The sequence below is a fragment of the Castor canadensis genome, chromosome 11 (assembly GCF_047511655.1).
Source record: "Castor canadensis chromosome 11, mCasCan1.hap1v2, whole genome shotgun sequence".
NCBI classification, from domain to species: domain Eukaryota; kingdom Metazoa; phylum Chordata; class Mammalia; order Rodentia; family Castoridae; genus Castor; species Castor canadensis.
In genome coordinates, this window is record NC_133396.1 from 26,905,442 (window position 1) to 27,042,814 (window position 137,373).

Below are 137,373 nucleotides of genomic sequence, written 5' to 3' on the forward strand. Positions count from 1 at the left end.
ACTGGCTGATGGAATTGAGGGGTGAAAAACCTGAGCACTGAGATTCAATTCTGGGATTCCAAGGAATGAGTATTTCGTGGGGGCTTAGCAGGCGGCTCGGGGATGTGGACCAGACCAGTGAAAGCCCATCTGGCAACATCTCATTACGGATCAGCTTCCTGTAGCGACCCCATGTGGCAGCAAGATGATTTGCATGAGAAAAAACGTTCTACCCCAGCCCTTCTGCTTACACCCCATGTTTCTCCTGCTTTTTTGTTTTGTTTTTAGTTTAGTTTTGGTTTTTGCGGTGTTGGGGATCAGACCCAGGGTTTCATGCATGGTAGGCAAGTGCCATACCACTGAGCTACATCCTCAGCACCCGGTTACACCCTCTTGTGAATGGATATCACCATAAGTGCTTCAGGAATCAGAGGAGCCAAAGACCCACGGGGAGAGACAAAGAGAGGGAGAGAGAGGGTGAAAGAGGGAGAGAGAGCGTTCAGCTAGCTTAATGGAAAACTGAAAGAGATGTGACCCTTTCATTTTTGGAGCAATTTGTACTTCTGATATACATTACAAACAAAAGAGAGGTGTAGTGGGATGTTTAATTTTTTTCTCCAGGAAAACATTCATGAATTATAATGTTGATCCACAAAAGAACCAAAAAATTCTGAATAGACCAATAACCAGGAAACCATTGATGGGAAAATACAAATTACCAAAAAATTAGGTCCCTGGCTAGACACCAGTGGCTCACACCTGTAATCCTAGAAACTTGGGAGGCTGAGATGGGGAGGAGCTCGGTTTGAGACCAGCCCCAGGGGTAAAAAAGTTCAAGAGAACCCCATATCCAAAATAATCAGAACAAAATGGAGTGGAGGTGTGGCTCAAATGGTAGAACATCTGCATTGCAAACAAGAAGCCCTGAGTTCAAAACCCAGACCCACCAAAAAAAAAAGAAAGAAAGAATTAGGTCCCTAGGGACTCCTGGGTTAGGTGCGTTTGCTGGCAACGTTTTCAAATGTTTAAGGAATAGCAGTGTCTATTGTTACATCAATTATTTCACAAAGAATAAAGAGGGGCTGGGGATATATAAGCTCAATGTTAGAGTGTGGTGCATACTTTGCAGGTGTGAAGCCCTGGGGTAAGCACCAAACACAGGCATGCACATGCATGCACTGGCACACATATACTCGCAAGAATAAAGAAAGAATGCTCCCTAATTTGTGTTGCAAACCGGTAGGACTCAAATTTCCAAATCTACTAAAGATTTTTTTTTTAATGGTGAAGAAACAATATCATAGATCATGGATGGCAAAGTGTCTCTAGGAGCCAGAAAGTGACAGAACAGTGTGCAGGTGATTGGGTGTGAGGTGACAGGGAAGGGTGGGAGCAGCAGGTTCCTTCTTCAGGAACGCAGAATCACATGCTCCAAAACCCCGTCCAAAAGACAAGTTGTGGTCTTTGGTATTTCACCGTTATAAACATGGATAGGAAAATCTGAAGTAAAACACCAGCAAACCCAATCCAACCTACACTACAACTTAAAAAAATATTGGGCAAATGCCTGCAATCCAGGATTCAGGAGACTGAGGCAGAAGGATTGTGAGTTCAAGGCCAGCCTGGGCCACGTAGCAAGACCTTGTCCCCCACATTCCCTCTGAAAAATCAAGGCTAGGAATATAACTCTGTGGTAAAGTATATGCGTAAGCATGCTCGAAGTCCTGGGTTCAATCTCTACCACTAAAATTTTTTTAAGTTCCATTAAAATTTTAAATTGACAATGACTAAGTAACATTTACTCTAAGGATACAAAAATGTTTTATTATGTGTAAATTCTTTTCAAAAGAATTCACCATTCTAATAGGTCGCATTGGAACAGCCCTTCAATGGACATCAGAACTTCCTGACAAGCAGAGAACCAGGGACTCTGTGTGAGCTAGCAGAGGGTACCCCAAAAAGGAGCATCCTGGGGCTGACGAAGTGGCTCAAGTGGCAGAGTGCTTGCCTAGCAAGCATAAGGCCCTGAGTTCAAATCCACCCAAAAAAAAAGAAGCAGAAAAAAGAAAAGAAAGTAGCATCCTGGGGTAAAGCCAACATCAGCAAAGTGTCAATCTGGAGAAAGGCAGCAATCAGATAAAGGGTGGACAGTCTGGGGCGTGCTGGAGGCCCAGTCTGGAAGCTTTCTTGCAGGGATCTCTACGTCCTCGGGTGCTGAGCCAAGGCTGAACTCTGGTTGCTGGAAGCACATCTGAAAACATTCAGCATCCATGCCTCAACAGGAACCCTGGCAAGGCCAGAGGTGGGGGTGGAGGCAGGAGGTTCGCCAGTCCAAGGCCAGCCTAAGCTACATGGTGAGAATCTGTCTCAAAAAGCTAAGGAAAGAAAGCATGTGCAAGGTCTGGGTTCTACACCCAGCACTACACACACACACAAATGTATATATTATATACATATGATAACTAAGACAACAAGATAACCTCTTCACATGAAAAAGGCTGTATCATATAACCTACTTACAACTAAAGAATGCTTTCCAATTCTGATGCTCTGAGGAGCCATTTTGTATTTTCAATACAAGAAAAAGGCACAATGGGCAGTTATAGAGGACTTGAAGAAAACAGGGGCCAGAGGGATACAATGAACCTTGAAGTTTATGCAGTCAAATGTATATCAACCTATGCATGTGATACTTCAATAACAAATCTGTGTAAAAAACAGAAAAAAATCTAAATAGATACTGATAGAATGACTGGGACCATGTACTAACTAAAGACTACTGCACCCCTACTTCATATCATAGACAAAAAATATATTCCAAAAGCCTTAAATGTCAAAAATACAAAATAAGCCAGGCACCGATGGCACTCGCCTATAATCCTAGCTACTCAGGAGGCAGAGATCAGGAGGATCGAGGTTCAAAGTCAACCAGGGCAAATAGTTCGTGAGACCCTACCTCAAAAAAAAAAAAAAAAGAAATTGGGCTGGTGGAGTGGCTCAAGGTCTAGGCCCTGAGTTCAAGCCCAGTACCACAAAAACAACACAAAAATACAAAAAAAAAAAAAAAAAAAGTACGAGACAATATATGAGACCAACTACATCACCAAGGATTGTGGACAACTATGAAACCAAAGCAGAAAATGAAAACCCCTAAAAGGAAACAGGAACATACCTGATTTAAAAAAAAAAAAAAGCTTAAAATTTTCGAGTGGTCTTAAAGAGTCAAAGTGCAGTGATAAATTGAGAGAACTTTAAGTTTTAAACAGATAAAAACTCTTAAAGTTGGTAAGAAAAAGGCAAACAATGCAATAGCAATGAAATAATTCATGAAGAAAGTGAAGGAGCAAATCCAAACAGTCAATAAGCCAATTAGTGTGCAGTGTCCAGCATAGAAGTGCAAATTAAAAAACACTGAGGTCACTTCTCACCTATGGGATTGGCAAAAATTAAAAACAGAATCACACCTACTGCTGGAGGGGATGCAGGAAAATGACGCCCTCTCATATGCTGTTACAAATGTGAATGTCACAGCATTTTGAGACAGCAATCTGGCAATAGCTATTAAAATTAAAAAATTTTTCCCTTTCCCCAGTAGTTCCATTCCTGGGGAAACACTACCATCATAGGTAGCACAGAAGCATGTTTATCTCAGCCTGGTGGCAATCCAAGACCCACAAGCCTAGCGAATGCCCATTCAAGGGGGTGGAATATGATGTGGCCATTAAAAAGAATGAATTAGGGCTGGTGTGTAGCCCAGTGGTGGAGCTTTTGTCTAGTATGTGCAAGGCCTTGAATTCACTTCTCAGAACCTGTGCCTGCACACATGCACACAAAGACAATGAAGAATAAGTTTAACTGGCCCAGTCATGGTAGGGGAATTTCTACTGTATTTCTACCATGTATTTATGTAAGGGAGGAAAGAAAGATGCAGAGAAGAGTATGTACTATGACCCAACTCTTAAACATAATGATGTCCCCAAAAGAAAAAGTTAAATATGACTTGCTGCAAAAATAAAGAAACTGTGTGTGTTTGGGGGGGATTGTTATGGGGAAAGATGGAAGAAAGGAAATTTGGAAGGAACCAAACAAGCCAAGCTGTTAAAATAGAAGAGAAATAAATACTTAACAACATTTTCCTGTGATCATTTCAGCAGCATATGTACTAAAATTGGAATGACAGCTGGCCACCAGTGGCTCACACCTGTAATCCTAGCTACTCAGGAGGCAGAGATCAGGAGGATAGTGGTTTGAAGTCAGCCCTGGGCAAATAGTTTGTGAGACTCTACCTCAAAAAAACCCTTCACAAAAAAGGGCTAGTGGAGTGGCTCAAGGTGTGGGCCCTGAGTTCAAGCCCCAGTACCGCAAAATAAAATAAATAATTTGGAATGCTGCAGAGCTTAGCATGGCCCCTGCACAAGAATGACAGCAAATTTGTGAAGGGTTCACTATTTTTATGTAAAAATTTAAAAAAAATTTTCTCTCTATAAAAACCATGTGTGTGATGTGACCCCATCCATCCAAACTGATGTACACATACAGAAATGGGGAAAGGATAGTCACCATAATGTTAATGATGATTTTCTTGGGGGGTTGCACACTTATGCTTCTATGTTTAAATGTTGAGTATATACTATTTCTACAATCAAGGAGAAAGGAAGCTATTTTCATTGTTGGGGGGAAGTATTGGCAGGTAGATGTCCCTTGGGGATCTGATTTAATGAGCACGTAAGATCGATATTAAATTAACATATCAATCGCTTGAATGTCAACTGATGTTTTCCCAGATCCTTGAAGTGTGGTTCTCTTAAGTAGCCAGACTGTCATCTGAAACACTGTTTACAATTCTTTCATTTCATGCTGAGGAATGGACAGATTGCAAATGCCAAAGTACCAGACAGGATTAAAGGAAGTTTTATAGAAGTGTATTAAATATGTCTGCCCTTCCATGCTCAGCACAGTGTAGAATTCCTTCCCCAAGCTATCTTCTGGCATCTCCCAAGCCCCTCTGCCATTTGCCTTCAACCTTTTTGGATTAAAGAAAAAAAATTCTCTTCCCAGACTTCTCTGTAGTGATTTTGGGCAGTACTGGGTTTCAAACTTAGAGCCTCACACTTGCAAAGCAGGCATTCTACCTCACATTTGCTAGGGCTGGTGGAGTGGCTCAAGTGATAGAACACCTCCCTAGCAAATGGCCCTGAGTTCAAACACCATACCACAAGTGAAAAAAAGTTTATCATATACTCAGTAGTAATCCCAGCTACTGAGGGGCTAGGGCAAGAGGGTTGCTTGAGCTCAGAAGGCAGACCGAGCAACACAGCAAGAGACCTTTCTCAAAGAAACAAAAGTATTATCTTTTATCTGGGTTTTGCTATCTCTATTCACCTTGCTATGGTGAGCACTGCATTCTCTCTCCCCACCGTCCTGCCGTTCGGAGGAGGCCCCAGTAGTGTGGAGTCCTCCTGTCTAACATGTCTCTTGAACATGCAGACTCTGGAAGACGTTAGGGTCAGGGGCGTAGGCAGGAAGTTGGGGCTTCTGCTCTTTCCTTCCTAACATTTCTTGAGCGTTGCTGGGTATTCTAAGAGAGGCTATGAGGGTGAAAAAGGCAGGATCGCAGGGGAATCACGACAACTCTCAACTGTCCCCAGCACTGGAAGCCCAGGCAAAGATGCCACTGACAGAGGGCGGGGTGGCTGCTAGGACTTGGCAGAGAGAATTCTCAGGGTATGCCAGGGTCTAGTGGCTTCCCAAGTTGGTCCCAAACCGGCAGCATCAGTACCACCCAGAACCTGAGAATTCTAATTGTCAGGTCCCAACCCTGACCTACCAAAGCAGAAACTCCAGGGGTGGGGACTAGGGGTCTGTTTTATCAAGTCCTCCAGGTGATTGCGACGCAAGCTGGAGTTTGAGAACCAAGACTCTAGCCGAGGCCTGAGGATGCTCAGGCTGAGAGGGACAGAGCAGAAAGGGCTTTGTAGAGGGTATCGGAGCCGGTCAAGGGGTTATGCTTTGCCCTTAGGTGCGGCCTGCAGATTTTTAAGCAGGGTCTCTCCCAACAGGAGTTTCTGGGGGCTCTAGAGGATCCTAGACCCGAAAGCTTACCCGCGGGGCCTGAGTTGCCTAGCGCCCCGGGCCACCGGGCAAGGGAGTGGCCGGGCTGCAGACCCTCGGCACCCCGGAACCCTGCGTTTGCTGTCCAGGAGGTGAGCACACACACGGGCACGCACGGAGACGTGGAAGGGAGGCTAGGGTGCAGATTCGTCCTGGGAGGCGAAATTCGAAGGCCGGCGCACAGGCCCACACTGGAGGCAGAGGAGGCCCGCGGCGTCCCCAGCCCAGGGCCCGCCCCAGCCTGCCAGGCGCGGCACTTCTGGTCCCGCCCCGGCCCCGCCCCCGGCCCCGCCCCGGCGCGCGCCCGGTCCGCCTCCCTGGGAGGGGAAGGGAGGGTGGCTGTCTCGGCCCCGCGCCCGTGCGCACGCCCGCGGCCGGGTTGCAGGGCTGGGCGCGCGCCCCGCGTCCGGGGCAGGAAGATGGTGGCGAGCGCGCGGGTGCAGAAGCTGGTGCGGCGCTACAAGCTGGCGATCGCCACCGCGCTGGCCATCCTGCTGCTGCAGGGCCTGGTGGTGTGGAGCTTCAGCGGCCTGGAAGACGACGAGCCGGGCGAGGTGCTCCGACGGCCGGGCGGGCGGGCAGGCCGGGCGCGGGGGCGCGCGGGGTCCTGGCTAGGCTGCGGGTGGCCCCTGCCCAGCCGGACAAGTGGGACACTGGCCGCGTGCGTGCAGGGTGCAGGTGGACACCAGGAGCCGGGCGTTCACTCCCTGGAGCTCCCTTTTCAGGCCTGCCTGGCGGACTGTGCGCGGGGGCGGTGCGTGACCCCGAGGCCCGGACGGCGGGCGGACTGGGGGCCGAGGTGGGAGAGCGGGTCATGGTGCGGTGGTCTTCGGCCGCGGAGCGATGAAGGTCAGGAACGGGGAGCAGGGCTGGGAGGCGGGGCTGGGCCCAAGCCTGCTCGGAGGTAGGGAGCCCCAGGCCAAACTTTCTGAAGTTGGGAGGGGACGGGGGTGTTCGCGCCGTGGGCGGAGGACTGGGGCGGGAGGACCCCGGGTATCCGTGCCCTGCTGCATCTGAGAGGTAGCAGCTGGTGGGGAAGTGAATTTCAGGACTAGAGTTAAGGCCTGTGATAAAGTGCATACTCGGGAACAGGGAGTGAGAAAACTAGTGTCCCCTAGGTGTGGTCTTGTCAGCAGGTTTTGAAGAACCTGGGCGGATCTTCAGGAGGGGATGGGAGGAGGAAGTGGGCAGATGAGTTAGCCTCAGGACTTTAAAGAATAGACAGGGAGTCTCCTCTGGCGCTAAGGGAATGGACACCTCAGCAGCTGGTTCAGCAGAGCCCCAGGTCACTGCTCCAAGGGTCTTCCTCACATCTTGGGTGATGTGATTTCAGCTGCAGGCCCAGACATATCCTTCCCAGTGTGGCTAGCAAGGGTCCGTTAGGGTCTGGGTCCATCCTGGAAGTGTGCAGAGGATGGGTCACACCATAGCCCTAAGCTAGGAGGTCAGGGGTTCCCTGGCTGAGCCCGGTTCTTCTGGTGCCTCCGGGACTTTGGGTAGTCTCTGCTTGTCATGTCTTCCAGTGCTTCTCTGCCTGGAAGGATGAAAGTCAAGGGAGTCCCCAGCCCCCTGCTCCTTCCTGAACCCCAGCAGTCTGTTAGGCCTGCGAGAAGAGCTGTCCTTTCTGTCTGGGGTGCCCAGGGAACAAGAACAGTGTCATGTGAGACCCTAACTCCAAAAAGAGCTGAGGATGGCCATGGGCCAGCGCTGGTTGGCCGGCTCTGTGACTTCTAAAGGGAATGAGTTTGTGCTGTGTGGACCAGTAAGGAGGAGGAGAGAATTTTTGCCCAATGTAAAAAATCTCTGAGCAGATGGGACATCTGAGATGGGGTGGGCAGCAGGGGCACTATGGGACCCCTGTGACCCTGGGATATGTGAGCAGAGGACAGTGACCACTCTGGGGAGGGGCATGTCAGAGCACCAGAGCCTTCTCAGGAATAAATGGCCCTGTGCTGAATGGCTGGGCTGCATCCCTGCTGCTGTACCCACAAGATGGAGTGGAGAACTAGTGCAGTGGAGAGGTGGGAGTGCCCACCTCCACCCCACCCTCTCCTCCAGCTTCCTGGCTGAAGCTGAGAGAGGACTCCTGGACTCCAGTGCCCAGTGACCTAAAGGTTGTGCAGTTCTGAAAGCCACGGGTGCTTGGACCCTTTGGCATCTATCTCACCAGATTTGGGGGTTGCCAGGCTGCAGGGTGTCATGCTTAGGATGGTGAACACTGAAGTTGGATCACCCTCTTCACCATCCTGTTCCCACTCTGCTTCTGAGCAGACCACTACTGGATCACCTCTCTTCCCTAGGGTAATACCTCTTTTGGGTGCTTATAAAGATGAAGTAAAAAAGCGCCTGTGAACACTTGCAGGAGTCCCTGGCACATGCTAAGTTGTCAGTACATAACTCTTACTATCTCAGCACCACACACTGGTGATAAGGATTCATTCAGTCAGCCATTTGATCAACAAACACTAAGTCCTATTTGCACCAGGTACCATGTTAATATTGAGGATACAGAATAGATGAGATCCTGGCCCACATGGGCAGACAGTATACAGGGAGAGACAGACAGTGAAAAGGGGACTCAACATAGTAACAAAGGGGCTGGTTTAGATCAGGAGGTCAGGAAAGGCTTCCTGCAGGGAGAAGTGGGCAGACGGCCCTTAGGAGAATGGGCTGAGCTAGACACCAGCGAGGAATGGCTAGGAAGGCACAGTAAGGGGCTCGGGTTTTATTCTGAGTGCAGCAGGAAAGTACTGGGGTGGGACCCAGTGTGCACTTATGCTGTGCACTCTGCAGCCTGTGGAGAGGAGGGAGTGGATACCTGGGATGATCACTAACCTCCAAAGAGCCTCTTGATAGTTTTCAAAGCTTTCACAAACATCCTCTCACCACTGTTTTAAATGCAGTCTGAGGAGTCTGAGGTGGGGAGGGGGGCACATTTCTGTGTCCACTGTCTCTGTGGTTTAGAGAAAGATTTCAAGGACTCTCAGCCCTGGGAAGTATCAGAAGACTTTCAATGCCTCCTTGCTAGGGAGGAGGGGGCCTCTGGAGCTAAATGCATCAGGCCAGAGGACCAGTCCTTACCCTCAGTAATCGGGGGATTCTGACCTCAGAGGGTACTGGGCACAGCCCTCCTAGGGGCATAAGCCTGGGACCCTGCTAGTGCTCATATGGACATGCTGGGAGGGGTAGCGGTGGGGGCTGGCTGCCCAGCAGGGCTTTTCTAATTCCTCACTGCTGCCTTCTGGTCCCTGGCCTCTTCAGGGATTGTCCTTCTCAGGGTCAACCAGCTCCTGCTGCAGTGCAGGGCACCAACATGCCCGTCTCCTCCCACATCCTGTCCCCCACTGCAGCCAGCCTGGCTCAATGCCCTCTTGCCCTGCTCTCCTGACCAGCTTCCTAACTTGCTGATACTGGCTTTGACCCCAGGAACTCACACCGATCTGCCATCTCTATCCACCTAAGCTTGGCATGACTTTCTCTCCTTGCTGTATGGCCAGGACAGATGCCACCAGGCTGACATACTCTCAGCTCAGTGGAGCTGCCCTCCCTTTCCTGGGGGCTGCTCAGCCCAGGGTCCTCTACTCCATGTGGGTACAAAACAAGCTCCACTGCCTCCTCTTGGGGATCTCTGAGATGGGGATGGATACCCCAGTTCTCTGTGAGTACCTCTCAAGATATCAGAGGGCTGGCTGCGTGCTGGACATAGAGGGCCAAGGTGTAGAGGTGGGGCTCTGGCCTGAAGGTGGCTGTCAGGCTCCTGCTGTGCTCCAATGGGGCACTGAAGGAAGGTCCTAGAGAAGTCAGGAGCAGGGTCTCCATCTGGAGTCCAAGATGTCTGGTGGCCTGTCTGTTGACTTCACATTTGACTGTTGCTGTCTCCTCGGTAACAATAATGAAAAAAATGGCACTTACCAAGACCTTTGTGTTCATTCATTTGACCAATACTTATTGATTGCCAAACACTCTCATGAGCTCTAGAATATGTCACTGAACAAAACAGCAAAAATTGCTGCTCTCATGGAGCTTGCAGTTTTGTGAGGGACAGACACAGAATAACACAATACAGATAAATGGTAGGATGACAGAAGGTATCATAACAGTTCTGTGGAGGGGAAATAAAGCGGAGGATGAAGGAGAACAGGGGTTTTAAATACAGTAATCAGGGCAGGCCTTGTTAGATGTCTGAGCAGAGAATTGAAGGAGGCAAGGAATGAGCTGTGGGATGTCTGGGGAGGGTATTCCAGTCCTAGGGCAGAGCCAGTGCAAAGCCAGAGCCAGAAGTAGGTGGAATGGAGGGACACTGAGATGATGTTGTGACTGAAGAAGAATGAGGCAGAAGGGTTCATAGAAGAGGTTGGAGATGGTAGGGGCAGTAAGAGGGGCAGCCAAGACTTAAGAAAGGAAGCCACTGGAAGTTTGCAGTGGGAGAGTGGTGGGAGGGGGCTTAAGTTCTAACAGGAACACTGATGGCTATGGTGAGAAGACACTGAGGGAGCAGAGGAGCAGGAAATCTGGCAGTGGTAGTGTGTGTGGGTGTGGGGGGGGGCGGTGGGGGCAGGTTGATAGTGAAGAGGCAGCAGAGTTTGTGTATTTTCAAGGTGGCCCCAACAGGATACGCTGGTTGATGGGTTGAATGTGGGGTGTGAGGGAAAGAGATGAATCAGAGTTGACTTCCCAGGGCTGGGGATGTTGGTCAGTGGTAGAGTGATTGCCTAGCATGCATGAAGCCCTGGGCTCCATCCCCAGCACCTACTCCCCCAACTTTAAAAAAAAAAAAAAAAAACGAGGAAAGTTGATTCCCAGAGTGTTTGGCCTGAGCTACTTATGGTTGCTGACTGAGATGGGGAAGACTAAGGGTGGGGCAGGTTGAAGAGGAAGAGCATGTGCTCACACTTGGACTTGATTGTCTGAGCGGTCTTTAAACTCCCAAGGGAGATGACCAGGTGATTGCTTGTTCAGTGCCTAAAGGTGCAAGGGAGCCTTCCAGGTAAGAAAGAAATCTGGGATGTGGATGAAGAAGCATAGAAAGTGAGAGTGAGCCAAACACTGGTGGCTCATGTCTGTAATCCTAGCTACTCAGGATGCAGAGATCAGAAGGATCACGGTTCAAAGCCAGCCCAGGCAAATCGTTCGTGAGAAGCTATCTTGAAAATAGCAACACAAAAAAGGGCTGGTGAAGTAGCTCAAGTGGTAGAGTGCCTGCCTAGCAAGCATGAGGCCCTGAGTTCAAACCCCAGTACTGCCAAAAAAAAAAGAAAAAGAAAGAAAGCGAGAGTGAATAAGATGGATGAGAAGTGAAGGAGCTAGACTGAAGATAGGCCCTAGGGTTCACCTGAAGAACCAAGAGACTAGTGAGGAGTTGCTGGAACTGGAGAAGACACAGAAGGGTCCCCTGGAAGCCAAGTAAGAAGGATACTGCAAGGGAGAGAGTACCTGCAGGCCACTTAAGAAGAGTTCTTATCACCAAGAGCTCACTGAATGCTGGAGGGAAAGAAAGGAGCCCTACAGGTGATGGTGAGCAGTAGGACAGCCCAGATGACACCCTCTATACAATCACTTTTCCCATCTCATTTGATCCTCACTCATAGCTGAAGAACTATACTCAGAGAGTTTGAGTGGCTGCTGTTGATGTGACAGTGCTGGGGCCAGAGAGCTGTGACTCCTGAGAACTCCTATGGCATGTCTCTTTCCTCTGTCCCTTCCACATTTCAGACACTAGCCAGATATCCCCTGTGTACAACTACTCCACTCTGCCCTGAGGAGATGGGGGCTGGTATGGCTCCCTTTGAGGAGTTCACAGACTGCTAAAGGATCATACAGGTCTCAGAACTCAGCACATCCCACTCTGGGACAAATGGAGTGGCTTCCTGCCAGGGGACTTAGAGCTGAATCTTAAGGGATGTGTGGGATTTGGCTTGCAGGGAAAGGGGGACAGGGAGCAAGGAAAAGGGTGGACCAAGTTGACCAGACCATCTGGGGAAGTGCCTGGGCTGGAGAAGAGGCACCAGAGCACTTAGAGCCAGGAAGCAGGGGTGCTTCAGGCAGCATGGAGGGGCTTCAGTGTTCCCTTTAAGAGAACCTGTCACAAGTGCACAACAGACAGACTCTAGCTGTGGAGCTTTCCAGCCAGATACCAAGCATGGTGAGTTTTCAAGGGCTCGCTGTCAATAGATAGCCCTGGTGCTGGAGAGTGCACCAGCAGGCCAGGGCTTTCTTGGAGCTGCATTGGAGGCTGAAGCACTTTCTGTCCCTCTCCTCACATGGCTGTCAGAGTGTCTTTGCGGTCTGGAGCCTTTCCCTACTGGCTCCTGCCCCACTCCCCCATCATCTACAGGTGTACCCCCAATGTACTGTAACCCTACTAAGGACCCAGCCAGTACTGGGGTCTCAGACTGTGCCTCTGTTTCTCCCTCCTGGGCAAAAACACCGTCACTCTGTGGTGGCCTCAATATTCTCCTATAGAAAACTTTAGTCCACAGAATGCTTTGGATGCAGTTGGAAATTAGTCTTCTAAAGAATACTGTGTTTTCCTAGCTAGCCTCTAGTGGGAGGGTTGGATCTGTGGTGAACGCTTCTGTGTCTTCTCAGGGACTCTGGCCCTTCCCCAGGGTATGCATGGATGTTCATCTTAACATCTGCTGAAAGAGACAGTAGTGTCAAGAGTCCAGAGCACGAAAAGGGAGCACAGTGTTGAGTGATCCGAGAACTAGTGGGGCACATGAGTGATGGAGGGAGAGCTGAGGCTTCCTCACCCAGCTAGTCCTGGAGGCAATGCTGTTTGTGCAGAGTTCTCAGGCAAGCAGGATTTCTAGATAAAGGATGGGTAGAAGCTTATAGGTCTGAGGCTTCCCCTGACCAAGGAGGAAGTGAGCAACTATCCCATGATCTCTCTCTCTCTCTCTCTCTGCATGTTTTACAGAAAGGAAGGCAGAGGAAACCACGGCCACTGGACCCTGGTGAGGGCTCCAAGGACACAGACAGCTCAGCAGGGCGGCGGGGCAGTGCAGGCAGAAGGCATGGGCGTTGGCGGGGCCGTGCTGAGAGCCCAGGCGTGCCAGTGGCCAAGGTGGTACGGGCAGTAACCAGCCGGCACAGAGCTAACCGGCGGATCCCTCCTGCCCCACCACCAGAGGCTCCAGGCCGCCAAAACCTGAGTGGGGCAGCAGCTGGGGAGGCACTGGCAGGGGCTGCTGGCTTCCCACCACATGGAGATACGGGGAGTGTGGAGGGTGCTCCCCAGCCCACTGACAATGGCTTCACCCCTAAATGTGAAATCATGGGCAAGGACGCACTGTCTGCCCTGGCCCGGGCCAGCACCAAGCAGTGTCAGCAGGAGATTGCCAACGTGGTGTGCCTGCACCAGGCTGGAAGCCTCATGCCCAAGGCTGTGCCCCGGCACTGCCAGCTGGCTGGTAAGGGACAAGAGCACTCTGGTCTTTCTTAGGCATGGATGGGGAGGTAGTGTGGTCCAGATCCTCACCTCAGTTCCCAGAGGGCCCAACTCCTTGCCCAAGTTTGCATTATATGTACTGAGTGGCAGAAGGGGAACTGGGACCCAGGGCTCCAAGCCTGGGTTTCTTCTACTGGAAGGCAGGCAGCCCCTCTTCCCATCTTGTCCTGCTCTGTGGCCTAGGATGAGCCTCACCAATGCTCCTGTTCTCTGCTCTCAAGGGAAGATGAGTCCTGGCATCCAGTGGGAAGAGAGCCGTGCCCAGCAGCCCTTGGATGGCCCCCCAGTGCGTATTGCCTATATGCTGGTGGTTCATGGTCGTGCCATCCGTCAGCTGAAGCGTCTCCTCAAGGCTGTCTACCACAAGCAGCACTTCTTTTATATCCATGTGGACAAGGTACGTGGGCAGGGAACCAAGAGCATGTGGGCAGACCAGAGCAGACTCAAAGGTCGCAGACAGAGAGGGTCTCTCACATGGCTCAAGTAGTCTAGAGATAGGGAAATCGAGGCCCAGAGTGGTGAAGTACAGAAGCCAGAGTCCTGCCAGTCTCTGTTATTTGTACTCTGTCCTGGGCTGGGAAATTATAACTCTGAGGCCCAGCTGCATCTGGTGAGTATCCTGTCTCCCACAGCGCTCCAACTATCTGCACCGTGAGGTGGTGGAGCTGGCTCAGCGGTATGATAATGTACAGGTGACACCCTGGCGAATGGTCACCATCTGGGGTGGGGCCAGCCTTCTCAGGATGTATCTGCGGAGTATGCAGGACCTGCTGGAGGTACCTGGCTGGACTTGGGACTTCTTCATCAACCTCAGTGCCACTGACTACCCAACCAGGTGTGGAGATGGGGCTCTTAACCCTCTGCATGGGAGTGGTGCCCTGTCTGGGCCCTAGAGGCTTGGAGGGCCCTGATGGCCTCCTTTTCCTCCCCCAAGTGTCATTCTGGGATCCATATAGTCCAGATATGGCTCCATTTTTCCTGGCCATGTGTCAGTGGAGGGCTGGTTAAAAAAAAAAAATGACCCAAGGATTGAGAAGGATGAGATGGGAAGGAGGAGGAGCCAGAGGCCCATACCTGGGTTCAGATAGCAAGGGGAGAGGAAGGGGTCTTCCTTGGGGGACTCAGGTACCACCACCCCAGAGCATCAGCCTGGGGTAGATAGAGCACATGGCTGGAGAACTCTCAGTGAGAAAGGAAAGTCCACAAGGTGAAGGTGAAGTGCACTGGAGGGAGCCAGATCTGGGCCAGTGACTGAGCTACTGCCCCTCACACTTCCCTCCCTTTCCAGGACCAATGAGGAGCTGGTGGCATTCCTATCCAAGAATCGGGATAAGAATTTCCTTAAGTCACATGGCCGGGACAACTCCAGGTGAGGGAGGTAGGGAAGGAAGCCCTGGCATCTTGTCACAACCCCTCGCACACAGGGGGACTTGGTGGTCACAGCTCTGGGTTACAAAACCCCAAACCAGCCACAGATGGAGGAGTACTGGGTGGCAGGTGGATGACCTCACTCTGGGACATTGTGCCATGACTCCTCTGCTACCCACAGGTTCATCAAGAAGCAGGGGCTGGACCGGCTGTTCCATGAGTGTGACTCGCACATGTGGCGCCTGGGTGAGCGGCAGATCCCGGCGGGCATCGTGGTGGACGGTGGCTCTGACTGGTTTGTTCTGACACGCGGCTTTGTGGAGTATGTGGTGTACACAGATGACCCACTTGTGGCCCAGCTACGCCAGTTCTACACATATACACTGCTCCCGGCTGAGGTGGGTGCCCAAGCAGGCACAAAGACCAGGGGTGGGGTGGGGTGGGGTGGGCTACCCATGGCTTACCCTACACCCTCCCCTGCCACCTGCAGTCCTTCTTCCACACGGTGCTGGAGAACAGCGCAGCCTGTGAGAGCCTGGTGGACAACAACCTGCGGGTCACCAACTGGAACCGCAAGCTGGGCTGCAAGTGCCAGTACAAGCACATCGTGGACTGGTGCGGCTGCTCCCCCAACGACTTCAAACCACAGGACTTCCTGCGCCTACAGGTGCTTTCCCAGGTCCCTGAGAGGCCTTCAGCCCAGCTGTTTCCCATGACCTTCAGGTCAGAAAGTCAGGATGGGCCTCCACCTGGAGCAGCCCTGGGATCTGGGCCTACAGCAGCAGCAGGAAAAGCCTGGGGAGGCTGATGCATAGGCCATGCTGAGAGAGACCAGGCCTGGCTGCTATGCTCCGGGGCCTCCAGAGCCCCTCACTCTCCTTGCCTTCCCTTCTCCAGCAAGTCTCCAGACCCACCTTTTTCGCCCGGAAGTTTGAGTCAACAGTGAACCAGGAGGTCCTGGAAATCTTGGACTTCCACCTGTATGGTAGCTACCCACCTGGCACACCAGCCCTCAAGGCCTACTGGGAAAACACTTACGATGCGGCTGATGGCCCCAGTGGGCTTAGTGATGTCATGCTCACTGCTTACACCGCCTTTGCCCGCCTCAGCCTGCGCCATGCTGTCACTGCTGCACCCCATCTGGCCACCACACTCTGCAGGTGAGACCCCCTTCTGATCTACAGCAAACCCTCAGCATGGTGCCCTGTGGGGAGGCAAGTCAGGAAAAGACAGCCCCTGCCCACAGTGAGTTCCCAGTCTAAGGCAGGGAAAAAATGTGAAAAATAATAAAAGCAAGAGCCAGGCACATAGGTGTTGTGGGGTGTGAAATCTGGGGCCAAGGAAGTGCCTGGGGATGGGACTCCACAGTGCCCTGTCTCTGGGACTTTAGGCCAAGTCAGGTGTGCTGATGGCATCTCCCTTTCTCCCTGCTGGAACCTTCATAGGTTTGAGCCCAGGGGTTTGCCGTCCAGTGTGCACCTGTATTTCTATGACGACCATTTCCAGGGCTACCTGGTGACGCAGGCGGTGCAGCCCTCAGCCCAGGGGCCAGCAGAGACGCTTGAGATGTGGCTGATGCCCCAGGGGTCGCTGAAACTGTTGGGGCGCAGTGACCAGGCCAGCCGGCTCCAGAGTTTGGAGGTGGGACAGGTCTTCCCCCTTTGCTTTCTCCTGACCCCCAGCAAGACACAGGGAATGGGAAGAGAGGGACAGACACCGAGGGAGGGGTGAGGACTTTGTCCAACCTTTGTAGGCTGGGTTCACCAGGTTCTTCTTTTCCCAGTAATGGCAGCCTTGGTGATGCCCATGCAGACATGCCCGTGTCACCTGACATGTTCACACTGAGGAGCCTCCCAAAAGGGGACACAGAAGACATGTAGTAGGTAGGAAGGAAATTGTCAGTTTTGCTACAATGCAAGCCCAGACTTCTAAACTATAAGGATTCTTCTAGAGGGACTTGGACATTCCAGTTGGGCCATAAAATTGAGCTTTTGGTGGGAGGGGGGGCTCCTCTTTTCCCTAAAGAAAATAGTCTGCTCCATGGGCCCCACTACTGCAGAGCAGTTCAGAATGGATGCCTAGAATGGACCTCAGAGCTGGGAGAAAGATTAAAGTTCTAGTCTGACCCCTCATTTTGTGGATGGGGAAACTGAGGTCCAAAAAGAGGCAGTGACTGGCCTGAGGTTACACAATGAGAGACAGTATCAGAATGGAAAGAAGGACATTTCTCCCAGGCTCCTGCCTAGCTGCCCCCCTCCCTACAGGTCGGCACTGAGTGGGACCCCAAAGAGCGTCTTTTCCGGAACTTTGGGGGGCTGCTGGGACCACTGGATGAGCCTGTAGCAATGCAGCGCTGGGCACGGGGCCCCAACCTCACAGCCACTGTGGTATGGATTGACCCAACCTATGTGGTGGCCACATCATATGACATCACAGTAGATGCGGAGACAGAGGTCACACAGTACAAGCCTCCACTGAGCCGGCCCCTGCGGCCAGGAGCCTGGACTGTTCGACTGCTTCAGTTCTGGGAACCACTGGGTGAGATCCACTTCCTCGTGCTGCCCTTGACCTTCAATCGCAAACTACCTCTCAGTAAAGGTATGGATCTATTACCCACATGGTGCCCAGAGGCCAGTCAGAATAGGATTTGCCAGGAAGATGACCTTCAATAAGCTGACTGTCAGTGCTGAACCCCATCCCTCAGAGTAGGGGAAGGGAGAAGTCTGGGGCCTTGATCTTCCCTTATCATGCCAGGGTAGGTGGAAAGGGAAGCTGTAGAATCAGCCAAACTTGGGTTTGGAACAAGACTGTGCCACTAGGGCCTTGGGCCTTGGAAATTACTTGGTTTTCCTGAGCCTGTCTTTGTGTGTGTGTGACGCTGAGGTTTGAACTTAAGGCCTCACCACTCATACCCCAGTCCTTTTGCTTTTAGTTTGTTTTTCAGGTAGAGTCTCCGACTAACTTTGCTCAAGTTGACCTCAGACCTAGATTCTCCCACTTCTGCCTCCTTTGTAGCTGGGATTACAGGCATGCACCACCATGCCTGGCACTGTTACCTTATTTTCTAAAGTGCCTTGAACCCACTGTTTGATTAATCCTAAAGTTGGGAATTCAGAGATTACTGCTTTGGGGTTTTTTGGGTGGTACTGGGATTTGAACTCAGGGCTTTGCACTTGTTAGGCAGGTGCTGTACCACTTGAGCCACACCTCTAACCCACTGTTTTGATTTTATATAACTAACTTTTTATAAAATTTCTAATCTTTATTCTTATTTTTCTGACATAAGCCAAAAAGTATCCTTAGAAAATTTCAAGTTTCTTCAAAATAAATTACAGAGGCAACACTGAGAATTCCTTCTCTAAACAAGTTCATGTCACAAACGTACTGATGTTGTAGGTAGGCATTACACGGTAGGCCTTCAGTCCTCGTAAGTGTATAACTAACAATTTTATAGGCACAGAAAGTTCCTTGGATTGGCCTAAGGTCACTCCATAAGATGGGAGCCAGTGGTAAGGTTGAGATGAGCCTGGGGTTCCTAGCCCTGATATTTGGGACCTGGTCTGCATGGGATCTGGGTGTGCTTACTGCCTGCTTTGCCCTCTCAGATGATGCCAGCTGGCTGCACGCAGGACCACCTCACAATGAATACATGGAACAGAGTTTCCAGGGCCTGAGTGGTATTCTGAACCTGCCTCAGCCAGAGCCCATGGAGGAGGCTGCCTGGCGGCACACAGAGCTCACAGGTCCTGCACTCGAAGCCTGGACAGATGGGGAACTGAGTGGTTTCTGGTCTGTGGCGGGACTGTGTGCCATGGGCCCCTCTTCCTGCCCCTCCCTGGAGCCTTGCAGACTGACCAGCTGGAGCTCTCTGTCCCCTGACCCCAAATCGGAGCTGGGGCCTGTCAAAGCAGATGGGCGACTCAGGTAGCAGGGCCCCAGCCAACATGCCCGGAAGACCCGGGGAATTGCACCTTACAGACGATGGAGGGACATCCCTTCCTACACACAAGAACCAGAGGTCCAGGCAGTACACCCATTTCAGCCATCAAGAACCCACTGACAGCAGGGAAGGTGGGCACAGTACTCACTACTGCTCATGGCTCTGCTAGGGACTAGAGCGTCAGTGGAAACGAGAAGATGCTTCAGCAGCACTGTGTGCCGACTCTTCCTCCCCCTCCTCCCTAGTTTGTACTTTTTTTTACTTTAAAATGGGTGGTGTGGGGAGGAGCTAGAAACAAAAGATGTGCAATAGGGCTCAGAGCAGCCCCAGGAAGTGGGCCATGGCTGTGGGGAACAGGGCCTGCCAAGCCCATCTGCTACTGCTCTGGAGAAGATGGGCCTGCCTCACTCTCCTGGGCCGCATTCCCCAGCCTGGGCCTGTGGTGCTCAGGGCTGAGGCTCTGCAGGTGTACAGGTGCCCTACCAGGCTCTGAGACCTGCCTGGAAAACAGGTGATTTGGGGGCCAGTGTGGAGCTGGGCTCTAGCGGGACAGCCTCTCCTCTGGTAGCCAGGGGACCCTAGAGCAGGGGTGGGGCTGGCTCTCGGGATTTCCAGCACACCCTGCCATATGCCAGGAAAGGCAGGGCATCAGGGCCTACTGAGACCAATGCAGTTTCCCAGGTATTCCCAGGTGCGCCCTTCAGAGGTGAGCCTCACTAGCAAGTGTAGGAAGACTATCAGGACGCTCAGGAGAACCTGGAGTTGCATTGTGCCTGAAGCTCAGTGTGAAGTCTGAAATATGCAACAGAGTTGAAATATATCTCTATCTCTCTAAGCTGAGCCTGTGTTTTTCCTCTTGTGTTTCCCATGCTGTTCTCTGGACTGCCTTCTCCTAGGAGTCTTAGCTGGTACTTTGATAGCCTTGAGAAGGTGAAGATCTCATTACCTCATAGCAGGACCAGTTCAGAATCTATACAAGAGCCAGAAGAGATGCAAAACCTCATCCAGAGCTGTGGAGTGGTTCAAGCAGTAAGAGCACCTGCCTAGCAAGTATGAGGCCCTGAGTTCAAACTTCAGTGCTGCCAAAAAAAAAAAAAAAGACAAAAAACAAACACTTCATCCAATGCAGCCCCCTCTGTTTTTTTTGTTTTGTTTTGTTTTTTTCTGGCAGTATTGAGGTAACTCAGGGCCTCATGCTTGCTAAGCAGGTGCTTTACCACTTGGCCACACCCCTAGTAAATTAGCCCTCTCTTTCTGTAGGGTAAACAGCTCTGGGAGGCCCAGAGACCTCATTGCAACTTAGCAGGCCAACATGACTGGCACTTAAGTTCTTGTAAGCCCTGATCCAGCACTCCCACTCCTGCCACTGAGCCAGGTTGCAGCAAATGCTGGCTTTTTTTTTTTCACCCTTGCCAGCACCAGGGTTCACCCCAGGAATTCTCATCATATTTGCTTCCTGCCCAAGCCCTGCTTTGAGGCTCCCCAAGAACAGAGGCTATCCCAGCCATGGCCTACTTGTTACCACTGGAACTTGTCTCTGCCAGGAGTAGGGCTTGGTCACTGGTCTGACCTAAGACCTGGGAGGGACAACTGTAAAAAGTTTGTCCACCCACCCTCCCTTTCTAAAGCACCCCCATCCCCATTTCTCAGAAAGAACTCAGTACTTCGTGCCTTAGGTGATTTGGGAGCAAAAGCGAGGTTTCTAAACCTCTAAAATCACAGTATCAGCCAGCCATACTGGGCTCAACTCAGCCAGCTCAGCTTGGGGAATAAAGAATTCAATTCCTGCCCAAGCTGCCAAGTCGTTTTCCTAGTTGCCAGGAGAGGGCGCTCCTGACCACCAATAACAACATTGGGGTGGGTTGTTTAGCCATTGCTCTGACCTGGCATGCAGTTCTCAATCCTCACAACCCTTGGAAGCAGGCACTTTTAATAGCTTCATGTGGCAGATCAGGAAACTAAGGCCAAGAGGTATGAAATGATGAACTCATTTCATGCTTTACTGGGACCTCCTCTCTCTACAGCCGCTCCATAACTGCACTCTCCTCTCATAAGGACTTGGCAGAACTAGTAACCAGGAAGGGCTAAGGGCAAGAGTATACAATTGTCTGGATCCTGAGGAAAAGATGGTTATTTTTCCTGACTCCTATTGTTGTGAACATTTGTAGCTGTACTCTAGTTCTTTAGAATGTTGTTTCCCAACATCAACTTTTGGGCCAATAAAAAGAAAAATTGCTAACTGGATTAAGCATATTAGGTACAAACAGTAAATACCAGAGCAAGTAGACTGCTGCCCTAGAGCTCACAAACCAGCTAAGTTAACTAGGCTGTGGTTGTGTTGTGTTGGGTAGATTTGTTAATAGGTGACTCACACACTGTCTTCCCCTTCCATGCTCCATCATATACCAGATCCTGTCTACACACTGCTGTCACCTGCTGCAAACATTCTGGGTTTGCATTCGTGTCTAGCCCAGCAGATGGTCACATTTCTGACTGAGGACTCTGATTTAGTTGGTAAGAGGTAGCAACCCATCATTGGTGTGTTTTTAAACACACCAAGTAATGCTCATTTGCAGGCAGGCCGAATGGATCTAGCCCCAGACCCACTGCTCTGCCAGGCTTGGCTTGGTTTCACTGAGTTCAAAGATTTGGAGGACCCAGGGTCACACTCCAGGACTTCTCCAAGTTCAGAGGCAGGCTTGGGGGTGGAGGCCTTCTGCACTGTCCACTTCGCATTCAGATCACTGAGGCAAGTGTGAGCACAGCAAGCTGCCAGAACTGCTGGCAGTATTCCCATTCTCCACTCCTTTCTGTAGGGTTAGCTCAGCCTGGAGGCTTGGGCAATCTGGCAGGGCTTCTGGGGCAGAGATCAGAATTCAGGACAGTCTGGACATGGGGTGGGAGTGGGGAGCAGCTCAAGCAAGCTGGCATCGGAGCTGTGCAATACTTGCCCTGGAAGGTCTGGTAGATCCTGACCAGAGGCTTTTGTATTTTGTGGCCCATATGCCCGGTTTCGAGGATGACCATGGATACCATAGTTCCATTAGAGGTGGAAGACAGCCAGTCCTTACTGGGAGCCCAGTTATCTGGGCCAATGGGAAGTGAAAGTGGGAGGGAATGTGAGACACAAGTGCTGAAATCTAGACAGCTGGAGGTCTCCTGGCTGATGGTCAGATTCAGCAGAAGCTGAGCCTGTTCCAGTCAACCCATTCCCCTGAAAGTGAAAAAGGGGTCTAAGCAGCTGCCAGGCTCACAAGGGGAATTGCTATCTACTGAACACTAAATCACGGTCTGGTATTGACCACGCAGGGCAAGCAGGGCAAGAGGGTAGATGACCTGGAGAGCTGCTGACAGCTGGGTCTGAAGGAGGTGGATCCTCTGGGCTTGGATTTCCTGTGGTGGTTGTAGCCCCTAGGGGACACCAAGCCCTGAGTTCCTGCTGGTTGCCCTCAAGTCTTATGCCTTTCCTTGGTGCTACTTCTCCATGTGCGGAGACAACAGCCTCCTGGCCATAGTCGCAGCTACTGGTCAATACCTACGGCCATTCCAAGTTAGAGTCGGAGCAGATGTGTCCTTGGCCTCTCACTATGGCAGAAGCCCAGCCTCATCAATAAGGTCACCAAGTGCCACATTCCTCCACAAGCCACTTGGAAGAATGCTGTGTATGGCAGCTCCATGACCCCTAACCCCTGTCAGTGCCAAGTTCTACAAATAGTCTTTGATAGCAGGAGAGGGCTGGGTACCAGGGGTTGCGAGTTCAGGCTCTTAAGTCCTCTCCTGCCACCTCAGACCCAGTCTTTTCTTCCCAGAATATGTCCCTTTGTGAAGCCTCCTTTACATGCATCTCTCCTTCCCTGGGAAGAAGACATGGGATAAAGAAAGCCCTCTGCTCTCTGCCCCAGGGGATTGATGTAGGAACAAAAGGGGAGCTGTCTGCACCTCAGTTTGCCCAGCATGTCAAGCTGAACCCTTCCCATACCAACTTCTGGAGCTGAATTCTAACCTTGGAGGAGGTAGGCCCATGGCTGCAGGCCCAGGCTGCCTTGGCAGAGCCTCTGGGGGTGGTAGTCTTTTCCCTGGTGTTCCTGTAGCCGTTCAGCTTCTGCTGCTGTGTCAGTGCCACCCTCAGTGCAGCCTAGTTCTCTGCTCCTACCACTTCTTTCAGAGTCCCAGCTAATACATAAGCAGCCCTCCCCAGCAAGCCAGTACCTGCAGAGCCCCAACCCCAGTTCTGACTGACACTAGAGACCCTGCGCTCTGGCCTAAGAGAAACAATCATTTAGTAGAGAAGGGGATTGTTGGGATCACCTCTGATGAAGCTGTACCATCCAGCCTGGATTCCCTAGGGTTAAGGCAGCAGTAGGGAAAGTGTTAACAACATCCTTGCCAGGCCCCTCCCTGGCAATTGTTTAAAAAGGACACCATGCTGGGAATCCTCAGTGAAGACAGTTTTCCCACCCCCTAACCCAGCTCCTGGAAAGCCCAGAGCTGCTGTGGGAGGGGCAAGTGGCAACTCCAACACTGTCAGTCCTCTCCTCAGGGACAGGTCACCAAATGGCATCTGTAATAGGAAGTAAAAGAAATCTGAGCTGCAGCCTCTTGACTCTGACCCCTCATCTCTGGTACCAGACCCAGGATGGATGGGTGGTGACAGGAGGAGGTGTGTTCCATGGCGCTCTTCCAAAGGTCATCAGATTCCTGCCAGATGAGGAAAGAGTGAGCCAGTGGTCAGAAAGGACCAGAGTCTCTTTACATCTAAATGCTTTTCACAAATGCTTGGGGCCTGAGGTTTGGCCTGGGACTTGGTGGAGAGTACTATAAAGAAGGGGACAAGAAAGTGTTTGGGCTCTGCCCTCTTGCACACTGACTCTAAACCCTGAGTGTCCATAATCCCCAGGACTGGCTTCTCCCTCCCTCAGCACTGTGGCCATCTCCATCGAGGTCCAGCAGCAGAAAGGCATCCAGAGTCCTGAAACATACAGGTAAAGGAGGACCCTTGGAGCTACCAACCTCGGGGTGAGGGAGTAAGGAAGAAGTGTGTGCAGGTATCCTGAAGCCAAGCAAGGGGCCGTGTGCTTAGAGTGACTAAAAGGAATACAAGAGAAGGGAATGATTTGAAGCCTAGAGAGGCTTGAAGGGGAGGAGGAAAGGTGGGACCAGGGGTCTTAGGCTGCTCAGGAGGCCCCAGGTGGAAACTGGGTAAGGATGGTACATGCCTCCCTGGCTCTCTGGGCTTTTCTTGGTCACATGACTATCCTCAGGAGGACAAGGTATTCTGAGTGATGCTGCCCAAAAGCCACCAGCTGCCTGGTGGCAGCCAGCTCTCAGGCCCAGCTGAGTTTTTCACAGAAGGGTTACAGCAGCAGATTCATTAGCTGACTGCACAGTGCTTCAAGCTCTTGGCTTCCAGAAATGAATGTCAGGCCTCCCCAGCCTTGGGTGCCCTGGAGAACAGAGCTTTTCCCATGTTGCTCTTTTATATATAATGTTCAATTAGAGCCCCTTGGGCAGGACAAGCAAAGGGCCAGTAGTAGGGACCCCCAGGATCCCATTAGAGGGCCCACTTCACCTGTGTCAAGGAAAGGAGGTAGAGCCCAGCCCAGGGAGGTCTACTGGGCTCCTGCAAAGGGCTTTCTAAGGAGCCAGTAGCACCAGGACCCAACTAGTTTCCAGGAAGGAACTGTCACTAGGGGAAAGGCTCTCTTATCCCTCCAGCTGCCACCAACTGACAGAGGCCCTAAGGAACTGACAGAGGCCCTAAGGAACTGCCTGCACTACTGCCCAACCATGGCTCTGTTCACCCATCCCAGGAAGCAGTCATCTGCCCTGCTCAGGGAGACACCATTGTGCAGGAGGGAGCAACCACCTATCTTGCCCTTTTCCATTTCTTCAGGGGACTAGAAGGGACAGTATTGAGCCTCTGCAGACAGCTTCACCATCTCCCCTGCCTGTGGCCTAATCCAGCTAGACCCTAGTAGTTGAGACCCCCACGTGCAGGACATCAAAGCAAACCCCACAAACTCTATGCAGAAATGGGGGAATGTAGGCTTATGCTCTCAGACAAGTGATATGTTCAAGGTAGAACTTTGGAATATTCAAGTGTCTCTGCCTTCAATCCCTGGAGCCTCTGCCTGCTGGTAGACCAGTGTCGTTGGACGTCACTGGACTCTCTAAGCCCTTCTTTCAGGCTGCAGCCACCACCAACTACTTCCAGCAGACCGGAGTGACCATCTACACCACTGGATTCCCTTCCTGGCCCCTCCACTTGAAGCCAGGCCTCTAAAGTCTGAGTTGGACTGACAGTGGAGTCCTGATCTCCAGCCCACTCTAGGCCCTCAGAGTATTCTCAAGCTGGAGTTTTTGCTATTTACAGTTTGACATAAATTAAGAACCAGAAAAGAACATGGGTTCAGTATGTCTAGCTCTTTAGGTGGGTTGGAAGAAGCCCCTTGCCACCTACTCTCTGGCTCACCATTGGAAGGTCCCTCACTTTACAGGGCAGGTAGGTCCTGACTGAGCCTCTCAGGGAGGACTCCTGCTATTCCACAGATTACCTCTCCCCTGAACCCGTAGAGGTGGTATAGCTATCTCTGGGGTTGCAGCCTATTCCTTCTGCATGAGGCTCTAGGTGAAGATTACAGGTGTGTTGCTTCCTCCATTGCCCTCTCCTCTTCCCAGGGCCTAGTCCCTGGATATTTAGGGCATCGAAGGGGGAAGAAGCAGTGATACCCTAGCTCTCCTCTTCCCTTCCTTTGGGGGATAGTGTCAAAGCAACCTCCTCCTCTAAACAAAGTCCCCTGGCTCTGACAGGCCTCTTTCCTCCTTTCCCTCTAGTGTGCATGAGACGGCAGGCCAGTAAGCAGCCCCACCCAGGTTTGTCTCCAAATGACATAGACTCGTGACTTCAGCTAGTTTTATTTAAGCCCACATCAGATCTCCCGAAGGATTTCCCAGTAGTTGCTGCAGTCTCCTGTAGTCACCATTCGGCAGACCTCTTCCTTGATGTCTCCCCAACCCTTGATGTCCTCTAGTATCACTGTCTCCTGTCACCTGTGCTCTAGTCTCTGTCCAATGGCCTCAACCAGGATTTCAAAGCATGTCCACCAATTTGAAGGTGCCCTCAGGTTTGGCAGGAACCACATGGACAAAAGTCTTGTAGAGCACAGCACCCTTGGGCAGCCTGGTGACCAGATCCACAGCCTCCAAGTTCTTGGGGTTGGGCACGTAGACCTCCTTAGTGTAGCGGACTGTCCCCTCTTCCAGGGCATACAGGCACTTCTTCTTCCCCAGCCCCACCTGCAATACACAGACCTGGTTGGCTGAAGGGAGACAGTCAACCTGCCTGTCCCAAGGCCTCAGGACAGACTTCTCCCTCAGAGTCAGGCCCTGGGGCCCAAGGAGATTCAGAGAGCTCCATCTCAGGTTCCTTTTCCACTGCTTGGCACTTCTTTGCTTCTACTTTAGTGATTTCAAAACAGAGAAGGGAAAAGAGAACGCTAATAGTCAATCCTGGTGGCTGTGCAGTCCCAGAGGGCTAATATTGTAGCCATGTCTATACAGCTGGTCAGAAGCCACACTGGACAGATCCTAAAATCAGGCCCAGGAGGATGCTGCAAATCATAGCCCCTGAGAAAAGCATTAGAAGTCGGCGTGGTGGTAAACACCTGTAATCCCAGCCTAGGAATTTTTTTTTAAATTTTTTTATCTATAAAAGGGGAATATTAACTATTTTATAGGGTCATCTTAAGGATTCAATGAGTTAACAATCAGGAAGACCTTGGAATACTACCGAGCTCAAAGCATGCTAGCTTTTAGTAGTATTATTTTAGCAAACCCCAAGAATGAACACAGCCACATACCCAGTATCATTTAAATTTTAAAAGACAAAGCTATTGCATTTATAATCAATTTGCACCCAAACTGGCATCTCTGTGTTTTAAGTTTTTGGTTTTTTTTTTTTTTCTGGTGCTGGGGCTTGAACGCAAAGCCTTGGGCTTGCTAAGCAGGCACTCTACTTGAGCCACTCCACCAGCCCCAAACTAGCATCTGTGAAATAATTATATATTACCATCAGCCTTTCTGTGTCCATTAAAATTACCAAAAAATCAGCTGGGGATGTTGGGTGTTGCTCAGTAGTAGAGCACTTGCCTGGTATGTGTGAGGGGAAAATTACCAATAAAGGAATGACAGAGAGGAAACTGATTACGAAGGAAACTAAACTTCGGGCAGGTGGCTTAAAAAAAGAGAAAGAAAAACTAAATTAATATTTAAAATAATGTGAACAGCCCAGTATAGTTATTTTTTAACAAAGAACTTCCCTACTTCACAAAGTAATCCAAACTTGCTAAAACTGAAATCTCTGCCTGCTATGGTTTTGCTTGTTTGTTTGCTTTTGAGACAGGTTCTCAATACTATGGCCTGAGACTCTGTTTTTTTGGCAGTACTGGAGTTTGAACTCAGGGCCTGTGCTTGCTGGGCAGACACTCTACTACTTGAGTCATCCCCTTGCCTTGGCCTTTTGATCCTCCTGCCTCAGTCTCCCAAGTACTGGACTACAGACATGCAACACCATACCTGGCTGGATCTAATTCTGATGCACACATGAATTTTATTTTATTAAATTCAAGCTATCTTTCCACCATCTAATAAAAATGTTATACAAAGGAAAAACTCTTCAAATAATGAAAAGTTAATATATTGAAATTAATTTTCCAAGACTCAAGAAAGATATGAAATTACTTAGGACCTCATCCTCCAAGAACTGAAGGTTAGAAAGGAAAACTATAAACATTGGGCTATGGCTACAGGCATGGCTCAGGCTGTAGAGTACCTGCCTTGCAAGTGCAAAACCGTAAGTTCAAACCTTAGTACTGCCCTCAAGAAAGTATTTACTGAATTTAGTTCTAATAGAATAAAAAATTCCTTCGAGTCAATTTTTATCAAAATTGTAAATTATTAAAAACACATGGCACCATCAGTAAGAACTCTTATGATCTTCAGAAGATTACTATATATACTATATATGAAGATATATATATACTATATATATCTTCAGCCTACTGCTTCTCAGTCCTCAGGCAGTTACAGTTGCCTCACATCTCACATTATGGAACTACCTCCATTTCCCGCTGAAGAGATGAGGCATAAGATGTGCCATGTTCTAATGTTAGGCAAATCCCAACTATTACTCGGCCCCTGCCACTCTGTAAGTGTCTGGCATTTCACCAGTAAAATGGAGATGCCACCCACCTTACAGGGAAGTGGTAATGAGATAACGCAGGCACAGGGATCAGCACAACACTTGGCATATGGTACGCACCCAATAAATGCAACTGCTACTATTCTTACTATGCACAGGGGCATGGAAGGGTTGTCCTAGAAAAGCAAAAAGGGGGGCCACAAAGCAACTCACATGAGCCCCTGGGTGCCAGCGGAACTGGCGCTGAGTCCCAAGGATGTTGCCAGCATGAACATAGTGACCTAGAAGAGAAGTCCACAAGTATGCTGATGAGCCCCAGTGACCACTAAGAAAATATATTGGCCCAAGTGCTGTATACCAGCCTCTAATAAGCAACAATTCCCAGAATGTCTAACACAAGCAGTAACTGACCCCCACCCAGAGCCTCTCCTCTAGTTGCACAGTTAAGGTTCACTCTTCCTCAGGCCCCTGCATACATCCCCAGGTCTTATCTGCCCCTTCAATCTGGAGCTGAGTGCTATGTAGGCTACGCAGAGCACAGGCCCAGCACCTGCGTAGTTTTCCAGTTTTTCTAAGGGACGGGAGACACAGCAGGATAGGGTGCAGCTGGAAAACAGAAGCCAAGGCACATCCTCACCTTCCATTTTCTTGATGCCAAACCGTTTGCCTGGTGACTTTCCACCAAGGTTTTTGGAGCTGCCACCTGTCTTCTTGGATGCGTATCTAACAGCAAGGGCTGTGGCTGGAGTAGGGCTCAACAGGGCTGTAAATGCAGAGAAAAGAGAGACACTATTCAGAGAGGCTCCTAAACAGACACACTGCCTTTGTGGGCCCCTGGCTAAGTTGAGAGTTAGCAGGGGAGATAGGACAGATATATGAAGGAAGCAGAAATTGTTTTCAGGGAATGCCTGGAAGTCCTTCTCCCTGGCAAGGGACAATTCATTCTTTGTATTGTCCAGGATGTAAGCACTACATGGTGTATGTGTGTGTCTGTGTGCCACGGAGGGTAAGCAGTGAAATATAAATGGGGAAATAAGCATCATCACTCTGGATCCTGACACAATTCAATCCTGAAAAGAAACAAACACCACAGAAACAGAAGAGGCCAACAGGAACACACCACAGAGTTGCCTGCTTCAGAGCCTCACTCACCCTTATGTCCTGTGGAGGGGCCAGACCACAGAGTCCAGCAACTGAACACCCAGAAAGGCTTCTGTTTCCTCCTAATTCACCGCACATCAGATACTTGCACACAAAAAGGGCAGCTGACCAAAGGATGGCTCCATAGGCTGCTGCCCTTTTCAGAAAGGTTGGGCCCTTCCTTCCCAAAGCCCTTCAAGTAAAAGTTCAACCAAGATCTACCAACGCTCTACCAGCCATTTTTTTTGTGTTGGGTATTTTCGAGATAGAGTCTTGTGAACTATTTGCCCAGGCTGGCTTCCAACCTGACTCCTGAGTAGCTAGGATTACAGACTTGGGCCACCGGCGCCCGGCTTGTCAACACATGTCTTTTAGGTCTTAATTGGCTGTTATCTCAGAGCAATTCCCTTACCATCTAATCTAAAAATAGGCACACACCATTCTTTCTTCACGGCAAAAATCATGATACGCAACTATCTGTATGTGCATACTGGCTTAGCTACCAGAAAGGAATAGACTAGGGGTTAGTAGAGACTAAATGCACAGATTTCCTGCTGATATTCTAAGCACAGCGTCTGCCACAAAGTAAGGTCTAAATCTGTTCAATGGATTAACTTTTCGACTTCAGCTCTCTTCGCAGATGAAGTGACCCACACAAACCCAGCGAGGGAAGAGGAGTGACCGCCAAGGAAACACCCCCGCCCCCACGCAGCTCCGCCCAGGACGTGTCACGTGGTCGGCGACAGCGCCCTTCGAACCTCGCCTGCCTTACATTCCCCCAAGGCAGGGCACCACTTCGCCCGCCACCCAACACGCACACACACATAGCCTCCCTGCAGGTTCGCCCGCTATTTCTGCGGCGTCTCATTACCCGCTGCCCGCGTCCTCAGCGCCAGCACCGCCAACGCCATCGTTACCTCAACCTACTTCCGGTCTTAGAAGTCTGCTTCCGCTTCCGGCAGCTCTACTTCCGGGTCCTGCGTAGACATTGAAAGAGTGGCGCGAGAAGCTGCAGGTGAGCATGGTTCCTCCGCGGGTCAAGGCTGCCATCCTAAACGCCGCGCTGCAGGGGCTTGGTGGCCAGGGTATCTGGGTACTTCTGCAGCGGACTGCCGGTCTCAGGCGTGGAACGTGACCAGCAGAGGCCTGCCTGCCCCACCCCTTGGTTCTGCCGGAGACAGCTGAGGCCCGAGGGAAGGACAAGAATGAGGCCCTCTCGCTAGTCATTCAGTTTACTCAGCCTGAGCGTGGTAGATGCATTATTTCATTTAATTCTCACAAACATCGAAAACTGGTGTTATTAAAACTAAAGAAAGCGAGACCAAGGGAGATTACTTGGCTTATTCAGGGTCACCCCCACAGTGTCTAAATATTCGTTCAAAGAAGCAGGGCACGGTCGCTCATTCCTGCTTCTTGGGAGGCTGAGATCGGGAGGATAGTGGTTCAAGGCCAGCCTGGGCAAATAGTTCCTGAGACCAAAATAACCAGAGCAAAATGGACTGGAGGTGTGGCTCAAGCGGTAGAGGGTCTGCTTTATAAACACAAAGACCTGAGTTCAAACCCCAGTCTCACAAAAAAAAAACCCAAAAAACTGTATAATTGTCCAAAGAATGACTTGCATATGACCCAGCAATTCCAGTCCTCAACATACACCCAAGAAAACTTTGAAAATATGTCCACGCAAAAACTTGTATGTGGGCTTGTAGAATGGCTCAAGTGGTAGAGCACCTGTCTGGCAAGCATGAGACCCTAAGTTCAAACCCCAGTATCACCAAACAAAACAAAACAATAAACTTGTGTTCAAAGCAATGTTATTCATAATAGCCAAAAAATGGACGCAAACCAAATGTCCATCATGTGAAGAACAGATAAAGAAACATGGTGTATCCATACAATGGAATATATTACTCTTCTGGAAAAAGCAATGAAGTACTAATGCATGCTGCTACAACACAGATGAACCTTCAAAACGTGAAGCTAAGTGAAAGAAGCCAGTCTAGAAGGGCACATATTGTGTGACTATATGAAATATCCAGAATAGGCAAATCCATAGAGACAATAGATTTTTGGTTGGGGGAGGAGATGGGCAATGTCTTTAATTGGTTATAGGTTTTCTTTATTGAGGTGATGAAGATGTTGTGGAATTAGATAGTTGTGATGGTTGTACAACATTGAATACCTTAAAAGTACTACACTGTACATTTAATTTTTTTTGCAATATTGGCCCTGTGCATACTAAGCAAGCATTCTTATCACTGAGCCACACACCCCCAGCCCCTGACCTGTACATTTTTAAGTGATGAACACTAATATGTGTGAATTATATGTCAATTGGAAAAAGAGGACTTTTTTATTAGCACACATTAATTACATAAAGGGGTTTTGTTGTGATATGTACATACATGCATATAATGTGCTTTGATCAAATTCACCCCCTCCTATTACTCTCTTATTCCTCCTTCCTACCTCTTTTTTTTTTCAGTTTTTAATGAGTTTCATTTGTTTTTCTTTGGTGGGACTAGAGTTTGAACTCAGGGCTTTGTGCTTACAAAGCAGGCTTTCTATTGCTTGAGTCACACCTCTTGTCCATTTTGCTCTGGTTATTTTGGGGATGGGGTCTGGTAAACTATTTGCCCAAGCTGGCCTTCAAGCATGATACTCCTGATCTCAGCCTCCCAAGTAGCTGGGATCATTCTATTTTCATACATGCATGACAAGTAATTTGATCATGCTCCTCCTCATTGCTTTTGCCTTCCAAAAATATGACTTTTAAGGTATCCATTTCTTTTTCTTTTTTTTTTTTTTGGCAGCACTGTGGTTTGAACTCAGGGCCTTATGGTTGCTAGACAGGTTCTCTTACTACTTGAGCCACTCCACCAGCCCTTTTTTTTTTTTTTTGTGATAGATTTTTTTCAAGATGGAGACTGACTTTGAACCTCAGTCCTCCTGATTTTTACCTCTTGAGTAGCTAGGATTTACAGGTGTGAGCTACCGGCTAAGATCTTCATTTCTTATACAGGGATCAATAAAGGGGTGGTATTGAATCTTGTTAGTACTCCCATTAAGGTTTTGTAATAGTAACTACTTTGTTTATACTTCAACTTGACCATGAAAGAATTTGAAGGGGGATCCTGTTAGACTACCAGTGTAGCTGTTCTGAGTTCCAGAATGAATGTGTTTGGGTATGTCCTATTTCTCTAATTCATTTTTTCTCCCCTCCCAGTACCACTAGGGTTTGAACTCAGGACCATGTGCTTGCTAGGCTAGTGCTCTACCACTTGACCCATGCCCCCATGTTTCTCTAATTCTTTATATTTTATATTTTATCTTCATAAATCTTGTTTCTCTAATTCTTTATATTTTATCTTCATAAATCTTGGCTATAAGAACACATCTATTTGATCAAATTGAATGTTATCAACTGTGTCTCTTCCTTTTAGGCAATTAATTTGATAGCACATATCAATGGCTCTAACACAATCATCATTCTTACTGGGCTCCAATGAGAGTGATTCTGAGGAGTTGCCAACCTTTGACTTTCTGAAGAAGGAACCATCTTCAACAAGGAGGCAGCCTCAAAGAGTGGAGAAGGTTTTAATGATTGACATCTCAGATTCTGAGGCTTCTTATCCTCCATCACCAGGGTTGAAAAATTCACCACCTGTCCCAGACACAGCTGAAACTCTCACACAAGCAGAGCCTGTCAGAGTGCTAAGCAGTGGAAGTGAGGATGAAGAGAAATTTATTCCCCTGGCTGAGAGGCTTACATGTAAGTTTTTGTCACACAAGCAGCTAAGCCCTGAGGATTCCAGCTCCTCAGTGAAAAGTACTTTGGATTATCAAAATAACAAAGGAGCCTCATGTAACTGGAAAACACAGCCGTTTCTAAAGATCCCTGATATTCCCCTCCATGATACCTCAGAGAGGAGTACAATAGATAACCAGGACCCTGTCTTAGACAATCCATGCCATCAGCTTCTAGCCTATCGGTCTACCTGCCTTGCCCAGAGCAACCGGTTGGCAATAACCAAAACAAACTCTGACATCCTCCCACCTCAGAAGAAAACCAAGCATAGTCAGAAGGTCCAGAGAAGAGGCTCTCAAGAATGTCATCCACAAGGACAAGCAAGCTGGAAGGAAAGCACCCTGAGACAGCAGGAAAGGAAAAAGAAGGCAGCACTGGTCAACAGGCTGAAAGCCCAGAGGCCAGAGGAATGCTTAAAGCACATCATCGTGGTACTGGATCCAGGTCCTCCTAGCATCTGCCTTCACCCCGAGCTGATCTGTGTGCTTCCTGGACCCTCCACTGACAGGTCCTTTCCCATCTGTTGCAGTGCTTTTACAAATGGAAGGTGGGGGTCAGCTCCTCGGAGCCCTGCAGTCCATGGAGTGCTGTTGTGTGATTGAAACCCAGGCTGTGCCTTGCAGTATCACATGGAGAAGAAGAGCAGGACTGGCTGAGGTAAGGGTTTTCTGGCTGGTGGCTTCCTCCTCCATCCCTTAGAGTTATAGGATAAATATGCTTTTATTTTAAAGAGTATATGTCACTCAGGGCTGCAGCAGAAAAACAGATGGCATACTCAATTTAGGATGATATGAGGAGGATTTAATAAAGTGACTGTTTTCCAAAGCGTAGGCAGGGTACAAGGAAACTACAAGGGACAGCACAGTAGCTCAGAGTCTTGACAGGACAACTCAGGACTTTTTGCCTCAGTACTGTTAACATTTTAGATTGGCTCATTGTTTGTAAGGAGATGAGGTGGGGCTGTCCTATGTGCTGTAGAATCCTTAGCAGCATCCCTGGTCCCTATCCACTAGATGCTAATAGCATCCCAGTTGTGGTAATTAAAAATGTCCCTTGTGGGAAAAAATTGCTCCTAGTTAAGACTCACTAGCTTAGCTGTTACCATCTTTATGCCTGAAGGGATAAGGGGTGAAAGTGGCTGGTGGAATTCAGAAGAAGAGGAATATAGAGAGGGCTGCTTTCTACCGATAGTAGAGCAGTGTAGCAAATACCAGGTGACCCCACTGGGATGGAGCCTGTACCCTGACTTTGCTTCCCTCCTTCCCCCCAGTACCCTCATTCAGGTTCATAGCTGGGATCTCAAAGGCATGAGGACCACCTGATGTCTGTAGAGACTTGCACCTCTTTGGACAGAGTGGGACAGGGAAAGATAGTCCATCTGTGCCAAATTCCTGTTTCTCTAACTGGGCTTTGGAAATAGGAGGCCTGTGTTCCAATCCCAGCTTCATGGCTTTATTACTGTGATTCTAGACAAGTTATCATTTGATTTAATGCCTCAGTTGCTTATGTAAAATGAGGGCACTGTTACATCCCTGTCAGTCTCCCTGTTGTGAGGACTTAAGTGAGGTAACCCAGCACCAGCATACAGTACATGCTCTTCCTCCCACTTGGGCTCCCCACATTGCTACACTTCCTTTATCTATCACATCGCATATCTGGGAATCCAAATACTCCACCCCTCATTTTCAAGAGTGTAGAGATCAAACTTTAAGATTTTTTTTTCCATCTTTTTTTTTTTTGCAGTACTGGAGTTTGAACTCAGTCCTATATCTTAAACCACTCCACTAGCTGTTATTTTCGAGACAGGGTCTCTCGAAGTATTTGCTGAGGCTGGCTTTGAACCACAATCCTAATCTCTGCCTCCTGAGTAGCCAGGATTACAGGCATGAGCCACTGGCCCCTGGTTCCATCTCTTTTTTTTTTTTTGGATCTCTTAACTTTCCAAGTAATTTAGGATAATTATAACCACACTTGTAACTTGGGGGTGTTATTCATAGAGCAGTTTAATCCTTTCAAAACACTTCCACATTCCCTCTTGTATTTCAGTTGTGGTTATCCTATAAGGTGAGAATTCTCCACACATTGCAGCTGGAGAAATGGGCTCAGAGAAATTAAAAGCCAGGTTTGGGATCACAGAGGGAACTAGAACCAGTGCTCCTACCACCTGTACTTTGCTTATAGAAATCAGAAAACTCTCCATATCAGAAAACTATTCAAAAGTCCTGCTTTGCAGGACTCTGTAAGACTGTGCTGCTGTTGATTTCTTGGCCCTGAAGCAGCCTTGGCTTTAACTGAGCTCTAGCTCTGATGAAGAAAGAGGATGTGCTCTCACAGACAGAGGTTTCCCTTCAGATTCTTTGCACTCAAAGAAGGATCCAGTGTGTTTGTAAGGACTTCTTAGCTCTTAGTATCTACCTTCAAAGCCAGAATCAGTTATTTATTCCCTCCGTTATTCTATTAAAAAACTCATAGAAAAAACTGGAGCTTCTAGCTAATCCATCCCTCCCTCCCTTTCCTTTCTTCCCTCCCCTCCCTTCTCCTCCCCTCTCTTCCTCTCTCTCTCTCTCATGTGTGTTGCTGGAAATCAAACCCAGGGCTTGTGCCAAGGCCTCATACATGCTAGGCAAGCACTCTGCCATTCCCCAGCCCTAATGTTCCTTTCTTATTTAGTACCCCTGAGATATTACACACTGACATCGAATAATTGAGGGCTGGGGAGGGAATCACAGGAGGTTGTTTCTTGCCACCATGACTTTATTCAAGAAAAAGGATGTTGCACAAGGGGTGGGAAGTTCATTCACCTGGAAGCCATGGGCCACTCATGGGGCCTCCACACCTGCTGACCTCCCTCCATGTGCTGCGTTCTGGATGCTCTGACAGGATGGAGAGGACTGGGTGGAGGAGCCTATAATCCTGGTGTTGCTGATGGCAGAGGCTTTCGTGTCCATGGTCTACAACTTAAAGCAGGTGGGCAGGGCCAGAGGGGTGGGGCTGAGGCATGCTTCTCACTAGGGTGCAAGTGTTAATGCCCTTTCTGCCCCTTCATGCAGGGAAGCCCTGGCAGCACCAAGGAAGGGAAGGAAACCCTTCAGGACTTCGTAACTAACATCACAGCAAGGACAGGGGGAAAAGCACTGTCTCTGGTGATTGTGGACCGGGAGAAATGCTTCAGGTTTGGATTTGCCTGGAAGATTTAGGTGGTAAAGGGGCAGCTCTTGGGCCAACATGGGTATTTACTGACCCCAGCTATGAGTCATTCTACAAGATAGCATCCCTGACAAACCCTGTGGGATATACTGGTTCACTTTTCAGTGCCTCTTTTGTCTGAGCTCAGCCTGGAACTGTTGTCCTTCTTTGATTTGCTTGCTTCCTTCAGGACTCAGAATCCTCCAAGGAGAAGGAAATCAGGAGTGGTAAATAAACAGGCCAAGGAAAAGCAACAGAGACTACAAGAGCCCAGCACAAGGTCCATGGTATCCAGGGTAGACATGGAAGAGGTAAGAACTTCCTGTGGCCTGAGTCAGGTGGGTGCTCACTGGTCATCTAACCAGATTTCCTATTGAGACAGAATAAAATGCTACTAGACACTGCTTTCTTCTACCTTGACCCTGAGTAGGAAAGAAGGGGCTAAATAGGGAGCAAGAAGCTGGGGTGCAGCTACAGTGAACAGTGAGAATGATTTCTACATAGCCTCTGTTTGTTTTGTTGGTGGTGGTGGTGGTGGGACTAGTGTTTGAATTCAGGGCTTTATGCTTGTAAAGCTGGCTTTCTTTTGCTTGAGCCACACCTCCAGTCCATTTTGCTGTTATTTTGGAGATGGGGATCTCACAAAATATATGCCTGGGCTGGCCTTGAATCATGGTTCTCCTGATTTCAGCCTCCCAAATAGCTAGGATTACAGGTGTGAACCACCAGCGCTTGGATTTGCCTGTTTTTCTAGTCCATCATTGCTTTTGGGTTTCTAGGCACTGGTGGATCTGCAGCTACACACAGAAGCCCAGGCTCGGATTGTACAGAGCTGGAAAGAGCTGGCTGATTTTGTCTGCACCTTCACAAAGGCTGTGGCTGAGGTGCCCTTCAAGTGAGTACCCCTGTACACCCAGCCTCCATGCTGGCTCTTGCCTTTTTCCATGATTCTTGGGACCAAAGAAAATGTCCCTTTCTCCTAAATTTTGAGGGCAACCCATTGTCTCTTTTGAGGAAAGAGCCCTCAAGCCCATTCCTATAAAGTTTCTCTTTAGCTTATATGAAAGTATTAAGGAGAGTTCCTAGTCAGAATTTAAAATTAAGAGAGCTCAGGGACAATCCTGTCCAAATTCCTTATTTTACATTTGAGGAAATGAAATTTGAAGAGATTGACCTAAGCTCCAACTAGGAAGTGAGAACCAGATGTAAGACTCCAAATAGCCTGATACCCAGTCCCTTGTACCAACCCCTGGGCAATACAGCCCCATCTTAACAAAAGCAAAAGAATCTTGTCTCTTCTCTTCTAATGAAAACAGCCAGATACAGTTTTGGGGTTTTGTTTTTGTGTTGCTGGGGATTGAACCCTGGGCCTCATGCTAGACAAGTGCTCCACTGCAGCTACTTTCAGCCCAAGATACTGTCTTTAAGATCATCTGCAACTAACAGTGCTTGGCTAGAATGAGCATTCCAAACATGGAAGGCTCAAGTTAGCCAGAAATAATGCTGGGCCCAGGCCAGTGGAGAGAGGGCATTTCAGTGCCCAGTTGAGGGAACAAGTGAAGAGTAACAATCAACTCAGCTTCTCAACTGTGCTATTTGCAGGAGGCTCCGAGATCAAACTAGCTTCTCGTTCTGCCTGGAGAGTGACTGGGCTGGAGGGGTAAAGGTAGACCGTGCTGGTAGGGGACTCGCACTGGTCTGGAGGAGGCAGATTCAGCAATTGAATCGAGTTAGCCTGGAAATGGCCAGTGCCATTGTGGATGCCTACCCTTCCCCACAGCTCCTGGTGCAGGTATGCCGCTCTAGAGGATGTCCTCCAGAGCCCCATGGCCTCAGTGGGTTCCCCAGATCACTTCTTTGTGCAGCATCTTTTAGGACCCAAGAATGCCTTGTAGATCAGCTGACTGATCTACATGGTGGGCTGACTCAGGGAGGACAGGTTCTCATCCCCAACCCAAGCTTATCACCCTCCTGGCACCTGGACAAGGAAGGGATGACCATGGATAGTGTGGTATTAAGAAGTCATTTACCGCTTTCAGGCTTATCGGCAGTGTTTTTTGGAGCAAGAACGCCAGAATTTGCTGGCAGACATACAGGTGCGCCGTGGGGAAGGTGTGACTTCCACCTCACGCCGTGTTGGGCCGGAGCTGTCCAGGCGCATCTACCTTCAGATGACTTCTGTACAACCAGATCTCTCCTTAGACAGTGCTGACTGATGCTAGACCACAGGCACAGAATGAAAGCTGGAGCTTCCACAGCTTCAGAACCTGACAGCAGTGAGATTCGAAGCACCTCCTGGGCACAGGCCTGGTTTTCTCCTTATTTGTGAGTGTCCCTCCCGGTGACCCTTGCATCTACCTTCACCAGCATTTATTCCTCTCCCAGCAAAACTCAGCACCATGGACAAACCACCCTACCTTGCCCCAGCCAGCCATCAAAACACAAAGGAGCAAAGACAGACCACTCAGACACGGATTTAATAATTGTAGAAATCCAAAAGAATCAGCATCAAATCTCAAAGTCAGAGTGAACTCTTGCCTGCAAATTGGCTTGACTAAGCTCAGCCACTGAGCTGCCTCAACCAGCCAAGGAACTCTGATGACTAGGCTGACTTCTTTGTTACCTTCATCTCATCGTATGTATTATGTGTTTAGTTTCAATAAAGCATTTGTACCAATGGCTCTGGAGCTTGGAGGAAGACTAAAGGAATGTGTAGTGATTCTGAGTAAGGTGTGGACCTACACAGCAGAGCTATCTTTAGGGGAGGAGAGAACAAAGTCCTTTCTTCCAGTATCAGGACAGTTGTGAGTGGCAAACCTATCCAGATGGGCCCCTAGGGAAAAGCTGGACCCTGCCCTTTGTCTCTGAACTATGACAGGCTCTTGATCCCTCCAGGGAGAAGCAAGGAGTTTACAACTGGGAATTTTTAGCAAACGAGCACCGAGACGTGGTCATTTATGATCCCTTCATCCAGCTGTTGTGAAAAGATGAGGCAAAGGAGGCAAGAGAATGCTTAATGTAGCAGCCGAGAGAATGGACAGCATTGCCCTTATTTGTGCTAGTCTTTAGTTATGCACCACTTTTCAGCTCCATGACACTACTTGTTTCCCTTCATTTGCTATTTTTCTATTCATTCTTTCCCTTCTGTTACAGGTCTAGGATTAAACAGTTCTAAACCTGATTCTATGAAGCTGAGTTTTCAGGTTGCCTTTGAGGTATTTAATCACACCAGGTACTGATGGAACTGTCACAGACAATGCAGCTTTGCAGAGACCCACCTCCTTACTTCCTGACAACCAGGGAGTTAATGCTCTAAACCTGAGGCAAGGAGCTGGGCCCACTGCTGTTTTGTAGAAGCCACATAAGTTAGGTCAGGACTCCACAGGAGCTGCCCAAGACCCTGATGGCAAGAGATCTCTTTGTGAATCATGATTCCGTCTACTGTGAAATATTCTATACTTTGGCTGAGACATAATCGATTCTGGTATGAGTTCTGTTCTCTCGGGACATAAAAGAGGTCAAATAACATCAAGGAAAAAAAGAATACAGAAGTGGGAGGCCAGCTCTACCTCAGACTAGCTGGGAGACCAAAGGCAAGTAATGGAAGGCCTCAGTTTCTCTACCTGCAAGTGTTACATTGACCTGATGGTGGTGAAGTCCTTTTCACAGCCGGATTTTGAATGGCTGCTTAAACTGCTTGAATGTCTGAGGTCCAAAATTGGTTCCCCCCACTTTAGGCTGGATTTGCTAAATATGGTGTTCTCCTAATCCCTAGTAACACACTGCATCCTAATTTGCCCTGGTCACCCCAGAAGGAATAAAAGAAAGGGTTTGTGACATACAAAAGTATAAATGTAGTGACAGCTGACCATTTAGTAGAAACAAACCTTGCTTTTACACAGCTTTGTATAATAACTAAAAAAGGCTATGTTTTCTCCCACCCCCAAGCCTATTCTTTTAGGCATGCAGGTAACTGTTCTTTCCCACCTCCCATTTCTCCTTATTCCACCAGGGATCCCTGACTAAGGAACAAAGAAGTCCTACAAAAGGGAGGTCTCAAGTACCACTCGGCGGCCATTTGGTGATGGCAGGTAGGTCTGACGCTAAAAGGAGGCTGTGTCCAGCAGAACCCAATTCCATAGGAATCCAAGTTCCAAGGCTGGGAGGCAGCAGATATGGAGGACAAGCTCACTGCTGGGAATCGGTCTGGAGGACCCACTGCAGGATCTCATGGCGGCGTAGGCCCTGCACTGCGTTGTCATAGATGGTGTTCACGCTGGCACAGAGGGGTTGCTGCTGCAGCCCTGTCACCCGGCATGCAATCAGCCCACCCGCCACACACAGCAGCAGCAGCAACAGTAGCAGCTTCAGCATGGCCCAGGACCGAGTGTGCTTCCGGGGTGGTGGCTTTCGGGGACGGGAGCCCGACTTAGATTCTGGAGGGACAAAGTCACAGTGGACAAAAAAAGTTTCGTAAGTTTGCAGCGTTTGCTCTCTACAATCTAAGCAAGTCTCCACACAGATCCATTTCCCTCCTCAAGCCCTGAAGAAAAGATGTTTTAGGAATATCAGAGCTCTTAAAAACTTTGCTATTCAGAGACTGAAACATAAACTCTTCTCCCTGGGGCCTCAAGGGACTATACTGGAAACTGGAACTCACTCTGCATGTCTCCTGTAGCTTCAGTCCCTAGGGTCGTAAGTTCTCCTTGGTAACAGAGATGATCTGGTTGGTCCCTCAGGACTGAAGCAAAGGAGCTTAGCAGGAGACATCAACAGGGATAGACTGCTACCCACGTGGGGAAACAGTCTAGATTTACTAATATCACAAATGTTATCATCATCTAATAAGTGTGTATGTGAAAGCCTGGCCAGGTGTGGTGATGCATGCCTATGATCCCAGCACTTGGGAGGCATAGGCAGAAATCATGAGGCTGAAGCCAGAGACACCTCGTCTCAAAAAAAAGCAAGCCTAGAAGGTAATATGATACATCACATTGAAAACAGCAAAACAGCAATTACCACTGGGAATGGGGGAATTACAGGTGACCGTATCTTTTCTAAATCCTCTGCAACAAACATACATTAATAACCAGAAAAAAAAAAAAATCTTGACATTTTTAAGCAAAAATTTAAAAATCTTGACAGCACCCACAATGCCAAGAACTACACGATCCTGTTTTCTCATCTGATCCCATCCACTACCTTGTAAATTGGTATAATCCCCACTTCCAACAAGAAAATTTAAAAGATGGTGAGATGATGAGCAGGCAAAGGGCCCCAACTCAGGCCTCCACCCTTTGTAAGGTGTTCCTTCCTCTCTTCTCCGTGCCTCTCCCTCAGGGGTTCTTTTGACTTCAAGAGTATATGATCATCCCTGTGATATGGAGCTACTATGCAAGTTCAACTGAAAATACTCAAATGTGCTTTCTATATAAGTGGCTCCCTGAACACAGACCAAATGACTCCTCTGATGTTGAAGCAAAGATCTGTTTCATCTTGGAGAAAAACATTAGTACTGGCTTTATAAAGAAGCACACCATTAGGTGTGCTCACTAGGAGGTCACAGATGCTGTGAAGAACCTTTTAGAGTAACCTGACCATGTCTTGGTGACTTTAGAACCTCACCCCTATAGAAAGTGAGACTCCCTGTTCTGGGAATGCTCTAAGACACAGCTGATTGAAACGCTGGCCCAGAAGTACATAGCTACTGGAAACAAGCCAGCTGAGGCACCAGCCCCCTCAGAGTCTTCCACTCCCTGTAACCACACTCTCAGGCCCTCCATGCTATTCCCAGATGTTAGAGTGCCTGAAAACTTGAGTCTGCCCTGCACTTTTGGAACCTTGCAACAGACAGCAAACTTACTTGGGGCCTGATTTGCTTCCTTCTTGGGCTTCTTCTCTTGCTCCCGCTTAGATGCTTTAAGGGCATCATATTCCTTTCTCCGACGCTCCTTCTCTTCCGCCTTCTCCCGCTTCCGCACTTCCCGCTCCTGAGCTTCCTTAGCTCGCTGCTTGGCCTCACGCTTCTTCTCTGCCTCTACAACAAAACAGACCAAAGCATAACTCCTCTCTCTCCCACAAACTCTCTAGCAGCCTGCTTCCCCAAGTGATTAACTGGGAGATTCAGCTGCCTTTTCCCTTATGCCATGGGTCATAAGAAATAGTAAAAGAACCTCGGTGTAGTGGCAGCAGCACTCAGGAAGCTGAGGCAGAAGGATCAACAGTTGAAGGCCAGTCTGGGCAACATAAGGAGACCCAAGAAAATGAGTAAAAGGAAACAGCCATGTTTCTGCTGCCCAGGAAGTATGCTCTCCCTAAAAAACAATAAGCTTCTCTCAGGATTTGTGAATGGATTATCACTATGAGCAATAGATTAGAGTGAAATAACAAGGGAGACCTAAGAGAGGCATGGGTGGTAAGTCTGATGGTATTCCTTCTCCAGAATTGGGTACTAATTCAGAAGGCAAAACAAGCCAGGCATGATGGTGAGCACCTACAATCTCAGTATTCAGGAGGCTAAGGTGGAAGGATCACTTGAGCCCAGGAGTTCCCCCAAGGAACTAATATGGGAGCAGTCTCTCTTTCTCACACACACACACTCACAAAAAAAAAAAAAAAGCATAGCTATGAAGAGATGAAACATTGGAAGTGTTGACTTTATGGAACACCTCTGAGATCTGAGATTCGGAAATAAATATGGCATGGGGAGGAGGGCAGGTAAGAAGAACATGAGCACTCCCGTTTGGGGTTAGCATCAAGGGCAATGTTTTTCTAAAAAGTGACACTAATAGTTTGCCACCATCTCTCATCTTTAACTCAGGAATCTATGTAGCACACTCAGATTTACTCAACAGCCCAAGTATGTTTACACGGAGTACCCAACTTCCAAATTACTGGGTTCTAAAAATGTACTTCCAAATTAGTTATTTGGAAGCCTGAAATACATGTTTCCAAAGCCAGAATGCCACAAAATGGTGGTTAAATGTCCTTTTAGGGCTTAAAAGTCTGTGTGAGCCATAATGTAGCTGAACGGTAGTACTATGAGTACTGTAGCTTTCCACTGCTTCTCTGTACAAACAAGCTCCATGTTCCAGCTGAGCACTGAGAATGCCAAGAACAAGCTACACCCAACCTCTAGGGACTGTGTACCATCAAGAAGTGGAGTACATGGCAGAGGCGGGGGGCGGGGAGGGAAGGAAAAAAAGTGGAGTACACATGGTGTGACTTGCCACAGTGACTGTGCACATAGAAGGGACGGTTGTGACTCAAGCATTGTGAGCTCAGAGACCACTGGTAGTCAGTACTGTACACATCCCTTCTCCAATCATGGTCCCTCCCTTGGTAAAGGGGCTCAGAATTGAGTCAGCCAGTCAAGAGCACCTGCTGGGTGCCAGGTGTGGTTTAAATACTAAAAAAATTACAATGTACCCCCAGTACAACAATATGATAATTATATATAAATATTACTAAAAAAGTGAAAATTGAAAGAAAAACCTTTATAATAGCATGAAAATATGAAAAACTTTAATAGATAAGCAAGCTTTGTATCTCAAAACTCACAAAACACTGTGAAGATAAATCAAAAAAGAACTAAGTAAATGAAAAGATATGCCACACTTATGGATCAGAAAAATCAGTATTAACATACTTGCCCTTGTGTGGGGACAAAAGGTCAGCAAGCAGGTTTGGGCCTGCCAGCCTGGTCACTGAGTTTAGATTTCAGTCTAAGTTCAATGAGAAGCCATTAGAGGGTTTACAGCAGCATCACTGACTTATATTTTAGGAAGATCCCAGAGCTGCTGGATAGAAGATGGATTTATGGACATGGCATAGTCATGGAGACATGTTAGGAGGCACTGTGGTAGTCCACAGAGTGGAAACTTATTTCAGAGGTGGTGCTAGAAGTGTCAGAAGACTTGCTGACAGACTGGATGTGAAAATAATGGAAGAAAGGAATCCTGGACACCTTTCCTATTTAGGCTTAAGTACAATAAGGATGGTGATTCCCTGTTACAGAGGAAACACTGAAAAGGGACTGAAGGGCACCAGCGTTCTGCTTTAGCCATGTTACTTTGAGCTGCCTTTTAACCTTCCAAAGACAGGACAAGCAGTTACTTGTGACTCTGGAGCTCAGCAGACTAGAAAAGTCATCAGATAAAGACAATACCATCTACTACCACTTGCCCTGCTGTTAAGCACTTTCCTATGGATTCCAGCTCCCGAAACATGAGACTCCATTGGCTGGGGTGAGGACTGGGAACCTGACTAAGAGGATGGCCACCTACCTCGTTCCACTTCTAGCCGCCGCTGTCTCTCTCGCTCCTGGTCCGCCTGCACAGCCTTCATGTGCTGTAATACCTGCAAGGGGAGAGAAGGGCTCTGAACTACTCAGAGTAGTAATCTTCACAGCTCGTGTTTGCTCATGAAGTCTCAAAAAAAGGGACTGTGTTTCCGGATGCTGATTACCAGGGGCCCCAAAGGCAATACTGAACTATGAACTTAATCTTCTTATCTTTATATCAAAGTTACTGCTCCAACCTTAGTCAGAGAAGAGTCATTGGATCCCTATTCTTTAAGGCTATCAGGAAAAACTTGTGTGAAACCCAATGCTGATTGGAATAGGAAGAGTTCTGCCATTCACAATTACTCTCACATGTGTGAAGTCATATATTCCACCTAGTGACTCTATGATTCACAGGAACGGCATTCCCTCCAACATACTCTCCCCTCCTTTGACTACCTTAGCTCCCTACCTGCCCCTTTGTCCCCAACTTCTGTAGAATCAACACAGGTTACTGCAGTTCCCTGCTACCTGTCTCAGTCAAAAGACTGCCAATTCATGAAGGGCAGGAACTCTCCTGTCTGTAGGATCCCACCTGGCTAGCTCAGAATGTAGCTAGTCATAGGCTTTCGATACACATGATAAAAGACTGGATTCCCATTACAAAGGAAGAAAATCAAGACTGACACGATGATCTGTCCAGTACACAGCTAAGACCTGAGTGCAGGTCCTCTGAGTAGAGAGCTGTAAGAGAAAGGCTGCAAAACTACCCACTTGTTCTGGCGTCAGATCCCCCCAAATTCCCAGACTCATTCATGGAAGAGTACTGACTAAAAGAACCACAAATGTTTTCACTATAAGCATGGTCTGGAAAGGAGGCAGACGTTGTTGTTTGTTAGGTATTTGTTACGGTTGCGGTGCTGGGGATGGAACCTAGGGCCCCATCCATGCTAGGCAAGCACTCTACCACTGAGCTACTGTTTGTTTTTAGCAGTGCTGAATATGCTACACTTGAACTCTACCACTAAGCTATACCCCCAACTTTATTTTTTAGAAGCTGGTATTTCTTGGATGTAGGGGACAGAGTCTGAGCAGATGAGATGATTAGAAAAAAGATCATAGCTTTTGAGATTTGCACGACACCCACTGCACAGACTTTTTTTTGCAGTACCGGGGTTTGAATTCAGGATCTACATCTTGAGCCACCCCACCAGTCTTTTTGTTGGTGTTGAGGTTTTTTTGATAGGGTTTCACAAACTATTTGCCCAATGTGGCTTTGAACTACAATCCTTCTGATCTCGGTCTCCTGAGTAGCTAGGATTATAGGTGTGAGCCACCAGCACCTGGCACAAACTTTTAAATTACATTAATTGCAGTATTTATAGTTAAGTCTTTCTTGTTTACATGCTCTGTAAACAAAACCCAGTAAGTCATCCAGTGCTCAGCTGAAGAAGCAGTAATTCATGACAAAGCTGGAGTTGGGGTTATTTAAAGATGGATACAGGGCTTCTCTTAATGAGCAGGATAAGGGTAAGCCACCTTCAAGGTTTGCCTTCCATAACGTCTTGGTTCTTATGTCAGGTCTTTGATGAAATGCCAGGTCTGCCTAAGACATGTCTGTTTATAGCTATACACTTATAAATATTACATATATACATGTGGGTGTGTGTGTGTGTGTGTGTATGTATACACACATAGAAAATATATCTACATATATATAAAACCGTATAAATCTTGACACCTTTATTAAAATTCCTAAAATAACTAAGTCTCAGAAACCATACCTCCAGCCCTCTTGTCCCATTAAAACAACTGTCAACATAGTGTCACACTGGAGCATACAAGGTCCTGGTTTCTTAAGAAAGGAAGTACTGCAGTAGCATTAAAGACAGTGTTGTTCTACTACTTGTAAATAAATTTAGAAACAAAGATCTCTGCTTAACAGGCTAATTTCACTAAAACCTTAGTGCTTTAATCAACACATAGCATATCAGTTGCCTTAGAAAAAAAAAACACAAGGCAAGAAAGACAAGTCCAGAGAAAGAGTGTGAAGGAGCCACCTGGGAGCTTTGTCCTTACCTTGTTTGCACACTGCTTACACTGCTTCTCGTCTAAGCAATCACCTGCCACTTTAGCCAGGACAGGATCTAAGGGGTTGTCCTTCAGGTCCAGCCACTTCAGGTTCTAAAGAGATGGGCAAACAGACTGGGTAAGTTCACACGCACAGTCCCTCAGTGTGAACCAAAGGAGCTTGAAGAAAGCTGCTGTGTTCCCCCTATGAAGAGAACCATCTAAGGCAGGGTTAACCAAGTAGTATTTCTGACCGTATTTATCAGAACTGCTCCAGCAGTCCCTGAGCCCTTGGCCACACCTGCCTGTGCAACTATGGTGCATAGGTTGTTACCTTGAGTTGAGCAAAGCTGACAGGCAGGGTGACCAGCCTGTTGTTGAGGAGATCCAGGTGCTGGAGATTGACCAGACGGCCGAAGTCTGATGGCAGCTGCTGCAGTTTGTTCTTACTGAGGTCCAGCTTCACCAGGTGCGTGAGACCACAGAAATCCGACTAGTACCCAGAGAAAAAAACACCCAAGCTCAGGGTTCACACACTTTGTGGTATAACAGTCTAGTCAGAGGCATCCAAGCTTAAATCCTGACTCTACCTTTTACCAGCTCTTCCTCCTTGAATGACAATGCACACCTGCCACTCATGGGAGGAATTACTGAGACATGCGTGTTAGACAGCTTGGCAGAAAGTAGGCATAGAAGAGGTGTGATGCTTTCCTCCTCTGTTCTCTCTCCAGCTCATCTTCCATATTGCTACTAAAGTGATCAGGGATGCTATCTTCACCTTTCATAGGATCTCTCAAAAGACAATGAGCAAACTGGATGTGGTAGCATGCTCCTGTAATCTGTTATTCAAGAGGCTGAGGCAGCATCACCTGAGCCCAGGAGTTCAAGGTCAGCCTGGCAACACAGCAAGACCCTACCTCAAAAAAAAACAAACAGGTCTAGGGGTGTAGTGCAATGGTAAAGTGCTTCCTTAGCAGGCAGAAGGCCCTGGGTTTGACTCCTAGCACCACCAAAAAAAAAAGAAAAAGTGTGCTTAGTATGCATGAGACCCTAAGTTCCTTCCCAGCACACTTTCCCTCTGAAAAAAAAGGACAAAAATATAATCATTCATTTTTCTAAAAAGAGCCCTGAGTACTTAGTCTCCTTTGTTATTTATAGCACCCAGCACAGTATTTTGCACAGGTGCTCAGTGAGTGTTCTTGGAATAAATAAGTGAATGATAACATGACTCTTCTTCACCATAGACAAAAACATTCCCAACACTCAACCTTCACTAAGCACCCATCTGAAAGTGACAAAATAACTCAGCTAATCAAGCCCTCTTCATGCCGTCTGGGGACTTGTAAGCACCAGTAGACCTGTGCTACAGAGTGAAATGAAAGTTGCTATAACAGACAAAGAACAAACTGAAACTGAAAAGTGCACTTAGGCTGGGCATGTAGGGATGCACGTGTAATACCAGCACTTGGGAGGCTGAGGCAAGAGAAGCTCTAGTTCACGGCCAACGTAGGCTATGTAGTGAGACCCTGGCTCAAAAAACCAAAAGACAAAGTGCACTAAGGGGGTGCTGGACAACTATCTGGCAAATGTGTATAGCAGATATTAAGCTGCAAGGAATTGTTACACCTCTTTAATCAGACATGAAATAGAAATACATCCTGGAATAGAACGGTTTTGGATGAGCTGTATGAAGATGCTGTAGACAATAAATGAGGCCCAGGAGAATAAGAAGGAGTGGACTCATGATCCAATGAAGAAACTGCCAACCTCTGAGCTGGATCCCTGAGCCAGAGCCCAATAGGAAGCTACCCTGGAATACAGCAGGAAGTGACAGGGCCAGAGTGAAAGGTGGAAGTGGCAACAATGATGGCAAATTGGGACTGATAGTGAAGGAGCACTTCCACAGAGGGCAGACAGGAGGGGCTGAGTGGTTGAAGGAATCCAGTGCCTACACAGGTAAAGCAAAAGAACTGGGAGAAATTGTGTAAGAGAAATCAGAAGGATATGACACAGATTGGATGTGTTGCACCAAAAAAACACAAAGAAAAGGCAGCAAAGCTCAAATAACCCAAGTCCTTGTTTGGGAGAATAATGATATGATGATCCCAGAAAAACCACATTCTTCCTTATTCTGCGTTAAAAGATGCAAGGGGAGGAGGGGAGTGGGAGGTTCCCAGGAAGCAGTTCTCCCTGGAATCCAGAGCCTCCTCTACCCAATAGGAAGGTAAACTACTTTTCAAAGGAATAAAATAAAGCAGACAAAAGATGAGCCCAGTATGTGACTCAGCCAGCATCCTGCTGACTTTAGTTTTCTATGGCCTGACTTTGCTACTGCGCTAAAAAATGCAGCCAGTACCTCAATCCCATTCCCTCTGAGACAAAGCATCCTACTCCACCTGCCCCTTGCCAACACACTCAGATTTAGCTGGAGCCTGCCTGCCAATCCTGAAATTATACCTTATGACACCCTCCCACCACAACGCCTCAAGAGAGCATTCAGGGCTCCGGAAGGACTCAAGGTTGTCTGCTAATCTTACCGGAAGAGTACTCAGTTTATTGCAGGACAGATCCAGTATGGTGGCCTTTGGAAGTGCAGCCTAGAAAGGGAGATGAGAAAAACATGTCAACCAACATCTGGAATGATTCAGTGACATGCTAATGAAGCATTTTTCAGAGAAAGTTCCCATGATTAGAACAGGCCTTTAAAAAATAAGACTGTGTTGGATTTAGTGGTACACATCTACAATCTAGCATTCAGGAGGCTAAGGCAGGAAGATTTTGAGTTTGCATCCAGCCTGGGTTACATAGTAAGACCCTATGTCCAACAACAACAAAAAAAAGACACTCAAGTATAACATTCCTGAGAATAACAGGAACAAATCAGCCAGCCAGCCAACCAAGATCTAAGGAAGAATGCAAAGAGGAGGAGTTTGGTTATGGGACATGCAAGAAAGGAAAACTGATTCTTAGAAAGTTTCCAGAGAACTTTTAATATTTTTTCTAGGTTTCAGGGCAGAGACCAGGTCTAATAAAGGTCTGTGATTCTCACAACTCCCCAGTTCCGGGCCTTCCAGACTGAATGAGTGAGTGCCAGAATGAAAGCAAGGCCCTCACAGTCAATTTCCATTTTCCCATGTTCTCCAGGGCTGGAGAAGGCTCTGTGAAATGGACCTTTTCCCTCTAGGGACAATATTGCAATGACCAGATGCCTGGAGTAAACTATTTTAGCCAGCAGTCCTGGGGACTGGCTGAAACAAGGCAGGCCATCTTTTGGAGTGGCAAAGGAGGCAAGCATTTGGTTAAGGATTCCAGGCCAGCCTATACTTCTCAACTGTCAGAAAGTCCTAATAATGAAGTTTGATCACCTAAGAAAGTTGTGGCTAGTGCAGTGGGAAGAACACCATGATAACTGCTACTTCTGTCAGCATTTGCTGCCTTCCAAGCATTTTACATTACAATTTTAATCCTCACAAGGGTAGGAGAGGGGAACTATTAGCACCTTTTTATAAATGAAGAAATCTAGACATAAAGGTCAATTAACCTGCCAAGAGCACTTAGCTATTGGAGCTGGGATATGAACTGGGAATGCCATTCCAACCATCATACTCAATAGTCAAGGTGGAAGGAAGACTGGGCCAAGTGCCAAGGGCAAATATAATTCCTTAGAGGCAGTGAGGAAAGTTTAGGTCATCCAAAGCGAGTCCAGCGGGGGGGGGGAGGGGGATAGCAGTGATTTGGAAAAGCAGGAATTTGAGATCCAGCTCCACGTTGGTCACAAACTGTGTGATCAACTTGGGGACCCCGGCTTCATTCAGTTTCGGCGTGGCCGGTGGGGAGGAAGTCCCGATCGTTTCCGTGCAGTTGGGATGAGACCCTGCCAGTCAAATCAAGAAGACTTCACTTTCCTCAAGGAAGGCCGCCTCCGGGATTGCGGCGGCCAGCTGGGATTGCGGGCTTCCTAGAAAAGCCGGGTTCTGAGCCACACCCAGGTCTACAGGAGGCCTACTTCCCCGGCCCAAGTCATTCATTCATCCTCGAATATATCCTGCAACCGTGCCGTGACCTCCTAGTGGATGTCCGGCACAGAGCTGGACTCCCTGTAGGCCCCAAAAACGGGGGCCTAATTCACTCCTGACCCCTAAAAAAGCCCAGGCCGGATAGGCAGATCTTCCCTATCTTCTGGAACTTGGCCAGAGTGACACGTGTACATCTCAAGAGGTACACTGGGACCCGACACGATCTCCCCGGGGACTGAGTTTTAAAAACGGGGAAACTGAGGCTTGGAAAGGAGGTGGCCAGTGCAGGGGCTAGCGCCAGGTGGGCTCCTGGGCCTCGGGGACTGTACTGACCAGCTCCTTGACCGGGACCTCATTCAGATCGCTGAGGCTCAGGTCCAGCTCGTTGCCGTCCAGCTTGTCGCGGAGGTTCCCGCCCTTGCTACCGGCCTTGGTCATGATGACGCCGGCTGAGCGGGCCGCGGCTCGGGGTTCCGACTTGCAGGAGAGAGAGGCCGAAAGGCCGTTTTTCGGCTCAGCGGCCTCGCACACAACGTACGCCGCCTGCGCCCCTGGCCGCTACCGCTGCGAGGCCTCCGCCGCCCGTCCGCTCGCCCGCCGGCCTCACTCCGTGCCCCGCGCCCCGCTCCCACTGGTGCAGCCGCGACGACGACCACTTCCGGGTCCACGTCACCTTCCGCGGCCATCGAGATGGACTGGACCAGAGCGGCCCGAGCGTGCGTTGCGCGCCCTCTGGCGGCCAGGATGACGCACTGCATGGCGCCACCTGGGCTATAGTGGTTTGGTTGCCAGACTTGGCAGTTCCTGGTCGCTGTTGGCCCGGCACCGGGCAGCGAAAGCGCACGGAACTGGACTGCAGATGACCTGATTTCGCCTCCAGAACTCCTCGGTCAGATCGCCCTTACCTCATTGGATTGGGTGCAGAAGCTGGATGTCCTCCAAAATTGCTCCCTGTCTTCTTGTTAACACCCAAGTCAACATTGATTTCTCCTCTGTCCTCCCCAGTGCCTCAGCCTTTATCTCTCTCCCTCCCATCCAACCTCACCCAGCTCCCCAAATGATCTTTCTAGAAACCTGACCAAGTCTCTTGTCTGCTTGAAACCCTTCAAACCTCCAGCTACCTCGAGAATACAGGTGGCCCTCTTTTCTAGGCAGCCTGCTCTGCCGGCCTCCTCACCAGTGCTAGTTCCCGACTGACTCGTGTGGACTGCCCACTGGGTATTAATTCTGGCTCTGCCACCTGCCACCTGTGAATGCTTAGGCAATCCCTGTGCCTTGGTCTCATCTATGAGAAATGTGACAATAAAAGCATGTAGCTGATAGAGTTTGGGAAGGACTGAGTAAAACACAAAAAATTTACAGCAGTGACTGCCTCATAGTGAGTGCCAAGAAATATTAGCTATAATTCCCAGTCCACCTTGTTACACTTTATGTGTCCATCCTCCACTGTGGACTGTGAGGGCAGAGACAGTCCTAACCTTCTTTGTATCCCTGGAGTCTGAGTGCACCATGCATGGGAGTCCATCATTCAGATGTTTGTTGAATGAGTGACTGAACACCTTTACTGCTCCAAACCTCAGTTTGCTCATCTTGAAATGGGGATTTAAAGCTTATCTCAGGAGAGAGGAGATTGAAAACCAAGTGAAGTCAGTGCAATCACCTACTCACTTAACAAACTATTATGCACAGCTTCCTGCCCCCAGCAAAACACTACATTGAGTTGCTGGGAAGCAAGCAAAGGCAATTGGGTAATGTTACATTAGTGTTTGGTCACAGCAAAATCCTTGAGCACCCATTAAATTGCTAATGTACATGAGAAGAACTTGGGCCACATTGTATCCCCATACTGTGCTTATGGAGGAAGAAACCAAAGCCCACCCACGGAGAAAAAGTAACTTGTCTCAACCACAGCTGGTGGTTTTTTGATTCCCAATCCTGTTTCTTTCCACTGCACCCTGTTTTTCCTACCCCTAAAGGAGCCAATAGTCCACACAACCAAGTGTCAAAAAAGGTAGAAAGGTAAGTGTCCTTCCAGATACAGATAAAATCTGCATGTGTGTGTGTGAGCTGGGTGTGGTAGTGCATGCCTGTAGTCCCAGTACTCAGAGGCTGAGGCTGAAGGATTATGAGTTTGAGTTCAGCCTGGGGTACATAGTGAGACCCCCATCTCAAAACAAACAAACAAACAAAAAACCCTGTATGTGAATGTGTAGGACAGTGTGTGTGTACCTTTGCGTGAGATGATGTGCCAGATCATTCCTTGTGCCTAGGACTGTGCTTTACACGTATTGTTTCTTTTCACTTTTTTTGTTTTGCTTTGTTTTTTTGGCAGTACTGAGGTTTCACCTCAGAACCTTGCATTTGAGTCATGCCTCTGGCCCTTTATCCTTTAATTCTTTCTTTCTTTTTTTTAATGTAGGGTCACATATTTTTGTCCAGGGCTGACCTGGCCCTTCATCATCCTACCTAACGACCTCATGGGTAGCTCAGACCTCAGGCATGAACCACCACTTGTTACTTGAGATGGGATCTTGCTAACTTCTTGCCTGAGCTGTGCTCAAAACCTTGATCTTCCCAATCTCTACCTCCTGAGTGGCTGGGGTGAGAGATGCAAGCCACTGTGTTAGTCATACTCAAACTTAAGACAATTACAATTAGAAATTCCAAGGAGATTTCTAGTTTTGTTTTTGTTTTTAGAATTAAATAAAAATTATCTTGGGCTAGAGGTGTGGCTCAAGCGGTAGAGTGCCAGCTTTGCAAGTGGGAAGCCCTGGGTTCGAACCCAAGTCCCCCCCTAAAAAAAATATAGACATATGTAGATCTTGAAATGCATCTAGAGGCAGGAGGAGCCAAGTTCTAGGACAGCCTGGGCTACAGAGTGAGCCTTTGTCTTTAAATAAATAAATACATAAATAAATATGCGAATCACTGAGTAAGATCCACAACGTGACCTGTTAGCATTTTTCTACAGTTGCTTTATCCTTCTCTCTCCCCATGCACAAATACACACCATTCTCTCTCTCTGTGTCTCTCTCTCACACACACACAAACATACATACATATGTATGTATACATACCCACACATATTTCTCAACCATTTACAAGTACAGACAGTCTCCAATTTTTCAACTTCACAATGATGTGAAATGATATGCATTCAGTAGAAAGTGGACTTTGAATTTTAAATTGTGATTTTTTTTCCTGGGCTAGCACTATGCAGTACTGTGCTGTCTCATACTGCTGGGCCACTTCGTGGAGCCAAAGCTCCCAGTCACCAGGAGAAACAACACACAATCTACAGTGTACTGTGGGGACTGGGAAGGTAGCTCAGTGGTAGAATGGGAGGGAAGGAAGGGAGGGAGGAGAAAGGAGGAAAGGAAGGGAGGGAGGAGAAAGGAGGAAAGGAAGGGAGGGAGGAAGGCAGGCCTATTGTATACTATTTGAGCTTCAAGAAAGATCTACAGTGTACTGTTTGATGTTCTGTAGGTTCCATGTATTAAACAATTTTTTACTTACCATATTTTCATTTCATGATGGGTTGTAGTGGACAAGCATTGCAGTGCAGACAGGAGTCCCCTTTATCCTTAAATACTTGAGTATGCTTTTTCCAGGTATAAGGAAATAATCTTATACAACCACGGGACAATTGCAAAGCTCAACGAACCAACACTGATTGATCCTACTATCTAATCTGTAGACATTATTCTGCTTTCATTGTGGTCTAGTATGACCTCTTTTTTTGTAATACTACATAATGGAGACAGACACTTATGAGTGTGTCTCCATGAGCCTAGGAAAGGCATGGAAGAATGTGCACACTTTTAACCTTGTTTACCTTGAAGATTTGTTACAATGAGCCTTATTACTTTAGTAATAAATTATAATATGGAAAACTTCAATGTAGATAAGCAATGAATGAATAAATGAAGAATGAATGAAATGATAGGTTGACACAGATCTGAAATCAAATCTGGTTCTACCACCTTTGAACACATTATCTAATTTCTTCAAGCCTGGACTTTCTCAATCATAAATCTCCATTTATAGAGGAAGCTACAATTTTAATAAGGATTAAATTTAAAAATACGCAAAACTCTCAATCCCTAGAAGGCACTCACAAATCATTCCTATAAAATCATTCACTCATCTTCCCTTCTACATGCCGCTCAGCTTTGATTGCCCACTCCTCTGTTTCCATCCTTCAAGATCCAACTAGATGTCACCCAAGGTGATATGCCTTATCACCCTGAAAGATATCGAGCCACTTGGCTGATGTCCTGTGTTGCTTTGGCTACACCATGGCCCATAGCACACTAGGAATTGCTGGCATGGATTAAACCCCAGGAAAGTTCATTGGGAGAGCTCCACAGAGAGGCGAGGCTGTCCTTGCTAATCAAAGACTGCCAAGCCTCTTTCCTGGTTGTGTGTGTCTGTAACACCATGAGGGAACACACTGCCTACACATTGAGCAGCAAGATTGATGGGTTAGCTTCGTTCTGGGTACTGCCATTTTACAAGGCACCTGGCACAGCCCGGGGCCTGAAAACCTCACCTCTTGGCCAGAGGGCTTCAATCTCACCAAATGGAGATTCTTTTTAAATTTCTGTATCTGGCAAATAGGACTCTATGAATATTGGTCACCATTTTTTCAAGTGTCCTTATGAGAAAGGCAGAAAGGAAGATTGAACATAAAAGAGATGACCAAAAACCAAAGATCACCAGGAGCGACCACAAACTGGAAGTGACAGGAACGGATTCTTTCTTGGAGCATCTGGAAGAAACTAGCTCTGCCCTTGAGTTTAGTTCTGTCAGACTTGCTGTAGACCCATTGCCTCTAGAACAGTACGAGGATGCATTTCTGGCATTTTTTTCTCTTTTTTTGGTCAGTACTTGGGTTTGAACTCCAGGCTTCGAACTTACTAGGTAGGTACTCTACCACTTCAGCCATGCTTCCAGCCCTAAATTTCTGGTGTTTTAAGACATTAAATGTGTGTTATTTGTTCCAGCAGCAGTAGGAGACTGACATACTGTTTATTTTGTAGGACTAAGCTCAGACCCCTAAGAGACCTCTGCTCAGGGGAGGCTGCTCACCCTGTTCCCCCATACACAGCACTGGCCACACCATATGACATCATCAGCCTCAGGGTTGGGGTCCTCGCTAAGACCCCAGAGCAAATTGAAGGCAGACACTGTCTCCTCATCTCCAAACCTGGGGTCCAGCACCATGCCTCGAACTAAGTATGCACTCAATAAATATCTGCTGAACCAATTAATCCACAAAGGAAAATAAATTAGATTTGGTCTGACAACACTGGGTCTTTACCCAAGACTTCACAAGTGACTTTAGCTCTTGACTTTGCCCCAAGGAAAGATAAAAATTACATCATCCTAAGAAGGATATTTGTTCTCTTCTCTTTACAAAAGCAAGGCTTTCACAACTTTTGGCAGGTGCTGGGACTGTGGCTTATTTTATTTTATTTTTTCAGTTTGGGGCTGTCAGTAAGGAAATACTGGTCCTTTAAGATCACATCTGCCTGTTGTCGGTTCTGATCAAACTAATTTCACTCTATGCAGCTGCGTAAAGCAAGTTCCTTATTTTCACTTTCAGTTTGAAAATCAGCAACATCCATCTTTAGAGCAATGTTTATCAGCCTCGTTTTGAATTACGTGGGGGTTTTTTTGGTATTGGTTACCGGATTGTTTGGCTTGATTGGCAGAATTATGTTCTCAGTCATTAAAATCCCTTTTTCAAAGATTGAAACTACCTCTCTCATCCCCTCCCTCTTCTTCTTTGTGTAGATGCTATCCATGTCTCTCTCTCCCTCTCTCCCTCCCATTCCTCCTCCTCTCCCTCTTCCTTTCCCTCTCTCACTTTTTCAGTGCTGGGGATCAAGCCCAGAACCTTGTCCATGCTAAGCAAGCATTCAGACCTACACCTCCACATTTCTAGCATAGCACAGATTCTGCTTTTCACAAGTTCACTGCCTGCCTGTCTCTCTCTCTCTCTCTCTCTCTTTTCTTTTTGACACAGTCTTGAGATGTAGCCCAGGCTGACCTTGAACTTGGGGTCTCTTGCCTCAGCCTCCTGGGTGTTGAGATTATAGTGTGCTGCCTCCACGTGGTCACTGCATTTTTTTTTTTTTTATTAAACAGCTCCTTTCTCAGAAATACAAGGGCCATTTTTCACATGCTACAGTCAATTACAACAAAGAACTATGAGAATTTATACCAGAGAAAAAAGATTTCCCAAGGTCATTGACAGAAAAAGGAGCCAGCAAGATCTTTCCCAGACCTAAGTCACCCTTTTGCTCTGGAAGGGGTTTTGTTTGTTTTTGATGAGGATTTGTTGCTGTTTTTTCAAGGTGCTTGGGATCAAACCCAGAGTACATGCTATGTAAGTACTGTGCCACCGAGCTACATTCCTTTAGCCCTTGTTTTTGTTTTGATTGTTTTGGGTTTTTTCCGTTGTTTTGTTTTGCATTTTTGAGATAGAATTTCATTATGTAGTTTAGACTGGCCTCGAGCTCATTCCATAACCCAGGCTGGAATGAACTCCCAAGTGCCTGGCCGCTCTCTCATTTTTTAACAGTCCCTGTAGCTGATAGACGGCATCAGGCGGGAAGCCTCCCTCAGACCTGTTAATAAGAAGTTTTACTAACTTAAAGTACGCAGGACTCGGATATAGCTCAGAGATAGTGGCAGAGCACTTGCCAAGTCCTGAGATCCGCTGCCATCACTGAAAAAAATGTTTAACATCTTGGAAAATAAAACAGAAAAAAGTTTTGTTTTTTTTTTTAACAAAAAGCGGAAGTTCTTCTCTGCCCCTCCTTCCCAGTTCCATTCCCCAAAGAGAACATTTTTTTCTTTTTTAAGGAATTGGGAGGAAGTTTATTTCAGAATGAAAGCACACACTCAGACAATGAGTGTGGGCATCTGGAGAAGGAAATCCACAGAGAACCTTTGAAGAAATTGTGGTAAAATAGACATAAATAAAATTTACCTTTTAAACCATTTTTAGAGCCTGTGCCAGTGGCTCATGCATGTAATCCTAGCTACTTGGAAAGCTGAGATCAGGAGGATCCAAGTTGGAGGCCAGCCCTAGCAAAGAGGTCACAAGACCCCATCTCCAAAATAACCAGAACAAAATGAACTGAATGTGTGGCTCAAATGGTAGTGTACCTGCTTTGTGTTCAACCCCTAGTCCCACCAAAAACCAAACAAAAAACCCCCAATTTCTTCATCTTCCTAAACTGGAACTTTATACTCATTAAATAATAACTCTCCATCCTTTCTAACCAGTCTATGACTTTGATTACTCAAGGTTCTTCATACAAGTGGAATCCTACAGAATTTCTCCTTTTGTGTCTGCCTTATTTCACTTAGTATTTCTTCAGAGTTCATCTGTATGGTAGCAAGTATCAGAATTTCCTTCTTTTTCAGGCTGAATAATATTCTATTGTGTGGATATTCCACAGTTGAGGAGTGTCTGCCTTTCTTCAAATAATTGTGTTATGAACATTAGTGTACAAATGTCTTTGAGTCCCTATCTTTTTTTGTTTTGCAGTACTGGGGTTTGAACTCAGAGCCTAGCACTTGCTAGGCAGACACTCTACCACTTGAGCTGTGTCCCCATCCCTTATTTTTTTTTTTTATACATAATAGCATTCCTTTATTTTATGCATCATCATTGATATACAGGTTCTTTTGACAGCTCAATTTATAATGTAAGGCTATTTGTCTTTACCTCCCTCCCCTTGCCCTTTACCTCTCAACTACTGTCAGGTATAACTTCTAAGGTGAGGAACATTCATGTTCTATTCCCTGTGATTAAGTCTTCTGGACCTTATTCATAGACTGATGCTAAGAATTTAAAAAAAAAATAAACATATGGGCTGGGTGCCAGTGGCTCAGGCCTATAATCTTAGCTACTTAGAAAGAAGCGATCAGGAGGACTGCGGTTAGAAGCCAGCCTGAGCAAATACTTTGCGAGACCTTACCTCAAAAAAACCCATCACAAAAAAGGGCTGGCGGAGTGGCTTAAGGCGTAGGCCCTGAGTTCAAACCCCAGTACTGAAAAAAAAAAAATCAATAAACGGTGTTTACATACTGAACACATTTTTCAAGCACAGACAGGAAGGATGTTGGCAAAGGGGAGGGAATGAGGTTTTCTCCTGATAGCCAATGGCACTAGCCAGGAGGAGTTATCCCCTCCATCTCCCCATACTGACCCTCAAACTAGCAAGGTGAGCATAGAGCCTGTGGAACCAGAATCTACCCCTCACTTCACAATGAGCTGTCATTTATCCAGAGGGGGACAATGACTTACCAAGGGTCAAAGCCTGTCAGATAGGGCTGGGACCCCAGACTTGGGATACTAGCCAGTGTGCCTTATTTCCTGGGTCTAGCTATCAGAGACAGTGCATGTGTTGGTCTAATTAGGAAGACTTGCCTTTGCAAGCCCAGCTCCTCCTAACCTCTTCTTTACCTGCTGATCCAACCTGACCCCATTTGTAGTACTGTAGGAACCCTCTCCAAGAGCCAGAGTTCCAGAGGAATTTGAAGTAACCCAGAGGATCAAAGAGGAACAGAGCCAAGGTTCCCAAATAAGGGCAAAGGTTTCCTCAGGCCAGGCTCCACCCTCAGCCACTCCTTCCATCTGGACTGGTTTACTTCATCTCCAAGTCCAGAGAAGGGAGTCCACCCTGGAGGAACTTTCTCCTTTTCCTTTTCCCGCCTCCTTCTCTGGAGACAGGGTCAAGCTAGTCCAAGGCACTATGGGACTGGAAGGTGTAGAAACGGCGCCAACTTTGATACCCAGTGCTACCTTTCCCAGTTAGGCCCAGAGAGGGACAGTTACCTTCTCTGGGTTCTGCAAAAACTCCTGTCTTAATCCTCCACCCACACTCAGGCCTCAGGAAGTCAGAGGAAGGCCAGTGGTCAGAGCCTTCCACCCACGTGCGGTCCCTTGGTGCCTCAGGGCGGCTCAGAAAATTGCATTTGGGAAAATTGCTAAGGCAGGCAGATAGGAAAGACAGATTCCACCCCTTGATGCACCCCCTGACGGTGCACGGCCTGGAAACTACTGGGAGAATCAAGGGAAACCTCAGAGAAAGGATGGGAGGATGCAGCGTGTGAGATGGGGTACCAACTAAAGCTTATGTCTGGCCTCAGCCGGACTTGGTCTCACGCCGGCGGGCACACGGGGTCTCGTCCACAGCCCTCTTTCTCGCGGCTGCCTTCCTCCCCCTTAGAACCCTCCATTCCAGCTGGCAGGCCTGCCGGGGTGGGGGGGCAGTGGCACTCCGCGCGGGCTTTATGGCCTCCAGCTCACAACTCAGGGGGGTTACCCACATGACCCATGCGTTAAATTGGGCGTGGGGGACGGACCAGCCTTGGCGGTGCTATCTGGTCCGGCGCACCACTGTCTTCCTCTATATGAAATTAACACACTGCGCTGTCCCCAAACTCAGGCCTCTGACGGTTGGGAGGGGGCCCTGTCTTGGGCTGCAGCCCAGGCCTTCGGATCCGGAGGGAAACCAGGGCAATTCTTCGAGGTGGGGGTGGGGAGGGCCATGGGCCCGCGGTGGAAGTGGCCCAGGGCACAGAGTCGCCACCTCCCAGCCTCTCCTCGCGCCGCCCCGCCCCGCCCTGCAGAGACCCAGTCCTCCGCACCCCATAGGCAGAAGCGACCCTCCCGCCTCCCTGCCCGCTGCGCTCTCGCTCCGCCTCGGCTCACTTTAAAAGTTTACTTCGGCCGGGACGCGCGGCGAAGCGAGCTATGGCTGTGTACATCGGGATGCTGCGCCTCGGGAGGCTGTGCGCCGCGACCCTGGGGGCGCAGGGGCCCCGGGCGGTCCTCTGCCGGGGATGGCAGGAAGCGAAGCTGCAGAGTGTGCGCCCGCTCAGGTACCCGGCCTGGGAAGGGAGTGGGGGCTGGGCAGCCCCCCAGGAGGGAACTTAGGGGTCCTGCAGAACTTCGCTGGGAACCGATCCTACCTGGAGCCCGCGGCTACCCAACTTTGGATGGCGCGCACTCCTCCTCTCCCGGTCTTCCCTCCCCTCTCTGCCTCCCCCCCTTCCCCCAGCATCTAGGCAACAGGAAAAGTGGCTGGGCCTGGCACTGGGGCGGCTGCTGCTGGTGGTGGCCGCCGTGATCCTATGAGGAGTCTGAGTTCTAGATCAGGAGTCTCCAGGCACATAGTACCGTGAGTTGGGCTAATTTTGGCAGTCTATCCTGCGAGGCAGGGCCAACGGCCAAGGCCTGGGCTCTGCCCCCAGTACACTGCCTCTGAGCTAGACCCCTTTCAAGGATAAACTTGGGGATCAGCCCCAGTGTCCCCCACTCAGGCCACAAACAGCTGTTTCCTCTCTCTCATCAACAGCTCACAAACCATGCTTTTACCCCTTGCCACCTACTTCTAAGCCTGTCTTCTGTCCTCAGTGCAAAGAGTGGAAAGGGGGCTGGCAGGCAAGATGTAAGGAAAGTTGGTGTCACCAAAGCCATTGGTGGGACCTTGTGAGATTGCAATGAGAAATGCCAAGGTTAAGTTGGCTGTGTAATAATTCTGTGTTGGTGTTATCTTCAGCACCCCGTGGGGGTGGGGAGGTAGAGTGGGGCTGCAAACCACTGAGTGCTCTGCCACCCAGCCAGGACACTGATGTTCACACCACACGGACTGTGGGCCTGGGCATGAAAGGGGAGAAGCGGCTTAAATAGGGCTGTGTTTCTGAGAACTACATTTGATATTTAGAAACAAAACAAATTGGATAGAAGAGTTACAGGGAGATAACAAATTCCTTGTTGGCCAGAAGTCTAATGCAAACATTCTTGAACTTGCTGGTGGTTCCGGAAATTAGAAGCATGCAGTGCTTTTTTTTTTTTTTTTTTTGCAGCCCTGCAGATTGAATCCAGGGCCTTCCTCATGCTAGTTAATCACTCTGCCACTGAGCTACATCCCAGCCTGTTTGCACTTCTCTAACATCGCTCTGCCTCATGTCCTGAGGAAATCCTGGGGACCCAGGCTGGGCAGTGGATGGGACCTGGCTCAAGGAACTGGGTGCTCTTCTGGCTAAGTCCCTCCTCCCCCCACCAGAGTGCCTTCCCAAGCTAATTCAGCCCAATCTCCAACCCTACACTGCCCCCCACCCAGCTTCTAAGCCTCACCTTTGGACTTGTGGGTACCCTCTCAGGCTGTGAGGACTCTACAGAAGCTTACTCCCTGAAGCATACGATGCTAACTCAGTCCCATCAGGCTACATAGCAATATTTCTGACCTTTGACGTTTTCATGTGTAAACAAAGCAGATCACTTACCTGCTCCATGCCTGTTACTTCAGAGGGTCTGGGAGCTAGGCCTCTGAGAAATTGTCTCTGTGTCTGGAAGAGTTCTGTTTATCCAGAGAGAGAAAATTTCCTGAGGGTCTGGCCTAACTTCTTCACATCCCTCCTGCTTGTGTCCTTTCCTCCTGAATGTGGGGCTTTTGTCTGATTTCTCCCTTGTGTTCTTCCTCAGAAGCCTCAAGCTGCTTACACATTCAGCACACATTCCCGAGCCATTCTCTGTGTCAAGCACCTAGTGGGCGCTGTAGATCTTTAAGTTTGGTGAGAGGAAAAACTGAATCATGGTGTTGCAGGTGCCATGGCGGGGGAAGCTCCTGGACTTGGGTTCTCTGCTCTTTCTGATCTGGTCATATATAGCTGCTTGCCTGTCACCCAGCACCCTAGGCCTGTCACTTCTGGTTCCTGATTCTGCCTGAAAGGAAAGAGCAAGAATTTGAATTGTCTTGAGTGACTGCCCTGGGTACTCCACCTACCAGCTGGGCAGCCTGGGGCATGTTATCTGCACTGAACCTCATTAAGTTGTTAATAAATACCTGCTTGCTGAGTTGTTGGGTGATGGACAAAAGCTGCTCTTGTATGCAGGTAGCCTTTTCTTTGAGGCTGGAGCTAATCCTAGAAAGGTCTGGACCCTGTCCAGACATAGCAATCCCACCAAGGGAGAAATGTCTTGAGTTGGCCCCCACCCCTGACTCCTGGGGGCTCTGTACAAATAACTCAAGGGAAAAATTGAAGTGTGAATGCCACCTAAACCCAAGTATTTCAGTCTTTCAGAAATGTGCCAGCTCCTTCTTGTACTTATTTATTTTTCAGTGCTATGGATCTAACCCACATGCTAGACAAGCACACTACCACTGAGCTACATCCCCAGCCCCACTGTCTTCACGGGAGAGTTTGCTGGACTCAGATTATAACTCCTTATGCACTTTTTTTACTTATCCATAAATACACATACAACAGTGGTTCCACTGGAGATGCTAAGGGTGAAGCCTCCACTGATAAAGTATCTTGTTCAAAATCTTTATTGTGACTCTCACTCCTTAGGAGTTCCATGTAGTCTGCAGATTCCTTCAGGGAAGGAATGTTGGGTGGTGGCCATAGGCTTTATGGTTTTAATTATATAAGGCAAATTGCACAGATCCTAAATGTATTGTTCAGTGAATTTTAATGCTCTTATTTTGTTGTCTACTACTATAACTGAAAAACCATAGACCGAACAATTTATAAAAAATAGAGGCTCATTTAACTCATGGTTCTGGAGGCTGAGGAGTCCAAGAGCATGGCACCAGCTTCTGCTCGGCACTGGTGAGGGCCTTTCCCCTGAGTCATGGCAAAGGGCATCTCATGGTGAAACAGCAAACAAATAGGGAGCTCACTTTTAAAACAAAGCCTGGAGGGTAGGGGGAGGTGGCCCAAACAATGTATACACATGTGAGTAAATGTAAAGATGATAAAATAAATAAATAAATAAATAAAACAAAGCTACTGCATGACCCATTAATCCACGAAGCCATGAGTGGATTACTCCATGATGCAGTCACATTCCAAAGGTCCGGCCTCCTTAACCTAGGAATTCAAAGAGGAAGTTCCTAACACATAACATTTGGGGCCAGGCATCAGTGGCTCATGTCTGTAATCCTAGCTAGTCAGGAGGCAGAGATCAGGAGGATCACAGTTCGAAGCCAGCCTGGGCAAATAGTTCTTGACACTGTATCTCAAAAAAACCCATCAAAAAAAAAGAGCTGATGGAGTGGCTCAAGATGTAGGCCCTGAGTTCGGACAAGATCAGGCGTGTTCAGGGTGGTATGGCCATAGTCAAGGCCCTGAGTTCAAAACCCAGTACTGCAAAAAAAAAAAAAAATTGTGGGTTACATTTAAACTATACCATGTATATACCTGTTACTCAACACCCCAAGATACAGAACATTTTCTGTAATTCTAGCTACTTGGGAGGCTGAGCTTGGGAGGATCTCAGTTTGAGGACACCCTGGGCAAATAGTTTGTGAGACCTCCAGCTCCAAAATAACCAGAGCAAAATGGACTAGAGTTGTGGCTCAAGCAGTAGAGCACTTGCTTTGCAGGCTCAAAATTTTGAGTTCAAACCCCAGTCCATTACATGATAGAAAAATAAATACCTATGTACCTGAGTAGAATTTAAACTCAGAATTTAGTGGAGTGTCTCAAGTGGTATCACATTTGCCTAATAAACACCAGGCCCTAGAGTTCAAACCCCAGTACTACCAAAAAACAAACAAACAAAACAAAAAAATCTATACTTATTTCAGAAAATATAAATAGAGGAACTAAAACATTAGACTGGGTATGGTGGTACACAGCTATAATCTCAGCTATGTGGGAGGCATAGGTAAGAGAATCTCAGTCCAAGACCAGCATGGGCAAAAAATGAGACAGCCCATCTGAAAAAATAAGGGAAAAAAAAAAAAGGTATTGGGGGCATGGCTCAAATAGCAGAGCACTTGCCTAGCAAGCTTAAGGCACTGAGTTCAAACCCCAATACTGCCAATAAAATTAGCAGTGTAAAACATTACAGATCAAACTGAAGTCCTTTTTATGTCCTTCCTGTTACACCTTTTTTTTTTTTTTTGGTGCTGAGGATTGAACACAGAGCCTCTTTGCATGTTAGAGCACTCCACTACTGAGCTACTCCCTAGCCTAAAGTTTTATGCTTTTAATATGTCCCTCAGTCTATAAGGGATGTATTGTATCACTGGGTTTGCAAAGTTTACAGTTGTTGCACTTGTTGGGGTTACAGTTTTGCCAGGTGAGTAGTTAGTGCTCTTAGTATTTTTTTTTTCAGTCATCCAGGATACATACTATGCTTTTATGCATCTTACGTCCCTTCTGTTTGCAGGGCAGTGCGTTGTACGATTCTATTGATAACAGTAGAATTCCTGTGTTGAAGAGTGGACGTGCGTGGCTTTACTAGACGTGGCTCAGGAGGAGCTAGGCTACTGTGACCACCAGCAGCAACCAAGTTTTGCCATTTTCCAAATTACTCACTCAGTATTGCCAAACTTTGAAGCACTTGCTGGGCTACTCTGGAGGGGTGAAAGAGCATCTCATGCTGGTTTTCACATTTTTGTGACTACCAGTCAGGTTGGGCAACTTTTGAAATGTTCATTATTCATGTTTTCTGTGACTGTTCTGTTCATGTTTGTTCATTTATTGCATTAGGTTATTGTCCTTATTAATTTGGTAAAATTGTGGGGTATTTATTTATCTTGGTGGTACTGAGTTTGACTAAGGGCTTCTTGATTGCTAGGCAGGTGCTCTACTATTTGAACCATGCCCCAGCTCTTTTTGCTTTAGTTATTTTTTGAATAGGGTCTATCTCTTTTTTTAAATTTTGGTGGATCTCAGGTTTGAACTTGGCTTTTTGCTCACAAAGCAGGTGCTCTACCAGTTGAGCCATACCTCTAATTCATTTTGCTCTGGTTATTTTGGAGATAGGGTCTCTCAAACTATTTCTCTGGGTGGCCTTGGACCACAATCCTCCTGATACCAGCCTCCCAAGAAGCTAGGATTACAGGTGAGCCACAGGCACCCAGCTGGTGTTTTTTTTTTTTTTTTTTTTTTTTAAGTATAAAGTGAAATTCATAAACCTATGCAGTTGCTTGTATTTTGGTTTTTTCTTTCTTTTCTTTTCTTTTTTTTTTTTGATGATACTGATGTTTGAACTCCCCTGAGTTCATGCTTGCTAGGCAGGCACTGTAGTGCTTCAGCAATGCTCCCAGCCCTTCTTTAGTCTTTATTGGTGTATGTTTTTCTCAGAACTTGGAGACCAATGAGGGATAAGAACAGAGGTCAGTGTTCGTCCATGACTTGGAACCAAACAGGATATTGCTTTCGATTTTACTTCAAAAGCCTTGCTGATGCTGATGGCTGACGTGACATCTTTCCTAGGGAGGAAATAGTTGGGCTCAGCTTGGTTGAGCTGCTATCACAGGGTCCAGCACAGTCCTGCCCAGCCTTCCCTTTCAGTGGTTTCTAAAAGGATTAGGAGGCTTTATCCAGGGGCTGAGGCAGTCAAACCTCCTGCAGAGGCAGGATCTGCCTGCTCAAGTTCCAAGAAACTTCACCCAGCAGGTAATAATGCACAGAAAGAAAAACAAAAAACTTCTCCTCTTGGACCTGTTTGCTAAGGCATTAACCATTGTCCCTGTCTTGAGTGGTTCCTTTAGGGACAGCTCTGTTTGTGGTCTGCACCTGACCCTATAAGAAAGGTATAATCCTTCAATTCTCTGCCTTTAATTGCTATCCCTGGCATGTCACAGAATGCCACAGCTGTCCCATCTGGAGTTCCCTGAGCTGGCCAGCTCACAGGAGGCTCTCTGGTTAGAGTCACCAGGATGGTCTGCAGGCAGGGCATGAAGGTATTGTGGTTTATGCAGAAGTGAGCTGGGACCATCAGAACAGAGGAGTAAATTAAGAAGACGAATCAACTGCCACAAATAAACTTTGTAAAGAGTCCAGGTGTGTTTGAGGGCAGCCCAGGAAGCTCTATTGGGGCAGCTGCTGAGAGGACCCTCCCAGAGAGAAGTTCCAGGGACCTATGGCCTTTGGAGGGCTCCATCTTCAGGCCCCCAAGGGAGGTTGTGAAAAGTGTAGTCCACTCAGAAAGGGGTATGGATTTGCCACCCATCAGTCATGAAACCTTTAGAAAACAAACCTCTTGTTTTTTCATCCATAAAAAGAAGTGCTTTGAAGCCAGATGTGGTGGTGCATACCTGTAATTCCTGCTACTCTGGAGGCTGAGGCAGGAGGATTGAAAGTTTGAGGCCAGCCTGGGCAACTTAACAAGACCCTGTCCCCAAATAAAATTTTGAAGGAAAGCTATGGATGTAGCTCAGTGGTTTGCCTAGTATGTGAGGCCTTCGATTCAATTCCCAGTATTCTGGGTGGGGGCTGGGGAGGAGGAAAGGTGGTCTGAGACTGATAGGAGAATTGCCACATAGGAGACATATGTGATATGTGAAAGTCCCCTGTTAAGCCATGACTTTACCAAGGTTCTTTTTTTGTTTTGTTTTGAAACCGGCTAGGACTGGCTTCAGACTCGTGATCTTCCTGCCTCAGCCTCTCAAGTGCTGGGATTATATGCATGCACCACCTCACCTGGCCCAATATTATTATTATTTTTGATGGGACTGCGGTTTGAACTCAGGGCTTCGTGCTTGCAAAGCAGGTACTCTCTATCACTTCAGCCACACCTCCAGTTCATTTTGTTTTGGTTATTTTGGAGATGGGGTCTTGGGAACTATTTTCCCGGCCTGGTCTCAAACTGCAGTACTCCTGATCTGAGTCCCCAAATAGCTAGGATTACAGGTGTGAGCCACTGGCATTGGGCTCCAATATTAATTTTCTATTAATCTTGGCAGTCCTGGGTTTGGGTCCCAGCTTGGCCACTTACCAGCTGTGTGGCTTTGGGTGAGGAAAGGCATTTCTTTGAGTCTCATTCTCTCATCTCTAAAATGGGTATCTATTTAGGACAAGGAGAGGTTATGTCGATCATAGATCACTCATGTGGAGTATTTAGAAAAGAGGAGTTGGTATGAGAACATACCAAGAAATGTCAGCTCATGTTACTCTGAAATGTGTTTTTTTTTTTCTTGGTGGTATTGGAGTTTGAACTCAGGGCTTCATGCTTGCTAGTCAGGCACTCTACCACTTGAGCCATTCCACCAGTCCTAAAATGTGCTTTTTAATGTAAAATATTATTAGATACTTTCCATGTCACTAAACAGACAATGTATTCATTTTTAATGGCATAGTTCCATTGTATAGAAGCTCTGTACTCTAGTTATCTAATCCCATACTCATAGGAATAAAGTTTTTTCCCAGTTGTTTGCTAAAGCAGCAATTAATGTCCATATTCATACATTTTCCCAAAAGTAGTATTGCTGGATCAAGGGACATGCATGTTAAAATATTAATAGATATTACAAATTCAGAGGGGAATCAGATTTGTGAGTTCTGAAGCTTCTACAATTTGGGGTACCCTTTTCAAAAGAGAAGAATATCAAACTAAAAAGCCAAGTGTGATGATGCATGCCTGTAATCCCAGCACTCAGGAACTCTGGAGGCTGAGGAGGGAGGATTGCAAGTTTGAGGCCAACCACCTGGGTTACATAGTAAGACCTCTGTGTCAAAAAAAAAAAAGCAAAGCCATAAATATTAAATTTAGTGGAAGTTTAATATCCATTTAGAGTAAAAAAAGAATATGATAGAGTTCTGGGCACCTTGAAGCTTTTTTTGATGCAAGGTCTTGCTGTGTAGCTCAGATTGTCCTAGAACTTGCAATCATCCTGCCCCAGCCACCTGAGTGCTGGGATTACAGATATGCACCACCATCCCCTAGGCAACACTGAGTGCAGCATTGCAATTCAGTACTCCAGCTTGCTTTGGGATGAGCCCCCTTCCTGAGTACATGCAACCAGCAAGCCAGGACAAACTCTTATTGATCTGGTCTTGCTGGCAAGGTACTGCCTGGGAGTACTCTGTCAGGGAATTTTGAAATGAAACATAGACTCCTCTAGAAAGACAGCAATCTTGTTTGGGCCAAGGATTACTGATTTGTTATTTTTTTTTCTTCTTTAGTAACTTCTCATTTAATTCAGTATCAGACAGGTTGAATTATTTTCAATGCACATATGTGGTTTTGGGGATAGCAGCTTTTGGGGCACAGTGGCATAATAATCCAGATAAATGATTGCAAAGCTTGAGCTTGAAATATCAGCTGCTAAACAGTCCAAGATGTAATCTCTCCTCTGGTCTTGCACACACACACACACACACACACACACACACACACTTTTTACTCTCATTTTAAAATAAGTTGCAGACATAATATCAGTATTTTTCACCTTTGCATATCTTTTGGGGGAACAAATGCCTCATGGTTGTGTTGCTTTGATTTGTAACATGAACAAATTTTCCTAACCTTACTGGCCATTTGCAGCTGGTTTGGTCATTATTGTGTTCTATAGGTCACTGTCACTTGGTCTGTTTTAGTGGACAGCTCTCTGTTATCAGAAGATAAGGTTGGTTGAATCAACCTTTTTTGCAGCACCTTGGACATGTTTAACTTCTGTATCTTGATTTTTTCTACTTGTTAAACAAGGATAAAAGCACTTGCCTCCCACAGATCATTGCCCTGATTTGCCTAGAAAGCAGGACCCATTGTAGAGGAGGTGTTCTGTGTTCAGTTCTTTCTGTGTCCACATACCTTTCAGGCTTACCCATCCCAGCCTCCCACCTCTGTACTGCTAATCTTTTTCATAAAGCAGAATCATTATGTTCTTAACTTGCCATTAAAGGCCTGTACAGATATTCTTGGCAATTGCACTGTGAAACAGTCAGTCATGGGAGGATTCTACTTTCCTGCCAGAGGAATATTCAGATCCTGGTTTGCCGGGCATCCAGTATGCCATATTCTAAATAAGCAATGTGTCACCAGCTGCTCTGTGCTCCTGATCCTGGAGACCAGGCATCCCTGTCTAAGATGAACTGGAAACAAATAGTCCCAGTAGCAGAGCTTAACAGAGAGCACTCAAACTACTTTCTCCTTTATGGAACTTGGGAAAGCAAAATCCTACTATGTTAAAAAATGGGGTCGCTTCTTTTCTAGAGTAATTTACAAAATAGAAATCACAAACAGATGTGTTTTCTTGGCTTGCTCTGCATTGCTTAATAATGTATGTACATATTTTGCACAGAACTAATATGTGCTGCTTTTGTTTTTTGAAAGAATGGTGAATAGATATGACAATCTCTTGTTAAATTTAGCTTCTTAATTATGACTGCATCAACACAAGCTTAAGCCCTTAATCTATAGTATTGAAGTATACTATAGAGTCAGAAAAGTACACATAATTTAAGTACTTGATTAGTAATGTTTTTAAAAAACAGCACCAAAAATCCAATTCAGGGCCTCATGCATGCTAGGCAAGCATTCTACCCTGGCCCTTTATTATTTTGTTTTGAGACAGGGTTTCACTAACTTGCCCAGGCTACGTTGGGCCTGGTGATGCACAACAAGAGTTTTTTGTTTTGCTTTTGTTTTTAACTATGCTAACTATTGTCACTTCTTAAATTAAAAAAAACTGTTTTTATTTTATTGTTTTGGTTGTTTGTTTTGAAATAGGGTCTTGCTATGTAGCCCAAGCTGGCCTAGAATTTATCATCCTCCTGCCTTAGTCTTCCAAGAGGTGGGATTATAGGTGTGTGCCACCATGTTCAACAAAATTTTTGAAAAGCTGAACAAGTCATGTAACCAGCACTCACATCAAGAGACTGAGTATTATCAGACAACAGGAGCTCCCTCCCAACCTCTTGGTCACTGATCCTAGCAACTGGCCATTCTCCTGGCTTCTCGCAGTTGGCTTTGCCTGTCTTGTACGTATAGACAGGAGCACACAGAGCACCTTTTCCTACCTGTCATCTGCCATTTATTTTTATGAAGTTTGTTCTAATTGTTGGGTGTAGTCACAGTTCCTTTGCTCTCCTTACTGTACAAACTTACGAATAATAAATTACCATTTACTCATCTATTCTACTGTTGATGGGTATCTGATAGTGTCCAATTGAAGATGGTACAAATATCCCAATAGCTGTCCTTTGGTGAGCGTGTGTGTGGTTTCTGTTGGGAGTAGAATTATGTATGTTAGTTTTAAAGTGCACATTCAGTGTTGTTAGCATATTTGTGGAGATGTGTGACCTTCACTATAGCCAAATTTAGAACAGTTGCATCAGCTCACAGAGCCACACCCTTTAGTTATCACCACTCCATCCCCCTCCATCCCTATCTCCACTCCCTTAGCAACCACTTAATCTACTCTAACTATAGATATTTGTGTATTCTGGGCATTTCATATAAATGAATTAAACTGTTTTATATGGTCAAAACAAGGAGAGACAAGGCTTCATGAATCATACAGCTTATACAAAGAAAAAAGATTTGTTTCTTTTTTTTCCCTAAATACTTAAAGAAGGGAAGAATAAAGAAACAAATGTCACAGGATATAAGGAAACCCACTCACTAGAAGAGGTACCTTAACCACATAGCTAGTGCGTTCCAAGTTTCTTAGAGTTCAGCTATTAGTCTGGTTGTTCATTTAGGATGGAAGCAGGCCTCTGTGGAAAGTGTATAGGATAGATATCTTGACCAGCTTAGAGATCCTTGAAGACACTTAGGTCCTTTTATGGTAAAGGGTGGTGTTGGCCAACTGGGCATAGGTGGGTGTGGCCCTGTTTCAGCTTAACCTGTTGGTTTTCAGAGACAATTGCAACCCTGCTATGGCTTAAGGTCTCAACACGACTGTCAAACTCAGATTTATCTATAGTTAGAGGCCAGTGGTTGTTCAATAACTTACAAAAGAGGTCTGTTAAGGAGATACAATATTCCTAAGAGAGGGAAATAGATGCATGTTTGCAGCAAAAATATGTCACCTACATAGCAAACTATGGAAATATTTGACAAACACTTTTTTTTTTTTGTGGTTCTGGGAATTGAACCCAGGTCCTCATGAATGCTATGCATTCTACCACTGAGCCATGTCCCTGGCCCTATGTAAGTATTTGGGATCATGTCAAAACTATATTGCACGAGATGTGGTCTTTTTGTCATTGGCTTCTTCCACTTAGCATAAATGTTTTCAAGGTTCATCCGTATTGCAGAGTATATCAATACTTCATTCCTTTTTATTTGTTTGCTTGTTGTTTTTATTTATTTATTTTTTTTTAGTTTTTTCATGGTGCTGGGGACGGAACCCAGTGCTAGGCAAGTGCTCTACCACTGAGCTATACTCCCAGTTCAGTTCTTCATTCCATCCCACTGTAGGGATGGACGTACAGCATTTTGTTTACTGGACACTTGAACTTTTTTTCACCTTTTGACTATTGTGAATGGCACTGCTATAAATAATCATGTGCAAGTTTTTCTGTTGTCAAGGGCAAATCTTAACTATCTTAATTAGCTTTATTTTTAGCTCTAGAATTGAACAACACTACATTCTACATGGGAATACGATAGGCTGAACAGAGGGGTGATTTCAAAGACAGAGAAGGGCTATAAAAAAGCAAAGACAAAGAACAGAGTAGACTGGTCATTTTAAAGTTAACTTTCCTTGTAAGGCCGATACAGAGAGAAATATAGAAAAATACCTGATTGGTTAATATCAAGGTGCTTCAAGTTACCTTTTTGTGTGTGTGTGTGAGAATTAAGGCAGAGCACACTGATACTGGCCTGTTTGGGAAATTACCTCATTTTTCCTGGCTTCTTCAAAGTCAGATAAACAGCTTAGTTTCATTTGATAATGTGGAGCTTTAGCTTGGAGGACTCCCTTTCTGACATGTTAGAGCCCAGGGTAGAAGCTTAGCTCAAAACAATGTAATTTTTATTTAACAGTTTGAACACTTGTCTTCAGTTTTAGGGGGTATACGCCTAGGAGTAGACTCGCAGGTCATACGGTGGTTCTTATCTATTTTGGCTGTACTGAGGTTTGAACTCAGGACTTCTTGCTTGCAAAGAAGTCACTTTACTGCTGGAGCCACAGCTCCAGTCCCACATGGTAGTTGTATGTTTAGCTTTTTGAAGAGCTACACTCTGTTTCCCACAGTGGCAAGGCCATTTTACATTCCCACCAGCGATGCACAAAGGTTTCAAAATCTCCAAATGCTCACAACACTTACTCTTTTTTTGTTGTTGTTTTTTGTGTTTTGCCATCTTAATGGGCATGAAATGATACCTCATATGGTTTTGATTTCCATTTCATATGTTAATTGGCCATTCGTGTATTTTCTTTGGAAAGATGTCTATTCAAGTCCTTTGCCTATTTTTTTTTTTTTAATTGTACTGCTGGGCACCGAACTCAGTGCTTCCCACATGCTAGGGAATGGGAATAAAACAGTGAACACATTAATTGTCGACACTGAAAGTCAAGAGAATATTTAAAAAAAAACAGAAAACTTCCTTGTTCCTGATTTCTCTTATGAAATCAGATCTGGGCGTGAATTCCCATGGGTCTATGCTTGTCTCTTGTCTTCTTGCAGCTCCTACCTGGCTTCTGTCCCACCTGGCCACCCAAGGCCTTGGGCTCTGCAGTGTCCAATTTAAGTAACTGATAGCTCCAAGACAAATTTATCTTAATTTTTTTAGCTGAAACCATTTAGGTCTTCTGGCTCTTCTCCAAGTCCTTAAGATTCCTCCTCCACATTTAAACACACACAAACTTTTCCTAAAACCTCCCCAAATCTCTGCAGGAACGGAAGAAGTAAAGAAGTAGCCTCCCTTTTTGGCCCAGGTGTTTGGTGTGTGGGCGGAGGAGAATCAGTGTGTTTGTGCTTGGGCTTTGGGTTTACTAAGTGCACTCAAACCACACTTCCTCTTTTGTTTTTTTTTGCACTACTGGGGTTTGAACTGAGGGCATCATGCTTGCTAGACAGGTGCTCTACCACTTGGGCCACACCCCCAGCCCTTGGGCTTTTGAAGTGACTAAATGACAGGGGTGATTTCTGTGTTTATGAGCAAATTATATTGATATGAGTTTCTAGAACGGTTTTACCTCCTTGGAGGAGCTGCCAGTTTCCCCCACAATGCTGCCCTACCCTAGTTGATTTTAGTAGAAAGTATAGAAAGAGTAAAATTGAGATTAGATACTGTCTGATGGTCAGCCAGGGGAGAAATCCAAAGAGCAAAGAAGAGAAATTGCCTGTCCCCTCCTATCCTGCGTGCAGTGGGCAGGGCAAGCCTGACTTTAACAGTTCAGGCCCTTGCACTGGATTCCCTGCTTCAGGCTGCAGACACTCCCTGCAGACACTTGACCAACCTCTTTTCGTTTCAGCTTCTTTACATTAAGAATGAGAATTTGTAATTCATATATATACATATATATGTGTAATTTTTTTTTGACATTACTAGGGTTTGAACTCAGAGCCTCACGCTTGCTAGGCAGCCTTCCGATTGAGCCAATCCACCAGCGCTATATTTGTGATGGGTTTTTCAAGATAGGGTCTTGTGCACTATTTGCCTGGGCTGGCTTTGAACCATGATCTTCCTGATCTCTGCCTCCTGAGTAGCTAGGATTATAGGCATGAGCCACCAGTGCCTGACTCACTTTTTAAAATATTAAATTCATGAGTATCAAGGAAGCCCCCTTACTAAGGGTGACATAAAAAAGGTGGGAAATTCTCTTTTGGGGATGGCTGGTATGGGACATCCTGTTAGTGAGACACACACTCCTTCTCTCTTGTTCTGTGTGGCCTGAGATTACCATGTGGTCCAAATGCTACCATTGTTTTCCTGTTTGCAACATCATCTGAGAGTGGGAGCCCAAGCTCAGGTGCCATTTGGAATGTATGAGTTCTCTTCTTCATCTGCGGTCACCCAGCCTCTTGCTAGCACCCAACACCTGGCTGTGGAGATGTCAAATAACAGGAGCTGTCTAGCCCCTCTTTTAGGACTGCCATCTGTCTTCTAAACCCCTTACTTATTTTGTCTTTGAACTTCAGGCTCCAAGGAGGGAAACTGCCCCACTGAGGAGCCAAGAAACCTAAGGGCTTAGATTCCAGCTCTGGGTCCAAGCCTGAGCCTCACTGCTTAGGAAGGACTCAGTGACTTCCTCATCTCGGAGGCAGGGGATGGGGAGCAGGTGCAGCCACACTTGGCGAGATCTGTCTCTCTGTGTAGCCTCCAGAGAGGCTTTCCCAGGCCTCTCTCTGGAAGTGCGGGAAGGACCCAGAGTGTGTTCCAAGTTTGGGCATCCTTGGGGAGTTAAGCTTGGGGTTAGGCTTGAGGTTAGGAAGGGGTGTGGTGAGGTGTTCTAGGTTAGCAAGAAGATCCAGGAAAAAAAAAATTAGTCCTCATTGTAAGCAGCTTGACTATCAGCTGGTTGTGCCAGGGAGGCCCAACCTGGCACAGTTCAGCTCACGGCCCCTCTCTCCACAGTTCTGGAGAGACGGAGTACACCACCCCCCTGCCTGTCGGAGGCCTCAGCTATGTTCAGGGACACACCAGCATTCATCTTATCCACAAGACTGTGGGTGGGTGTCTGGATGCCACTGCACAAAGGGTCCCTGATCGAGAGGCTGTGGTCATCCTCCATGAAAACATCAGGCTGACCTATGCACAGCTCAAGGAGGAGGTGGGTCCTGACTTTGAACTCTCAAAGTGGGAAGTCTCCGGGCTGCCATGGCTGGGTAGAGTTGGAAAGTGGAGGTAGTGGCTAGGGTTTCCTGAGGACCGCCCCCCCCAAGGGATGGCAGCAGAAGTGGACAGGGCTGAGGGAGGTGTCCTACATTCTTTTGCCCTGGTAGCTCCCAGACCATTTGTTAGCTATGTGTACTCCCCAGCACCACTGTAGGTTCACTGAGGCCTGGAAATCCTCCTGCTTTCTGATGTGAATCCACAGGCCAAGGGGATGGTAGGAGTCACGGACCCCTTCCTGCTTGCCCCCATCTTGCCCTTTGTTCTCCATCTGTTTGCACCAGGTGGACAAAGCTGCTTCTGGACTCCTGAGTATTGGCCTCCAAAAGGGTGACCGGCTGGGGATGTGGGGACCCAATTCCTATGCGTGGTTACTCATGCAGTTGGCCACTGCCCAGGCGGGCATCATACTGGTGAGGAGGGGTTTGCCTGCCACAGGGGGTGTAGAGGGTATCATTAAGGGGAGTCCCTTGGCTCCAGAACCAAAGTAATTCCTGGCTTCAGACTTGGTAGTGGTTTCTCCTAAGGCCCACTAAGAAGCCCTGGCAGAGCAGGGTGCAACCTTGTGCCTTCTGAGAGCAGAGGGGCAGTGGGAGGGTGGTGCAACTGCCCAGGACACTGACACACGAGTGAGGACTGTTCCCTCAGGTGTCTGTGAACCCCGCCTATCAGGCCATGGAACTGGAGTATGTCCTCAAAAAGGTAGGGCCCACTCTTGGGGGAGGAGGCCTGCTGATGGATCAGGGGGCTTTTGGTTGTTACTGAGGTGGTCAGAATGCCCCTCAGACTGTGTGGTTGGAAGGGGGTCTCAACTCCGCGGAGAGAGTAGTGGGTCATTCACAAGGCCAGTGTGGGGGACGAGAGTGAAGCATGTATGTCAGGTGGTAGTGTGCATGTGTGCAGATGTGCTGCATCTCAGTATGCTGTGTGTGTCTGTCTTGTGGCTAGTATATTTGTGTACATTTGTCTTGGAGTGGAATGCATTGGAGGTGTGAGTGTGTGTGTGTATGAGAGAGAGAGAAAGAAAAAGAGAGAGAGAGAGAGAGAGAGAGCTGTAGGTAATGTGTCAGGGTAGGCATGCAAGTGAATGAGAGAGAGAATAACCAATTACTGAGGACTCCCCCAGAGCCCCAGTCTGGGTCTTCCTGCTGACCACAGGTAGAGGGGCTCCCCTTCCACAGGTGGGCTGCAAAGCCCTCGTGTTTCCCAAGCAATTCAAGAGCCAGCAATACTACAACATCCTGAAGCAGATCTGTCCAGAACTGGAAAAAGCCCAGCCAGGGGCCTTGAAGAGTGAGAGGTAGGTGTGTCCTGGGTTTGGAGAGCACCATGTAGCATTCCCCTCACTTCCTCACTCCCTACCAAACCTCAGGGATGGGACTGGTGTCTCCCTGGGCCCTCCCTCCACCCCTGCTTCTCACCATCCTCTCTTTCTCCCAGGCTCCCAGATCTGACCACAGTCATCTCAGTGGATGCCCCTTTGCCGGGGACCCTGCTACTGGATGATGTGGTGGCAGCTGGTAGCACAGAGCAGCACCTGGCCCAGCTCCGGTACACCCAGCAGTTCCTGTCCTGCCATGATCCCATCAACATCCAGTTCACCTCGGTAGGGAGGAGGTCTCCAGGTCCTGAGCCCAACTGACACATGTCCCCTGCCCCTATGACCTTGTCCAAGGATGGGGAGACAGCAGAGGAAGTCAGGAAAGTAGGCATCCTCTCTTGACACTGGCCTCCAGCTGTCCTCTCTTCTTTGGAAAATTGACAACTGATGCCTTTGTCACACACACCCTTCCTGGCCCTATTGCTTCCAGTGCAGTGCAGATTCACTGAGCCACCAAGGCTCAGAGTATCAGAGCTAGTAGACCCTGCCCCTAGCCAATGGGGAATCAGAGGCTCAGACAGGTAATTTGCCCATGCCTGAGGACAGAGAGAGACCTTCTCTCTGAAATTTTGGTGCAGGGCATCGTAGAACTTTTGTGCATATGCAGGTATGCACAAACTTCAGTCCCCTAACTCCCAGTCTTGTGCTTTTCTGGACAGTGGCTGAGGGTGGGAAGGAGATGGGGAGAAGGAGGCCAAGCTGTCAACCTGCTTGTCTTCTCAGGGGACAACAGGCAGCCCCAAGGGAGCCACTCTCTCCCACTACAACATTGTGAACAACTCCAACCTGATAGGCCAGCGCCTGAAAATGCCTGTGAAGGTGAGGCTGGGCTGGGCCCAGGCAAGGTTTACAGGCTGCTGGGAGCGGAAGGTGGGGCGGGCATGGGGCGACTTGTTGGGCTCCCCCTGCTGACTGGAGGAACTGACTCCATGATAGACCTGGAGCCTCCTGTCTCCATCTCTAGACACCAGAGGAGTTGCGGTTTGTCCTGCCTTGCCCCCTGTACCACTGCCTGGGCTCCGTGGGGGGCACAATGGTGTGTGTGCTGCACGGTGCCACGCTTCTCCTGTCCTCTCCGAGCTTCAATGGCAAGAAGGCGCTGGAGGCCATCAGCAGAGAGAAGTGGGCATTGGTGGACAGGCCACCATGGGCTGATGAGATCCTCCTAGTCCTCACTTCTGGGCCCTGTCCCCTTCCAACATGTCTTTTCCCTCCAACCAGGAGACCTGGGTCAGGGTTTTGGGGGACCAGTTCCTGCCTTGAGCTCCTGCCTGTTCCCCACAGCTTTGGCCTTGGCCCATGCCATGGATTCATAGTGGGGTAGGGGAGAAATGGGAGTTCCCTTCCACTTCCAAGCCTAATTTTGAGACTCCCCTTTACACAGAGGCTCCTTCCTGTACGGCACTCCCACGATGTTCGTGGATGTACTGAACCAGCCAGACTTCTCCAGTTATGACTTCTCGTCCATATGTGGAGGTGGGGTGGGGCCAAGGACAGGCAGGCATGGGGAGGGGGCTGCTTCCCTTCAGGACTGGCCTGGGTGAGCCAGTTTTTTATGTAGGGGACAGGAAGGGCAGTGTAGAAATGTGGGCAAGAGGGAGGCAAATCCTTAGCATCTCTGGACACCAGATCAAGGCTAGCTGTCAGGTGTAGGAATAGGGACAGGGTCAGAGGAGAGAAGGGAATGCTCTTCCTTCCAGTGAGTGGTAGGTGAAGGGGGTCCACTGGGCCTGGAGAAGGGGGAAGCTGTGTCACCCTCTCTTTCTGATTCAGGTGTGATCGCTGGGTCCCCTGCACCCCCAGAGTTGATCCGAGCCATCATCACCAAGATGAACATGAGGGAGCTGGTGGTGAGTAGTAACCAGAGCCAGGGTGTGGATTGAGTACCCTAGAGTAAGTAAGGACTGAGAAGCCAGGTCAGATGTCCAAAGGAGACACGCAGGGCCAGCCTTTTCTCAAGAAAGCAGAGGTGGGACAAGACAGTCTGACCTTGTCAGCACCTGATGGGACATCGGAGATAGGTGACAGGGGAGTAAATATACACATAAATTTATATTTATAGAAATCTGAGGCAGAAATGCAGCATGAGAGTGAGCGAAGCACCTGTGTCCCATTAGCATGTCCTGGCAGGTGGAGGCAGCAGAGTTAGAGTATGGACTTAGGGCCTTTCTGGAAGCAAGGGGTCAGGCAAGGGTCTGATGTTTGTTTCCAAATGGCAGGGAAAGGGGAGCAGAGAAAGACTGATTCTGGGAGGGTGGCCATCCCGATGGTCACCCCACTTCTGGTTCTGACTTGGGGATGTTGACAATAGCTTTTCTTGGAGGAGCCGCACAGGGGCCAGGCATGATGGGTTGGGAGGGGCTCTGTGTCCTTCCCTGAACCCTATCAGCTGGAGTTGGGCTGGTAGTGGAGTGCCCAAGGTCCCCTGCCAGGACATGTCTAGGTGTGGGCAGCTCTGTGCATACAGCAGAGGCTGTGGGGAGAAGGTATGGGGGGCAGTGGGAAGGTCAGTAGTCTCTCCGGCAGAAGACAGAGGCCAGTCACCAGGACTGGCTGGGTCAGGACCTGTGGTGAGGCAAGGATCCGTGTCAGGACTCCCAAAAACCTGGCCAGCGTTGGAGGGAACAGTAGGAGACCTAGGCTGGGCCCTTGGGTGAGGGAATCCCTATCCTCCCCTCCTCTCCCTGCAAAATGAAGGATGTGCCTGCCCTTCCAGAGGCAGGGCTATCACGGGAGATAACAGCCCCTTGCTGGAATCTCCAAAGAGGGCAAAGGATAACCTGCTTGCCCAGCCCCCACCTGTTTAATGGCGACCGGCTTTCTTGGACCTCTTGGTGGGAAACTTGCAGCTGCGGAAGGCATCTGTGTCACGGATGTGCTGACCCCTGAACTTGGAGGGTGAGGCGCAGGTGGCGTCTGGGCGAGAAGCCTTGGCTTCCAGCCATCTGGAGAGACAGAGAGTTGCCTGGGTTTGGGGAAGATAAATGAGAGCACTTGGGGCGAGGGAGAATGAGCTATGGGGCCAGGATGGACTTGACCTCAAAGGATACTCTGGAGCCGTCATCTGAAATTTACAAATGGAGGAAACTGAGGCTCCCAGGGTCTCATGCCTATTGGGTAACACATCTAGGATATATGCCCAGGATGTCTTAGTGCAAGACCACCAAATGAAGGTGGATCTAGGGGAGTAAGGGGCTATTCTTACCGCCGAAGGCCCCGGAGGTGGCAGGTACACTTCCAAGGGTTGTTGGTGAGGGTGAGGGTCTCCAGATTATCAAAGGGGAAGTTGGAAGGCAATTGGTTCAGGCGATTGTTCTCCAGATGGACATGTTTCAGCGTTGTCACACCCAGAAAGGCACCGTCTGAGAACTGGGGAGACAAGGTGGACAGGAATGAGCACCCCAGCCTCAACGTCCAGCCTCTCCCAGTTCTCTATTGCCTCAGGAGGGCAGGTCCTTCCTTGGATGTGAGCACCAACACCTTGAGGAGTTGTAGTTTTCAAAGCAGAGTGCTTTTTGAGATAGGAGGTGTTGTTTCCAATATGCAGATGGAAAAGTAGAAAAACTTCGGTCCTTTGGCCAGGATAATACGAGCGAGTAAACAGTAGCTGCAGGACCACACCCTGCTCCCCTCCCCTGACACCACACTCTCCGCACAAACAGTTAGCCTAGGGAGGCAGCCAGAGTTTGGCTCCAGAAGTCCAGGTTGGCACACGGTGAACCTGGTCAGTGTTTGGTGGGGTGGGCAGTGAGTCCAGGCTCCCCACAGCTCTAGGGTCTCAGGACTTCCCTCAGCTATGTCCTCACTGCTCCCTCATTGCCTGCCAGATGCTTTTTGGGGAGCCACCTTGGTGGAGACTCTGGCCAGGTTGGACAACTCCAGAGGAAATATTTTATTGGTGCTCACATCTTGGCCCAGGCACCATGGTTCCTGTCTGGGCTCGCTGGCCCCAAATCAGTCCCTGATATGCTGTCCTGTTGCCCACCAAAAAAACCACTCTGGCACTGAGGGGCCAGGGAGTGGTCCACCTTCATTTGTGACAGGGCCTAGACTGAAGAAGATAGGCTGGACAGATTCCTTTTACCCAGACAAAGGTTGGCCGCTGCACAGGTAAGATTCTGCCCTTGTTTTCATGTCTGTGCCCTGCAGCCTAGTTTGGGTTTTGTGTCGTTCTGTAGTAACCAGACGGTTCTTTACCTTGTCCTGGTCCCCACCTAAACCTCCTGGCTGAAGCCCCTGTCCCAGGGCAATTTTCCAATCCTAAGAAAGGTATTCTGCTTCCATCTAATATAGCCCTACTTGGCCTGGCTGGGCTTCCCAGGGGAAGAAGGACTGAGTGAGAAGGCAGGCAGGAGATGGATCTGGTGACTGGGGTGGGCAGAAGGCAGCCAGTAGTCTGGGGGACTGTGAGGGACAGCCAGTCTACTCTGTGGGGAGGATCCAAGGGTCTTGTACCCAAGGGTTACCAAGGGTGTTCTCGCCTTTGCTCCTTCACAGAGCCCGTAGACACCATTCCTGCAGCCTGAGGGAGCCTTTGGTCCCCATGCCTTGACTTGGCCTACTCAGGTGACACGGACTGAGAATGCAGTGGATTGTGTGTGTAGGGACCAGTTGGGGGGACAGGGCATCCATCAGGGCCTCTGTAGGGTATAGAGGAGGTCTTCCTCAGGCATTTTCTCCCCCTCACTCCCCAGCCTCCCATTCTACCTTAGTACTTTAAGCAATCCCCACCAGGAACAGGGTCTCTTTGTGGGCCTGATTCACTCAGCTTCTCTGGAAGGCTCCTCAGTAGACAAACCTCCCTTTATAAGATGGTAGATTTACTGGAGACTGGGAAACACAGCAGAGGAGGGGCTGAAGGCCCAACAGGAAGAGGCGGCTGCTGTTCACAGTGGGGATTTGGGAGCACTGGAGATGACTCCTAAGAGGCCATTTGTAGGACCAGGTCAGCCCCTACTCCTCTTATAAGTAGGAATCCTGGGAGGGCAGTACTTAAGACAAGCTGCTGGACAGGGATTAGGGTGGGGATGTGACAGATGAGGGAGAGGGGTGACAGAGCCTTGGAGATGGCCAGGAGGACAGGAGATCTGGGGGAATGGGATTGTACCCAGTTGCAGTCCTAGCTCCCAGGCCTCCAGGAAGGGAAGGAGCCAGGGCTGAGTACTGCAGCCAGGCACTCACCTTCTCCAGGTTGGTGTTGTCCAGCCAGAGGGTCTCCAGATACCTGCCAAAGGACTGGAAGGCATTATCCGGGATGCTCTTCAGTGGGTTATGGGATAGCTTCAGCTCTTCTACCACCCTCAGCTTGCTCAGGGCCGCTGAGGGGTAGCTGGCCAGCTGGTTCCTGTCCAGGTGAAACTTGGCGAGGTTCTCCACATCGTCCAGGACACCGGGCTGCAGAGAACTGAGTGAGTTTTCTGACAGATAGAGCCAGCGCAGGTCCTTAGCACCCTGGAAAGCGCCTGCGCGCAGCTCCCGGATTTTGTTGTTGTTGAGCTGCAAGATGAAGAGGTTGACCAGAGGGGAGAGCAGCCCCCGAGGCAGCTCCGTCACCTTGTTGTGGTCCAGGTAGAGGTATGTGAGTTCAGTAAGGTCGTCGAAGGCACCAGCGCGCAGCACGCGGATGTCGTTGTGGGACAGGTACAGGTAGATGAGCTGCTTGAGGCCGCGGAAGGCACCAGCCGCCACCTCTCGGATCTGGCAATGCTGCAGGTGCAGTGACACTAGGTTGGGCATGGCCCGGAACGAGTTGGCAGCCAGCACGGGGAAGTTGTTGCGCTGAAGGTTGAGCAGCTTGGTCTTCTCTGACACCTTGGGGATCTTCTGCAGTCCCACCTTGTCACAGATGACGTGCTGCAGGTCACCGTGGCAGTGGCAGTTCTGGGGGCAGGCGGCCAGCGCCTGCAGGAGTCCAGCGAAGAGGCCGATGCTGAAGACAAGCATCGCGCGGGTCATGGCTGGGACGCCTGGAACCAAGGCTGGGGGGCAGCGGCGGCGGGCTATGGGGAACTGCAAGTCCTCGGAGCTCGGGTCTCCCGCCCTATTTATAGGGCAGCCTCGACCGCAGCCTTCGGCCAGAGCCAGCTACTACGTAGAGCATCCAGGCCACTGAACTTAACTCCCTCGCGTCCAGAGATGCGCCCCTGCTCTCGGCTGCTGGGGGGTGGGGCGGGGTGGGGCGCAGGGACCCTTTCCACAGTTGGCGGCCATGCAAGGGGGTCCTGGCCCGGATCCTGGAACCCCGATCCCTTCTTCCTGCTCTCAGATGCGGTGCTGCTCTCTGCTTACCTCCTTTCCCTAGTTTTTTTGGGGGGAGGGGTGGGAGGGAGGGGGGTAATGGGTGTGTCTAAAGCCCTGAGTTTACACCGGAGAGAGGGAGGCGTTCCCTGCACTTATTTGTTTGCTTAAGTTTGAGTCTCCATGCCCCCCCATACACCTTCGGCAGGGTGCCCTGGACCCAGGGAGGGAGGAAGCGGGGCCCGACGGCCGGAAGCGTCTCACCGCGGTTCACCAGTCCGCGGCGCTTTAATGGGGCTCTTGTGCGGCGCCAGCCGAGCGTGAGAGCCGCTCTGGCGTCGGGCTCCCTGTTCAGGCTAGACACTCCAGACCCGACCCAAAGGAGATGGGAGCGCCTTCTCCACCCTTGGGCTCCCGCCTGACCCTCTCCTAACCCTGAGCTTGCGATTCTGCCCCCTGCACCCCCGTCCCTCTTTTCCAGGGATGAAGTGTAAGCAGGAAAGTGGGAACTAGGGGGGAGTGACCCGCGAGACTGGCAAGCACACCTGGAGACCACAGGCCACTGAACAAGCACAGTGGCACCAGCCCCTCATCCCTAACCTTCCCCGCCCCCGTGGTCAGAACTAACCCCTGAGGGGTCTCAGGGTGGCAGCCGAGTGGCGCCAAGGTCTACTTGGCAGAGGCCACACCTGGGCAGTGGCCCCAGGATGGTGAGGACGGGTGAGGGGGGCCAGGTCCTGGAAACAAGGGACCAGCCTTGGCGAGCTCAGACTGCCAGACGCTAGGTTGTGGGCAGCTCCGCCCCACCGTGCCGGCCTCTGTGTACCCACTTGCCAGCCACTGTGTCTGGAGTCCTGTGGATAAGGGAGGGTGAGCAGGCAGGTCACAGCTCTGGCCCCAAGGTGAGCTAGGGGCTGCTTGGCAGGGGGTATTGTCCATTTTGGAAAAAGAGAGGAACTAGACCCCAAGGGTACCAGAGCTATACCAGCTGGCACAGGGGGAGTTGGAAGAGCGCTGACAAAGGTCTGATAGAGTACTGGGTGGCTAGCCCTTCTCCCCTCACCCAGTACCCAATTGTAAGGGCTTGGTCTCCAGGGCCTGTTCTTCTTCCAAGCTCCTTTTACCTCTTTCCTCTAGAATGGGGTGGGGTGGGGGAATGTCAAACTTGGCTTACAACATTCCCTGATGGTATTTAGGCTGGCTTCTGGTTTTTCTGTTGTTCAGGGTGTTCCAACCACTGAAAGTAGTGGTGGTGGGTGCCACATGAGTTTTAAATCCATGCTTTGACTGTATTTCTATTTTGATGAAAATAAATTTACAGGAAACTCTCCAGAGCTTGGGGGCGGGGCACTCACCCCAAGGTCAGGAACTTGTCCTTGGTTTTGAGGGAGGTTGTGTCTGCACCACTTCCAGTTGGGCCAAGGCAGGCTGGCTTTCTCATCAAATTTATGGGGCCCTGGGCTTGGAAGGGAGGAAGGGAGGATGTTGTGGCCTGAAATCAGGAAGGTGGGGACTAAGGTAGCCCGGGGATGGGGGAAAGCAGTCTGGTCATTTATTGCCTTCTGGGAGCCACATGGATAGACATTTGTCTGCTCTAGGGAAACAGAAAACTGAGAGAGACTTGGCCAGGAAAGAACCACTTCCCTGCTTTGAAATTTGATTTCAGATCTGGGGCCCCAATAGAGATCAGTGCCTCTGCCTTCTGACCCCTGACCCTTGACTCCTACCAATGCTGTCTCTTATTTATTCAGCTGCCCAGGGTAGCTCATTCCATCCCTCAGCCATCACTGACCTCCCTTCAAACACTCTTTCTGGACCTTCTAGGTTGTTTATGGAACCACAGAGAACAGTCCTGTGACTTTCATGAACTTCCCTGAGGACACGATGGAACAGAAGGCGGACAGTGTGGGCAGAGTCATGCCTCACACAGAGGTAAGCCCACCTCTCGCCACTCTGGGATGTTGATTGCTTTCAGTTAGAGATTCAGGCAGCTCACTCAAGATGCCCAGGAACCCTGGCAGTGGAGTTTGCTAGGCCTGGCTGGGGCTCTGTCTGTGGGCTGAAGCATGAAAGGGGAAGAGCTGGGACAGTGGCCCTGAGCAGCAGCCAGCTAAACCTCTCCGCAGCCTCCCTTCCTGTCTGAGGTGTGTTTATGCCAAGCCCACTGTCTGTTTCAAGGCAGCCAAAGAGAAGCCAGAGCACAGAGATTTTTCCTACACAGCTCTTTCTTCTCCATAGACCCCCCCTGACTCTTGCTTTGACAGAGTTCTTCTGACAAGTTGTAAACCCTTAGCTTTCCAAGCAGCCTGTCATTTTGGAGTCCCTTGCACCTCAAAGATTGGTCCACAGCACATTTCAATCTCAAATTCCTAGCTGTGATGCTTTTCCTACTCCAGCCCTGGAGCTTCACACCAGCCAGCTCTGAGTTTCCCTGCCCCTAGGGGATACTGCTAGGGTGCCCACACAGTTGCTTCCTGGACTGAGTGTGCAGGGACATAAGCCCCCTCCCATGTGTCCCTACCGCCCTCTTTGGGAAGTGACCCGGTAGACAAGGCAAGTATACTTTTCCCCATATCCCAGGTGCAGAAATTAAGGCACACAGAGACCCAGTGTCCCTTGCACGTTGTTGGGGCTCCTTTCACTTCTAGGCTTTCAGATGCTGCCTGTCCTGTTCACATGGCACTGCCATGCCACCCCCTCTGGCTTCTTTATTTGCTGCTTCATGGGAAGTGAGAGGAGACTGCCTTCTCATTGTGTGGTTTATAATTAGGCAGCTGGCCTGGCCCTCCTCAGGCCTCCTCCGCAGCAGCTTCCTGCCCACCCCTTGTCCTCAGCACCTCGTCAGGGCCTCAGCTGTTCTTTCTTGCCCCGCTCAGGTCTCTGACTGGGGCTGGGTCTACTTCAGTCTTATCTCCCTTTCCCTTAAGTGGAATGGGCAGAGCCTGGGGGCTTCATTATTGGAAACAGGGAGGGCAAAGCTCCATCCATTCCTAAGGGATGCCCGTCCCGAATCAAAAGGCGCTAACCGAAAGTTGATCTGTCTCAGGCCCGGATCGTGAACGTGAAGACTGGAGAGCTGGCAAAACTGAACACGCCAGGGGAGCTGTGTATCCGAGGATACTGCGTCATGCATGGCTACTGGGACGAGCCTCAGAAGACCTTTGAGGCCGTTGGGCAGGACAAGTGGTATCGGACAGGGTGAGAAGTCAGGACAGACAGCCTGTCTGGCTACTGAGAGAGGCTGGGGATCCTGTGGCTGAACAGGGAACATTAAACTAGCACAAAGAGGACATAGATGTCAAGAAGTCCCCTTCCATCCTAGAAACTTAATGTGTACATTGTGTACAGTTTCCAAATGTGTACCTAGATGGAGAAGAAACACTAGGACAGGGCCATACACCTGCACCCCCAAAATCTGAGCCAGGATTCAGCCACTCATGTATGAGTTCAGCACATTCTTTTTTTTTTCTTTTTTGGTGGGATTGGGGTTTGAACTCAGGGCTTTGTACTTGCAAAGCAGGCACTCTATCACTTGAACTACATCTTTCGTCCATTTTGCTCTGGTTATTTTGGAGATGAGGTCTCACGACTTATTTTTCCTGGCTGGCCTTGAACTGTGATCCTGTGGATCTCAGCCTCCCAAGTAGCTAGGATTACAGGTGTGTGCCTGGTTGAGGTCAGCCCATTCTTATGAACTTCCTCTGTGTCGTGTTGCTCTCCACCTGATGGTCCATGGAAAGCAAGATGAGACAGACCCTGCTTTTATGTCCTATGTGTCTGGGAGAGGTAGGCAGATAATTTCAGACATCAAAAAATTAAATGGGGTTATGGGAGAAAAAGTGGCCATGTGTGATGGGATGGGGAGGGAGCTTTTCACAGACTGGGTAGTCAGAAAAGGCCTCTGGAAACATTTGAGCTGAGACCTAGAAAAGAAGTGAGCCATGAAAAGCATAGACATTGATATGAAGAGATAAAATGTGATTAGGTATTGTTTGTTTTATTTACTTTTTTTCTTTACCTCGCAGCCTAAACTGTAAGCTCCAGGGAATATATCTTGTTCCTGTTGTGTCTCCGAGTGTCTGGAGCAGTGGGGGTACACATATACGTAGTAGGGTTTGGTTTGGTGGTACCCTGAGTTTGAACTCAGGGCCATGCACTTGCTAGGCAGGTGTTTTATCACTTGAGCCAAGCCCCTGCCCTTCAATAAACATTTGATGAACTAATGAACAAGTGAGCTAATGAGCCAGTGGAATAAGGCAGAGGTGAGAGGCCATTCCTGGGCTTGGTTTTCTTTATAGAGACATCGCCTCAATGGACGAGCAGGGTTTCTGCAAGATTGTGGGCCGCTCCAAAGACATGATTATCCGGGGGGGTGAGAACATCTACCCCGCAGAGCTGGAGGACTTCTTTCACACCCACCCACAAGTGCAGGAAGTACAGGTAAGACTCCCAGCCCAGGCGAGCCCAGGTGAGCTCTTAGGAACAGGTAACATGCAGAAAGAGGATGGTGCCTGATGTTTGTCTCTGACCCTGGAAGGTGGTAGGAGTGAAAGACCAGCGGCTGGGTGAGGAAATTTGTGCCTGCATCCGACTGAAGAGTGGTGAGACCACCACAGAGGAGCAGATCAAAGCTTTCTGCAAAGGGAAGGTGGGAGCCCCAGCCACCCATATTGGTGGTGCTTGCTTGCTCACTTACCTCTCCCTGCCAACGAACCAGGGGGGTGGAGGTGCTCTGCCCTGATGAACCTGACTTAAGCCCTCTCGTCCCTCTCTGCAACGCCATGATCTTTCCCAGCCTCACACTTTACCCCTCTGGTCTGCAGATCTCCCATTTCAAGATTCCCCGCTACATCGTGTTTGTGGAAGGCTACCCTCTCACCATCTCAGGAAAGGTGTGTAAGGTGGAGGAGCCTTGGGGAGGGGCAGGACAGCTTCGGGGCTACTAGCCCAAATGCAGAAGGCCTATCCCTCCCTCAGCAGTGAACAGGAGAGGCTAGCAGTAGGGGGAACCAACCAGTTACTTCATTCAGGTTTGCCCCAGACTTTCTTGGATTTAGCACTAAACGCCTGAGGAAACCCCTCCCCCCCAGCCCCCTGCCCTGCTCCAGTCCCAGGTAGACCTCAATGGGTGGTCACCTAAGTGGGCAGAGGCCCCACCCTGACTTTCCTTTGCCTTTCCTCTAGGTTCAGAAATTTAAACTCCGAGAGCAAATGGAACAGCATCTAAAACTATGAATCAAGGGGAGGAGGGGTCCTCCCAGGCCCTCCCCAACCCTCCCCCTGCCCTCTGTCCTCTTTGTGATTTGGCATAAAGAGTTCTCTGTTCGGCTGGTCTCTAGCTGGTATGATCTCTGCAGCTACTGTGGGAAGGAAGAAGGGAAGAGATCCAAGGGAAATGAGCACCTTCAGACCTGTTCCTCTGAGCCCTCTGCTGCCCACTATCTACTTAATTTAACCCTCACCCCATCCCTTTGAAATTCCAACCCAATTTTTTTCTGTTGCAGGCTTTACTCATCTAATTCTTTTTCACATTGTTGCCAGATTACTCCAGCATGAACTATCTTAAAAAAAAAAAAAAAAAAAAAAAAACACCTTTATTGTGGTATAATTCACATACTGTCCAATTCATCCATTTAAAATGTTCAATTTTCCTTTCCTTTTGTATATTCATAGATTTGTGTAACCATCACCAAAGTCAATTTCAAACATTGTTACCACTTCAAAAAGAAACTTTGGGGCTGTAGGTATGGCTCAAGTGGGAGAGCTTTTGTCTAGCAATCATGAAGCCCTGAGTTCAAACCTCAGTACCACAAAAAAAAAAAAAAAGAAAGAAAGAAAGAAAGAAAAAGAAACTCCAACCAGGCATGGAGGTGCACACCTGTAATCCTAGCTACTTAGGAGGCGACAATGGGGAGGATCTTAGTTCAAGACTGGTTTGGGCAAAAAGTTAGCAAGACTCTAGTCTCATGGTGGTGGCACATTCCAGCTGCTCAGGAAAGGTAAATGGAAGGATCAAGGGCTAGGCTGGCCCTTAAATTTGAGACACTATCTTGAATTTAGGTAAAGAAAAAAAATAAGCAAAAAAGGGCTGGGAATGTGACTTAGCAGGTAGAGCACTTGCCTAGCAAAAATATAAAAAAACAGCCAGGTCCACAAGGTGCATGGATATCATTACCAAATCAGACCTGTTTTGCCTGTCTTGAAGAATGCCAATCACTGAAAGGACAAGTTTTGCAAAAGAGAGTCAATTTATTCATGAGTTGGCCAAGCTTGAGATAGGCGACTGATTAATAAGTCTCAAATCCACCTCCTGGAGGATATGGTTTGGAGGTTTTTTTGTTGTTGTTGTTGTTTTTTAAGACAGGCAGGCTCTTGCTATTTAGCCCAGGTTGGACTTGAACTTTCCATCCTTCAGCCTCAACCTCCTGAGTGCTGGGATCATAGGTTTGTGCCACCTTACCCAGCCAGTTTGGGTATATTTAGGGGATAAAGAAACAGGGTGAGTTAAGGCACCGAGCAAGGTGAATGGCAGTGAGGCAATCAGTTGGATGCATCTGTGTAATCAGTCTTCAAGGCTCTTCATTGGTTGTATGTTCAAAAAATGGCAGCATGATCTGAAGGTAGAGTTTTAGGTCCTTTGATGTTAAAGGGTGACCCAAGGTCACCCACTGGATACTTGAGCAGGCCCAAATGAAGAGAGGGTTTCAACAAAAGTGACCTTCAGGGCCCAGAAAAGTAATGTAGGCAACTGTTAATGTCATGACCCACACTTACTTCAGCAAAGCAAGTGGGAGATTACTCAGTTATGTGACCTCCAAAATTTTGTTTTTGTTTTTTTGTTGTGCTAGGGATAGAACCCAGGGCTTCACACATGCTAGGCAAGTGCTCTGCCACTGAGCTGTATCCCTAGCTCCATTTTTAAAGTTAACTAAAAGTAGGAGAACTAGAGGATTTACTCATGTTTTCCCTCAGTTTCAGTTCCCAGTAGGAAGAGATAGAAACTTTCCTCCTGCCTGTAACCCTTACCTCCCAGCATGTCTGCCTCCAGCAACAGCTGCTGCCTCCTTACTTTTTAAGAAATGAAGATGTAGAGATTGGGAGAATTGAGGTTCAAGGTTAGCCAGGGCAAAAACATTCTCCCCTCTCAACCAATAGCTGGGCAGGGAGGCACATGCCTGTCATTCCAGTTGTGAGAGAAATGTAAATAGGACTGGGTCCAGGCCGGCCCAGGCATAAACTCAAAGCCCAACTCAAAAAATAACTAAAGCAATGACCCAAGCGTTGTATGCACATATGAATAAGAAAACAATTTAAAAAAAATAACTAAAGCAAAAAGGTCTGGGGGCATGGCTCAAGGGGGTAGAGCACCTGCCTAGTAAGTAAAAGGCCCTGAGTTCAAAGCCCAGCAAAAAGCAAAAGGAAACAAGTGTATGTTTAGGCTCCTCTAAGGGTCAGGTGTACCACACACCTCTCCTCTTGATCTCTTCCCAACAACCTCATCAAGTAGGCATGGACCCACTTCACAGATGATGACTGAAACACAGGGAACTTCAGTATCTTGCCCAAGCCACCTGATAGGTTAAAGAAAAATCTTCCAAGCACAAGTTAAATTCTCTCCCCCAAGACTTACATTTTGTTTTCTTCTTGCCTGATTAAACTTTGCAGCAAGGTTAGCTAGAAACATGCTATACTCCCTGGAGGGATGACAGCTGGAAGAGCACAGAGTAGGAATTGTCCATAACAAAAACCACCCACAGAATTTATGTTGTGATCTTTTTTCTTTTTTATTACTGGCTTTGAACTCAGGGCCTTGCATTTGTTGGGCAGATGCCTTACTACTACTAGAGCTATGCTCCCAGCCCCATTTATGTTTTGCTTTAGATTCACAGGGTTGGGACTATCACTGACCTTTGCAAAACCAAAACTAATAAATGAGTCTTGTGTCCACCTGTCTAGGACCTTGCAAAATTGCATAAAAGGCTCACACTTAGGTTTAACAGCAAGATGGTCACTGGAAGTGTTCCACTCACCATCTTCCAGTGGGCCTATTCACAAAGCTGTTTCTTCTCCCATCACTGTCTTCCGAGTCACTAGTTTTATCAGGCGGCAGCAGAATTAGATCTTTTCTCTGTTATATGTACAGTCACACAGCTGGGATTAGAACATCCACACACATTACATGAAGCAGGTGTATTATTTATAGATAGACAGCAAGGGACAGCAGAAGTCTAGGAGTCACATTAAGCCAGTGCCCCAAGGCTCAGGAAAGCTGCCTAGTGTGGATGGGGTCTTATCTGTGACTTGCACTGAGCAGGCAGCCACCAGCTGTCCTTGGCTTATACCCTCAGGCCATGTGAGGTTGGGCTAAAGCAATGAAGGACGTCTTGTTTCCAGAAGAGACTGGAACACAGCCTGGGCCGTTCTGGCCAGTCCCTCCTTGCCTCAGGATGCAGCACTTCCTGCACATTGGAGTTATTCTTGAGTACAAGCCAGAAACGGGGAGATAACTGAGATAGTCCCAGGCTACCAGAACTGCTTTGCACTATGAGAATCCAAAGCTCTTGATCTTTCCACTCTGAGAGAGTTCTCCAGGGGCCTACTTTCTCAGACCCTCACCTGGTCGTGATTGGTCATTACCATCTCCGCCTCTCCTTCCAGCAGGTGCCTGGTTCGGCCTGCACAGAAGAAGAAATTCCGCCTGGGAGTTTCTGTTCCTCTAACATCTAGCCTGAGCCCTCTCTTCACACTGACTTCCAGGCTCTAACAGACCTCACAATCCAAGCTCACAGGCCTCGTGTCCAGCAGGCATTGAACTAATTTGTTTGTCTCTTGCCTGGTCAGACTGAGATCTGACCTTATGCACCTAGGTGTCCCCAGCGCTCAGCTCTGAGCGAGACACTTAAAATGCGAAGGAACTGACTGAACGATCTAAAGGCTGCTGGGTGGGTCAGGGAACTGGAAGCCCCAGCAGCAGGTCCCTCCCACGTCCCAGGGAAAGGACGGACGGGCGGCTGTGCCTAGCACACCGGCGTCCGGCAGGTGGCGCGGTAGAGCAGAGGCCCCAGGCTCTCGGCGCGCGGTCGGAGGCGGCGGCGGAAGGTCACGCAGCTCTTTCTTCCGCCCGGGCGACCCATGCGGCCCAGCTCCGTGCATACCCGTGCGCTCTGGGTGCGCCTCTGGCTCGGATCCCTGCCCCCGCCGCGTTGCAAGCCATGGTTCTCTCCCGGGCAGCGGCCCGCAGCTATGTGGCAGCTGCCAAAGCGGCTCAGAGGCGCCACCGCGTGGACGGCACAGGAAAGTCCCCCAGTCCTCCGCCTGCGAGCCAGCGCGCTGCGCTTTACGTGCATGTGAGTGGACGGGGGCAGGGCGCAGGGCGGCAGTGGCCCTCATCCAAGTGTCACTTGTCACGCCGTGAGCTCACTCGCTGTTTTTCCCTAACCCCTAGATGAGATCTAGTATGGTTAGAGAAATGTCTTGGTCTGGAAACCTTAAGTCGCTGGTACTCACCAGCTTGGTGACCTTGACCAAGTGGTTTTCCTTCTAAGCCTCAGTTTTCTTATTGTGAAGTGGGCATTATAATCCCAGCGCGATATACCTGGACTAGAGTGGCTTAGATGTCGCAGTCACTGTTGACGAACCTCACAATGGGGACAGGGATATGTGTGATGAAGCCTGGAGGTGGCCAGGGCAGCCTCAGTTATGCATCAACCCTCACATGTCCCCCCTGTCCCCAGTGGCCCTATTGTGAGAAGCGCTGCAGCTACTGCCACTTCAATAAGTACATCCCCCGCGGTGTGGAGGAGGCGGCCATGCGCAACTGTCTGGTGATCGAGGCGCAGACGCTGCTGCGGTTCAGCGGAGTGCGACGGTGGGTATTGGGGGGTACTGTAGACAGGGTCTTGGGGATTGTTTGAGAGTGGAGTGAACATGACAGGTACAAGATATCCCAGGGGTTTCCTCCAGGTCTCACCTTTTTCATCCTCTTCCCTTAGGGTGGACTCTGTATTTTTTGGTGGTGGGACCCCCAGTCTGGCCAGCCCCCACACCGTGGCCGCTGTCCTGGAGGCGGTGGCACAGGCAGCCCACCTGCCTGCAGACTCGGAAGTCACACTGGAGGCTAACCCCACTTCAGCCCCAAGCCCCAAGCTGGCAGGCTTTGGGGCAGCGGGAGTCAACAGGTTGTCTATTGGCCTTCAGGTAACCCATGTCACCCACCCCATCCCAGGGTCCCCAGACTTTCAGGGCTGTCTCCCTTCTGGTGGTGTTCAGTCACTGGGCAAGCATGGTGAGACTTTGGTAACTGCTTAGTCCAGTTGTCTGTTGCTATACTGGTCCATAAATCAGGAGGCATGCTTTTTTTGTGTTCCAGCCCCCCATTATAGTGCCTGCCATGTAATAGGTGCTTAAAAATATTTGTTACATGATTGGAAACACAGGGAAAGGCAGGCATGTAGCTAGACCATTGTGGCATGGTAAATGCTGCCTAGAAGGGAGCTCTCTAGGGCTGGGGGGCATAGCTTAAGTGGTAGAGAGCATAGGGTGCTCACCCTGCGTTCAAGCCCCAGTAATGCTAAAATAAAATAAAATATAAACATAAACAATAAATGGAGTCTCTACAAAAGGCTTGCAGAGTACAGCCTGAAGGGCAACTCAATCTGATGAAATCATGGAAGCCTTCCTTTAGGAAGTGACCTTTGAAGAAGGAGGAGGAGGAATTCGCCAGATAAGAGGGTGTAGGAAGAAAAGACAGGATATGGAGCTTTGCATCGGGCATGGGGAGGAGGATTCTGTGACTCATTCCTTGTGATGGGAGGGGTTGGGGACAAGGCTGCCCAGTGGGACCTGAGAGCTGTGAGCAAATACGGAAGAGTTTGAGTTTTCTCCTGTAATAGGGGAGCCACTGAAGGGTGACTGGAAGGAACACATCATTTTTGAGATAGTCTTGTCAAAAATGGGTATCTTGAAACGAATTGTGAAGAAACATCAGGTAAGAGACCCTTGGGGCTAGGGGTGTGACTCAGTGCTAGAACATTTGCCTAGCATGGTCCCCTCGATCTCCAGCACCACAAAGAAAGAAAGACTTTATTTTTATGGTGAAAACAAGATAGCATGAGAACTTCCCTCTTGAGAAATTTTTATGCGTACAGTACAGTGTTGCTACTTATAATTCCAATCTCTAGCACTTATTCATTAGGAGACATTTTCAAAACCAGCTGGCCTGTACTCTGAAAAAATCAATGTCAAGTCTAAAAATCTAGAACAAAGGAGACGACAGAAGACACTGAGAGCTGAATGCAATGCATGAGCCCTGGTTGGGGAGGAAGGAAATGACAACAGTAGACATTAGTGGGGCAGCTGGCCCAACTTGAGTATGACTGTGTGTGAGATAATGGTGTGTCAGTCTTACACTTCCGGTGCTGTGTGATTGGATGTGGCTATGTAAGAGAATGCCCTTGTGTTTATTTAGGAGTTAAGGAATATTACATACACATTCTGCTGGCTAACACAGTAGCCACTAGTCTCACAGTAGCCATGTGCTGTGTATTAAGTAAGCATAAGGTGACTTCCCTTTTTTTGGCAGTACTGGGGTTTGAACTCAGGGCCTCACGCTTGCTAGGCAGGCGCTCTACCACTTGAGCCACTCCACCAGTCCTTTTTTGTGTTGGGTATTTTTGAGATCACAAACTGTTTGCCCAGGCTGGCTTCAAACCTCTATCCTCCTGATGTCTGCCTCCCTGGTAAGCTGGGATTACAGGTGTGAGCCATCAGCACCCTCTTGTGGCTCTTTAAACTTACTTAACTCACTTGTGTCTAGTACCTACAGTATTGGGCAGAACAGACATAGAAGATTTCATCAGCACAGAAAGTTCTTTTAGACATTGCTGGTCTATAGCTCACTCTTAACTAATTGAACCTAGTAACAATGATATATATGCATATTTAGAGAAAAAGTAAATGTGGCCAAATGTTGCTTTTATTTAGGCTTAAGTTGTTTCTAAATAAAGAGTAAAGCGGGAGAGGGGAAAAAATGCTGTTGAGTTTGGAGTCAGACAATCGGAAATGCCGGTCTGATTTTACAATTGTTTGGCCTCAAGCCAGTTACTTAATGTTTCTGAACCTCACCTTTCCTCATCTGTAAAAGGGAGCGAATATTGGAGGGTTATAAGGATTAAATTCAGTCTTCAGTGAACAGCCCTGGGTACTGTCTTGACTATGGCTGCTACACATCTTCCTCCCCGTTCCATGTACCCTTTCCCCATACCTGTGCCTGCAAAAAGGTGGATCATTCCCGCGTCCCTCTGAGCTGGCCACCATGCTTATACTTGACCCCTCTCTGCCCAGTCCCTGGACGACACTGAGCTGCAGCTGCTGGGGCGGACACACTCGGCCAGGGATGCCCTGCAGACGTTGGCAGAGGCCCGGCGTCTCTTCCCTGGCCGTGTATCTGTGGACCTGATGCTGGGGCTGCCAGCACAGAAGGTGGGGCCGTGGCTCGGGCAACTGCAGGAGCTGCTGCGCCACTGTGACGACCACCTCTCCCTCTACCAGCTGTCCCTGGAGCGGGGCACCGCACTCTTTGCCCAGGTACAGCAGGGCACCCTTCCTGCACCGGACCCGGAGCTTGCTGCTGAGATGTACCAGGAAGGTCGGGCCATCCTTCAGGAGGCTGGCTTCCGTCAGTATGAAGTCTCCAATTTCGCCAGGAATGTGAGTGCTGGGGCTGATGGTTTCAGGTGTGCGATGGAGGCTGAAGTGTGACTGGGGAGCCTGGGCCCTCTGAAGAGAAGAGTCCCTAACTGGGTGCGCTCAGGCCTGAGACAGTGGAACATCCTAACTAGGTGCCCATTACCTGGTCAGAGAAAGGGCATCCTCCTCTCTCTGTGCTGACTGTTCCCTCCTTCCCCACAGGGGGCGCTCAGTACCCACAATTGGACTTACTGGCAGTGTGGTCAGTACCTTGGCATTGGGCCTGGTGAGTCCCTGTGAACTGCAGAACAGATGACTCAGGAGAGGAATAACATGGCTGTGTGAACTTGGGCTACCTCTCCAAGCCTTTATTTTCTCATATAAAGTGCAGCAACAAAAAACACCCACCTTGTAGAACTGTTTCGTATGTATTTTGAGGTCCTTGAGGTACTGCCTGTCACTGTGACTCTGAATCTGTAGCATAGGTCAGAATCCCCTGAAGGGCTTGTGACAAACTAGAATGCTGGGCCTGAGCTCCAGAATTTCTGACTGGACAGGGCTAGAGTAGGGCCCAAGAATTTACATGTTCAGTGTTGTTATTTTCACGTTAAATGTTGGCCCACACGCTGAGAAACACGGATTGAAATCTGATAAGTGCAGCGTTAGCTCCCATTAATAATGTGGGGTGTTGTTGATGTTGTCAGGGGCTCATGGCCGATTTATGCCCCATGGGGCTGAAGGCTACGTCCGGGAAGCTCGGATCCAGACGCTGGAGCCTGACAACTGGATGAAGGAGGTGATGCTGTTTGGTCATGGTACCCGGAAGCGTGTCCCCCTGAGCAAGCTGGAGCTGTGAGCATCCAAGGGCACGGGGCTCTTCAGGGTCCCCCACCATCCCAGGAGCACCTATATGTGAACATCTTTGTTGCCTGTCTCGGTCCCCTCCCACCCTGTTCCAGACTGCATGATCCCTACTACCCCCCACTGACACATCCCAGCACTGGGGTTGGAGAATGGGAGAGGCATAGGTGTCCTCTCTTAAGACCCTTTGGTGACTTTTCTTTCAGGCTGGAGGAGTGTGTGGCCCTGGGGCTACGCACTGATGTGGGGATCACTCACCAGGTAAGAGACTAGAGGTTCTTGCATTCCATTTGATCCTCCTTACTCTTGCAGAATCAGTCTTTCTCTGTCTCTGTGTGTCTCTCTTTTCCCCCCTTCACTCACTCCTGTATGCCCTCCTACCCCTTCCATTCCTCTGGGTTGGCAGCTGGAGGTTGGGCCTTAGTCCAACTGAGGCCTGATGGCAGAAGCAGTAAGCAGTGTGATGCAATGGTCAGAACACTAAACTAGGGCTGCAGAGACCCTGTTCTACAGCAACCTTGAGCACAAATCCTTGAATTCAATTTTCTCAGCTTCATGGGAATAGACTCGACAAAGTGTTTGCCAATGCTTTTAAGCAGCCCTAGACCTCAGGTAGGAAGTGCAATAGATAATGTCTGATCACACTCCAAGCTGCTCTCCATGAAGTCCAGGCCCCAAAGCCGGGGCTGGGGCAGGCATACCCTCACTGGCAGGAGGTGGGGAAGAGTGGAAAAGCAGGAGACCTGACTTGGCTGGGAGGTGGGTTTTGGCCTGAATGTCCAATCATGGTAAAAGTCCCCACCTCTGTTGGCCCATGGACCTGTCCTGGTGTTCGTGAGCGTTGGCTGTTGAGATACTGGACTGGACCCTTCCTTACCCTTTACCACTCCCAGGCCACACACACAGCCTAGAGTAGCTCAGCCAGCTTGTCACCTCTGACTTTTTTTGGTTTCTCAGCACTGGCAGCGGTTTGAGCCCCAGCTAACTCTGTGGGATGTGTTTGGAGCGAGCAGGGAGGTGAAGGAGCTGCTACAACAGGGCCTGTTGCTGCTGGACCACAGGTGTGTTGGGAGCAGTGGGACAGGGGACTTAGAGGTCTTGGGGAGCCCTGACTACAGATCCAGAAGCCTGGGAAAAGCAAGAAAGACTGGCAGGGAGGGTACCTGTGGGTGATGAGGGCTTGCATGGGAAGGGTGGGCTAAAACCAGTACAATGAAGCAGTCACATTCAACCTCTTGGTTTTCTAGGGGTCTCCGCTGTTCCTGGAAGGGTCTGGCTGTGCTGGACTCTCTGCTGCTGACCCTTCTGCCTCTACTCCAAGAGGCCTGGCAGCAGAGAGTACCCTCACCTGTGACAGAAGGATGATCAGTTGTTCCTATATCCCAGGCAATGCCATGTAGACTTGGCACTGTATGCATCTCTTCTCAGCTGGCACGTGTCACCTCTGCTTCCAGTGGTCATTGCTTGGCCCTGGTATACCTAGGGGAATGACTACAGTGAGGTGAATGGTAGGACATTTCTGGTCTGGCAGCTGGCACCCAACCCAGCATCTCAGGACTCACAGACCAGCATGGGTGAGCCAGGAATTGCTCACCATCCATACCAGCTTCTGTTGGCTTTTTGACACCAAATAATGACCAGTGTTTGGAAGTCTTTCTATAGAGAATTGCCTCAGTAAAAGAAACCTTCCTCACTGGAGTGAGATCCTAAGACAGCTATATGAGTTAGGAAAACAAAATCCCCTCCAGGTATCTTAAGCAGGAAGAGATTTAATAGACCATTAGGAATTTACAAAACCATTGAGTTTAAGGCCATGTGTCTTGTAGAAATCTAAGGATTGGATTCAGGGTGATTGGTTTTAGCAAGAATACTATGTAGGTGTTGTGTAGCTCAAGATCATGATGCAAGATCCACTGTCAATGGTGCTGGTTTTGATTACTGGAGTAAGGAGGTTGATGCCCTCTTGCCCCGTTGTGCAGCTGTATTTTTTCTTGATATTAAGAAGCTTATCATCGGTGGTGTGATATCTTGGGACCAAGACAATATTCTATGCCCTGTGATCAGTTGCCCAACGATTTTAGGATCTGTTCATGGTCCTTAGTCAGTTCAGTTCTTGAGGGTTACAGAATGTTCATTTCTGACTCTGTCATTCCTATCATTAACTGGCATTTGTCCATAAAAAAGAGCTGTTATTTATTTATTTACTTGTTTGTTTTTTGGTTTATTTATCTATTTTGCAGTGCTGGGGATCAGATCCAGGGCCTTGCTCATGTTAGGCAATTGCTCTACCCCTGAGACACACTCCTGGTCTTTGCTTTCCCTCTTTTTTGAAGGGTTGATTCTCTTCACCTGGAAATTGTATTCAAGATGTTTGTGTGTGTGTGTGTGTGTGTGTGTGTGTGTGTGTGTGTGTGAGAGAGAGAGAGAGAGAGAGAGAGAGAGAGAGAGAGAGAGGGAGAGAAAGAGAAAGACATGGAGAAAGAGAGAGGGAAGGGGAGCGTTTTCCAGGGAAGAGATTCACTGAGCTACATTCTCAGTCTAGGGCTCTATAGTTTTAATACCTTCTGTCAAAGGGTACCATGATGCCAGAAGTAATTTAGGATCACTGCACATCAAGGAATGCTAGGCTCAGCCTCCAGTGAGTGATGAAGGATGGGGCTCCCCCCACCCGTCAGAGGTAAGCATGTGCATTTCCTGTTTGCCTGTGGGTGTGAATGTCAGTCCTTCTTTGACCCTGTGGTAACACAGTAAGTGTCACTCCCTCTCGTTTATTCATGAGCTATTCATCTAGCACCAGTGTTGTGCCATACACCACACTGGGCACACAGAGAAGAATAAGACCTGGCCCAGCCTTCAAGGAACTCGCTTCTGTGTTGATAGATGTGGAAAGAGATAAACCCCTGGGTTGTCAGTCAGGGTGTGTAGGCAGCTGTGGGAGCCTGGGGCACATTTGGTTCTGAGGGCTAGGAGTAAGAAAAGGGGGATGTGTTTTCCTTACCAACTCCTGTGTCCTGGGGCCTGACAAGCCTGACCCTGGGACCTGGGGTGCTTGCTGGTGACCTGTATTGCCCAGGGACACCTCTTCATGTGCCTTCCCCTAATCTTGATATTTGAGGCTAGTTCTGGGCCACAGCAGGTGTGCCATCAGATAACCTGTGCCCACTCAGGTTTCTTCCCACTGCCAGGACTCATGCCACCTGAGATGTCTGGGCCCTCCCTGCTGGGGTGCCTCATGAAGCCTGTACAGAGGGCTGGATGGTTGCCAAGGCCAGGTCAGAGTGGCCCACATCACCTTCCATGACTCAGCTGGTCCCATCCTTGCCAGGTGAATCACAACCTCCAGGAGGTAGAGCTCAGGAATCTATTTAGTGTCAAACACTTCCTTACTTCAGTGATTGGTCTGGTTTGGGAAGTACTGATTACTTCCCTCTCTTCCTTTCATCCTCAGAGGCTGGGGTCAGGAGGAAGGCACATGTCTACTTCTAGATAGGACAGTGTGGCTTGTCCATGGAAAAGTACTCCTCCTCCATATTGCAACTTTGATCCCATCTTCTCTCCTGCTCTCCTTGGGCATAAGTAAAATGGGTGAATGCCCACTTTGAGAGAAGTTGAGGACAGGTACTATGTGTGAGAAGAGCACTGATGGGGCTGGGGTGTGGCTCAATCGGTAATGCACCTGCCTAGCAAGTACAAGGCCCTGAGTTCAAACCTCAGAACTGTCAAAAAAAAAAAAAAAGTATTGACAATTTTTAAGCCCTGCAGTTGAGCCTTCCTCCTATGTAAAACAGGCAAGGCAGCTATTTTAATTTCCATTTTACAGATGGAGATATTCAAAGAGGTTGTCTAGCTTGGTTCAAGTCCCGTAAATAGTCATGTGTCATTTAACAATGTGGACATGTCCTGAAAAATGCCTTGTTAGAGGCCAAGTGTGGTGGCCCAGGCCTGTAATCCCAGCCCTGGAGAGGACAAAGCAGTTGGACTGCAAGTTCAAGGAGGCCAGCTTGGGCTACATAGTGAGATCCTGTCTCAAGAAAAAACAAAAAAACAAGGGGTTGGGGCATGGCTCAAATGTAGAGCACCTGCCTAGCAAGCCTGAGGCCCTAAGTTCAAACCCTAGTACTGCCCTCACCCCCAAAAAACCCCCAAACAAAAAAAACCTGTTAGGCGGTTTCATCCTTTTATAGAGTATACTTACACAAACTAAGATGTCTAGGATGTCAGCTGGCACATTGTTATGTGGAGCATGACTAGTAAGGAGCAGAGCTGGCATAATATCTAGAACTTTCTGTTAGATTCAGAACTTTCTGTTCCATCATTTTATACTTACTCTATTGGCCTGCCTCTTAAATTAGGCAAAAGCCTGACCTCTTTCCAGTCTGTCTGCTTGACAGACCGTCATCCCTCTGTATCTGTGAAACCCCCCTTTGGACACCAAAATCTGTGGGTGCTCGAGTCCATTCCATAAAATGGTGTGGTATTCACTTACAACCCACACACATCCTCCTGCGTACTTTTAACCATCTCTAGATTACTTACAGCAGCTAATCCAATGAAAGAACTATGTGAATGGTTGTTATACCGTATTATTTAAGGAATAACGACAAGGGAAAAAGTCTGTAAATTGTTCAGTACAGATGCATGTTTCCCCTGAACACTCACCATTGGCGTTTGGTTGAATATGCAGATGTAGAACCCATAGGTAGAAGGGCCCACTCTTATTTCCCCTCCTCGATCAGCTCTAACAGTGAAAACTCCCATTACTCAGGCCCCACCTCTGTGACATTGTCCACTTCCTGGGATAGAACTGCTTTCTCTCCTGATCCATTCTTCAAAGAAAGGAACTTAATGTCACAGAATGAAATAACTTCTGTGGGAGACTGCATTATTGTTCACAGTGTTTGCAGCACTCCTGGAAGTTTCCCTTTCAGAGGCCTGCAGGAAGATCATACACCCCTGTTTTATTGAACTTGGGAAGGGCTATGAGATGTGCCCAGCCCCAGTTGTAAAAACAGGTGAGTGAACCACTGACCTGTCATGGTGACTTGCAATGCTCAAATACTGACTACTTTGTCAGCCTGGGTCCCAGAGTGGAGCCGATGGTGGGCAGGAGGGCAGCCAACATCAGTAGACATGAGCAGGAGAGAGAAATTAACATGTGCTGGTTTACCAGGTCATACCAGGTCATAATGCAGCAAAGCTGAGACTAAGCTGGCTGATAAATTTGTAATCAAAGATTTTGGTGTCCAAAGGAGGTCTCACAGATACAGAAGAATGACTGTGTAGACGAAGTCATTCAAAGATTAACCAACCATTGTTCGGCTAGAACTGTAGCTCAGTGGTAGAGCACCTGCGCAGAGCTCTGAGTTTGATACCTAGCACTGCAAAATAAATGAAGTTAATCACTGGTAAAATTCTGGGGTATATCTTTGCAGAAATTCTTACATGTAAATGAACATACTTAGATACACAGTCTTAGGAAAAAGGGATGACATATGTCTGTATTTTACTGGAAATTCTTATATGCGAATAAACATGCTTAGTTACACAGTCTTACACAGTTAGGATGATGTATGTCTTGCTTTGGAGCCTCTTTGTTTTATCTGGTATATGATGGCATCTTTCCTTGACAGTTTTATATCTGTGACCTATTTTTAGTGTGGCTCCATAGCGTACCACTGCATGGTTATAACAAATAAATTTAATCCTTCAATGTCCTTTCGATGCAACTAAGGGTTTAATTTTTTATTATTATCACTCTGTGCTGACCATCTCCCTTCCCTCCCCTCATGCTGCTGGAGCTTGAACCCAGGACCTTGGGCATACGAGGCAAGTACCCTCAGCTTGTATTAACCATGTTATGTAATTTTTTTTTTTTGGTGGGACTGGGGTTTGAACTCAGGGCTTCGCACTTGCAAAGCAGGCGCTCTACCACTTGAGCCACACGTCTGGTCTGATATATAATATTTTTCTGCACTAGTTTGGTCATTGCCTTAGGCTAAGAATAAATCCCATGGCCTGGAAGTGTTGGGCCTGAGCCTGTGACATCCTTTGTTTGGGTGCACAAGGTCACACTGCTCTCTAGGAGGCCTCAGTTAACACTCTTGCCAGCTCACTAGCTCTCATTTCCTTACAGTCTCCTCAACAGCAACTATAACCAAGTTTTCCAAATGTTTACAATCTGGAGAGCAAGTTTCATTTTTCTTTTTGTGGTGCTGGGGATGGAACCCGGAGCCTCACACATGCTGTACCCCAAGACTGAAGAACATTCTTGACCCTAACTAACATCTAACTTAGTGCCTCCCTCACTTTGGTGACCCTTTTGGTCTGTGATCACTGTCACGTCAGAGCAAAGGAGATGGTTGTCTGCGACTAACAGGATAGAAGACTGAGCTGGAATTCCAGGCTGTAATCCAAGCTGAGACAGGAGGATCTCAGACCTGAGGCCAGCCTGGGTGGCATAGTGAGACCCTATCTCCAAAAAAAAAAAGCTGAATCTGCTTGCCCAGTCTCATAAATTACCTCAAGTTTTCTTCCCTGAGCCCCTTTGGGAACATCCCAGGAAGTCTATCTTCCTCTCTCCACCTTCTCTTTAAACCCAAAGTTTAAATTATTAAATAGGCAACACAATAGAAACATTACACAGAATTCTAAATGAGAAACGAAAAAAAAAAAGTCGTCCACCATGAGCGGCCCTGACAATGCACTGTTTTATTGGCCTGTGTTTCCTTCCTGTCCTTGTGCAGACGCCACCGTTGTTTTTGCTGAGCATCCAGGCGCAGGTCTAATTTTGCATTCTGCCCCTTTCGCTTCTCATTTTTCATAAGCAGTTTTCCACAGTGCTCCGTGGTCATCTTTCTCATTTTAATTGTTGCACAGTGTTCCAATGAGTGAATAATTTAATGATCATTACCCTAATGTAAGTCACTTACATGGTTACTGGATTTTCCCTATTATGAATAATGCTGCAGTGCGTGTTTTTATAGACGCTGCTGCTTCCCTCATTGGATTGCTGCCTTGGGCAAGGCCCCAGAGTGAGATAGCTGGGTGAAAGGGTGCGAGCACTCTACAGAGTCTTGGCATGAATTGTTACGTTGTTCTCCAAAGGGCTTTCCTTTCCTTTTTTTTAAATAAGGAAAATACATGCTCTTTTTCAACCATATAGAAAAGCAAAAATTATAGAAATTACCACATTTGGACAACCATTCCTCCAGACAGCTCTTAGATGGAGAAATAAAAATAATTTTTCACAAGAGGGATCACATATGCTAGTTTTGCAACCTGTTTTTTTTGGGGGGGCGGCAGTACTGGGGTTTGAACTCAGGTTTTTTTGGGGATGGGCATACTGGAGTTTGAACTTAGTTTTTTTTTTTTAACCCGTAGTACAGTGATAATGTAGTACAGCTATAAGGCAGGCGCTGTGCCAAGAATTTTACCTGTGTTAGCTTATTTGAGCTCCACAAGAACCCAGTGAGAGCAGTTCAGTTATTATTGTGCCCATTTTACGGAAAACACTCAAATTGCCCAAGGTCGCATGGCTAGGGAGCTGTGGGGCTGGTGCTTGAACCAAGTTCGTTGAGTCTCCAAAACAGATGCTTATACAATTAATACATGACATATTCCTAAAAAAAAAACAAAAACCAACACAGTCTTACTATAAAAAAAAAAAAAAGTACCATAGAAAGTAAAGTGTGAAAATTCCCTTTACACTTCCACAGAGGTTTGGTATATGTACTGGTTAAGTTTAGGATCAGTTGCATACAGCAGAAAACCAAAAATAGCATAGGCTTAAACAAGATAGGAATTTATTTTTCATCCCATGAAAGAGGTCTGGAACGCATTTCAGGGATAGCATGGTGGACCCATGGTCATTGGTAATGAAGACCCAGGCTTCTCACTTTATGCTCTGCATCCTTAGTTTTTGGTTTTCAACTCTAAGGTCTGCGCATGGTCACTTATAGTCCCTGTAGCTCCAGCCATCATGTCTGCATTCCAGGCATCAAAAAAGAGAAAATCTGGAAGGGCAACAGTGTATTTGCTTCCGGATAAATCAACCTCCTCTAAAGAGCTTTTCTGTAAAGCCTCCCTGCCCCATGACATCAGCTTGCTTCTGATTGGCAAACTTTACCCACAAGGGAAGCTGGGCAATGTAGTTTTAAAAGCCCATTTCTGCTTCCCTATGTCCACTGTTCCATAGTAAAAGAACTTTAATGAAGAGGATGGGAGAATGGATATTAAGAGGCAATTAGATAATTCTGCCATCATGTGTATCTTTCCTAATATTTTTCTATACATTTAAATATATGTAGATACATAGGAACATAGTTTAAAAATGTAAAGGGTACCTTGTTTTAATTTACATTTTAAAGGTTTATGAACTAGATTATACATTCTTTATTAAAAATTTGTTTTCAGTAGCCAAGTGCCAGCCCAGGCAAATAGTTCTCAAGACCCCCATCTCCAAAATAACCATAGCAAAATGGACTGGAGGTGTGGCTCAAGCAGTGAGTGCCTGCTTTGTGAGTGTGAAGCCCTTAGTCTCACCAAAAAAAAAAAAAAAAAATTGTTTACTACTTTGTGTTGTGTATTGCATACACATTTAGACTCTCTGCTTGATGTTTTGGTTAAGTTGAATGGGCTATCTAGATAGATGGATGTTACAAGTCTATTAAATCTTTTTCTTGCTACAAATTTTGCTGCCAATATGCTACTTTGTTTGTTTGACAGAGTCTTGCTATGTAGCCCAGACTGGCCTCTAAACTTTCAGTCCTCCTGCTTGCTGGAATTATAGATGTGTACTACCATGCAGGGCTCAATGCTACCCTTTTTATTTCATAGATTTTTGCTTTTTTGGAAGTGAGTTTTCTAGAAATTTCAACTCTATTTATATAGTTGAATCCATCTGTTGCCTTGTGACTTTTTCTGTCAGTCTGGAGCTTGGGCGTCCTTCCCACTCTGGAGGTCAGTGTTTAAGTTAACTCTCCCCTGTCAAGAGGAAGGTTAGTGTTGGTGGGTAGGTTAGCCTGGGTCTGAATCTCCACTCTGTCACCTGTATGACCAGGTGGAGAGGACTCTTTGCTCATCTGAGTTCTGGTTTTTCTGACTACTGACTTGGTTGGATCAGCTCCAAGCTTCAAACTTGCCTATGCGTCAGAACCACCAGAGGTTCCATAAAATGCACATTCCTGTCTGGCCCCCTCAGTTTTGCAGAATCCAACCCCCCAAAGCCAAGAATCCATGTTTTTCAAAGCTCCCAGTGAGTCTGCTGCTTGGACCTGTTTTGGAACCACAGAATCTGCCAGTCTACAATGGCTTCCTGACCTGGCCTTCAGCCAACAGTGGGTGACAGGGGGCAGCACTCTTGGTCACTGAGTTCCCCGGAGCCAGTTGTCCCTGCCTCTTCTCCTTGAACCCAGTTTCCACTTTACATGCAGCTTAAACAGCAGTCCCTGCTCCCTGCTCCCTTGGGAAGGGTGGTCAGAGTCTTGGGATGGTGCCACGGTCACACCCTGGGGATGGGGCCAGTGCCACTTTTTAGCTGGGTCACCTTAGCTGAGCTACTTTGTGAGTCTCAGTGTGCTCACTGCTGAGAGCAGAGGCCAGGCTTCCTGCAAAGCTGTCATGAGGATAGTGATGATGGATGGATGAGTGGAAAGGGCCTCTGGTAGTTCCAGACACAAAAGGTGCCTGTGATGTGTGGAAGAGATTACCATTAGTGTTGCATGGTGACTTATAGCTGTAGGGGAGGCAAACATTTGCCTCTGCTGTACTGGGGTTTGGGAGCCAGGCCTGAGGATTAAACTGACATAAAATAGATTAGCAGGAGAAAACATACAAATCATACATGTCTAACATGGCCCGGGAGACTGCATAAGGACATGAAGGCCCAAAGACACAGTTAGAGTTGAGCACATGCACTCTGAATTAGATAGAATAATGAATTATGAAAATGCAACAAGGCAAAGGGGCTTGGGCTAAGGTAATTAATTGGTGAAGTAATTAGAAAGATAAAAGTAAGTTTAACAAGGTTGTTTTGTACAGATTTCCATGTGTATGTGTGTGTGTGTGTGTGTGTGTGTGTGGTGCTGGGGATAAACTCAAGGCCTTGTGTGTGCTAGGTAAGTGTTTGATCACGTAAGTTACACCCCCAGCACCTCATTTACTACTTTTAAGAAGAGCACTAAAGCTGGGTGCTGGTGGCTCACGCCTGTAAATCCTAGCTACTCAGGAGGCAGAGATCAGGAGGATCACAGTTTGAAGTCAACCTGGAAAAGTAGTTTGTAAGACCCTATCTCAAAAACCCCTATCACAAAACACTGGGCTGGTGGAGTGGCTCATGGTGTAGGCCTTGAGTTCAAACCCCGGAACTGCAAAACAAAAAACAAAAAAAAGGAAGAGTAAAGGTTAAGGCATGCCGTCTATAGGGAATGCAGGTCCCTGAGAGGAATTCCTGACGCCTGACAAACTGGAGACCTGTCATGTCCCCATAACACTGAGAGCTTCAGCAGGGAGCCCTGGGCTCCTGGAAATATTTCTCCTTGGCCCGGTGGAAAACTTAGTCCCTTCTGGATAGCCGGGAGGGTGTGAGCCACAGGGTGACTGGTAGCCTCCAGGTGGCAGGCACCCACCCTATATGACTCCTTATGCCACTGCTCCTTGCCTTCCCACAACAGGTCTGATAAGAATGGCCTCATTCCTCAGGTGGCTGATCAATTCAGGCAGGGACCACCCCCTCTGCCTCCCAGACCCCTGACACCTAGGACTTCCCTCCCCCCTCCCCCCATATATACCCAGTGTACCTTTCCTTTGCTCTCATTTCTGGATTATTTCTGTCCTGATGACCTACTCCAGACCTAGGGCCTCTTCACCTCCGTTCCTGCCGTCCTGAGTCAGCCTGGGACTGTCCTCTGCTCTCAGACTTGACCAGCTTACATAGGCCTCAAGGGTTTCACTGTGCTCTCTTGTAATTAAGACCCTAAGGAACGGCCAGAAGTCCTTACTAAGGAGTGGCAGTAGTGATGAGGAGGCAATGTGGGCATTGTCTCAGCTTCTGAGCTTTTTCTTTTTTCTTTTGCAGTACTGAGGTTTGAACTCAGGGTCTACACCTGAGCCACTCCACCAGTCCTTTTTTGTGATGAGGTCTTTTGAGATGGGGCTTGCGAATTATTTGCCTGAGCTAGCTTCAAACTGTGATCCTCCTGATCTCCGCCTCCTGAGTAGCTAGGGTTACAGGTGTAAGCCACTGGTGCCCGGCTAGTGTCTCACCTTTTGGTCATTGAGCATGTTGCCATAGAAGCCCTTCCTCCCAGTCCCCATCAAGCACGGACAGTTCAGATTAATAGTCACGAACAAAAGAGGAGCTATGAAAACCATCAAGCTAAGATGGCCTTGATGGGTGTAATCCCAGCTACTTGGGAGGCTGAGGAAGGATGATCTTGAGTTTAAGCAAATTTAGGGAGACCCGATATCAAAAACAAAATAAAAACAAAAGACTGGGGGACATGGCTCAAGTGATGGAGTGCTTACCTAGGAAGCATGAGGCCCTGGGTTCAATCTCTAACACTGGGAAAAGAAAAAAATCAAGCAGACAATCCTAATCTTGAGCAAGATGTTGGGGTCCCAGGACAATTTTTGGATCCTAATCATGATGCACCCCAGCTTTTAGCAGAGGATCTGTGAATGGTTCCCACTTAGGGTCCTGGAAATGGGAGTGCTGAGTTCGCATCTCAGCTTAAATGTCCATTGACTGCTAATGTTGGCTCTTAGCCTCTCTATGCCTCAGTTTCTTCATCAGCAAAATGAGGGTGCTAGTGACATTCTCTATCTGATGTGATGGTTGTAAACGTTAAAGAAGTTGGCACCCATGACTAAAGTAACCAAAGAAAAATAGATAAATTGGATTTCACCAAACTTTTTTCAGGCCTGGGGACGTTAGTTCAGTAGCAGAGTACTTGCCAAGCATACGTGAGGTTCTGAGTTTTATCCCTAGCATCACAAGAGAATTAAAAATTTTGTACATTAATGGAAATTATCAACACAGTAAAAAGATGGTGTAGGCATGATAGTGAACACTTGGAATCCCAGCACTTAGAAGGCTGAGGCAGGAGGATCATGAGTGTGAAGCCAGCATGGGCTACATATCGAGACCCTGTCTCAAAAAAAAAAAATTAAAAAGAAAACCTACAGAATGGGAGAAGATATTTGCTAATCATATATCTGATAAGGGTTTAATGCCCACAATATATAAAGAACTCCTACAACTCAACAACAAAAAGGCAAACCAACTGCCAGTGTGTGATGGTGCACACCTATAATCCTAGCACTGAGTAGGCTGAAGAAGGAAGATTGCAAGTTCAAGGTCAGTCCAGGGTATATAATAACACCCTGTCTCAAAAAACAAAACAAAATAGGACAACCCAATTTTAAAATGGGTAAAGGATTTGAATAGACATTTCTCCAAAAACAAACAAACAAACAAACCCACAAATGTCCAATAAATGCATGAAAAGATGCTGTCAACATTAGTCATTAAAGAAATGGAAATCAAGAGTACACTGAAATATCACTGCACACCCATTAGGATAGTTATAATGCTTTTTTTAAAGGGAAAATAAGAGGTGGGGATGTAGCTCAGTGGTAGAACATTTGGTTAGTGTGAGTGAGGCTCTGGGTTCAATCCCCAGCCCTGCCCAAAAAAAAAAAAAAGTTGTGAGGAAGTGAAGTTGGAGCCTGCATGTTTCTGGTGGGAATGTAAAATGGTGCAGCTGCTGTGGAAAGCACTCCTTAGTTCCTCAAAAAGTTAAACCTAGACTTGCCCAATGAGCCAGCAACACCACTCCTAGGTATAATATACATGAGAATGAAAAACATGTGGTCACACTGAAACTTGTACACAAATGTTCATAGTAGTCTTGTCCAAAGTAGCTACAAAGTAGAAACAACCCATATCCATCAACTTATAAATAAATAAAATGCCAAATATTCATACAATGGAATAGTATTCAGCTATAAAAAGAGACGAAATCCATACTACATGGATTAACCTTGAAAACATTATGCTAAGTGAGAGAAACTAGATACAAAAGGCCACATATTTTATGATTTCATACATGTGAAATGTCCAGAATAGGCAGATCCACAGAGACAGAAAGCAGATTAGTGGTTTTCAGGGACTAGGGTGGAAGAGGGAATAGGGAATGACTAATGGGTATAGGGTTTCTTTGGGGTGATGGAAATGTTCTGGAATTGGGCAGTGGTGATGATTGCACAACCCTGTGAATGTGCTAAAACCACTATCACATTGTACCCTTCAAAATGGTGAAACTGCTTACATAAAATTTTACGGTATGAGAATTATCTCAAATTTTTTTTTCTAAAAAGTCTGTATACATAAAGTGCTCAGAGGGCGCTCAGTCCACAGTAAACCCTCAGTAAAGTTCGTCACCATTTAGTTTGAACTCCACCAGATTTATGGATTGGTCTAGGAAGGCAGAAAGGAAACTTAATCCTAAAAGGAATATGGTCTTTAAAGGTTAAACTCACATGAGGCATTTATTTGCATGTTTGCTGCTTCTTTCACTTATTTTCATACTGTCTTGATTTTTACATATCATATATATGCACACATTTAAAATGCATATGCGTTTATTTGTGTTGTTTTAAAATTTTATTTTCATTATCACTTTCAATATTTTTGAAGTGTGAAATGGGCTTTTTTTTCCCCCATGGTACTGGGGTTGAACTCAGGACCTCACACTTGCTAGGCAGGCTCTCTACCACTTGAGCCACTCCATCAGTCCTTTTTTGCGTTGGGTATTTTCGAGATAGGGTCTTGGCTGGCCTCACACAGAGATCCTCTTGATCTCTGCCTCCCAAATAGGTAGGACGATAGATGTGAGCCATGGATGCCTGGCTGAAATGGGTTTTTAAGGCTCAAATTGCATTTGTTTTTAAACTTGAGCCTGGTGGAGTCCAGGGCTGCCATGTGGCTTGGGAAATCTACTCCAGGTTATAAGCAGGATGCTCACTAACCTTGGGGTTAAAGCGCCTGTGATTGAGGCTTTTCTCTGTCACCTACAAGCCATTTGACCTGGGTGGAACAAGGCTCTCGTTGCCAGATTTATCAAATAAAAATGCCGATACACAGCTACATTTGAATTTCAGATAAACAAAAGAATGCGTTTTTAGTGTGTGGCCAAATGTTGCATGGGATATAGTTATACTAAAAACGTCTTTGTTTTATCAGAAATTAAAATTTAACTGGGCATCCTAGAGCTTATCTGACAACCCAGCCATGACTCTCTTTAATTTCTGTGAAAGGAAAGAGTCTTTGAGGTAAACACATTTTATTCTCATAATTCCCTTTATTTTTCCATGGAAGAGACTCAGAGAAGTTAGGTGACTTGGCCCAAGGTCATTAGCTAGAAAATAATTGAGCTGGGATTTGAACTTGGGCGTGTCAAGTGTACCATGATCTGCTAAAATGGAACTCAAGACAGATAGGCAGTGACCTACTTAATGACAGCACAGGAGCCATGAGCTAAGTTGGGAAGAACAGAAGCTTCCATTGACTGAGAAGGAATAAAAAAAAAAAAAAAGAGTTGGAGAATCAGATTTGAAAAGTATTTCTATGACCTTGTTCCTAGTTCTTTTTCTTTTATCTGGTTTTCGAGATGGGGGTCACATTATATAGCCCATGCTGGCTTGGAATTTGTGATCCTCCTGTCTCAGTCTCCCAAGTGCCCATCATAGATGTGGGCCTGGCTCCTAATATTAGTTCTTATTGCCACCATTACAAGTGACTACAAACATAGTGACTTAACACAACACAAATGTATGATCGAACAGTCAGGAGGTCAGAAGTCTGAAGTGGCTAAATCACAATGTCAGCAGAGTGGAGTCCTCCCAGGGGCTCTCGAAAGAACCTGTTCCCTGTGTTTTGCAGTTTCTGAGGGTTGTTGTTTTCTCTGGCCTGTGGCCACCACACTATGACCTTTGCTTACGTCACCACGTCTCCTTCTTTGACTCTGGCCCTTCCTCCTCCCTCTTTTAATGATCTTTGTGATTATAGGGGTCCACTGGATAATCCAGGATAATCTCTGAATCTCAAGATTTTTTTTTTTTTTTAACTCAAAATCATTCTGGTCAGTTTGTTTCTCTGAATGAAACATGAACTCAGGAAAGCAAGGCTTGATGTAATTTCGAAGTGTTTAAATTTTTCATTTATTTTTTTTTCTTTTATTATTCATATGTGCATACAAAGCTTGGTTCATTTCTCCCCCCTGCCCCCACCCCCTCCCTTACCACCCACTCCACCCCCTCCCACTCCCCCCCCTCAATACCCAGCAGAAACTATTTTGCCCTTATCTCTAATTTTGTTGTAGAGAGAGTATAAGCAATAATAGGAAGGAACAAGGGGTTTTGCTGGTTGAGATAAGGATAGCTATACAGGGCATTGACTCACATTGATTTCCTGTGCGTGGGTGTTACCTTCTAGGTTAATTCGTTTTGATCTAACCTTTTCTCTAGTTCCTGGTCCCCTTTTCCTATTGGCCTCAGTTGCTTTAAGGTATCTGCTTTAGTTTCTCTGCATTAAGGGCAACAAATGCTAGCTAGTTTTTTAATCACATCTGCCAAGTCCTTTTTTGCCTTGTAAGGGAACATATTCACAGCTTCCGGCAATTAGATGTGGACATCTTTTGGTGGGTGGTTCGATTATTCTGCTCACCACACTGTCTAAGAGAGAAATTATCTAGTGGATTTGAGTGTTCTAAGCCTTAACTATAGTCCCTTTCATCTGTACAGATTTTAGAGTACTTCACACACACACACACACACACACACTTTTTTTTCCTTGAGTTTTAATTCAGCAGTCCCCCTCCCCTAGTTCCCAACTATGCACCACTAGAACTGTGCTCACCCTGGTAGAGTGGGATGGCCACAGTCTGGACCCAAAGTGAGCCAGCTCCTTCCCCCCAGATTCTGCCCTCCACAGGCAGCCTCTCATGACCAGGATGAGGAGGGAGGGTTGTGGGCAGAGCCTTCTTTTTGTGGAGAACCTTGGCACAGAGCCCCAGAACTGAGTGTCTGTCCATCTGGGGCGTGTTCTTGAGGACAGCCAAGGCTGGAACCCTGCATGCCTGGAGGGAGCTCTGATTCTTAGAAAAATCTTCTTAGAACAAACCTCCCAGGATGTCTCACCTGCTGCTGTGTGGGAGGAGCCAGCCTCTCCTGCCCCAGAGATACTGGAAGGAGCTGCCATGAACCCCCGTCACTTTCCCAGGCTGCACACTGCCCATCCGCCGTGATGGCCTATAAGTGCCAGACTATTCTAGGAACTGGGTACACTGATCTGACAGCAAGGCCCTGATCCCTGGTGTGTAGGCCTCAGCAAGGGCAGAAGCATGTGTGATAAGACTTCTGAAAATAAGGAAACAGGGATGATAGAGGGTAGCAGCAGCCCTACGGTCAGCCAATGTCCCAACTCTGAAGAGAACGGCCCAGAAAAGAACAAAGGTGAGATGCAAGCTCGCACTTTACTCCAAATTACCCATGCTCCCAACCCCTGCTCTAGGTGGCCACCAAAAAGCTCCCTTAGGTCCCTCTTATGAAGGGAATACAAAGCGGTACCATAGTGGTGATACCTGTAATCCTAGCATCCAGGAAGCTGAGGTAGGAGGATTACAAGTTTGAGGCCAGCCTGGGCTACAGAGCTAGTTCAAGACCTGTCTCTAGAATAAGTAAATAGAAAAAGAAAGGAAGGAGTTTGGACTGGCGGTTGTGGTATCTGGTTTATGAGCCATCCCTGAAATTGGAGTCAGTCCATCTGGGGACAGAGTCCAGCTGTGTCCTGTATTCAGGGCTGGGAGGAATGTAAGCTTCCTGCTGAATGTCAGCTGCTCGAGGCTGCAGTAAGGAAAACAGTAATGTAATGTGTTCCTTAAGGAAGGTAGCAACCAGATGTGAGGGAGCGAGGCCAGCTGTGCAGTCAGTGAGCTGTGTGTAGGGTTGGCTAGATGTGTGGCGGGGGGCGTGGAGATGACAGGGGAGTGGGCCTATCTGCGGACTACGATAGAAGTGGGGAACGGGAGGAGTGAGCTGATGTGAGAGACTGGAGAACAGCCTAGGCTTTGGGAGGTGGCTGTCCCCAGGAGATGGCTGATGCAGTCAGGAGCGGAAACAGGCTTTCTATTCCAGGAGGCTGTTTAGCCTCTGACAACACCTGGCTGGAAGGAAATAAACAGAGACACGAAGTAATAATTTATGTTGTGTCCTCTGTCAACCCAGCTACCTCCTCCTCCCTGGGCTGGAAGAAGTTGCTAAGAGTTGTCACCCAGTAAAAGACTGCTGGAGCTGTGCTGGCTAAATAAACTTGTGTTTGCCTCCTCTAGGCCTCGGTAGCTACCGTGTCTGTACCTGGAGTGCCTGCCACCACAGCTATCTGCTGAACTCTCACTTTAGTGCTGAAGCTCAAGTGACACCTCTTCAAAAGTTCCACTACTCTCTGACCTGAAGCTCTCAAGCTACGTGTACATCACAACTGGAAATCTGCTTCTGAGTGACCCAGCTCTGGGATCTAAGCAACACTGACTTTGTCCTACCCTGACCTCTGGGAGCACAGGACATCCCTGAGATTAAGTGGGAAATCGTGTGCGAAATTAAATGCACAGATGAACAGATAAATAAAATGTGGTATACAGTGGAATATTGTTCAGCCATGAAAAGGAATGAAATACATGCTAAGTGAAAGAAGACCAAATAATTGTATGATACCAGCTATATGACATATCCCAAAATAGGCAAATCAACAAAACCAGAAAGTAGTTCATTAAGTGGAGAAATGGGGGTAACCACCTGATGGACAAAATATTTCCTTTTGGGGTCATGAAAACATTTTGGAATTAGAGAGCAGCGCTGATTCTATAACACCATGAGTGTGCAGGTTAAAGTGCTGGATTTCATGCTATCTGTGCTCTATCACATTAAAGAAAAGAAAAAGCACATTTCTAAGGAGAAGATTGTGAACTTTGATCAGATTCTTAAAAGGTTAAACAGTTCTGATCCGGTCTGACACTTTCATGAGGCACAGGGGGGATGAGACCTGTGCCAGGTCACTCAGGGGCTGTGGCAGAGCCCAGTCAGGTTGTATACCCACCTGATAGCACATCCTCCTACCTACCCCTCTTCCCTGGTCCTTTGATCTCACTGAAGCCTCCTGGCCAGGCTGCCCACAAGCTGTGTAACTCCCCAAAGTTAAAAGGCCTTCCAGATGCAGGGCACGGATTCAAGTTTCAAGGGTGTTTATCTTTGCTCTCAGTGGACTCTGAGCTCCTAAAGGGCAAAGAAGATATTTCTCACTTTTCCCTGTAAAATGCAGAGCTCCTGTGGCAAACACAAAGGTGAATGTTCCTGTCTCTCTTTAAGAAAGAACTTATGTTCACCTGCAAGGAGGGCACTCAGCTGACAGCCCCTGACAACATTCTTTGTCCAGAGGACACTGGGTTGGCCTAGACTCTGTCAAATCTGCAACAGTCTAAGGTCCTCCCAGTCCAGACTCATTTCCTTCCCCTTCATCTATTTTCACATTTTATTTTTAATTAACAAATAAAATTTGCATACATTTATGGGGTAAAGGTGATGTGTGTGTTTTGTATTTTGTTTTTTAGTGGCACTGGAGTTTGAACTCAGGTCCTCATACTTCCTAGGCAGGCCCTCTTACACTTGCTTTTATTTTATTTTTTTTTTTTTTGTACTAGGGCTCAAACCCAGGCCCTTGTGCATGCTAGGCAAACACTTAACCACTGAGAACTGAGATATGTGATGGTTTTTTTTTTTTTTTTTTTTGAGATAGAGTCTTGAAAACTATTTGTCTGGAGCTGGCTTCAAACCACCATCCTCCTGATCGCTGCCTAAGTGGCTAGGATTACAGACGTGAGCCACCAACTCCTGGCCAAGGTGACGTTTTGATGCCCTCCTCCTCCATCTTTCATAGGCCGTACTGCATGAAAGTACACAGAAGTCTCAGAAGTTTCTCTTTGTTCCTGCTTGTTCTATCTCATACAGTTTAACTGTATGCTGAAATTATTGAGGAATGCACAAACCTGCCCTCTTCCCAAGCTTTCCCTGGCCCCAAGTTACTGGAGAAGGTCATACTTGGAAGGGTGCTTGCTAGAAATGCTGACAACAACAAAAACTAGACACAAGTCACTTTAATTAACTTTGATCATTCATGCCGCCTCCTCTTCTTCCTCCTCTTCCTTCTTCAGAAAAGAAGGAAGCCCAGGTTGTTCTCAAACTCCTGTCTCAGACTCCTGAGTGCAAGGACTACAGACATGTGTGCCACCACACCCAGCTCATTTATGACTTCTTTACATCCACTGGACTGCAATTCTCAGCAACCTATGAGAAGACGAGATGTCCACAGCCCACATTCCAGAAGGGCTATTTTCCAAAACACTGGTCAACTGAAGTATTCACTTGTCTGGGACCCATATTCCATCCCTTGAAAAATCATATTAAAAAAACTCCCTTAGGAGGGCTGACGGAGTAGGTCAAGCAGTAAGAGCATTTGCCTAGCAAGCGTGAGGCCCTGAGTTCAAACCCCAGTACCGCCAAAAACAAAACTCCCTTAGGGCAGTTTGATGGTCATGGAAGGTGATGGGTTGTCATCTTCCAACAATGCTTACTCCTTGTTAATACAGCTCTTTCTCCTTCACTCTGCCTCTTGATTCACTGACTCCATCCGGCAATAGCAAACCAAAACCTGGTGCAGGCACATTACCATGGCCCCCTCCCTCTTGCTCTCTTATCTCCACCTCAACATCTGCTGTCTGGAGGCCCCAGGTGATGCAGCACCTGCCTGGTGTGCCCAGAAAATGTTCACGGAGTGAACCAGACTGGAAACTCTGAGGGTGGAGGGAGGCTGGTGCCTGTGCCTAGCAGGAGGGGATGAGCTGGCCTCTGAGGATGGCTGGGGCATAGAGGAGTGAGGTCTGGAGCTATGAGGAAGGACCATCCCCCACCCCCACCCCCAGGGGGCCCAGCAGTGGGAGCACAAAGTGAGTCCAGAGATTGGCTAGCCTTGCAGGCACCCTCCCTACTGCTTCCTTTTTGGGGCAAACTGCTGTAAAACTATGGAGACAAGGCCAGTCCCCTGGCCTTGGACTTGGAAAAACCAAGTTCAAGTTGCTTCTTGCTAGTCAGGTAATTTTATGCCCTCTCCTCTCTGGAGCTCAGTATCTCCATCCATAAAATGGATACAGAGTGTATCCATCTCATCATGATTTTGAGAATTGACTGAGAAGACGCCACAATTTATGGGAAGCAGTGTGTTGGGTGAGTTAAATGCATACTAATTCCGTCAGTTTACAATGGCCCTGTGAGGCCATTGTAACTTACGGAGCTACAGCTCTATAGTAAACGTCGGGTTCTGGGAGCGGCAAGAGACAGGCAGTCCCTACTCTCCTGGAGCTTACATTCTGGCCTGTTTGACAACAGGCATCGTCATAAATAGGATAATTCCAGAATGCACTAGGGCTCTGGAACACACACACACACACACACACACACACACACACGAATAAAGCAGGTGCACTTATAAATTTGAGGTCACAGAGAAGCTACTTTGTTGGGAAAGCAAAGGTAGCGTCTGCAAGGCCTGAGAGGGGCAAAGGAGACCCTCTAAGTCTGGGTGAAGTCTGGGTGGCTGGTCTGGGAAGTGATGGAAGGCCGCGCGATGGGCAGGGCACCTGAACTCCAGGGGAAGCAATTCAGGGGTTGGCAGCACAGCCTGAGAAGCGCTATCCCTTCGGCAGCTGGGGCGGGAGGAGAGGGGTAGGTGGGGGGTGGGGGTGCGGGGGGGGGAGGAGGGGGTAGGCCGGGGGTGGGGTGGGACGGGCTGGGGGGGAAAGCGGAAGGCCGGTCAGCAGGTTGTGGCGGGCATCGGGGAAGTAGGGGAAGGTCGGGGTTGCGATCCGCAGTCGTGACACCCCCGCCCCATCGCCTATTATAGCAGCATCGCGCGGGCGGGAAAACCCATTGCCCCCGCCTTAGCCGCTCCTGCAGCGCACACACTGTGCGGCTCTCGTCCCTGCTGGGCCTGGCCCTTGGCGTCACGGCGCTCGCTCAAGCCGCTTGTGACGTCACGGTCCGGACCCGGGACCTTCTCGTGGTTTACGCGAGGGAGGAGGCGCCAGTGGCGAGCGTGTGCCAGCCTGATGAAAAAGATGGCTAGCAAGCAGTCACTGACTAAGACGTTCGGTGGGTGCGCGCCCCCGCGCGGGGCGCTGGTTGCTATGGACGCCGCGGCGGCCGCTGGAGGGCGGGGTCGCGTGGGGTGCAGCGCAGCGCGGTTGTCTCGGGGGCGCGGTGGCGCAGGACCACGCTCGCAGCCAGGGGCGGCACCATGAAGACTATTAGGAGGGAACACCGCATCAGATTGCCAGCAAGCAGGTTTTTGGAGGTCGCAGAGACCATCAGAGGTTGGCGCTGGCTGCCTTGGGTGATCAGGAAGATCCAACAGGGATGCTTGGGTGGGGTTCAAGACAGGGCCTGGAGAATGGGAGTAACACCAGGGACGGAAGTGAAGATCACTGGGAAATGGGGTACAGGACACAGGAACCTTAAGGATGATGGACAAGACAGAGACCTCCCAGAGGAGGAGGCATAGTGCACTGGGCCTTGGGGATGGGGACATAGCAAGTGGGGGACTCAGAAGGCCTTCAGGGGTCATGACTGGGGAGATGGCCTTGGGCAGGAAGAGTAAGACTGCTACCTCTAACCACATGGTTGGCCCTCAGGAGGCGGGATCCCTGAACTGGGTGAGGTGCCCAGGAATCAGGAAACCAGAGGAGCCAGGAAATTGGGTCCTTGGGAAGAGGAATTCAGGAAACAGTCCAAAAAAAAAACATGTTGAGGTGATGAAACCAACCACTTTGATGAGGTCCTAGGGGGTGGGGGAATCACCTAAGAGTCCTACTGGAAAAATCCAGAAGAAATGTCTAGCTTGTTTAGTTCTGTTTCATGCTGCCTTTTCCTACTACCTGCCCTTTCTAGCCGTAGAACACTTGTCTAGCTTGTTCATCCTGGAGTCACTAAACATGCTTGCTTCCACATTCCCATTTGCAACTCACTAACTCTTTGATTTTCTTTTTTTGTGGTGCTGGAAATTGAACCCAGGGTCTTGCACATGCTAAGCAAGAGCTCTACCGCGCAGCTACCCTGCCCCCCCCCCACACCCCGGCCCTGTTTTCATTTACTGAGTGCCTGCTGTGTGTGGATATTGTGCTGGGCAACAAGGTTATTGGTATTAAGTGTGTGTGACTCCAGCCCTCAAGAAACTCAGTCTCATGAAGACCTGGACAAACACTCAAATGCAGTATAAATACTGTGATATGGACGTCCCTGGGGTCTATGTTACTCAGAGCACCTGACCCACGGCTTGGATGGTAGACTTAGGGGGAAAGGTTTTCTGCAGAAGAAAGTGACATTTATGGCAGATCAGGGGGGAAAAAAAAGGCTGGAGATGTAGCTCAGTTGTAGAGTGCTTGCCTGGCAAATGCATAGCCCTGGGTTCAATCACCAGCAAAATAATTTGCTTCTCTGGGTTCAGGGAGCAGTATGAGTTCATGGACCTATGAACATGGGAGCCAGAAATGCCTGCACAGGTGAAAGGGTTTCACATGCAAGACCAGAAAGTCTGAGTGTGTTCTTTCAGGCCTTGGGGGGGTCGACGCCTCAGAGGCATGGTAGAAGCACAATGTGAGGGGAGGGACAGGCCCTGAGTCAGTGAGGTCATCTGGAAAACCACCAGGAGCCAGTTGCTTTTCAGTATGAGTTTCTTTTATGCTCCTTGATAGTATAAAAAGCTGATGCTGTTTCATAACATACTTTTTAATAGTTAAGAGGGCGGGGGGGGGAGGGTAGGGGGGGGAGTCTAGTTCTCTTTCCCAAGGGCAGTCAAGGGCTTTCCTAGCCACTGCCTCCTGCTCACTTAGTTTCTGTACTGTCTCAATCAGGTTTGAACTTTCTGCTGTAAATAAATCAAGGGAAGGTTTTTTTTGTTTTGTTTTTACTGCGTGTATGTTTTTAATGGGAAAATTCAGTTTGTTAAATAGCCCTTGAGTTAAGAACACAGACCAGTGTGAGGAGGGAGAGAAACAAAGTATTTAATATGCAAGATGGTTTTTGCTCAGTCTTCTCAGGGAGGCCTCTAGTATGATAGGAGAATGCTTGCCCCTTCCTTAATATAATGCTGCCAACAGACAAATGTAACCTTGTTTGTGTTACATTTCCCTGAGGTTTCTGAATCATGAGCAAAAAGACATTAAAAAGTGGTGTCTGGAAACCCATGTAGGGATCCGAGAGCCCTCTTGAGTCCCAGGTTTCTCCTTGGTCTTGTTGCTAAGAAACAGGGAAGACTCCTAGCAGTACCAAATTCCCCTTTTTCCACCAATTAACACTCTTGCCTTGGTGGGGACAGTCCCTGCCTTGGTTTTCCAGCTCAACTTTGAGGTCAGTTTCTCAAAGACTTTCATCAACACTAAAACAATAACACTTAGGGGCTGGCAGAATGGCTCAAGTGGTAGAGCACCTGCCTAGCCAGTGTGAAGCCCTGAGTTCAAATCCCAGCACCACAAAAAAAAAGAAATAAAGAATAACATTTAGATTAAACATGAAGCAGAGAAATAAAATCCAGCTTTCTTCCTCCATAGTTTCCTCTCCCCTGGCCCCCAGCCTGAGCACCTTGCTTCTAGCTGCTTGGCTTCGTTGCAAAAGTGTCACCTGACTGCCCTGTGCAAGCTAGTCTCTTTGACCCCTCAGCTATCAGGACAGATGGAGAAATGCCAGCTCTGTGGTCCACCAGTAGACCCACTCAGCTTGCATTTCCAGAACAAAGAACAAGAAAGAGTGGTAGTGACATACCTCCACCCTGTGGAGTTGTACAGCCAGCCTGGAAATATCCCCTACCCTGGGGGCTCTCCTTCCTCCCTGGTCTCCCTGAAATGCCACTGTCATTACTTCCCTCTCTTGTACCAAGGATCAGATGCCTGAGCTGGACTTCACAAAGCCACCATGCCCTGACTTCCTTCATCCCCAGCAGTGCCCCCACCTTCCCAGCAAGCCTTCCATGTCACTGTGCCACACACCTGCCATGCTCAGCCCTGCTCCCTCTGCACTCCAACTGTGGCCTCTCTTGGAACATGTCCATTTGTGTCTCTACCTGTGCAAAGCCTTCCTCTCCCCTCTTCACCTGAGAATCTGTCTCTGCAGCCCAAAACCCTGACCTGCCTGGCTGTCCCTTCTTTGATGTCTAACCAGACATACTGTGAGTGCTTTTCATGCAGGCACCTATGTTGCTAAGATTACTGAGTGTTTCTGTCTGTTGCATTTTTCCATCTGACAAGAGAAGGAGCCATACGTCATAACCTATTATATCATCTCCCCTGTCGTTTATAGACATAGAAAGTGCTTAGTGAATATTCTGCAGGATGAATTTAACTTTAAATGTATATATCATTTCAATGAATAGTTTGTTAACCAGAACACACCATCTCCTAACTGTATGTTGTAACAATATTTATTGTAGTCCATTCAAGATAATTATCTCATGGCAGCATGAATCCTTAATCCCAGCTACGTGGGAGGATCTCAAGACCCTATACAAAAAACAAAGAATGAAAGCAAATCAAAGGGGGCAGGGCTTCGTATGTGGCTTAAGTAGTAGTGCTTGTCTAGCAAGCACAGGCCCTAAATTCAACCCCAGAACTGAAAAAAAATCCCAGAAAAACCTCAGACCAGGCTGCTTCAATCTCAATGAAGCATGATAAATCAGTTTCTGTATCGCTAAAAGGGAATGGGAGCTTTGACTCCCAATGTCAAAAGTTTGTATTTACACATGGTAATTCTACTCCCACCAGTGGAAAACACACCTGGAGATGTTTAGTCCCTTGGGAAGATGTAGACCAACCAAGGTAATGGACAGAAGAAACAAATGTCCTGGGAGAGAAAACCAACATGTTCATAAACGCAGACCTTCAGCTGCTACCAATTCTCTTTGATGAGTGCAGAAGGGAGAGAGAAGTAGAAATTAACCCAAGGTGGGTGTTGTGGTGCATACCTGTAGTCCTAGTTCTCAGGAGGAAGAGGCAGGAAGATCCAAGAGTTGGAGGCCAGCCTGGGATATAAAGCAGGACCCTATCTCACAAAAACAAAATGAAGGAGGAGGAGAAGGAGCAGGAGCAGCAGAAGGAGGAGAAGAAGAATAAGAAGAAAGAAAATTTAAAACCCAAGGTTGTATCTCCACACATGGCGGCAGATCAGACTAGGATGTCAAGCCACTGGGCCCTATATGTATGTGCGCGTGCGTGTGCCTGTGTTTAGTGGACAGATAGTCCTGAGCTGCTGTGGAAGCTCCCTCTGTGGAGGAGATGGACTGTGGCTGATAGCCTGAGCTTAGAGTTACATTTGGAATGATTCTGACTTTTTTTTTTTTTTTTGGTCACTATGTGGATACTTCCTTAAAAAATAGTTTGATTTTGTTTACCAAAACCCCTGCCTTGATGTTTTAGTGATGGTCTCTTAAAGATTAGGACACATTTGTATGAAAATGTCATAATGAAACCCATATTTTCTACAATTGCAATACAGCAATAAAAATAGTCTTTAAAATAAAAGATTAGGGCACTTTGAGAAGCAATAGATAAAACCAAGTTTTCTTTTAAATGCCCTGAAGGCAGGGCTTAGTTTTCTTTCTACTGTTTTGTCAAGGGCCTTACATTAAACTGTACTGAACCAGAGGGAAAAAGATGGGATTACCAGCCAGAGAAACAAGACATATGTGTGACATGGCTAAGCCTCCTCTTGGAAGGCAAGCGAAGAGTGTCCTGGTCAGAGAGAGGCCTCTTCTGCCTCATACGTTGTCAGAGTCCTGCACCCTGGCTGCCACTTGAGAGACAAAGGCTCTGATCTCTCCCCTTTTCTCCGGTCACATGAGTCACTGCCATCGATCACTTCATTACTGTAGACTCTTAAATGATCTGGTCCTCAATCTCACAGCCCCTAGGCCATCCCTGTGTTGCCACTTCCCACAGGATAGAGATCAAAGTCCTTTGGCTCTCTAAGTTCTTGGTGATATATGCCCTATTTCCCTCTCCCTTCTGCTTCCCGCCTCCTACCTCAGGACACTCCAGCTGTTTTAAAACACATGCTTTGATCACTTACTAGCTATGTGGAGAAAACAACACACATGACTTGAGTTCTAGGGTGTGCTCCCTTCTCCCTTGCCTCTAGGCCTATAGACGCTGTTCCCCTTGGAACGCTTGCTCTGCAATGCCATCTCCCTTTCTGGGCTTCTCTTCATCCTTTCATTCTTAACTTAAGCATCATGTCCTTAGGAAGCTTCCCTCACAACCCCATGGACTAGGCTGGGGCCCCCGGGTGCCTCCCTAGTGCCCTGAGCTCCGTCTGTTTTGACAGTCTTGTTTCTTTCCTTGTGGGTGTCTTCACCCCAGTCTTCAAAGACTGAGACTCTGCCTAGTCCCCCAGAACCTAGCACAGTGCCCGAGGCATGGAAGCTACTTACACAGTAGTTATTGAATGAAATGATATGAAATAAGTGGTCAGTGGTGAATGTGCTGTTTCCCCCCGAAGCATCTGCATTTAACCAGTGTCTTGAGAAAACTGATGCCTTCACCCAAAACAGGTCAGTACCAGCACTGGAGGAGACTGAGGGAGCATCTACTCCAGTTGTCCCAAACCAGCTGGCAAAGCGGCTCAAGTAGTAGTGTGCCTGTCTAGTTAAAGCATGCGGCCCTGAGTTTGGACCCCCCTACTGCCAAACCACTGTGCACCAGAATCCCAGGATTTAATTCTTCAAATTCCTTGGCTCTGCACAGTAGCCAGGAAGCTATATTTGTAAAGGTCTCCCCAAGAAGATACTGAAGCTAATATTTGGGAGCTGTTGATTTAGGTCAACTTCTTCTTTTTACAAATGGAAGATGAGGGCCCAGAAAGGTTAAGTGATGCGTACCTAAGGTTGTCTAGCTTATAAATACAGCCTGAAATGGAACATCTTTTGATCTCAGTTCTGGCTACAGAAGCTTCAGTCATTGTGGTACACCAGGGGCAGTGGGCATGGGGACCCTTATGAGAGAACTCCTATCACCCCAGCAAGGTGCTTCCTGAACCACAGTGGCAGCCTCTGCTGTCCTGTCCAGATGGCCAGCCTGGCCCCTTATGATGAAGTCTAATATGGATTTGTTTGTTGGTTGGTTGGTTGAGATAAGGTCTCACTGTGTAGCCCAGGTTGTTCTTGCTGGGTCCCGGATCAGAGCTTCCTCCCACCCTCCACTTGCCTGTGTTATATCATCCTCCTGCTGCAGCCTCCTGAGTACTGAGATTACAGGAGTGTGCCACTATACCTGGCTATTTCTTTGTTTTTCTTGCAGTGTTAGGGATTGAACCCAGGACCTAGCTGCCTCACACATACTAGGCAAATGCTCTATCACTGAGCTGTATCCCCAGCCCTAGGTTTATAGTTTTATTTATGTATTTACATCTACAGAAAGCTCTTGGAGCACATCTAACATTCTGGTTCTCTTCAGAAAAGAAGCGGGCAAAGACAGCTGAACAGCCCACGCCCCCCATTCAGGAAGAGACGGAGCCTATTAGTAATGTCCTACAAGGAGATGACATTCTTGCATTAGCCATTAAGAGGGAAGACTTGAAGAAGGTAAGGGTGAAATCCAGGGTTCCCTTACAGCAGACCCCTTTTCCCTGCCAACCTTTGTGGTCTAGAATGTCAGCCATGCCAAAGTCTCTCCATTGGCTCTCTACCTAGAGGGAGTGTCTAATTCTGTGGAAAAAAGTCATTGAACACAAATTCTTTTCGCTTTAGCAGCTAAAGGAATTTACTGTGTTGTTTGTTTTCACATTTCTGAGATTTGTGTAGAACCACAGAGGCCACTGTACTAATGAGCTACCTTGCTTCCCAGAGGCAAGCCATTATGCCCATTTCACAGGTGGGAATATGAGTTTCAGAAGCACAGGCTTCTGTGGATAATGCTGCTAAGCCCCACTCCCCTGCTTTACCCGTCAGTCATTCTCCCTTGAACTGTCCAGAGGCATCCGATGTTATTTTTGTCCCTCCAGTGGGCTCCTTAGTCTCATGTGTGTTAGACAGGCATTTCTTCAACAGGACATATGGATGGAGCTGGGGAGGCAGATGTGTCAGCCTTCAGGAATTCCACCAAGATCTGGGGCAGAGGAGGTGGGTGGAGCTCTTCCTCCTCCCCATCTCAGGTGGAATTCTCTGTCGTTTCTTTTCAGCAACACATTCCTCGGCTTACTGAAACACAAGACAGGCCTGTTATTACTCAGAAATTTATCATTCGTAAGCTCAAACCCAAGGATCCTCGAAGGAAGGTCTGTCACTTGGTAGCACATCCTGCTAATCCAGATGCAGCCACAAAGCCCCTGGACTATTCTGGTATGGCTAGTTTTGATCCTGGCACCACTGGGTTTTGAATGTGTGGGTCTGCCTCGAGAGAAAGCCCAGTCTTCATCAGAAAGTCACCCCTTCAGTAGTTTACAACTACTCCCTCTTTTCCTCTCAGGTCCTGGTGACAACTTCGATAGCAGTGACCAGATCCTGCCTCACCACATCTTGGGGAGTCTCCAGGACTTTAAGAGAATTGCAGTTGCTCGAGGGAACACCCAGGTTTGTCTACAGAGCTGCCTGGCTGAGAGAAGCCACCAAAACCATTTCAGTCCGCCACCAGCAGAGCCAAGCAGAAGAGAATTAAAGAGGGTCTGGTCTCTGGGCCTTGAGTCTGAGATGATAAGTGACCCTCCCAGAGTGACATGCTTCAATTGTAAGTCACAGAAGCCAATTGAAGCTGGCTTCAGTTTAAAGGAATTGTAGGATTTACTATAAGGCATACAGGGCTTGTCTCATGGAACCTGGGTCTGGGTAGGCAGAACCCAGAAAGGCATCAGAACTCTGGGTCCTCATTGCCCTCTGCTGCTCTGTGCTGGCTTCACTTCCCCTTTTTTAGAGACTGGCCTCTTGTCCTCATGGAGAAAAGTGGCTTCCCACTGCTCCCAGAGTGATCTTCCCATCATGCAGTACTTCTCTGTCTCTCATATCCTTCACTCTCATTGGTGCGAGGCAGCCCGGGGGTCATGTAAAAATGGCTCTATCATCCTAGCAGAAGGCACAATTAGCATCAGTTGTGAGGAAGAGTGCCACAATCTTAGAGAGATTTCTGGGAGAGGGGGCTGACAGCTGCTGCCACCTCCCCACCACCTCTTTTCTGTGATTTGTTTTCTGACGTTTACCACCCTGTGGTCCTGAAAGAGAGGCGGGATTCTTAGCCGAGTGGGACAAGAGCAGAGCCTTAGGCCTCCAGAAACCTGGTGGGCTCCAGGTTAGAGCATCCTCCCACTTTCCACCTGTCCATGTTGTACTTTTCAGCTGGCGGAGCTGATACAGACCCAACCCTGCCTGATGACCTTCATCACAGCTAAAGAAGAGCCAAAGCAAAGGGCCCCAAAGGAAAAGAAGAGACCTCCCTGGGCCCCACCTCCTCAGCACAACTTTCTGAAAAACTGGCAGCATCATCTCACCCTGCGGAAGAAGCAGCAGGAAGCCCTCAGTGGTGAGCAGAGCAGACAGGGCCCCATGCCTGGCCTCCATCTGGCATGGAGGCTCTGTTGTGTTTTTCTTCTCTCCCTCACCTGTGCAGAGCCTGGACCTGAGCTGGTCACATTTGGGCTTCTCATTCCCAAGAGCTTCTTTTCATTAAAGCTCAATGGATACCCAAATCACCCCCTCTGATTTCAGCCACATTCTTGTGGCGCAGGGCCCGTGGATTCTGTTTTGGGGGAACAGCTACGTTCTTGTCTCTCACTCCCTAGAGCACCTGAAGAAGCCGGTTGGGGAGCTTCTGATGCACACTGGTGAGACCTACAGAAGGATCCAGGAGGAGCGGGAGCTCATTAACCGTACACTCCCAAGACAGCGTGATGGGAATGTGAGGACACTGTTCCCAAGAACCCTGGGCTCGGGGTGGAGGCCTGGGCACAGGGCTGGTTTGGCTCAAGTTTCACAGTTGGAGAGAAAAAGAAATCTATCCATTGCAAAGCCTTGTTAAGCCCTTGGGAACGTCACTAAATTCTATTATTGGAAGGGGACCAGCAACTAGAGGAAAAAAAAAATTCTATTATTGGGTATTTAATAATTCAACCTGTAGTGATCCCTGGCAGTCAGTGTGATACTGAATTATTACAAAACTCTTAGTGTTTGTCTCCTAAAGGTTTAGACTCCAGCTTTCTGTCTACCCCAGGTTCTGTGCTTTGTCCTAGTACATCAGTGAGTGCCTGGACCAGTCCACACTGTCTTTCTGGGGAGTGGAAAGGCTACAGTAGGACATCCTGAAAACATTCTGCTTCTCTTCTGCCATCAGGGCAGCAATGGATCCCCAGAAGGAGCATCTGTGTTCCGTGGTGCTCTTGTCTTTCTAGGTCCCCACTAGCCTCTGGCTGAGTGTTGAAGGTGACCTCACTGTTCTGTCCTTCCTTGCCAGGACTTTAAGGACACCATTGGGTTCTGGAGTCCATTGGAATGTTTGGGAGATGAGATGACAGGTCTGATCATGACCAAGACAAAAACTCAATGTGGCCTCATGGAACCTATCACTCGCATCAGGAAGCCCCACTCTATCCAGGTGGAGACGGGTGAGGAACGGGGCTGTAAAGCACCTAGCATCTGTGCCCAGTGCAGGAGGCAGGGCCATGTAGTGGTACCAGCATGGGTCTCTGTGAGACAGACCTGGGATTAAGTCCTGGTTCAGTGAGGCCTTGGGTGAGTGGCAGACCCTTCCTGAGATCCAGTTCCCCTTTCAGCAAAACAGTGACAGAAATGGTAGGGAAGGCAGGGTAGGAGCTACACTGTTCAGTCAGCAGCCTGAGCCACATGCAGCTGCTGTGTACCTGGAATATGCCAGTCTGTATGGAGACCAGCTGCAAGTGTAAACTATATTTTGAAAACTAGTTTGGAAAAAAAAAGGATTCTATTAATCATTTTTATATTGATTATATGTTCAAATGATAATAGTTTTGATATATTGAATTAAACAAACAATATTAAAATGAGTCTCACCTCTTTCTTTTTACCTTTTCAATGTGGCATCTAGAAAATTTGAAGTGACACACCTGGGCAGCCATACTTTAGAGCCTACTGGCCTGACTGGGTTTAGGTCTTACATGTTGGCTTTTTGAACTCCAGTGAGACATTTGACCCTTCTGGTTCTTGGTTGTCCAAGCGTAGACTACTCAGGGTTGCGAGAGGGTCCAATGAGACACAATGTGTGTTAAGAAGTCCAGGTCCATTGTTTGATTGCAATTCAGAGATTTAGCTGTTTGGAAGCTGATTTTGCGGGAGTCCTGTGTAGGGCTGCTGAGGAGGTGTGGGGCAGGAGAAAGCTGCCCCTAGGGAAGCTTTGTTTTCCATCCTTCTCAGCAGTGTGTTGGGATGGGTGTTCTCAGGGCCCCATGGGCAGTGGGTGGAGAACGGGGATGGTGCAGCCTGTGCTGAGGGTCCTTGGACCCCGCTCTAGGATTACTAGCCAAGAAGGATGCTTGGTATCGTTACACCTGGGACCGGAGTCTGTTTCTGATCTATCGCCGCAAGGAGCTACAGAGCATCATGGCTGATCTGGATTTTAGCCAGCAGGTTAGTAACACCTCCATGCCCCCGTCTGAGGGCCTTAGGGTGGTACCTGCCTTCAGTCAGCTAATCTTTCCTCTCTGTCCCTCTAAGGATATTGACGGCCTGGAGGTGGTGGGCCGAGGGCAGCCCTTCTCATCAGTCAGTGTGGAAGATTGTACAATTTTTGAAAAGAGCCAGGAAAGCTCCTCTGAAGACAAAGAGTGAGTGGAGCCTGGGCCCCAGGGAGAGTGGCCGGAGGGTGTGGCTTTTCAGAGCCCACAAGTGTTAATGGGCAGGCTTCTCTCCTCAAACTGAGGCTGCCTCCATCCTAGCCTCTGGGGTGGCTATTGCCCCCTCCACTAGCCCATTCCAGTACCTGCACTAGCTTTCCTGCTCCCATCTTCCTCTTTCCAACCATTGTCTAATGGGGATTGCCCAGACATTGTTTTGCTAGTTAAATGGGTCCTCCAGAACCATGCTGGCCATTCCTAACAAGCTCCCGCCTTGCCTCAAGGAATGGATCAGGAAGAAACTGAGAGCCTGGCTGATGACATTGCCACTGCAGGGCAGAGCTAGTCATGTCTTAGTCTTTTTGGCAGCTGTTTCCATGGGTTCCATGTGGCCTTGACTGTGCACCCAACAGGAAAATAAGTCATTGGTTTTTCTTACAGAGAATTATTGACCAGTTACCCTGATACAGCCTCCATGCCTATTCTTGGCCCTTCTCTGCTGTTCTGTGGGAAGCCAGCTTTCTGGATCAGAGGCAGTAACCCAGAGGGCAAGGTAAACCCGCCTTCACCTTCACTCACCTGCTGGAGGGACCTCCCTCATGGGTACCGCCCCAAGGTGACCGTGGTAGTCACAAGGAGCCCCACACAGCCTCCTGTTTGTGTTTTTATCTGGTCACACATTCAGCATGTCTGAAAATGGTAACAGCAACACTCACCTGAACAAGAATAAAATCACGAGGCTGCAAAGAGAGTGTCACAAGCTACCTAGTTTGTACTTAGCCCCCAAACAGGCAAATGAGCAAACTTTCCTATGCAGCTAGGGATTTAAGAAGATTCTAAAATAGTCTTCAGATGTAAGGGAGCAGAAATGTTCATTAGGCATAAAACCTACCTTCTTACTATTGATTATAACTTCAGAGATAGCCACTATTGGGATTTGACACCACCCTGAGGGTGGCCAGGTCCTGGGGAGCTGGGACCTGGGACCTGGGAATTTCAGCATAAAACCAGAGGAATCTCAGGCAAACTGGTGACCCTAGGCAAGGGCCTCCAGCTTGGACAGCTCTCCTACCTCCCTCCTTCCCAGAGGAATGTCGGAATTGGTGCTCGCTTGACCTTTGAAACCCTGGAAGGGGAGAAAACATCTTCAGACCTGACCGTGGTCAATAATGGCACTGTGGCCATTTGGTACGACTGGCGACGGCAGCCCCAGCTAGATTCTTTCCAAAGCCTGAAGAGAAACAGGACACAGCGGTTTTACTTTAACAACCGGGAAGGTACCTAGAAGCTGATCTCACTGGCTCCTGCTTTTGTACCTCTGTGTCTGAGAGACACCAGCATCTAGTCAGTTCCAAACTCTTCCAAGTTTGAGCCTCTCCTCTGGGCCTTGTCTCTCCCATTTCTACTGTGAAGTGTGTGTGGTCTAACTATTTGTGTCTGTTGAGGAAATGCTAGAACTCTTGAGACCAAAAGCAGTGAGCTGCCAGGTAGCAGAAGATTTCTAGGGGCTCATTTGCTTATGGCACAGAGCTAGGATGGCTAACCATTCCCTGTTTGCCTGTAACTCTCCCAGCTTTAGCACTCAAAGCCACACATTCTAGGAAACCTCTCAGTTCTGGATGGTTGGTCACCAGAGCTAGGTCACAGCTAATATATGTGCTTAGCTTAGGGCTCAGTTAACTTTCCACATGCAGGCTTGGGTCTTGGCCAGCTTCTCCTTATTGAAAACCACTGCCTCTGTCCTCTCAGGTGTGATTCTGCCTGGAGAAACAAAAAACTTCACCTTCTTCTTCAAGTCTTCGAAGGCTGGGATCTTCAGGGAATCCTGGGAGTTTGGAACCCACCCCACCCTCCTGGGAGGTGCTCTTCTACAGGTCAATCTCTATGCAGTCTCATTGGCCCAGGACATTTTTAAGGATGACAGGATATTGCTGGAGGTAAGGGACCCAGGACTTCAGCCCCAGGAGATACCAGATCTGTTACCCTGATGTTCTTTCTGGTAGTGCCTTTGAGTATCTTATTTCTCCCAGCCTACAGGGTGAATTTTTCACAAACAGGTAACTATTCTTGCTCAACAAACTCTTCAGAGGGCTTTATGATATAGAAGATAGACAGCTGGGCTAGGGCAGGGCAACTTGCAGACCCACCATGCACAACCCCCACTGGGTTAGAAAGGAATGAAATGGAGCCCTGAGATGCAGAAGGTATGGAAGTACTTACAAGAATCCAAACAGATCACGTGCCCCTTCGGTGTTGGCATTTGTTCTTTGCTGTCTGGTACTGTGCACTAGAATGGCATTTACATGGTAAGACTTCCAAACCAGAGACAACAATTTAAATAGCCCATCTCACCAGCCCACTCCTGGAGTGGGAGTGAGTGTGGTGGGAGCTGGGAATTGCTGCCTCCAGTCAGTCTCATCTGACTGCCTCCATCTCATCTCGTGGGGAAAACTGTGCATTTGTGTTCACTGTGACCCCAAAGATATAGCCAGCTGTTTCAACTGGGGCTCAACTAGCAATGATCAAAGATAGCTTTGATTGATGTCAGGTTTGCTTTCCTTGCTGATTATTGGAGTGATGCTTTGAGAGATGCCCTTCTCCTGGGGTTCTGTGACCCTGACTGTGTGGCCAAGCCAGGTGAAAGTTTACCACCATTCTCAGCAATGCCCAAATGGTGTGTTGGTGACCCGTCCCCTTCCTCCTATCTGGGGGAAATCTAAATCCCATGCAGGAGCAGCTCTGCTCTGGGACTGGCCCCCAGATCCTCTTCTTTTGGAGAACAAGGGTGTTTTGACAGACCCAGAGGTTTTTGAGTCTTGGAATAGGGGTGTGTGTGTGTAAGTGAGTCATAGACAAAGGCAGGAAGGTCCAAAGTTCAAGGTATCAGGCTTCCTGGAGGATGCATGGGTGCTGAGAGTCTGGGCTGCCATGTTGTGCCACTTTTCCTTCCCCAGAACAAGCTGGCTGCCCGTGAGGCGGTCACCATCGTGCAGAGCGTGGTACAAGAACTGCTAAGGGGGATCTCGACCCCAGAGCGCATGCTATCACCTGTGGATGCCTATCTCACTGAGGAGGACTTGTTCCAACACAGGCATCCCCAGGTATGGCCCTGAGTGATTTTAGTAGTAAACCCTTCAATGTGCCAGGACCTGTTTTGAGTGTCTTTCATGGGTAACTCACTTTCCCCTCACAGTGGTTCTATGAAATAAGGGTACTTTTTATATTCCTATTTGAAACAGGAGAGCAAGGCACAGAGAGGTTAAAGAACGTGCCCAAGTTAGGTAGCCAGCAGATGCTTAGTGGGAACAGAGTGTCACAAACTCCTTCATTCAAACACAGCCTTTCTTTGGAAGTATCCCCCACCACCAAAAAAAAAAAGAAAAGAAAAGAAAAGAAAAAAATCTCTTAAGTTGGAGATGCTCAGGTTAAAGGGGAAGTTGGGAGTCCCTCTGGTCCTGGCCACTGCCACTGGCTTCATTTCTGCCTCCTAGTCAGGGCCCTCGGGGCAATGGGAGAAACTTCCGTTGGCTGGCATGGGCTTAGGGTGCACTGGCCAGCCTCCCCCTCACTTGGCATCTCTCACTTTGGCTGCAGCTGCATTACCAACATCAAGTGGTACAAAACCTGCACCAACTATGGCACCAGTACATGATCCTGCCTCTCAAGACCCAAGAGGCCCAGCTAAGCCAAGAGAAGCCCCAGGGCTCCAGGACCCCAGGGGTTATGGTCCCGTCAGTCTATATGGGGAAGACCTCAACAAATGCTGACCAACTGGCATGGCAGGAGCATGTGACCCAGACGGAAGGCCGAGATCTTTTCCTGTCCCAGAAGTTTGCAGTGGAGCCCAAGAATTCTCCACGGAAGAGCATCATGGAGGAGATCCTGGTGGAGGAGAGCCCAGATGTGGACAGTGCCAAGAGCCCTTCCGAGCCCCTGCCTGAGTGGAACCTCTGCTTGGAAGATTTCAGACAGGTGTTTCCAAGACCTGGAAGGGGGTGGTGGAACCAATGAGGGAGGCCCAAGAAGCCTCCCTTACCTCATTGGCAAAAGAGACCAAACCTTCTGAGGGCCCAGAGAAAGCCATCTTTTGGTTCAAATCTACTTTTGTGGGTTTCCCGGGTGGCTATGGTGGCTATAGAGCCTCTCCTACTATGACACTGAAAAACCTTGGAGAAGGGGTTCATGGGTATTGTTTTCTCAGGGAGGTCCCAGGCCCCCACAGAAGGAATCCTAGACAGACTCCATGGCTCTTTGTTCCTAGTCCTCAACTACCTGACCCATCTCACCATTCCAGACACTAGAGGACACAGGGATCCTCGGAGTCATAGCACAGAGCAGTTGCTCATGGTGCCCATGACCCTATCTAGGCAGTGATGACTCTCCCTGAAGAGCCCCAGAGAGAGGATGCCCTAATCCAGCTCAATGAGGCAGCCCTGGAGCTGTGCCAGGAGCAAAGGCCATTGCAGTCCGACCTCCTGCACCAGATGTGGTAGGTGAACTCCCAGGAGAGTCATCGAGTTCCTTCCCTTAATGGTACCTGGTCAGGTTTCCTGGATAGTAGGACTCACAGGCTGAGTGCCCCTTGAACTCATGTTGCTAAAAGATGCTGAAAGCCTTCCATGCTCTGGAACTTGCCCCAGCATCCCCTCAGCATCCTGCTCCTCTCTGCCTCAGCAGAGTAAATACCTGGCCTTTTTCCCCTTCCTCTTCTCTTGCTCCTTCTCAATGAGAAGAATGAAAACAGGACACAGCAGAAGGCACGGAGAAGAGATGAGAAGAGAGGCAGATTCATTAAAAGCTTCACTTCTCTGTTGTCAGATGTCCCACTGTCTGTTTGGAATTTGCTTGGATAGGCTTGGGGACCTTTTGCAAAGACCCTCAGAACCCAGCTTCCAGAGCCTCATGCTGGAAGTCTTGCACACGACTCATTCATCCCTTCCAGTGGGGCTGTACCCAAGTCTAGCAATGGCTTCAAGCTGGAGTTTAGACTCTGAAGTAGGACTGAGTTCATAATGGCCTCTTAACCCTAGTCTTGGACCATCTTTTCTTGGCTACTGTCCCAGGGAAGTCAAATCCCCATCTAAGTGCTTGCACCTTGCTGGAGAAGATACGGGCTGCTTGGTGCTGTGGAATTTCCATGTTAGTTCTTGGCACTAGGGTCTTTGTAGGGAGGCACCTGGGCCTCTGCATGTTCAAGGACAAATGGACAGTGATGGCTTTTTCCAATGTGCTTTGCCCTCTAGTTTGCAGCTGTGGCGAGATATGATTGACAGCCTGGTGAGCCATTCTCTGTGGCTGAGGGCTCTGCTGGGCCTGCCCGAGAAGGAGACGGTCTATTTGGATATTCCTGAAGAGCAAGGTCAGACATTCTACAGCCACATCTCTGTGTCATCTTCCCCATCCCTCTGCCCAGACAGCAGTGGTGCCTTGGCCATTTGTCCCCCTACAGTAGACACTCTACCAGGTTGATCCCACAGAGTAGGCCCCTGTCACCCTTCTCTCTACTGTCAGGATTTGGGAACCAAAGAAAGCTATCTTAGCAATCACCTTAGATCAGTCCCCTCGTCTTTCAGGTGGAACCCCAGAGAATTTAAATGACTATAGTGGAGCTGGGACTAGAAGCCAGGTCTCTTGCCTCTGCCCCACAGTCCTGTGTCTCTAGTGGTCGGGGGGGTGGGGTCTGTGGGAATTCTCCCAAAGCTGCTGAGAATAGGGCTCAAGGCCATTGCCCTTTATTTTCCCATCTTGTTTCAGCATCATCATAAGCCTGTAGTGTCAGCTGGGCCACAGGGGGCCTGCTACATTGTCTTCCACTCACTTTCCTTAGATCAAAAGTCATCTCCCATCACAGAAATAAAGGTGCCAGCTGGGAAAGTTGGGAGGGAGGAGCGGAAAGGGGCATCCCAGGAAAAGAAGCAATTGGGAGCCAGAGACAAAGAAGACAAGAAAGGAGCCAAGATGCCAGGAAAAGAGGCATGCTGGGACATGGGCTGTGCCCTAGGTGGGGCTGGGAAGGGCTCTGGAAGGGCTGTGCAAGGTGGGCGGTTGCTCTAGCACAATGTCCAGCTCTCCCAGAGAGCTGCTGTGGATAATGTTCTGGACCTACCTTGGATACTATGGAACGCCATGTGTGTCCATCTCTCCAAACAGGACCGTGCCAACAGCAAGAAGCAGAAGGCAAAGGATGACAAGAAAGTAATGAAAACTTCAAGTCGGGACAGGCTTTCCTCAGAAGATCCTTCAGCATCTTATCCCACCGCCCCTACCCAGGAGCCCATGGATCCCCTGGTCATGGAGAAATACACCCAGAGGCTGCACACGGAGGTGAAAGGAAGAGTGAGCCAGTCATCCCTCCCTCATATCTGCCTCATTCATTCCACTTATCCCACCACTATGTGCCTGCGCTGTCAGTGAGCTAGCATAGGGAAACCTGAGGTGAAGGGTGGCCAGAAGAACGCCCCAGGCCAGGGAAGCAACAGGCAGACTTGAGAGGGAGGCTGCACATAGGTTCTTCGGGGGGCCTTGTGGACCCTTGCTGGCCATTGTGAGGACTTGGGTTCTTTTTTTTCATTCAATTTTTTTAATTTTTATCTTTTAAGGACTAGGGGTTTTCTCAGTGAGCTGAGAAGTCATGCAGGCTTCTACATGAAAGAGTGATGTGGTCTGACTTAAGCTTTCAAGGGCTGCTCTGGCTGTCATTTGGAAAACAGACTCTAAGCAGGAAGAGAGGAAGGAAGCACTTCTCTTTCTGTCATTTCTGCCTCCCTCTGTTAGGTGCACCCTGGTAGACTTATACATGTAGGGTTGTCTTAGTCTGCTTTCTGTTGCTTTAACAAAATGCCACAAGCCAGGTGACTTATAAGGAAAGAAGTTTATTTTGGCTTATGGTTCTGGAGGCAGGGAAGTCCAAGAGCAGAGTGCTAGGGAGGGCTCCATGCTGCTTCAACTCATGGTGGAAAGCAGAAGGGCAAGTGGGCATGTGAGGAATGGCCTCACTTCCTAAAACCTGCTGGAACTCACATTGTCCTGAAGGCATTAGTCCTTTCCTGAGGGTGGGGCCCTCATGACTCAAACATGGCTAAAGTCCCACCACCTCTCAACACCTTTACATTGGGAATCAAATTTCAAGATGAGCTTCAGAGGGGACCAACCACATTCAAGGGATAGCAACAGTGCATCTACTGGAAAGACTTCATCCGGACTATTCTTAAGCAGCAGGCCCTTAGCGGTTCATCTAGGGTTTTTGTTTTTATCTTTTGGTATCAGAGGAGAGGTCCTCTAAGTCATATTCAATATGTCAATGTGGCTAATAGTAAGGCTTTGTCTTCCTGTGACAGGGGCAGTTGGGTTTACATCACTGTACATTGTGGCCACACTCCGGATCTCATTTGATGAGAAGTTCCATTTGCTGCTGGTGACATCACTGAGCTTCCTGATGTTTGCTGGGGTTTGGAAAGTAATTAAAGGGCTCTGAGGATTCATGGGGTCTAAGCTCTTTCTTGGCTTTATGATATTCCAAATCAGTTTGCTTAGACTTGTGTGATCCAGCCCCACTGGAGGGTCCAGTCTCAGAGACCTTTCAGTGTGTGAATCTGTGATCCTACAGGAAGGAGTGATGGCCTCCAGGAGTCCAGCATGGAATTGGGGCTAAGCTCAGGCCCACCCTAGATCTGAAAAATACATTTGCAAAAAAACCAGTTCTACCCAAACTCTCTTTATTTTCCCCTTCTCCATCTATTTTCTATTTTTCCTGAGGTACTAGGGTTTGAACTCAGGGCCTTATCCTTGCTAGGCAAGCACTCTACGACTTGAGCCACACCCCTGGCCCTTTTTCATTTTGGTTATTTTTGGATAGGGTCTGGAGTTTTTGCCCAGGGTCAGTCTAAGACTGTGATCTTCCTACCTAAAGCTTCCCTTGCTGGGATCACAGATATACACCATTATGCCTTGCTTGTTGGTTGAGATGAGATCCCACTAACTTTTTGCCCAAGTTGGCCTCAAACTGCAATCCTCCCCATCTCTGCCTTCCAAGTAGGTGGGATTATAGGTGTGTGAAAACACTCTTGGCTCTCCATCCATTCTCTTGTAGGACAGTTGATATATAGGTGTCTTCTGCAAGCAAACCTTTGCCTGTGATGTCTGCTTCGTTCTTTCAGGTCTACGGGCTGCTGGACACCCTGCTGACTGAAATGATGATCCTGGCTGATGAGCTCAGCCCTCTAAAGAATGTCTATGAGCCTTTGCATCTATGTACCTGACTGGGGCCCAGGCAACGCCCTGGGAACCTGTTAACAAACAAGCTAATAAAGACCCTTTGGATTTCTAATGCTTCCATTATGCCTCTTGGTCTTGGATATTGAATCTCTACGAGATCGGTTCATGGCCTAGGTCCTCCCATGTTCTGCCTGCCCTTCTCCTGGTTCCCCCAACTGGGGAGGTAATCTGCCATGGCAAGCAGAGGAGCAAGTTCGCAGGACAAGGAAGTCAGGTGACAGAATAGATTGCATTGCCCTCTTGGTCCCTGTCTTGGCCCACACTTTCAGGGTCATACTTCCTGGAGCCAGGTCAAGAGTGTCATCACCAAGTAAGACAAAGTATGAGACTAGGGGAAAGAGAGTCCATGGGACTCGCTTCCTGGGACCCCTCACTTTACCTGCCTTGCCCCCAACCCAAGTTGTCAACATGGTACTCACCACGCCTCTTAAACCCTGGAGGCCAGCCTCCCTTGTGCTCAGCCAGAGATTATTTTGTGTCAAACCATATGGCCCTGAGCCATTTTTCTGCGATGGTGGCCCACGCTTGTAATCCCAGCATTCAGGAGGTGGAGGAGGAGGCGGGAGGATCATGAGTGTGAGGCTAGCCTGGGCTACATAGCAGGACCCTGTTAAAATAAAAAAGAAACGATAAAGAAAAAGCAACCAAGCCAAACCAAAAAAGGTCTCAGGAATTTCCCGTTCTTCCTAGAATTTAGGATTGTAGGAATGGGATGGGTGGCAGCTTGGAAAGAAAGGCGCTGCCTGCTTAGACCAGCCCAGCACCACGTGGTTTTCTGCAAATGGCAGGTGGTCTTGTGGTCTCTAGGCAGAATGGAGCAGAAAAGTGGGGGCTTTGGAGGCTTGGCTTGAAGCCCCTTGGATTCATGGCTGGTGTTTCTGGTAAAGACCTCGCAGC

General features: G+C 48.1%; 8 protein-coding genes and 1 pseudogene across 14 annotated transcripts; 6 read left to right on the forward strand and 3 right to left on the reverse strand.

Annotated features, from left to right (window-relative positions):
• Nucleotides 1–4,333: 4,333 nt before the first annotated feature.
• LOC141414368 (U6 spliceosomal RNA) lies at nt 4,334–4,432 on the forward strand (annotated as a pseudogene).
• Nucleotides 4,433–6,419: 1,987 nt separating this feature from the next.
• Xylt2 (xylosyltransferase 2) lies at nt 6,420–19,683 on the forward strand. Of its 3 annotated transcripts, none has more exons than XR_012438628.1 (11): nt 6,420–6,644; nt 13,010–13,502; nt 13,762–13,937; nt 14,173–14,375; nt 14,829–14,909; nt 15,090–15,306; nt 15,399–15,575; nt 15,806–16,068; nt 16,354–16,549; nt 16,692–16,791; nt 17,173–17,309. XR_012438628.1 is itself a non-coding variant. In XM_020156275.2 (11 exons), the coding sequence occupies exons 1-11, from the start codon at nt 6,510–6,512 to the stop codon at nt 18,834–18,836; spliced, it is 2,598 nt and encodes an 865-aa protein (XP_020011864.2). In that variant the 5' UTR covers nt 6,420–6,509; the 3' UTR covers nt 18,837–19,683. The 3 variants fall into 3 exon arrangements, 2 of the variants coding, with proteins under 2 accessions (XP_020011864.2, XP_073902096.1); XM_020156275.2 differs by lacking the exon at nt 16,692–16,791 and adding an exon at nt 18,514–19,683 and having other exon boundaries at nt 17,173–17,506; XM_074045995.1 differs by lacking the exons at nt 6,420–6,644; nt 16,692–16,791 and adding exons at nt 6,703–6,939; nt 18,514–19,683 and having other exon boundaries at nt 17,173–17,506.
• Nucleotides 19,684–25,747: 6,064 nt separating this feature from the next.
• Nucleotides 25,748–30,145, reverse strand: Mrpl27 (mitochondrial ribosomal protein L27). Its single transcript, XM_020156273.2, has 4 exons — nt 30,059–30,145; nt 28,685–28,810; nt 28,261–28,328; nt 25,748–26,144 (listed from the first exon to the last, which is right to left on the reverse strand). Exons 1-4 carry the CDS (start codon nt 30,096–30,098, stop codon nt 25,938–25,940), a joined length of 441 nt encoding a protein of 146 aa, XP_020011862.1. The 5' UTR covers nt 30,099–30,145; the 3' UTR covers nt 25,748–25,937.
• On the forward strand, nt 30,080–38,883 carry Eme1 (essential meiotic structure-specific endonuclease 1). 3 transcript variants are annotated; one of them, XM_074045998.1, is made up of 9 exons: nt 30,080–30,202; nt 32,628–33,436; nt 33,522–33,649; nt 35,873–35,959; nt 36,043–36,164; nt 36,369–36,489; nt 36,958–37,073; nt 37,781–37,970; nt 38,218–38,883. In XM_074045998.1, the coding sequence occupies exons 2-9, from the start codon at nt 32,653–32,655 to the stop codon at nt 38,392–38,394; spliced, it is 1,725 nt and encodes a 574-aa protein (XP_073902099.1). In that variant the 5' UTR covers nt 30,080–30,202; nt 32,628–32,652; the 3' UTR covers nt 38,395–38,883. The 3 variants fall into 3 exon arrangements, with proteins under 3 accessions (XP_073902099.1, XP_073902097.1, XP_073902100.1); XM_074045996.1 differs by having other exon boundaries at nt 37,781–38,883; XM_074045999.1 differs by lacking the exon at nt 37,781–37,970.
• Nucleotides 38,637–62,228, reverse strand: Lrrc59 (leucine rich repeat containing 59). Of its 2 annotated transcripts, none has more exons than XM_074046004.1 (7): nt 61,859–62,228; nt 49,067–49,126; nt 46,864–47,022; nt 46,539–46,643; nt 44,464–44,536; nt 42,042–42,215; nt 38,637–40,614 (listed from the first exon to the last, which is right to left on the reverse strand). In XM_074046004.1, exons 1-7 carry the CDS (start codon nt 61,865–61,867, stop codon nt 40,367–40,369), a joined length of 828 nt encoding a protein of 275 aa, XP_073902105.1. In that variant the 5' UTR covers nt 61,868–62,228; the 3' UTR covers nt 38,637–40,366. The 2 variants fall into 2 exon arrangements, with proteins under 2 accessions (XP_073902105.1, XP_073902104.1); XM_074046003.1 differs by lacking the exon at nt 61,859–62,228 and adding an exon at nt 50,879–51,215.
• Nucleotides 60,228–88,053, forward strand: Acsf2 (acyl-CoA synthetase family member 2). Its single transcript, XM_074046000.1, has 16 exons — nt 60,228–60,451; nt 74,844–75,039; nt 75,386–75,514; nt 75,750–75,803; nt 76,283–76,401; nt 76,542–76,707; nt 77,206–77,301; nt 77,447–77,604; nt 77,867–77,958; nt 78,256–78,332; nt 84,544–84,651; nt 85,766–85,917; nt 87,018–87,159; nt 87,257–87,367; nt 87,543–87,611; nt 87,904–88,053. The coding sequence occupies exons 1-16, from the start codon at nt 60,324–60,326 to the stop codon at nt 87,952–87,954; spliced, it is 1,848 nt and encodes a 615-aa protein (XP_073902101.1). The 5' UTR covers nt 60,228–60,323; the 3' UTR covers nt 87,955–88,053.
• Nucleotides 78,543–82,507, reverse strand: Chad (chondroadherin). Its single transcript, XM_074046002.1, has 4 exons — nt 81,664–82,507; nt 79,688–79,851; nt 79,282–79,427; nt 78,543–79,047 (listed from the first exon to the last, which is right to left on the reverse strand). The coding sequence occupies exons 1-3, from the start codon at nt 82,435–82,437 to the stop codon at nt 79,286–79,288; spliced, it is 1,080 nt and encodes a 359-aa protein (XP_073902103.1). The 5' UTR covers nt 82,438–82,507; the 3' UTR covers nt 78,543–79,047; nt 79,282–79,285.
• A 148-nt stretch (nt 88,054–88,201) lies between the features above and the next one.
• Rsad1 (radical S-adenosyl methionine domain containing 1) lies at nt 88,202–98,467 on the forward strand. 2 transcript variants are annotated; one of them, XM_020156285.2, is made up of 9 exons: nt 88,202–92,066; nt 92,454–92,587; nt 92,712–92,916; nt 95,062–95,427; nt 95,629–95,692; nt 96,111–96,258; nt 96,474–96,528; nt 97,225–97,328; nt 97,515–98,467. In XM_020156285.2, exons 1-9 carry the CDS (start codon nt 91,932–91,934, stop codon nt 97,630–97,632), a joined length of 1,329 nt encoding a protein of 442 aa, XP_020011874.2. In that variant the 5' UTR covers nt 88,202–91,931; the 3' UTR covers nt 97,633–98,467. The 2 variants fall into 2 exon arrangements, with proteins under 2 accessions (XP_020011874.2, XP_073902102.1); XM_074046001.1 differs by having other exon boundaries at nt 95,269–95,427.
• Nucleotides 98,468–117,635: 19,168 nt separating this feature from the next.
• On the forward strand, nt 117,636–136,513 carry Mycbpap (MYCBP associated protein). The gene is made up of 19 exons (XM_074046006.1): nt 117,636–117,743; nt 123,867–123,994; nt 124,591–124,750; nt 124,878–124,981; nt 125,738–125,921; nt 126,181–126,296; nt 126,849–126,999; nt 127,881–127,996; nt 128,084–128,193; nt 128,644–128,755; nt 129,290–129,479; nt 129,952–130,139; nt 131,157–131,303; nt 131,797–132,174; nt 132,570–132,691; nt 133,446–133,561; nt 134,030–134,175; nt 134,353–134,526; nt 136,359–136,513. The coding sequence occupies exons 1-19, from the start codon at nt 117,668–117,670 to the stop codon at nt 136,458–136,460; spliced, it is 2,820 nt and encodes a 939-aa protein (XP_073902107.1). The 5' UTR covers nt 117,636–117,667; the 3' UTR covers nt 136,461–136,513.
• The last annotated feature ends 860 nt before the right edge of the window (nt 136,514–137,373 follow it).

Excerpts from the sequence above, each read along its gene's own strand:
- Rsad1 (XM_020156285.2), top strand. The coding sequence starts at position 91,932 with ATGGTTCTCTCCCGGGCAGCGGCCCGCAGCTATGTGGCAGCTGCCAAA. Across the intron at positions 92,067-92,453 it reads GCGCTGCGCTTTACGTGCAT|TGGCCCTATTGTGAGAAGCG; the intron begins GTGAGTGGACGG and ends CCCTGTCCCCAG. Across the intron at positions 97,329-97,514 it reads CTGTTGCTGCTGGACCACAG|GGGTCTCCGCTGTTCCTGGA; the intron begins GTGTGTTGGGAG and ends TTGGTTTTCTAG.
- Acsf2 (XM_074046000.1), top strand. The coding sequence starts at position 60,324 with ATGGCTGTGTACATCGGGATGCTGCGCCTCGGGAGGCTGTGCGCCGCG. Across the intron at positions 60,452-74,843 it reads CAGAGTGTGCGCCCGCTCAG|TTCTGGAGAGACGGAGTACA; the intron begins GTACCCGGCCTG and ends CTCTCTCCACAG. Across the intron at positions 77,605-77,866 it reads GAGGCCATCAGCAGAGAGAA|AGGCTCCTTCCTGTACGGCA; the intron begins GTGGGCATTGGT and ends CCCTTTACACAG.
- Lrrc59 (XM_074046003.1), bottom strand. The coding sequence starts at position 50,983 with ATGACCAAGGCCGGTAGCAAGGGCGGGAACCTCCGCGACAAGCTGGAC. Across the intron at positions 47,023-49,066 it reads ATAAACTGAGTACTCTTCCG|TCGGATTTCTGTGGTCTCAC; the intron begins GTAAGATTAGCA and ends TCTGGGTACTAG. Across the intron at positions 42,216-44,463 it reads GCGGCTAGAAGTGGAACGAG|AGGCAGAGAAGAAGCGTGAG; the intron begins GTAGGTGGCCAT and ends GTTTTGTTGTAG.
- Mrpl27 (XM_020156273.2), bottom strand. The coding sequence starts at position 30,098 with ATGGCGTTGGCGGTGCTGGCGCTGAGGACGCGGGCAGCGG. Across the intron at positions 28,811-30,058 it reads GCTGAGGACGCGGGCAGCGG|CCCTGTTGAGCCCTACTCCA; the intron begins GTAATGAGACGC and ends CTGCATTTACAG. Across the intron at positions 26,145-28,260 it reads GCTGGCACCCAGGGGCTCAT|GTGGGGCTGGGGAAGAAGAA; the intron begins GTGAGTTGCTTT and ends TGTGTATTGCAG.
- Xylt2 (XM_020156275.2), top strand. The coding sequence starts at position 6,510 with ATGGTGGCGAGCGCGCGGGTGCAGAAGCTGGTGCGGCGCTACAAGCTG. Across the intron at positions 14,376-14,828 it reads GCCACTGACTACCCAACCAG|GACCAATGAGGAGCTGGTGG; the intron begins GTGTGGAGATGG and ends CTCCCTTTCCAG. Across the intron at positions 16,550-17,172 it reads GCCGGCTCCAGAGTTTGGAG|GTCGGCACTGAGTGGGACCC; the intron begins GTGGGACAGGTC and ends CCCTCCCTACAG.
- Eme1 (XM_074045996.1), top strand. The coding sequence starts at position 32,653 with ATGGCTCTAACACAATCATCATTCTTACTGGGCTCCAATGAGAGTGAT. Across the intron at positions 36,490-36,957 it reads CCAGGGTAGACATGGAAGAG|GCACTGGTGGATCTGCAGCT; the intron begins GTAAGAACTTCC and ends TTGGGTTTCTAG. Across the intron at positions 37,074-37,780 it reads GTGGCTGAGGTGCCCTTCAA|GAGGCTCCGAGATCAAACTA; the intron begins GTGAGTACCCCT and ends TGCTATTTGCAG.
- Mycbpap (XM_074046006.1), top strand. The coding sequence starts at position 117,668 with ATGAAGACTATTAGGAGGGAACACCGCATCAGATTGCCAGCAAGCAGG. Across the intron at positions 133,562-134,029 it reads GGATATTCCTGAAGAGCAAG|ATCAAAAGTCATCTCCCATC; the intron begins GTCAGACATTCT and ends CACTTTCCTTAG. Across the intron at positions 134,527-136,358 it reads CCCAGAGGCTGCACACGGAG|GTCTACGGGCTGCTGGACAC; the intron begins GTGAAAGGAAGA and ends TCGTTCTTTCAG.
- Chad (XM_074046002.1), bottom strand. The coding sequence starts at position 82,437 with ATGACCCGCGCGATGCTTGTCTTCAGCATCGGCCTCTTCGCTGGACTC. Across the intron at positions 79,852-81,663 it reads ACAACACCAACCTGGAGAAG|TTCTCAGACGGTGCCTTTCT; the intron begins GTGAGTGCCTGG and ends TTGTCTCCCCAG. Across the intron at positions 79,428-79,687 it reads CACCTCCGGGGCCTTCGGCG|ATGGCTGGAAGCCAAGGCTT; the intron begins GTAAGAATAGCC and ends CTGTCTCTCCAG.